Here is a 115144-nt window from a genome sequence, read left to right as displayed (position 1 = left end):
AGGAGGAGCCATCTGGCTTGGGGAAACACTGACTCGGCGAAAGCCGGCCGGAATGGGGGTCGGTATTTATATTCCAGCAGCATCTCCGAGGGCTGGCGGAGATGAGAGGCCCTTTGTCGCAGGGAGAGCCTGCCCGCACCGCACAATGCAGCGGAGCCGGCCCCAGCCGCCCGCGCCGGGCAAACCCCAGCCCCAAAACCCAGGGATTCAGCCCCAAAGAGAGAGAAAGCTTCGACCAGACCCCTCCAGCCCGAGGGCTGGATGCAATCAGAGCAAAACAGGGGGAAAATTAAAAAAAAAATTAAATAGAGGGTTTTGCTGCGGGCACTTGCGCGAGCACAAGGAGGAACTTGGTTGCGGAACAGGGGTTAAATCCTGATTTTGCAACACCCTGCTCGTTGCCTTCAACGTACACGCAAGGGGTCGGGAAGGCTCAAGCCTGGATGGAGGCATTTATCCACCAAATAAAAGGAATTTGACCGGCTCCGGCTGTACGAGGAGACCCCGCAACCTGCGGGGCTGGGACAGGCTGCCAGCTCCTCCTTACCCACACAGCAGCTGGAGCACGAACCCAAGAGGAACCAAACCCAAGCGGAAGGAGACCAAAAATTCTGCCCTGCCAGAGCCTGAGCATCCCTCCCAGCTGCCGAAAATATCGCGGGAGAAGGATGCTCCGCAGCCAGAGCCTGCGTTTTGCCGCACGGGGATGTTACAGTACCCGTTTCGCAGGTTAAATCGGCGTTTCTATGCTAAATGCCACGCAGGGGACGTGGCTGATGCCTTTTAAACCATTGGCTTCAGTGGATTTACTTCTGTTTCCACTCCTGTAGCTGAGCCTGGAGGTCAAGGACCTCAGTCAGACCCAAGTGTATGGCACCAGCTCCAAAATTCTTCAAAAATCAAGTATTTCCCCCCAGACTGAGCAAGCATCCAAACTGCCTTCCCACCCTGGCAGCTTCCCACTATTTCACCTTTCAGACCCCCAAGCTAACTGTCAGTAAATACCAAACAATATTACGCATTTAGATACGTGTTAGCTTGGGAGCATCTGTGAGCCGTTACGCAGCCTCCAGGAGCCAGATGGGAGGAGACGGGGCTTTAGAAAAAGCCTTTGCTCGTACCTAATGCATGTTTCTCCAAAACACGGTCACTGTCCCCATTTGAGGACGTTTCACACATTCTGAAAATCCTCAGGTTTTGGGATTCTGCCTGGGGTAAAGCCCTTCTTACTGGGTCGATGCAGCCGATGCTGAATTTGGGTTCAGGCAAGACACCAGGAGAAAACACAATTATTTCCAGAGCTCGGCCCCAGTTGCAGAGAGGATTAATCAGGATTAAGATCAGAGCCATTTTCATCACTGACCCAAACGCAGCCCAGCTCAGGAGCGATTTGAAATCCCTCGTCCTGGTCAAACAGCTGCTCCTCTGGCTTTGAGAGCAGATCTACTTTCACCCCCTCTCGCTGCTGATTTAGGTGGATTTTTGCCTTTTTTCTTCCCATCCGACCACACTGGTTTTGGACTAGTTGCAGCAGGCTACTCCACAGTTAAGAAAGGTACTTGGGGTCTTAGAACCAGTAGCAGCTCAGCTACCTTGAAGGCTGACAGCCGTCTAAAGGTGCTGAGCGTCCTCAGCCGGGCATCTCCAGGTCCTAATTCACTGCTTTCAGCTACCGCGCACCACTGGCGCTCCAGGCGAACGCTGGGAATTCCGCTTTACAGCTCTGGATAAAAGCAATGAAATGCCTGGGGATGAGGCGAGGTGCTAGCCCGCTTCCTTTTAAGTGATGGGGCTGAGGTAAGGCGAGATGCTCAGCGGATTTATCCATCCTCGAGGAGCGCCGGGCCGTGCCCAAACACACCATGCCCTGCCGTCGCTTCGGGCACGCAGCAGCCCTGACAAGGGAGACCTCGCTTCGGCTAACAGGTTGCCAAATGTAGGGCAAGAATTTCGACAAATTAGGATTTTATCCTAAATCAGAGGTTGTTTCTCTGCTGGTAACTCTCGCTGCTCATATTCTTAACTGAACAGAGTAACCCCAGGTCTCTGCTCAGTCTACTAAGAGAACCTGAAGGCTGGTTTTTCATTTTAATTAGGGAATCAGTCACTGAAGTTTTGCAGCGTGGACACCGCTCAGGAACACACCAGTGCAACTGTTTTTTACAGGGAGTTTCCCTACGCCTTGGCCGCCCAAGGGGCTGGGAGCTGCCTCGTCCAAAGCAGGGACAGACAGCAAACGGGAGGTAGGGACGGTAAGCAGTACCTCTTCCAAATAAATCCAGGAAATTTATTGCGTCTTCGCGGACCGAGCTGCGTGCTGAGAGCTGGGAGGGTCAGGAAGGCGGCCGGGGTTGGATTTTTGGGTGGCACTTGATTCAACAAGATGCTTGGTCTTCACATCACCTGGCTTCCCAAACCATCGCTTCTTCTTCTGAGGGGATGTTTAAAAGGAAAGCGCAACACCACGCTGCCAAGTTGCATCTATGCCCGTGTTTATTTATACTGAACAGCTTTAAAAATACAGAATAAAATAGCTTTATCTACTATTATTCACAACATCTGGTCCAAATATTACATTTTTAAATATTTAATTGTTTAATGAAGCAATGTTAGAAAAAAAAATACGAAATTAAAAAAAACTCCGTAAAAGAATTACACATCTCAGAACAACAACAGGAAAAAAACAAACCCAACCCCAAAACAAAAAACCTCTTGCTGTTTAACAAAAAAAAAGTTTTACAGCCAAAGTCAGTCACAAAAAGTCATGGGAAAAAAAAAATATATTTATCCCCACTGCCTAAGAACAGTCAATAGTTTGTTACGCCAAAGGTTGTGATGAACAGACAACGTACGAGAATTTGGACTGGCAGCAAGATGATTTACCTGGAAAGGTGCAGTGAACGCCAGCTAGCACACAAGGCAATTCTAAATAGATCTCTCATGTCAATATGTACGGATGACAACGCACGGTCACAGTCAAACCAGAACTCGACAGGAATATTTCGGATGGCTCTGAACACAGATCCCCAATACTTCAAAGCAGCCCAGCACTAAGCTGTCCACTCACGGGCAGAAGCGAAACGCTGGCGAACGCGCGGCCTCCTCCAACACTGCAACGAGCGATCGCAGAACGTGAGAGCGCGGGGCACCCGGCAGCCCCCGGCCGCAAAGGCCCTCGGCCTTGAAGAAATACTAAGAAACGTGAACCAAGTGGGACATTTTCTGCAAAAAGGAGTGACCCGCCACTCCCCCACCCCCCTTAAAAAGACAAAAAAAGTCGCTTTTGGTTTAAGGCGGCCACGTAAAAGAAACACCGTAGGTTGTGCTGTCTGTCACGCACGCGTTTTCGACATTGATGTACAAACCATGTTAAGCACAGGTTGTTTCAGATGGCGTGTAAGCATCCAACGGCTGACTCAAACCGTCAGAAGCCGGCTATGTTAAACCACGTGTGCCTGGAGTGCTGTTTATACCACAAACGATGCCATCTTTAACACTTCTTGTTAAGGACGCGATGCCGTAAATGACCGGTCGCTCTCACTGATGCTCCTTGTGGTATAAACAGTACCGAGGATGTCAGTTTGCAAGCGCCAATTCTGCATGGGGAGTACCAAGATCTCAGTAGGGAGACGAACAACAAAGAAACCCTTTAGTTTTTGGTAGGAACATAAACATGGGTAAATAAAGTATACACAACTACTATAGATTCGTCAATGAAGAAATTCTACCATCACATGACATTGTCATGACAATCATACCACTCCCTCCCAGGAAAACGGCGCTCGTTCTCCTGAGCGGAAATGTTATTTTCAATATATGGAAATAAAATACTGCAATATTCATGTACAAACCAAGTTGCCATATTTAAAGTCAGTATTAAAAGGCATAAAGCAAATTCTGGGTTTAAAGTCTGAACATTCTGAGCGAGGTACCTGATTAAGTTCCTCTGCCAACGCACTCTAATATGACAACATCAATCAGTCATAGCCGTTCGCTATGAAACCTACATTTCTATAGGTATAATTTGCAAGTATTTGCTTTAGAAAACGTGTTTCAGCGTATCAGCAAGAATTCTTAATTTAACCTAAAAAAAAAATACAATAGAATATCAATTACAAAAATCCCAAGTTCTTTTGTTTGGCATACACTGATACCATCTTTGATATGACAAAATGATGTTTCTACCATGAATATTTGCCCTTCCGTCTTAAAGTCTGGCTGAAACGTCTCATCGCCTCGTAACTCCTCTCTCCGGTGTCGTCTTCCCTGTGTGGCTTTGCTTAGTTTAGCTGTCTGAAAGGCAGGCAATAACACGTACAGGACAAATACAGTATTGCGTTTACAGTCAGATTTCTGCATCCAGCCGCCCTTACGCATCGAAGCCTGGACGCAACCAGCAAACACGAAGTATTTAAAGGTTTTTCAAAAACTCCAAGTTCAACCTCTGCAACCCATCTGGCAGCCGCTGCTGCCCAGTGTGGTCCCCCCAGCCAGGGCACTTCACAACAGCCACCAAAGCGCCGCTGTAGGCAAGCAGACGGGGGAGAAGGGTTAAGGCCCGCCATCGCCTCCCGCAACAGCACAAAGAGTTATTTCCCTCACAAAGAAAGGCTACAACATCTTCTTGGACTGGCACCTCTAGGATGGCTTCAGGTGCATTCGAAAGAGAAAGGGGAGCTTCTCTTCCCAAGGCACCCATGCAGCAGCTCCATCCCTTGCTCACCTCACGGAGCAGGGGAGAGGCAGCTTCGATCCCAGCGCCCCGGGTGCTGCGGCCGCGTGCCCTGCAGTCACCGCACTGCCAGTGACTCCACCGTAACCCCTCGCTATACGTTACGGGTGCTTCAGCGCATCTCCTCTGCGAAACTGAGGCTCATCTTTAACCATTCATGTTCGTAGGAATATGGCGAGAGTTGTTACATATACAAATTTGGTTAAAAAATCGACTGCTAACTACTTATTTTAGTGTTACTAAGGTAAGTGGCTAGGAAAGCAAACACGCTGGCTAAATGCTACCGCACTTCTCTCAGCCAGTCAACAGAAGGGGCACGGTAGGACCCAAAGTCACGAAAAGAATTAAACCCAACAGTTAAACAGAGTAATTAGACTTCCCCTATTTGGATAGTCTCTCCTACGCTGCAAGAAAGGAGTGGTGTTCTGCTCTGCGGAGATGAAAAAAATATCCCTGGATTCATTGCCCTGTAATTTGACTGAAGCACCTCGGCAATTCTCAAGTGAAGGCCATGCAGAACACGGACGGCTTGGCTCCAGCCAAAGGCGAGAGAAGACGAACGCTGTTTCTCATCGCCTCGTCTCTTGACTGCGTATGCACTGAAGCAATCAAGAGAGTATTCGGGGGGAGAAGTCAGCAAAGCCTCGGGACACAGGCGTCACTGCCACGCTCCGTGCCCAGCGGCATCGCTGGACGGGACATTTCTAGGTTTCCGAGGTGGCACTGCTTTAAATAAAAAACTTGTGCCTGCCTTTCTCCACGTTTACAAAATGCCTTTGGCATTTTACATCATTACAACCACCGTACACGAGTGGCTTTTTTTTTCCTTATATATATAGATATATATATTTAAGCCCCCCACGTCTCTACATATCTTTGGTTGCACATAAAGTTGGGAAATTTGGAAGCTTCGTGCCACCGATCAGAGGTCTCCGCACTCAAACTATCTGCAAGCGGATGTGGAAATCTAACACCTCACTACCTGAAAAGGAAAAATTTAAAAATGGTAACAGATGACTTTGTTTCACAGGCAAACTAACCTTGTCTACTACACAATAACTCTTCCGACCAGCTTTCGAGATAGTCCAATTGACACCAAGACTGCAAACTACTGAAAGTTCCCTGAAGCAGGAACAAACACATGCTTTGTTATGGAAAAAAGCGGTATAAAATAGTTTCTGGAAACAGCCATGGCATGCTGAGAACTATATCAATGGAATCATTCCGACTCTACACTATTCAGTACTGATCTGTTAAGGTCTTTCCTTGCCCTCCCCACCCCAACCCTTCCATGCTTCAATAACCAACAACAAATTTACCTGGAATTAGAGAAAACAGAGTTCCTGCGCTCCTGTCCAGTAGTCAAACTTTGATAAATACATCAGTGAATTACAGGATCTACTGTTAGGTTTTTTCCAGGAATACAAAACGCAAGCACCGTAGAGCATACTGGCCTTGAAATTACATTAAACTACATTTCCCTGATGATCTCCACAGCTTAAAAATGCTTTTGGGGCCACACTGAAGTCTAAAACTAACCTGCAATAGTAAGAACATTAAACATGAATAAAACTTTTAATTATGAATGCATGATGAGCATGAACACCCACGTAACATCAGAGCTGAGACTGTTCTAGGAAAAAAAAAAAAAAATAATCTGAATGGTGCCCTGACTGGACCCAGTACCCGTTAAACCAACCCGTGGATGAGGACATCAAACGTAGTGTCTCTGCTCTTCAAGACCACCTCCGCAACGGTAACGAGCTTCTGCAGAAGCCCCACAAAGAGAGAAGAAGAAGAGGCGATGCAACGTAAGCCACTCGCCGGCAGCATCAGCTCTCGATATCCGCTCAAGAAAAATCTGCACAGATCCCAACCAGCGAACGCTGGCAGCGTTCTGACCTGCAGGGAGAGCTGCATGGACACAGATGTTCATTTCTTCGAACTGCTCAACAAATCAGAGTCTTTGTTCAGGATGTCTTTTGCCAGATACAGGCCCTGCACTGTAAAAACTGTTACCGGGTCCTGGCTGGAAGTTAAAGGTTTCCCATCTCTGTAAAACTCAAGCTACACGTGTCCCTTGAAAGAAAACCTGCACCTGGACACCATATTTAGGTGGTTAAACGCCAGGCAGAAAAAGCAAATGTTTCAAAATGTGAACTGGCATGCAACGAGTGGATCCTTCTACAGCACGAGGCTGCCAGAGGTCGGTCACAGCTTTCATCGGCCAAGTTCTGATAGAAACCTTCTGTCCTAGCACTGGACACCCGACTGAACTACGGGTCATTAAATAAAAATACTCTCATGATCTGCCAGGATCAACTAAACCTGCTTTCCAGGGGGCTGAAAATATGGAATGTGCAAATCAGTGAGTAGAAAACAATACAAGTGGGATTTGACATGACTAGAAGCAAAGTTTTTTTCCTCGCCCCCACCCCCAATTGAACTTTTCTGGCGTAACTTAACATTGCCAGCAATGAATGCGCCAAAAATGCCAGCATCTTAACAACAACTTCAATAAAATCACCCTAAGCAGTACTACATACCTCCAGAACCTAAGCCCCATGTAAAATAAACAGGCGTCGGTGCGCAGGCTTTTGAAAAATCAGAGCGAGCAGCATTTACGGACTCGACCCAGCGACACTACATCTGGCTACCACCACCCACAACAGGAAAGCTTTTTTTTTTTTTTTTTTTTAAAATCCGTCTCAGCTCTGGTTCCAGAATTTAAATGCAGATATACAAAACATATATTTTAATGCTTCTTAATCAGCAAGAAACTGCAAATACATCTTTTACTACAACTAGATAATATAATTTCAGCTAAGGCTATACTGTAGCTTCTGAGTCTTCATCTGAACTCCGGCAGTTACTGCTTTTCCTGAAGCCTTTCCACGTGTAACCCAGGAAGGTAGGGCTGATGGGCAGGAAGCTGAAACACCTGTATTTTTTAATAAAGTTCATGCCAAAAGGCAAATCGTATGTTTCCATGCCATCCAGTGACTTGCTTCCTTTACCAACCCCTTTCTTCCATTTCCGTATTCCCCTTTCTTCAGGGCTTCCTAGAATTCAAAATGAAAGAAAGGGAAAAAAAAAATATGCATTAATATCTTTATGTAAACACAGCAGAGGTTCAGAGAAGAAAGAAAAATCACAAGTCTCAGAAACCTTGTTCAGCAAAGCCCTGGAAAGATCTTCCAGACTCCTCAAAGAGGCAGGAACAGGGAAAAAAGACTTTTATTGGAAATGGCTATTTTCTGTTTTATTTTGTAACTGGAAGCTGAGGCAAATTTTTGCTCTTAAATGAATGGAAGCAGTTTGGATCTTTAAATATTTTTCCTCTGTCTCCCGAGGACGACTATTCTGGTTTGACTTTTATCAGTTATTTTATGCATTTAATAGGATGGAGACCTCAACCTGAAAAAGATTCAAAGCGTTCTCAAGGAAAGTGAGGCACGCAGGTGTTACGCAGTCTACTCTAGGTGTTAAAGAAGTCAACAACAAAAGCAGTAACCTCTTCCTCATCTCCTGCTTCCATGAAATGCTGTGCTATCTTTGTTCCGAAAGGCAGTTAGTATTTCAGATAAAATAACAAGTTTACATGCTGACCTGGAATGGTATTATCCAAAATAAACGCAACGCAGCCACCGACAAACATGGCCGTAGTGAGAAGAACGTTTAATACTTGATCAATGCCTGCTATTCCTAGAAGAACAGAACAAAAAAACCCTTGGAATTTGAATTTTAATTGTTCATCTACACAGCCTACTGACCAACATGCAGGTCAATCTTGCTACTGAGTTCATGGAGGAATTTTCTCAAGCAGGACTCAAAGCCATGTGGGAATAGATGCAGAAGAATTTTGAACTAATGTAGTACACCAGGGGGACCCCTTCCTTCCCAAAATGTAACTCCATGAACTTTCAGTTGCTTATAAACATGTAATGAAATGCCATTTTAGTTTCTACTGCAGACACAACTGCTTAATTTACACTAAACAGAAAACTACAAAGCGGAAAAGGAGAAATGGTCGTAATGTAAAATCACGTGGACTGAAATACTTCCTTTTATATGCCCTTACTTTTTAAAAGGGCAAGACTTCATAGCACCAACTCGGGGAAGAACATTGTATTAATATATCATCACCTAGCTCTGCTTGAATGATCCACTTTCTGAACAACTGGAAGTAGGTTAGATACACTCTTCAATCTCGTTCTGAAGCAATAGCTATAAAAGGTTAATCTTTCCTTCTAAAATTGAAACAAAAGCAAAACTGAACCAAACAAGCTCAGTATTCCTGTAGAGAGTCTTCCTTTGATGACATACACTGCCATGATCACTGTTGAGATGGCAATATCAAAACAGAAAGCCTCCTTAATTCACCAAAGTTATAATCCAACAGTCTGAAACTGAGTTCATCAAAATTCAGTTTCAGAACACATATCCGCAGTACCAAAAAATTTTAAAACCCAAACCAAATTCCTAGCTTCCAAGCTCTACCTTGGGATTATTTCCCCTTATTCTTTTAACATCATTTACAGCTCATCTTCACCCTTTTAGCCCTTCTTCCAGTACAACTGGCAACCGCCTCCTTTCATTGCTTTACACGGGTACCCAGAGAAGGCAGGCCAACTTCAGCCGTATGCCACTGAAACAGTCGATTCAGGCCTCAACACCTCCAGTAAGTCTCCTCTGAACACACCTGCCTTCTTAGCTACGGCTTTTACTGTCTCCATAATACTTGGTTTTTTCTTCTATTTACCCTTTACATTACTTTGCACTTGTATATACTTTGCATACGAGTACAAGGTAAAAGTATACTTTATGTAAATGAGCAGAAACACATACCTGTGACCAGTGGATTTTGTCTGAGATAGCTGGGAAGGACCAGCCCAAAGAAAATGGAAAACCCAAGTACAAACAGGTTACGAGAAGAATTCAGATCTATGAACTGGAGGTTAGACAGACCCACAGCTGTAATCATCCCTAAAGAAAAATAAAACAAGTCTCAGCTTTTATATAGTCTTTTTCTTTGGAAAAAAAACGATAGCAACCTACATCTAAACACAGCACTAGAGTAAAAGGAGGTAGCCGCACAGAACACAGAGAGGAGCAAAAAAACCATACGTTACCAAAGAGAGTGCAGAAGAGGGCACCAAGCACGGGGTCAGGCAGCGATGCAAAGAGAGCACTGAACTTGCCGACCATCCCAAGCAAGAGCATGAAGGCTGCCCCGTACTGAATAACCCTGCGACTTCCAACCTGCAGAACAAAATGAAAAGCACACTGGAAAAAGTCCACACCTAGTCCAACCTCGTGCCTTGCATTTTATTTTATTCTTCTCTTTCGCATTTAAAACGTCTTCTTCTAGCTTCCATGCTTATTTTTTGTGGGGTTAACACCCAGGCTGTACAGCCTTTACAAATGTCTTGGAGGGCTCAGCTGTAACATGGCTGCATGCCAGTTCTAACATAACTTCATTTGATTTTGTTTTCATTAAGTCATCTTTCAAACCATCTGTAACTGCTATAGCCACAATAACTATGAAATGCAGCACACCCCCACCTACAATACAGAAAATAGACAGACCCATAACCAGAAGAGACGGCAAATGGGATCAACTGTCATGCAAACAGAAAAAAATAAACATCCATGCATTGCTGCCCTTTTCCACAAGAATATAGGTGGTACATTACCTACCATGAGTTCACCTGAAGGAGATGCAGGCTTTCTAGACCGAGATTATCAACTGATTTTACAACATCCCTCTCTCAGATCAGAACTGAGTCACTTCATATGCAAATCACGGCTGTGCTAACACTGTGAAACCAAGTGCCTGCACTTCCTTGCCCGTTTTGTTTTACGCATTCCAACTTCGGGGCAGTTTTTCCCTGGCACTATGTTGTGGTGGTAGCTGATAAACGTGAACGGTCGATATTTTAATAGCGTTATACTTGCAGAAGAAGTGCACCAGGGACAAAAAAACCCTGTTACGCTGCTCTTTGCAGGTCTCCTGTTACAGAGTATTAAGCTTCAAAGAGAAGTAGATATTCATTTGTTAACCATGTGTGACTGAGCTAAATGAGTGAAATCAGAAAAAAAGATACAGTAGGCGTGTTTAGGGCCAAGGCACTTCTTTCCCCCGCAGCCTTCACTGCCTAACTGCTAGGTGAGATGTGTTCACCTACAAACAGTAGCTAGACCAGTATGTTAGGATGTTCACTAGAATAACAACAGAAATTAGCTTGCACCTTTTTCTATTTTTTATATTCATTTCCTTACGACCACCAATATCTCACTCTAAAATTATCTTGCTGCATGAAACAGGCAGGTTCTTTAAAAACTCTACATAACAGCGACATTTATTTATGGAAATGCTCAATCACTACAAGGCAAACAAATTAAGCTCCTTCTGAAGTCTACTGAAAGCATCCTGGTCAGCATTTAGCTCAAATGACATATTTATTCCCAGGCACTCATATACACATTTTCTGTGATTATTTACACATACAAATGGGATACATATACATGTAATGTGACTACTTACATGATATGGTGCCTTGTACCTTCATCACTATTATGGCATAAGCTGCCTATACTTTTGCTTCAACTAATCAGAATTAATTCATGATCCGCTCATCAAATGAAACTTGCTCACAGACTAGCTCAAAGACTTTCCACTATTTACATCCAGTTGAAGCCTCAAATTTAACTTCTGAGTGTTATCATATATTGATTTCAAAGGAGGTAAATGCCTTTTCAAATGTTGCACTGGTATAACAGGATCACCAGGACTCTGCGGTCTTTGCTCATAAGCACTAAACATTTCCTCTTCCAAATAAAAAGCAGTGTATCTACATGCCAGAAATCTATTTTGATATAAATGAGTGGGTATGCAGACAAGAAAACAAGTCAAGACACTGGAGCACAGCCATCCAGCTGTGCCATTGTGGGTAAGGCATATTCACTCTTCCATCAGTGCTCTGAACAGACCTAACTGTAGTTAACACTGTTCTCTGTAACAGCTGCCAGTTTAACATCCATTTTTCCCTGTTTCGAAGCAAAATGTACACTCATTTCTGTGGACTATTAATAAAAAAGTGCTGTTAATTCATATCAACCCCTATGATGTAACAACAGAAAAGGAGCAGAACAGAATAAGCCTTTGTTTAAGGATTTTTCTAACCCAAATTTCTTCTGGGAAATTTCCATCAGCAACTGAATGGAAGACTTCTACAGACAGCAGATGGTGCTATTAGTATTTCTGTTCCACCCTAAAACCGAACAGAATCATCCTTTGTGCAGAAAAAAAATGGCTGAAGATAAATCCATCACCTATATTAGATTAAGTCGGAGGGATGAGTTATTGTAAGTGGAGAGCACACATTTTCTATCTTGTACGCACGAAGTAGATTTATAGCTTCCAAACGAAACATGCAACGAGATGTACGTATTTACAACATAAATTACTCTTACCAATTCTGCTGATACTTCTTAACAAGGTTAAACTAACAAAATCAAGCAAATCTATCTGCAGTCCAAGGTCTCCCAGTTCTGCAAGGCTTCCAAGCACACATCCAGTTCCGCATGTGAACAAAGGAATTCCTCAAGTGCTTGTCTATTTTGCTGAGGAACACCCCAAAAAATATGTAATCCTCTAAGCATGCCCAGTGCCTTAAAAATCTATCATGATGGCAACAAATATTTAGGACACATTTAACTTTGACGTTACCTTGACTGCAGCTCCTGTTCTAGCTGTGTCAGTGCAATGTCCTAGTACACATGTAGATAAGACCCAAGGACCTCAAGTTGCATCTCCTTGTGTGTTCAAGCAAGACACTAAAAATAGTCAGCTCTCTAGCGATGCTTTCAGAGCCAAGACTTCCAACAGAGTACCAATTTCTATACAGTTTACAGTGTTTATGTCTCAACTCAAAACACCCTAGAGCCCTGCAATGCCTTTTTGGTTTTCAAAGGGATCGCTTATTTAGCATCATCTGCTTCCTGTAGGTTTTTTAACTGCCCTTTACTCTGAATAAAAATAAGACTTTCGGGGTCCTTATTTAGAATGTGTTTCCATTAGACAATGGCTGGTACAGACAAGTCGTGTAAATTCAGAATGCTCTGTAAAGTCTGCCTGCACGAAGTACTAAATAGCATGGCTTCTTGGAAGAGGATCATGCTGTGAAACATGAAAATGGTGTAAGGCATCCACCAGAGGAGATAAAATACTCGAGTCACTGAGTAATCAGGGTAAAGCACATACCTTCGTGATGCCCAAGACACCGATGTTAGGGCTAGAAGAAGTGGATCCATTCCCTGTCCCAAATACTCCATCCAGAACACAGGAGAGACCCTCAATAAAAATCCCTCTGTAAATCACAAACAGAAAAAGAGTCAAACTTGCATTAGCATCGACTCACTTCAGGCAGTGTTTTATGACTGCACGCTAGGCAGGGGCCTGTCAAAGCCCCTGTCCCACATGAATTATCATAATTCCTGCTTCAAGCTCCAACACACCTGGAAAACCAACTGGAGTTCTGTTTTCTACGTCTTCAATACTCACATTCTTAAACTGAGGAAATTACAAAATAATTCAAAGTCAAACTTCGAGCTGCTCTTTATTTCTAAAATTGCATTTCCGGTGAATCTGACAAGCTACGCCAATTCCAGAACCAATTTAGAGTTCTGTCCCTATGGAAACTGTACTATTAATTTCCACAGATTCCAGCAGAAATAGGACTAGGTTTCCAATGCTACACTTGCAACAAAATAATCCAATATGACAGTTGCATCTTGTATTTCATATCCTTGGCCCTTGTGTTTGACCAAATTGTAACATTTAATCTCAGAACGCATTCCTGTCTTATCCTAAGAAAAAAACCTACGAAAGAACTAAAGAATGAAAAGAAAGAAAGAAAAAATAGTAGCTTAAGACACTGAAAAATATTTCATTTTTTGACATACCTGTTTATTGCATGAATAGGGGGAGGAGGAGCGCAAGACAGCCTGGCGCAGGCATAGTAATCTCCTATGGATTCAATAATGCTCGCAACAACCGCGCTAAGCATTCCTATTACTCCAGCGGCTGAAATTGTTGGCAGTCCCCACTGAACTGTGAAGAAAAGAAAACTGAAATCTCTCGTGCCACAGAAAACAATTTAGATATCAAAACACACAGCAATTTATTCATCGCTAATGGAATCAACAAACTCCCTTCACAGTAACACAGTCTGGCAAGTTCAAGTAGATGAAAGGAGCAAAGGAAAAACCGCCCAACCAACTGCTTTGATCACGCTTGGAAAAAACCCAAAAAAACCCTAAACCCCACCAAAAAAATTCCTCCTGTTCAGAAGGAAGGAATTTGAACTACTGCTCATGAAAAAACAATTCTGATCAGTGAGGCGAATGCCACTTAATTATTATTGCTCTAAAAACTGAGTCTTTGGTTATAAGTTTAGTTTACCGAAGAGAATGGCCAACAACCAGTTATGATCACTGCACAAACACCTGCCAATTCCCAATTTTCGCAGGAGAGAAAATAAGATTAATTTAAGCCCGTAGAAAAGCTTGGCAGGTTTTCCACAGCAATTGCCTTGATGCTTTTATCTCTTTGAAATAGATGAGCCTCTCGCAACAAAAGGAACTTCAAGTCCCACAAATGTGAATGAACAAGGCTTCACAAATAAAGGTCTAATCAGGGTGAAGTTCCTCCTCTTCTTTCCCAAAAGCTTCCATTATACGTCTTGCAAGGACTGCTTTAGAAGTGCTTTCTTTTCAGAACTAATCAGAACCAAAGCCTACGGAAAACCACAACGAAGCTGCCTCATTACAATGCAGTGGTATTCCTAACAATTTCTATTCTTCTATTCTAGTAGAATATTATTACCCCATTAATTTCTGAGCAGCACAAGGGCGAACCGGTTGTGCAACTCTATCTCATGCCTTAAGAAACAGCCTTCAACGGCTTTAAACCTTGAGGTGGCCAGCAAAAGAATACAAACATCCAAGACGTCGTGTCAAGCGTTTCGTGTTCTCTTGTAAATACTTTTTTATCCTTTAATAAGCCTTGACTGGCATTCTCTGACTTGCCCACTGGCCCCATTCCCATGCAGCTTCTGCAAATGACGACGTTTTTGTGTAGCTGTTAACAGTTGTGCTAATTCAAGAACAAGTGTGTTTGAGGCAGGGAAGTGGATGAAGCTGGAAAAAACTCCACGCAATACTGATTTTCCAGACAGTGACAATCGATGACTTCAGCAGCTCTACTGGAGTCGAAATCACCCACCCTTATGATTGTGTAACATTACCAGCAGCTGACCACAGTATTGACAAGTACAGATAAATCAATCATTCCCTGAAAATCCATGCTTTATATATAGTCACACCATGTTACTGGAAGTCAAGAGTTACCTAGAGAAACCCTGCAAGTGCCTTCCACAGACTGAAGTTTCAGAGACTTAGCCTTTCTCGGGTGAGACCGAAAGGTAACAAATTGAAGAGCAAAACAAGAAAAACAACCCATCATCCACACCTACGATGTCTTTAGGTCCGTGCGTGTTGAAGTGCGTCAGAATACAGTACCGACAGAAAAACAGCAATGCTTCTGAAAGCAACAGAAATAATACTCACAAGCCTATTATTAGAAAAACAGCCCTTAAAAAGCAGGCATACTTACAAGGATAAGGAACCTTGAACCACGGAGCTACCAACAGCACTCCTCGTCGGGCGTCTGTGCGAGCGTAGAAGCCGTACTTCGAACTGTCAGGGGGAAAGACGTCTGTCACAGTGAAGATGAAGCAAAGCAACCATGACACCAAAATAGCTAAAATAATCTGTGAAAGACAGGAAAAAAGCTGTTTATTTAAAATAAACTATCACTGGCAATATTCATCAAGAGCAAACAGTTCCTGCACAGAGTATCTATTATACCCATACCTGAGTGCGATCTTAATTGACATTTTAAGTCTGAACAAGCAGTAAATCCTGTAATAGATCCATTAGGTGTTTCCCCCTGGCCCCTACCGAAGGTGCAGTTAAAAAAGCTTTAAAATTAGAGCAAGCCTCTCCTCTCCCCTAACAAATGGGAAAGTCTCCAAATGGGCACTTAAGCAAACACTGAATTAGTCTCACCTTTACCAGAGAAATAAAAAGAAGTCTTTCACATGGGGGAATGGAGTATTGCTTTCATAAAACTAGAAGATAATGATCTTGGCATCTCTTTTTGGAGGGCTCAGTTTAGCCTTTCACTGCATGCATAAACATACCTTCTTCTCTACCCCCTTCCCTCCCCTCCCCGATCTTCATCACTCCAATGACTCTTCACCAGAGATGGATACCAGAATGGGATCTGGCAAGACTACAGCATGAGACTATTTCCTGTGGCAAAAAAGCCATTCCGTTAAGTTTCCCACAAGCCCACTGAAGCTTTTATCTCACCTCTGTGATCTATTGTATTACTAAGAAAAATCAAAACCAAGAGAAAAACCCACCCCAAAACACAAATAAAGGGGTTTTTTGCCAACTGAACAACAAGTTCAGCTACTCACAGGAAACATCTTGAAGAGCTGCAGCCTGTATGCTGTCCATCCTTTCTTAGATTTGTAAATGGGTAAGGGAAATTTGACGTTCCTGGCATACTGAGAAAACAACAATACTAGGAAAATAGTCCTGAGAAAAAAGGAGGAGGAAGGTGGGACAAGAGACGTATCATTAGCATCAGTATGTTAAAAATCTCTCTCAGCACAAACCTGTTCAGGCTCTTCAGACACAAAATATATATGTACATTTTAAATTTACCACAAGACAAGGCATCATAAGAGGATATATTTTAAATAAATTATCATTCCATGAAAGTCAAAACAACATAATTTGTATTCTAAAGTGCTGCAACAATAGCCAGCAGCAAACAGGTAACTGAAACCAGGAAAATGAATCAGATTAGGGAAAGCTCTTCAGAGCTAAGCAGCCATTAGCAAAGGGCTGAGCTGCCTGCTGCTTCTCGACTCACACTCCAACTCTCTCTGTGTCCAGGTCTGCTCTGAGTATGAACCAAAAAGGTCGCTGCTAGCAAATGGGAAGAAACAGGAGAACTGGAGGCAGGGATACGATAATTTTCGTATTTCAAAATTTGCACAAAACTCCAAAGCACCTGAAAAATTTCTGTCAAGGGAAATGCTTTCTTCAATTCTCAAGAATCCCAATTTTATTTTGTATATGCATCTTTCACTGAACAGATGTAAATCAAGCAGCACAAAGCCCCAAAACCTCATATTCCATTCAATGGCAGCTCACCAGTAACCCAGTTTATCACATTTTTAGACGCCTGCAGTATTCTGCATTTCCCTCCTCATCGAAACTGCTAAGCTCCTCTATACGTTCAAAATTAAATCAACTCTACAGCTAAAACGAGTATCCACTGCAATGAAAAATAAAAAGCCAGGGCAGGTTGCTCAATTCTGAGATAGACAGAACCAGCCTTGCTATAAAAAGGCTACACAAAGAGTGAAGCTGTCTGAAGAGACAAAGCTTTTCTGAAATCTGAGATTATGTTTTTATCAGCTGACTTTAAAAAAACCAAACTGACGGATTTTAAGTCTCCCTCCCTTTTCTGTCCAAGATCACTTTCAGTCTAAAAGAAACACAACCGAGCTTTATTCTCCCTCCATCTCCAGGAACAAAGAGCTCTGCACAAGCAGGGTGTCGTTCATAGCCTTCGCCCCCGACCGCAGTCGAATGAGAGAGGCACCTTTCCCTCGTGTGCAGGGAACACTTTGGCACCTCTCCCAAAGCCCATTACGGAAAGATGGGCTCCGCTCCCTAACAGCAGCTACCCTGCCACGCTAGCTCTGAGGACAGGTGGCTTTGTATTTTGATTTATTTAGTACAGAGTTGTAAATAATGTAATAACATTATATTAGTGCAAACGATATTATATTGGCTACATGGCAGGGGGGCTTACTGCCATTCTGTAAAACATTACCAAATCGTTAAATGCCTGAAGAAACAGCTTTGTTCACCAGATTGTCAGGCAAAGACCAATTCCGGAATAATTTCCCTTTTTACAGTTCATGAGGTGATGTGTTCTAAGGATTAAATTATTTCAGCCTGGCACCTGCAGAACAAGCCAGGTCAGAGAACTGTTTGGGAAGCTGAAAGTCTTGTCAAATAGCATCTGCAGCTAACGGAGGAAAACTGCTCTTCCACAGGTGTTCTTCTCCTATGCTAGGGAGCAATACGGTATTTTTATCTCATCAGAACAGTCAAGAAAATTGCAAGTGCCCCAGCTTGTACAGATCAAGTTACTTTTGAGTGGCTCTAGATGGCTACGGAGTTATTTTCAACAATCCAGTGCACATTTTTGAGTGGCAGAAGGCAGAAATACTTATTGACTGGGTAATATTTAAATCCTGTTCCTAAACTGATTTTTTTTTTTCCATCTGGAAAATGTCAACTTTAATTACACGTTTCCATGTCCAATTCACCAAAGGTCCGCTTGATTGATTTAACATCAGTCCCAACTTGCACAGAATTTGTTTTACAGGCAAAGAAAATGTTCCTTTGGGCCAGCTGCTTAACGTAACAGAATTACAAAAACATTCATGATGCTAACATCCAAGATAAAAGAGAATTAAACAGCCCTTTTGATTATAAGCTGCACTTACAGAATACTTTACATGCTCAAAGTACTGCACAAACAGATTAGTCCGATCAGAATCTGATCTCGGCAAGTCACTGCTTCCGCTTCCAGAGCCAGCACAAAGTTGGTCGCTATGCACTGAATATAGCAACTGCTTCGGCTAACTTGCATCTCCCCAAAATGTGGTTTCCATCCTTATTTGGTTGGATATCCACAGCATTTCACAGGAAGCTTTTGTCTTCTCTTCCATCTCGTTTTTGTCAGTTATTCCCTTTCGTACCACTCAATTCTTTAATTTCCCTGGCATCTACACCTACAGAAGTACACATATCACACCCTGAAATTCACTCCAAAAGCCTTTTTGTCTACTCAACAGAAATTTAGTTACTTATGCCTCAGCGACTGGTGGCATCCATGGAAATACATAGGCTCTCCATCGTCATCCAGACTTCTCTTGGCTACAGATAACCAAACCAGTAGTAATGACAAATGGACCACTACCACCAATGGTATTTGCTCGCTTTTGCAGAACAAGAAACACACACAATAGCATCACTAAAGTAAAAATACAAATTGTTCACTAATCTCTCTGGTGTTTTGCTAAATCGTCTTCTCTACAGCACTGAATTAGACCTAGCCAATGGCTCCTGCACCAACTATTGTTTTATAAAATTTTCTGTTCTCCACACCTCACTTTCAGCCATTGTGCTTTCCGGCCTCCTCTTCTTGAGCTGCTGCTCATTTATTCCCAAATTGCCAGCTGCCCCTACCCAGACCCACTCAACATTCCTGCACGCAGCATTTCTCCATGCAGGGAGCACTGCAATGCTACCCGTGGCAGCCGAGCAGACTCTGGCTCTTCCCTGGCACTCCACAATTCCTGCACGATGACTTAGCAACGGGGACCCCCTGAGCAAAGCCAAGAACTCCCAGGAGTACTTACAACATAGCGATACCCCAGTGTTTGCCTGCTCTTTCTCCAGCAGCTTGGAAACCGGAGAGGCCGATGAGAGCAACAGTTGGCGTGATGGTCAGAGGTCCAATGTATCGCAACAGGGCGCCGGGAAGGCCAAGCAAACCGATCACCACTTCTATCAAGGAGGACATGATAATAGCACCTTGGATCTGAACACACAACAACAGGAAAAACAGTTCAGTCACATCTTACAAGCAGACCCAAAACATTTCTTTTTCTGCTCTGGATTACAAACTGCAGTTCAAAGAATTCAGTGACACAGAGGAACTCAGCAAATTTTTTTGTCATAAAACAGCTCATTATGTTTAAGTGACTTATTGCTTAAGCATAACACTTATGGTTTTCTCCACAAAACTATTACACAACAGACCAGTGGGCCAGTCTGGTAGTTGTGTGGATAGCACATCACACTGTCAGACAGGAGACCTGGGTTCCAGGCTAACCTTTAAGCTCTCAGATCGAACCGGCAAGGGTTGCTGGCGCCACGGAGGTGATGCTCCTAGCTCCTAGGGGCAGAGTGTATGCTGCATTGTTCACAAGTGCTCCTTAGAAGCTGGTATAGAGCAGCGTTGTGGTCTCAGGAGACTGTCAGCCCTCTTGGCTGCAGGGCTCTTGGCAGGATGTAGCTATGGTTTGAACATGGGGAAGAGAGAGGGGTTGTTTTTAATTAAGAAAAAGTGTGCAGCCCAAAGCAACGGGATGGGAGATAAATTCCATGACACACGCCTTAATTTGGACCACGCTATCTACCGCTCTAGTGTGATGCCTGGGCACAACCCTCATCCTGGGCTCTGCAGAGCACGACGAGGTTCAGACTGCAGTGCTGCGGGCAGAGAAGGAGTTTGATATGTTTCAGCAAGTCTCTTGGGAGAACCAACTTCTTATCAGAATAGTCTCCAACTTCAGACACCTATGGGTGAACAGGTTTGCTGACTGCCTATTTACCTTCCAGGGGCCGGCCTACTGAACAGAGTGACAGCAGGCGAGTGGTCTGGCAGCAGCTGAACTGCTACCAGCGAGCACAAATCACAGACCGTTACGAGAAGAGTATTCGTCTCGCTTGTGCGTTTTACTGCGCGTCTTTTGGAACGTGGTGACTAACTCATTGTACTCGCTGTCCAGCAATGAACAAATTGAAAAGACAAAGACTTCCGTGAAATGAGCAAAGGGATATATTCAAATGAAATCACAGCGAAAGAAGCTACCAACTTAAAGATAAGAACACAGAGATGGTTAGGTGAGAAACTTAACTGGAATCACACAAATCAACAGCTAAAGGCTACTCCTACATTACCTCTCGTATTCTGGGATACCAGATGTGCTCGGTGTGAAGCAGTTCTGTCGTTCCATTTGTAACTGTTATGTCTTACAAAAAGAAGAAAAGAAAAAACACAAGTATTTATTCCTTGGCCACTCTGCCATCATTTAATACAAAATAGACCTCTTCTAAAGCTGCATCTGACAAATGAGCCTTGATTTACACAGCTACACATACTACAAATCAAGTAATAACATGCTTACGTTCCCTAAGAGCTAACCACTAATTTTACCCATGTACCAAAGTGGAAAAAAATAATAACTTTCAGAAAGAAAGGTCAATTAGGGATTCTTTTCCCACTCCAATAAACGGATGAATGGAGAATTACTCAACTGCACGCTAGGAATCAAGTACTCCAACATTTGCTGTTCAACAATTTAGGTCACTCACTGAATGATGAATTGACCCGTGGTAACAACCCCATCTCACGCCTTTTGAAGGTTAAAAGGTTCAAGCCAAGATGCAGCAACGGCTCTTTTTGAAAAGCTGGAGTAGCGGAAAAATTGCTTTGCCACCAAAGGTTATCAGGCAGTATTTCCTTTCAACAAGGTGAGTATTAGGATACTGGCACGTTGTGGCGCACAGAAATATCCAACACAGCAAGCACTACTGAGGCACACCACAGTTTGCCGTTACGTCTTGGGCACTGAAACCCGCATGCTGTTTCCCAGTAGCTAAATCTAACTCCCTCAGTGAGAAAATGTGAATGCTCCAAGCTGTTTTCTACAGAAAAGACATCAGGAAAACTAAATAGTTGTAAGTGAATCAAGAGAGATGTATAAACACATAAATAACATAAATATGAATGATCAGAGAATCAAAAGGACCCCCAGGAAGAAGGTTAGCTAGGAGCAAGCAGCCTGCTTCTCTACACTGCTGTCATGCAGTAAGGCCCACAGCCTTATTACTGAATACCCACACCCCATTAAAAAGAAAAATGCCAGAGCTGTTCCCACTTCAGTTTTCTAATCTAAGTTAAAGCTAAAGTCCCCTACCCAACCAGTTTTACCGCACATTTTCACCCTAAATCAATACAAAACTTTTCAGGATGATGACATTAGCAAACCGAAAGTTAAAATGAACATCCCGATGTTGTCAAAGCTTGCTCTGCAAAACCTGTCAGGCACAAGTTAAACAGGTAACAAATACTGGTCCTGAGGTGATGCTGAGCATTGCTCAGAATTCTTACTACTCAACTTCAAAGGACTCGACTGGACTTACTATTTCCAAATACCGAAACGGAATACTTACAGAATGCTTCTGCCGTTCTCTACATTGTTAACAAAAGAATTGTTTTATGCTACTGCTAGATTTCTATTGTCAACATTTTTTATATTTAAAAAGAAAAAACACACACACACACACCCCCCCCAAAAAAACAAAACAAAACAAAAAAACCATCCAGAAACAAATTTCCACAAGGGCATTTTTAGGAATCTTTTTCCAAGGCACAAAGTTTTAACATCGTAAAAGGAGAGCATTTTTTATATTCCCTGCTCATTACTTGCATTCTCCGTATCAAAAGGCTTGGCAGTTGCACTATATGTGATCTGGGTCATCTGTCACTTGAATCTGAAGAAGCATAAATGACAATTACCTGTATTATTACATCTCCACTTCTCCAGGGAGAGTATTGCTCTAGCAGGTGCTAAGAATGCGAAAGCACTCGCTTGAAACAAAGGTAACCTGGTGGGAAGAGAAAGAAGAGATGCTGACATTTCTCAGCGTTACGGTACTGTGTCAGGCTAGCAATTGAAGTTAGGTGGTTACTCATCCTCAAAACCATCCTTTATTGGGGATTATTAAAAGTGTGAAATATGAGAATGTCTTTCTAAACTGAACAGCCATAGAAATACTAAGACTTCACAAACCAAAGACCTAACAGAAGACAGTACATGTATGAAGTTATTAATACAATGCCCATAACAGATAATTACCGGATACCAGCATGCAGGTACCAGACCTTGGTTTAAGGCTTTGACTCACAGCACAACAAGGATACAGATGCACTTTCCAGCCGGACTGCTGAACACCCAGCTTTTACTGTCCCACCACATTAAAGAAGCTCTTTGATAGAACCGTATGCCGTCTGCATACTCAATACCTTCCCTTTGCAAGACTTGAAGCACAGTCATTTACACATTCATCTTTAAGTGTACGTGTAAATAACTATTACGTTGATGAGAGCTGATTAGATGTTCCAGGTGGCTACCAACAATAAATACAAAAGCTGCAAGAATTTCAAGATGACATTCCTAGCATTGGTGTTTACACTTCCCAAACGGTTTACTATCTAAAGAACATCTACCAGCACCAACGACGTATTTATTGAATCAATCGTAGCTTGCGTAACATGAAAAATATTCAGATGTTACTTAACTACAGAGAAGCTTCACTTTGAACTACTCTATAAATACCGTCATCAATGGATTGTAATAAGATTCTCTTTAACAGCAGATCTCCAAGCGTAACACGTGGAGCACTCCATTGCTCATGTGCCTCTAGTCACTGCATCGTGCTTACGGCTGTTCCACAGCCACAAGCAGTGCCTCAGACGCCAGCGCAAGCACCAGTACGGGAAAAGCAACGGACTGCAGCACATTCAGATAAAGATCAGAAAAGGTACAAATAAGGAAGCAAAAAAAAATCGTGGGGGAAGAAGTCCTACACCCGCTTAACAAAAAAGATTGAACCGAAGCGCGTCACTACAGTGGTTGCAGAGTTCACAGGCAGGACAGTAGAACAGTTGAGCTACCTTTGGGAAGGAGTCTGGGCCCTGAGCAATCAAAAAAGCTGACCCACGTACCACAAATGCTGAAAACTGCATCAGAAAGTCAAACTTCACAAAACACACCAGCCATTTGAGCACACCTGACTGGCACGCAATCCCTTTCCAAGTTTCTCCAAGCAAAAAACAAAGCTTTATCTTTGGTGAAGAAACGCTTGGTAGCTACGAGTGAATGATTCATCTTATTTTTCAACGTCCATTAAGCAAACGGAGCAAGCTAGTGCCCGTGGCAAAACATGCAATACCTGTAACAAGCTGTTACTCCTCTATCCCACCTACACAGTACTCTCTTCCTCCCCAATCCCGTAATGATTTTGTAAATATACGTTGCAAAAACATTCTCCAGTGATGAAGTCAGTTGTACCGAGACTTAGGTCCAGATTGGGAGTTTTGTATCACATAAAATACCCCGCATACATATTGCATAATCAGGTCTTGGTATGTCTTGCTTAGCTATCCACTCAACCTTTATCTGAGATGGAATATTTACCAAAAGGGCCGGTAGGCTCAAAATGCTGCTTTTTGGGCTTATTTAGCCTGGAGAAGAGAAGGCTGAGAGGGCACCTTAGAAATGCCTCTAAATATCTGCAGGGTGGGGGTCAGGAGGACGGGGCCAGACTCCTTCCAGTGGTGCCCAGTGACAGGACAAGAGGCAATGGGCACAAACTGGAGCAGAGGAAGCTCCAGCTGAACCCGAGGAAGAACTTCTTCCCTCTGAGGGTGACGGAGCCCTGGCCCAGGCTGCCCAGGGAGGCTGTGGAGTCTCCTTCTCTGGAGATATTCCAGCCCCGCCTGGCCGCGGTGCTGTGCAGCTGCTCTGGGTGACCCTGCTTGGGCAGGGGGTTGGGCTGGGTGACCCACAGAGGGCCCTTCCAACCCTGACCATCCTGTGATTCTGTGTGATTCTGTGATTTTTATTCCTAAGCATAAAAAATAAAAAATAAAAAATTTTTCTTCTTTTTTTTAAAAACCCTTATTACTCACAATCAGCCAGCCACGATCAGTCTCTTTCTCAAGAGACAGCTGCAGTTTGGCACACGACTTACGAAATACCTTTCCCAGGGCTAAGCCAGAGGCAATCGCTACCAGCCAGGTAAAGTAGCACCAGCTTACAATTGGAATATTCATGTGTAAACTGTGAAGCTGCTCAATTCCGGCACTCTTGTGAAGACAGAGATTTCTTACGCAGTTAAAGTCATCTGGAAATGTCTTCATTATCTTCACATGTCACACAGCTGCAAGAATGCTTAGGCAATGTAGCAATGGGCACAGCCACAGACCTGAAACGTTTCGGTATATTAAAGCTGTATTTGATTATCTCAGTCCTACAAATTACTCTGAATCCTTGCCAAATCTTTTGGCTTATTACATAATCTGATAAATAGCTTGAATTCCTAAAATCAGTATGGGTACCACACAGACCACAACTCCTCCCCATAATTGAGCTAAATCCATCTTTAAGCACCTTCAAACCATGGAATTTGACCTTTTGAAACCATCGTGGCTTTATTTGCTCAAACACTTTGCAGCTGACAGACTTGCAAATAAATACTTTAAAATCTCATTTAGAGAACGTCGCTGCTATATCCCATTCCTACCCTTCCACAAAACCAGAATCACATGTTAAATAGTTATAAAATATTCAACCGCGGAAATGTTCTCCTTAAATGCAAGTTCATGTATTTTAAGAGCCAAACACAACGCCTCTTTGGTACATAAAACCTGTGAAAAGGGAAAAAAACCCACCACAGAGGGCAGAGGTGGGATTACACAGAAGGAACAGAGCATTTCAAACTGATGGGACCGCACCAGTTTCTGCAAGAGCTCAAAATTACTCTATAGTAAGTAATAAAGAGCCCAAGAGTAGTTAGGGAAAAAAACAAAATATGACAAATTTGAGTTCTGTGAAGAGATACAAGTCTCCTGAAGCCTAAAACCTAAGCTTTTTTCTGATAAATTTGAGGCAGAAGAAGAAAGGTGGCAGAAGCACAGGAAAACCAAGCTCGCCTTCGGGTTCATCTCCATCTGCAACTCCGCACTTCTTACAAAACTGGAAGATTTTAAACTTCAGTAAATATAGGGAGGAGACACTCGAAACTGAACAGTGAAAGACTTTATCTTCCAGTTCCCGCCTAGGTCAACAACCCCTCGATTCCCTACATAGAGCATAAATAGAAGGTGGGGGAAAAAAATACATCACTCCCATTAACAGAGGGGTCAAAACACCACGGGGCACAACTTTGCTCCTCTGCCTCCCTTCAGATGCGGTACTTGAAAAGTTATGATTACAGCTACGGCAAGCTACCCTACGCGCACAAAGAGCCAATGAGGCAGAAAACATGATTATTAACTGCAGGTAGTCTTGACTAAAAGCAAATACACTGGGGAAAGAAAATACTCTCATTCAACAATTATCATCATGCCGTTTTGTCATCGCAATGAACTTTTCATACAAAGCAGCAGAGTGATTTCATAATTTAGTAAGGCATAATAAAAAAATAAAGGGAAGGTTGTTTCCACAGGAATAAAGACAAAAAAGCTAACTATAGCTAACTAGCACAGCAACTAAAGATTACATTGGAAAACCTGAAATATGTGGAAAATTTCTAGATGAAAAGCTGATCTGCAACAGCAAGTGATTCACCGTAGGCTTGCCTTCTGCACCCTACTGAGATAACTTTTCCACCCAAAGATTCTGTTTCTTAGATCGATCTTAAAAATGCGGGGGGTGTTTGTCCATTTTCTATCAGAATGCCAGATTTCAGCTCACATTGTTCTTAAATTGAACTAAACGATCCATGAATCGTTCAAGTAACATAGGAGGGCATACTCTTCAAATAAGCACTTTTCTTCTGGTTTTACTTATCACTTTTGGTTTATTCAAAAAGATGAAGAAATAACTCTGCAGGTTTCAGCTACTCCCACTTCTCACAGGCAAGAGTCAACAAAAATTTAAGTCAACATGTCAAACATCTCTGCAGTGTTTACTGCAGAAAATATATTTTTAGAAAGATTTATCTTCACTTTAATAAAACTGACAACATCCTGTTCTTACCAACACCACTTTTTTACAAGCATTTGCTAACACTTGAACTGGTCTCTTGCATCCTCCTAAGGCGAGCAGACAGACCGAAGGAGAGGTACAGGCATCCCTGTGAGGCTACATTAACGCACGTGTTTCCTCCCAGCTCAAGGAAGGATTGTTATCTGCAACTCAGAGCAACTAACAAATAAAAACAAATTATTTGCTTGTAGTGGAAAGTAACAACGGCACTCAGTTCAGGGATTGAAAAGTTACCTCCATCATTCTTCCCTACCTTTTTCATTTGAGAAGCCCTTTATGGGAACAAGCACACAATTTACTACAGGGCTAATCACAACCACCTAAATATTGGCAAGAATACAGAATCATTCAAGAAACTAATAAAAATATGAAAATTAGTTCCTCTTTACCAAGGTGTATGAATTCTTCCTCTTGCTTAGAACACTTCTCCCTTCTCCGCCCTCATGGATTTCCCTCCTCCTTCTTCCCTCTCCTGGCCCCTGCTGTATTTTCTTACCCTTGGAAAGCCTTCTCTGATTTCAGATCCACCTTTTTTTGGGAGCAGCTTTCCAAAAGCTTTCTCTAACTGTCCTGTATTTGACCTGCTATCTGGTGTTGCATGTCCATCCTTTGAAAATAGACTACCTACCTCTTGGATCTCAGACTGCAGCCTGGAAATCCCAACAGATGTCCAGCCTTATCACCACCTCAACAACTAGGAACAAGTCCCGAGTCTCACCTGCACCCAAAAGTTGTTTGTAATAATGTAGTGATGCCCACGCAGAAGAAAATGGTCCCAATCAACTGGCTGGTAGCCCACTGGTCAAATCCAACACACATGGCATCAGCTAGCAAAAAGGGCACTGCTATAGTTCCACTGAAACATGTTAAGTAATGCTGTGAAGAGAAAAAGGACTTGTTAATACTGCAGCCAATGTTAATAAGTAAATAAATTTATGACCATCTTTTCTTTTGCACTAGGTATTTTTGCTTTTTATTTATCCACCGAAACTCTCACTTTCTGGTCCTAAGCATTTCTTCAAGTATTTTCCTTCCGCGTCAAGCTACCACTAGCCTGCTCCTAATGATCACTATTTGTGTAGGAAAAACTGGGTTATTTACATAGCTACTGTTCTTGATGAGGAGGCATCTAGGTAACTGTGCTGTGAACAGCTTTTAACTCAGAAAAGCAGATAAACAAAACTCCATTCACTTTCAACCATGTGAAAAAACATCAGCTTACAACTGAACTTAGAGCACACACAAACTAGGATGCAAATCAGCTCCCAAGTACCAGAAACCAGGTAGTCATTAATTCTTTTTCAATCCAAATATGCTAAGCAAACAAAAAAAACAAGTCACCATATTCAACAACGCAAGTAAAAATATAATGCTTAGGGAACTGCCTGTCCTTGAGGAAAGGCAGAAATAAAAAGGATGCTTTGGAATGTATTTGTTTGGAGATCTCAACATACTTTACAGATATTAACAAATTCTCAGCATTCCTGTGGGACGGATATTATTACCATTCAAGAAAGAAAGGAGATGAAGCGAGCTGTTCCGCTTCGCACAAGTGAGTGGCTGAGCTGTCAACAGGGTCCAGCTCATCACCACAGTCCTACTCATTGCAGCAAGCACGCGCTCTCACTCCACGGAGTGCAGAATTTGCCTGCCTTGCTTACTAGCAAGCCTACAGGTCCAGGAAGATGCTGTCAAGCTTGCAGGATTGCAATGACTACAGCAGCAGCTTTAATATTCAAGATTTCAGGACTTAACCATTATCTCTCTCCATCTTTAATTCCAGAGGTGCCCAATGTCACTCTCTGAAGCTTACCACTTCGCATTCGCTCACTTATTTACTAACAGCTGCTTAGAAGACTAAATATTGACATGAATCTCACAAATACGTAAGGCAGAAAACAATAATATAGATCATTATCAACACAGTAATCTTTGTGATCAACTTCAGAAGGAACTAGCTTAACACTTTCTTCAAACATGGGAGAGCGTGGGAAAAATGAAATTATCACATACACAAATGCAATGAACTACACAGAAAATGCTAAACAAGCTTTAAACATTACAGAGAAAGTATTCTAGCTGTTCTGAAACATACCTGTAACCCCAAAAATATGCAGAGATACCAAGGAGGAACGTCTTCGATAGTGTAAATCATGTCAGTTCTCTGCGCATCTAAACTGCCGCTGCTGTCCAGCGTCTCTGCCAAAGAGCTCTGTTTTGACCGGGAGGGTAAGAAAGTGGGGAAGGACACAAAAGACAACAGTGGGTTACTGTTACATCTGAACAAACTTAATTTAAACTATCAGGCAATTCCCAGATATATACCAAGGCTGGTATAATACTCCCAAGCAACGCTGATATGTTATATATATATAAAAAATATATTATATTCCTCAAGCCATTTACCTCTGACGACGAGCTGATCTCCAGCTGCGGCTACTGAACTTGTACCGAGCACATTCACTTCTACAAGCCATTCCCTGCTTATCTATACTAACGGAATTGTTTGTTTATGATATAACCGGTCTGGCAGCCAAAAGGTGCCCCAAAAATGGGATTATCATGACAGAACTGTTAATTGAAAAAAAATAGAGAAAGAAAGAATGGGAACTAAGTAGAAGAGTCAACACAATGGCTATTTTCACAGCAGAATGGCTATCCTTGCATAAGAGACCAAAATCACAGGCAAGAAAGTGCCTCACTACGGTAATTTCTTCCCTGCTTAATTCTTACTCAATTTCAGTCTTGGTTAACCTTTTCTAGCCACAAGATTTATTAGTTTTGCTTCCACTCCACATTCAAGCAGTCAAGAAAAATGCTAAACATTGTAACTAAATACATCCACCGCCAATTTCTATTAGTCAACCGGACTTCCTCCAAACCTACAGGAATTTAAGCGAGACCACATTCTGGCCTACCATCTGCCCTAATTTGCAGAGAGCTAACAGACAACTGACCACACATCTACACACATCAAAATCCTTGCAGATTTTCCATTAAAACAACATTCAGCTCAATCATTTCTTCTTTACTGCTAAGTGGAATGGTTTAGTTCAAACGCTCTGGTTTTGAAATTCCTGAGAACAAAAACACAATGCTCCAAAGCCCAAATACCAATAATGAAAGCAGGAGGAAGTATCAGATTTTATCATCCCAGCTCAACTATCCAAAAAATCCCTTATATAACTACTGTTCCGATCTAATCCACACGAGAACATAACAAACTCATGTGAAGTAGCCTTACACAAAAAACGGGAACTTTGCCAGACTCGTGACTTTGCCTCAAATGGTCTTTACTTCTTCAAAAATCACAACACATCCACGGATTATGCCTAGCTAAGCCCCATTTGGTTTATCATCTACAAGGTCAGGGAAGCCAGATTGACAAATGGCACTTCCCTCTTACCTCCTATTTCTGTCGGGAAAACAAATGTCACTGGGCTCATTCAAATTCAGGGAGCGCAAATGACCACATCGCTATGGAAAGGTCAAGGGTATTAAAATGGAAAAGGAAAATAAAGAAACACAAATTTCAGAAGACTCTTTGAAACAACCCTCGGCACCAAGCAATCTGCTCACCAGGATTAGTTTAAATAAGGTACACTTCCTAAACCAAGGAATAAGGGAAATTGTTCACTGCACAACTCATCTTGTCAATTTGCAGCACCAATGTCATTTTTCCACTGACTGAAAAATGAAAGACCCCTCTCCTGACGTGGTTCTCTAAAAAGCAACAAATAAAAAAATCAGGAACTTGGGTTTTAGAGCTTCACCTCATACTGGAGGAAGAGCACTGGGCAGCAGTAAACCTATACATGTCTTGGCTCTAACTGGAACTTGGGAAAAAACACGTACATCTTCACACCAAAGCAATCCTGCACCCGGGAAGGAACAACCCCAGGCACCAGTACAGGCTGGGGCAGACCTGCTGGAGAGCAGCTCTGCGGAGAGGGACTGGGAGTGCTGGGGGACGACAGGGTGACCATGAGCCAGCAGCGTGCCCTGGGTGACAAGAAGGCCAATGGGATCCTGGGGTGCATCAAGAGGAGTGTGGGCAGCAGGGCGAGGGAGGTTCTCCGTCCCCTCTGCTCTGCCGTGGGGAGGCCCCATCTGCAGTGCTGGGTCCAGTGCTGGGCTCCCCAGTTCAAGAAAGATGAGGAGCTACTGGAGGGAGTCCAGCGGAGGGCTATGAGGATGAGGAGGGGACTGGAGCATCTCTGCTACAAGGAGAGGCTGAGGGAGCTGGGCTTGTTCAGCCTGGAGAAGAGAAGGCTGAGAGGGGACCTTAGAAAAGCCTCTAAATATCTGCAGGGTGGGGGTCAGGAGGACGGGGCCAGACTCTTTCCAGTGGTGCCCAGCGACAGGACAAGGGGCAACGGGCACAAACTGGAGCAGAGGAAGCTCCAGCTGAACCCGAGGAAGAACTTCTTCCCTCTGAGGGTGACGGAGCCCTGGCCCAGGCTGCCCAGGGAGGCTGTGGAGTCTCCTTCTCTGGAGATATTCCAGCCCCGCCTGGACGCGGTGCTGTGCAGCCTGCTCTGGGTGACCCTGCTTGGGCAGGGGGTTGGGCTGGGTGACCCACAGAGGGCCCTTCCAACCCCGACCATCCTGTGATTCTGTGGATCCAAGGCAGAGCACAAAGTGGCTGACCCACAAAGACAGGCAGAAGGAGGAAGACTCAGCAGCCAACGTAGTTCTGGACAAACAGCATGACGTTTGTCATCACTAAAGGCTTCTTGTAAGAACTTGCTCAGGAAAACAAAGACTCATCCAGAGAAGCTCCTGTGACACTTTCTGTTGTTATAAAGCGGTTACACACATACACATATATATATAAAAGCACGTGTATGATTGCCTCACCTCTCCTCTATTTCACTGCATCACGTGCTCCAACTGAAAACTTTGTTCGCCAGTGATACTGCCTGTTTACTCAGCATTTTGACTAAGAGGTCATCATACACTTTCAGAGGGGCAGCGGTCATGAAGAAAGAGTAAGAATGGTTACAACATCTGCTCATGAGGTAGGAACAGAGAGATATCAGCAGAAATTGAACTGATTGCTTCATGAATCATGCCAGCTTGCGGAACCCACCCAAATAGCAGCACAGATTTAGGAGAACAAACTGTGCACAGTTCCCCACCTGACTGCAGTGTGAAAAGATAAAACACCTACCACTGTACACCGAGCAACCTGCATTCCTCCTTCCAAGGAAGCATAGAAATGGGATTTTTAAAGTTCGCCATGTTCCCATGCAGGATACCAGGTTCTCTATAAATCTGGTAAGTGATTTGTGCAGACGGGTGGCTCTGTTTCGGTCCCTGCCTTTTGAAAACCCATCTTGTGGCCTTTTTCTAGCTCTTCTAACTTTGCCACACCAACATCCAGTAGCTATCTAACTGTACCGCTTAGTGCCAAACACTAATTTTTCTTGATAGGACTGATGAGGTTGCATCAAATACATTCCTTAACTTTTCCACCTGCCCATCTATTATATTACATTATATATATTCCTCATCTTCTCTGGGCAGCAAAAATTGGGAATGATGACCTGTTTCCACCAGGAAAACCTTGGCACATGCAGCAAGTTCCTTAGTCCTTTCAGCGCTTTTCATTTGTGATTAAATTTTCGCCTACATTTGTCTGCAACGAACAACAAGATCAGCAGGCACCAGGCCTAGGAACAAGTCAGCTTGTCCACAGCATGTACAAAGCTGTCTTTGGGCACAGACCAACAACTGCTAACCAAGCTAAGCTCTCCTTTAGAAAGTAAAGTTTATAGGTCTCCTAACTAAAGAATTACAAACTTTCAGGCATAATTGTCATAGCAGTGTCGTTCTGACACAGCAAAGTGGTTAGATATAAAAAACCCAGGATACTCCTCACCGCTTCCAAAAGTCAGACGACTTCTGCTTTGGAAGAGGAAGCTTTCACTTTCATCAAACCTTTAGCAAACAATGGCTAAAGTGAACCGAAGTAAAACAGACCAAGACTGAACACTGAGGAATTTGAGAAGTAGGGTGAGGTCTGGCTACCCTGCTGATAAGTCACAGGGTAGTCACTGGCCCTTTTGCATCTCAAGCGTGTGCCTGCTGGTTTCATGTACTGACTACGTGCTGGTGCTTGCCAACGATGCCATCGCACACTGCAGGGAACTGCTGGGAATGAGCTGCACCTTTTTGGATGAGATATCAATCAGAGACTAATTTTTTTTTTCTCTTTTTATTTTTAATTGGCCAAAGACGGGACAATACACAAATGGAAAAAAGCACAGAGTATAAACATGGGGGAAAAAATTAAACAGAGACAAAGGTGGAGCAAAAATATTGGGGAGGGGGGGACCCAAACAAAAAACCCACTCCAAAATCCAAAGAAGCAAATACCAACAACAGTGCAAGACGAAGGCTCTGGTATCCATTACTAATGGGAAGGACCAAAAGAAAACTGATTAACTGTAAGGAACAGGGCCTTTAGAGAAATACTTTACATAAAGAGCTGACAACATGCTCAAATTAATAGTATTGAAGAATAAGCAACATAGCATTTTTATTTTATAAGGATGCAGCAACAGTTATTTGTCATCGGGACTAACAGTTTATTGTTTCAGCCAACAAATACTGCAAGACAATGCAAGCACTGGGCATCCTCCAGCAATTAAGTGCATTTCAGTCCTCTTTGTTAAAGGGTTTTTATTCAAGGTCTTTCATTTGCTTTTTTGGTGAATGATCTCTAAAAGATCAAAGCCAAGAACAAACATGCTTCACGCACACACTTGTTTTAAGTGAAAAGCAGGAGGTTTGCTCAAATTACCAGAAATACTAGCCTCAAGTACTAACTGTTAATTGCTTCAGCCCCTCGTTTCATTGTTCGTTCATTGTAAGCCACAGCAAAGCTTTAACTCAAGTGGATTTGGTCGATTAAAAGCTCATGGTCTCTTTAAGGTGAATTATCATCCATCATTTACAGTTCTGATCAGATGGATCAAGTGGAAGGGAGAGAAGTGTTTGGTAAAAACAGGCCATGAAGACATGCTTTAACATCTCGAGATCGCTAATCTTAGTTGCACAATTTCATCCCAACATCTTTTGCTCAAGGCTTTTATCAGATTGTCTCTCTCCACACCAGCCTCAGCATGCTCCAAAAATCAGCCATCACAGACATACGCATGTCAACAATTGCCAAAATTTGTCCATTAAAATATCAGCGTGATCAAGTAGTATAGATGTACGTGAGACAGAGGCAGACTATCCGTAAGAGACAGAGCATACGAAGGCACATCGTGGCATTCACAACATTCTCCTAAACCACAACACTGCAAGACTTGTGTCAGAATCGCCCGTTTAGAGCATGCGTTAAATCTGAAATTCAGAAGTGAACAGAAAACCTTAACTACACCCTTTGATATTACCCTTGCCCCAACAGAAGCCTCAAAGAAATGAGGATCATGATGCTCTTGCTTGTAACCAAGAGAGTTTTGTTCCTGTTTCAATTAGGACATTTGGAAAAATCGGTCACGTTGAGGCTTTTCGGAGATAAGGCTTAACCACAAAGCCAATGAGATACGAACATTTCATAAAAAGGTGTTGTTCAGATTTACTGTAATGCTCTTCCTTATTTTAAACAAAAGCTCAGATTCACACTGTCTCTTCTTGCAAGATTACTATTGAACAGGTTTGAGGAATGATGGACTTGAGAAAAAAGCTAGAAAAATCATAACCAAATCTGTCTCCTTTGAGTCCTCAGCTGGGTCTTTCTGCATAGCTAAGATACAGCTATCATTATCCAAAGGAAAAATGTTCAAGGGTTTTTATGAAAGACCTGAACTTCGTTCACAAAGCTGTAGCTAAATAATAATAAGGAGCCTCTTACTTGAAAGAAGGATTAGAAAAATTAAATTTATGAGGTTGGAGCTTGGAAGAAATTGGGAAAGAGAACAGGAAAGACCCCATTTTTTAAGGTGCTGAACACCACCAGTTTACTTGACTAAATGCAGAAAGAGTTAAGAATGGAAGAACAGAACAGAATGACCTGATCAGGGAAACCATGCAAAAGGCCAATGGAAATGAAGAAATCAGAAAATTGCCTATTATGAATTTTGGTGCCAGGTCAAAGTGCATTAACTGCTTCTAACATTTGCTGAGTCATTCCCCATGTTCTGCAACCAAAATGTGTGACCAGAAGAGTCAAGAGGACAGAGCTCCCCCAAGCCTGATGTGAATCTGCACGTCAGCGTGTTTGATTAGAGAAAGAAAATCTCTCAGCCAAGTAAAACTAGTGTGGACAAACAGCAGAACTGAAAAAGCAAGAATGAGTTCTTGCCTAGAAGGAAACCTCTACGTACCTTTTCTGCTATGCCATTTTCTGTAGTATAGATGGCCATCAACTCTGTGTCTTCTGTATCCTGATCACCGCTGGATGTTGCTCCACCATTTATCACGACCTTAAAAATAAAACAGAAATAGAAACACAGGTCTTAAAATACACTATTTCTCTGCAATCATGTACCTCATGTCACTCAGCTTTCTCCCTTGGTACTTGACATCTGCCTTTGACATTTAGTCAGAAAACGTTACAAACATGGCAAGCCATCATTTCTGTAACAGCACGTCTAGGAAAACACAGACACTTGAAAGCCATCACGTACAGCTCCTCAAAGCCTGGACGGTGTCAGCCGAGTGTGGGGGGAAGCCAGCAGCAGCCTGACTGGAAGAGTTCCTAAGAGGCAGACACGTACAACAGAATGATATAATTGAAGTAAGTAAAAGACGACAAGCAAATGTTTCCTTGCTGTTGCCTGCTACTCTTGGTCCAGCAGCTCAGGGCGTACCAGGGGCTGGTGCGTTCTGGAGTAGGACGGTTAATTGTTCTAATCACCAGCTGCCTGGGCTATTGAGTGTCCTGTGAACAGCACTCCTTTGGAACCCACAGGTGAAATTACTGCAGACAACGTAATTGGCCATGTTTATATTGGCAAAAGTGGCAAAAGAGGTTTTACTAACTACTTGCAGAAATGAAGGTTTTGTACGTGACTAGAACAAAGCACTATTGACTGATTCATACCGAGCTTCACTACATAGTACCTGACTGTGGTACTTACAGGTAGGGTGAAAAAGGTGGGATGCTTAGATTCTTCCTCGTATTTGCCTTCTGTTGAGCCTCCCGCCTCCACTGATTTCGAAGTGGTGTTCTTACCAATCCCCATCGTTTCCAGAATGTCAAGGACTTGCATACAGCACCCGAGAGGATGCTCCAGGGATTGCAGGCCAGGTACTAAGGACAATTTCCAGTTTAAACAGCAGCACCTCCAGGAATCACAAAAATGCTCAGTAATCCAGCTGGAACATCAGGGTTGCTTTTTAAGTATCATTAGCATCAATGGCACCTAGAACCGAAGAGACAAATTCATTTTTTCTTGATTACCTAAGATATATGTACAAACACACGTGCTCCGCAGCCTTGGTTCCCTTTCTCGCTCATGACTCACCAACTCTTCTTACCCAGCAGATTATCACTTAAACATAAAGCTGATGGTACTTTGAAGTCTTTCAGGATGGGAATACTGTGATTATTCTCTCATTCTTCTCCTGCAGTCTTCAATTATTAGTAGTACATTTAAAAACTCTGTTTTGTTTCAATTCTCATAGAACTTATTTGGAACAAAGCATGCTTATACTCCAGCTATGCAGTGATGTAAAACCAGGTGCTATCAGACATCCATTGCAAGCAATACTTGTGCTTCTTCAAGGACTGTAAATTTGTAGACCTACTCACGAGTTCACCTCTGCATAACTAAATCCTTCCTTTCAAATAGAAAGCATCCAAGAAGCTGAGACTCGATGGACTGTGGAGCACACCTGACTTTCACGTCAGCCTGTTTCAGCCAGACAGAAACAGTCCTTTCTGCTGAACGTCCTTACCTAAAATCACTCCCGTGGTTCGAGGGACGTTCCCAGTAATCTGCCCAATGATGCCGAAGCAACCACTTCAGGATCAAACTGTGCATTTTAACTAGCATCACTACGATCTTGCCACAGGAACAGGGAAGATCATACACCTTACTGGTTCTCTTATTTTCCCGGACAGGTCACTACAGTGTAGTTTTCCCACATCTCCTTACATTACACCTACCGGTCCACAGTCACACTTTTGCCAATTCTAGACTAAAGAACATGATTTAACAGATTTGAGCCTAAATTTCCCACAGGACAGGACAGCAAATTCTGCAACAAACCAAGTTTTGCAACCTGCAGCTACTGAGCTTTGAAACAAGAAAGTGCAGCTGCAGACGGCTGCGGATAAAACAAGCTAAGCTGCAGACGAAAGTACATGATAGAACCTGAAAAATGGCCTTTTCAAAATCATAACGTGAACTTTTCTGCAAGACCAGGAACATATTCAAGCAGCAAAACCCACTACACACTGGCGTTACTTCAAAAGCAAGTTAATGACATTTTAAACTTAATTGCTAGAGGTGGAAACGCGGCAAACAGACATCCAAAAAGCACAGTTATGTATGTATTAGAAAGCAAAACAGTAGGGCTGGTTTTTTAACTTCAGCCTCCCTTCTAAAATGCTGCTTAGGAAAATGCCAACTTCAATGTCTACTGTAATTGCAATAATAATGAAACCAGACAAAGACCCTTCTGCTAGGGGCAATTCAGGACTTCGAAAAATTACAGAGTGCTCATAGTTCAGAACCTCTTAAGAGCTGTTAATTGCCCATTTGCTAAAAAATTCTGGTTACTTCAGGTGAAAAAGATATTAATCTTTCAAAGCGATGCAACTTTTCAAGAGAGAGAATATACGTACGTAAGAAACACTACCTGGGCACTAAGATACCCTTGAAGCACTAATTAAATTAAAATAGAATGGAAAGCCTTCAAATAAGGGTTTAATCAAGTCTTGTTTCTTAAAGTAAATATTAAGATAGCATAATTAATTCTCACTTGAACGTAAGACCATAGACTACTTGGAGCACTCACCGTCATGCCATTCTGAAAAAAAGGCATTCCCATTTTTATGATAACCACATAACCTTCAAAAGTGCAAACCTCCAGCCACAAACAGCAACTTCCAATGAGTTTGTCTGCTGCTGGGTTTGTGTGCAGACGGCTGGCAAGGCCTCCCCAGATCTTTACAGGAACGTCCGTCTCAAAGCTGCCTACGCAGGTCTGCGAGGTGGCGTGAACAGGTCAGAGAGAAGGAAGAGACAGACACTAGGTAAAGGTTTGGGGGGCAGTGGGGGTGTCTGGGATGGGGTTTTTTTGAGGGGTTTCGTTTGTTTTTATTGTAGAGGCATAAAGGATTTTTTTTTCCAAGCACACAAAAAGAGAAAAAAAAAAAGAAAACAAAAGAATTTGCCTTTTTCTGTCAATGTAGACATCTTCTGTTCTCCAAGAAAATCAGTGACGGAGACAGGCGTAGTTTACTCTGGCAGCTTCGTCATCTCAGATTGGAAAGGAAAAGGGAAAGGGCAGAATTACACCTCCCTAACGAACGCAGCCATGCCAATAGAGCACCAGTGTAAGAGCTACACCAGCAGGAAACCTGCCATTCAGGAGATCGGGTTTAAAGGTATTCGGGCACGCTAAGCTTCTTAGTTAGCATTAACTAGCATCTCCACTCATGCAAAAGAAAAGACCACATAATCCTACTCTACTTTGCACTGCAAAACAGTAAGACTGCTATCTTCTCAAAGAAGACGTGCTCATTCCTCTGGAATTCTTCTCGAGAATTACATCAGGCGAGCACGTAAACAAGCTGTGCCTCGTATTAATTCCGGAGAACTGAAACAATCGCTAGAACGATGGTGTTTGGATGAGCGTTCCCAGATGATGACGCACAAGCAACTCCAAATTAACAGACAAAACCAGTCTCCTCTGCTGCTTCTCCTAGAGAGAGGGAGCGTGTGTTTGTGTACACACATACATACGCACACAAACACTACACATACATGTGCCCGGGGGCAGCCCAAGGAAAATGAGAAGAAGAAATTTCTTTTCTTTTTGCTGCTGCTCAGTAATTAAACTTGGACTTCACGGCACAGGTGATTATCAGAGATTTTCAGAATACTTTTATTCTGCAATCAGCAGCATCAAACTTCAACAGAAATTTTTCAGCAGCAGCAGATCAGGTTACCCGAAAGATATCATTCTTCTTTATCAGCCCTCTTATCCCACCAACTGAGTGTAGCTAAACAAGGTGACTCAGACATTTTACAGCCCTCCGTAACAAATCTAACTGTTCAGAAGCTGCAAAGTCATGTAGAAAGAGATAAAACTCATTCAACATCAGCTAGGTACACACAGTACAATGAATTCTCTGCCATCTCACAACAAATGGAAAGGCCACAAGTGAAATTTCCACCAGGATACTGATTAACATTCACCTCTTTCCATACCAAATTATCTTTAGTGCTCAGACATGATTAACCCAGGAAGGCCAAAAGCTGACATGGGTTTACAATGCTGTTCAGATTAGGATCTAGACAAATAGCCTACTGCAGGAGATAGTCCAGGTGCAAGTTCACAGGAGATAAACCCTCCGAGGCAGGGAAAGGCCACTCTGCACTCCTGCCTTTTCTCTAACACACAAATTTGCTTCCAGGTTTGGTACCATCGGGACAGGACACAAAGCAATGGGAGTGTCTGGTCTGCCACAAGATGGTAGTTCTTACACTTGGCTTTTTCACGACTACTAATACCACATTTCCTATCTTACCAAGGGAGTTCCTATTTTGTTTAAACAAGTTACAACGCGTTTCAAAGTCCACTGAGAGAAAGATAACAACCCTCAGAGATGGAGATGCACAATGCAAGACTGTAATTAAACATACTTCTCTTGTTCTTCCTGCACTTTCTGCCTGCAAAGTCATTGCTCTGGAATCTGTCACAAATAAAAACATTCACTGAACTATACAGCAAGGGTCCTCCTGCAGAGAAATCTGCCTATATACCACAACAGGCTGCCTGAAAAGCTTCTGTTTCCCAGTGTACCAAACTGCATACAAGTCTGTCTAAAAATAATAATTTGAAAACTCATCTCTTACTAGATTCAAGAGAGAACCTGGGCAGAACAGAAGATACAGATATAAACAAAGAGTTTATTAACATGGAAATGAAAAACCGACCATGAGCTCCACTGAAGGAGTACACAATTGTAACACGTCTTCTCCCTTGCATGCACTGCTTTCTTTAAAAGTAGCATCCTTCCACTTAGCTCTTGGTTGAACCACACTAAAAACATTCCCTACTTTTGCGTATTAGGTTGAGAATACCCAGTAACAACTACAATAGACAAATAAAAAAAGAAATTCAGATTGCTGCGATGGCATTCATCTCTACTGTGCTATGTTTTAGGGGCTTTAACATCTGAATCCAGAGCTTGGCAAAGCAAAGACTGGAGAAAACACCACCAATGTGACCTCCAGACTGCAGCACGCTTGAGGCAATGGGATGTTGGGGCTTCTCTGGTTGCTTGTTTGGTTTTGTTTAGGTTTGGTGTTTTTTTTTTAACCTCCATCAGAAGAGTCAACAATTTGTCAGGTGCTGTCAGACTGGCAGCACCAGAACGGAGAAGCAATGCTGTGTTCAGGATATACTGCCAATGCTATGAAGTTCACTGCCCCGCATTTGCAATGAGCAGACCTAGAGGTTAACCTTTTGCAAGACGCTTGGTCTGGACTTCAGGTTCCCCCATCACTGCCACAATGACTTTCAACTCTGAAAATTACTGCTTTTCCAAAGTGTAAGAATGATGCAGAGTTTTTCCCCCAGAAGCTTTTAGAGGGAAGCAGCTCTATGTATTTCCTTATTTGCCAAATTTCTAAAACCATGAGGGTCGTGCCAAACGGATCTCAGATTTCTATGAACTGAGGCAAGCCGACCATACAAAGAACGTCAGCCAAAATACTTTAGACTTTCCATATTGATCTGTGCAGCTGCTCTGAGAGGACAGGAGACAGCTGACCCAGCGCAACGCTGACCAGATAAACATGAGCAGCGGGCACAAAGTTTGAACACAACTTAAGCAGCCTGATTTAGTGATCTGCATGATGGGGCCGCGGCACTATAGAACTGGTACCAAGTCTCCTAAAACCACAGCCGCAGCCAGCAGCCGCTGGACAATCACAAATGTTTTCCCACTCTATCAAGTGGCAGAACTGTCTGCAAAGACAAGGGGAAACTGGCTACCTTACAGTTGTGGTTTGCTGTATTCTTTCCCCCATACACCAAGTTCTGCTGGAAGAGGTCTAGGACACAAGTAAACCAGCTGGAGAAAGAGTTAAAAAGGGAATCCTTGCTAGTCTGAAAGGTTAAGTGCACTCCCTCCTACCTCTTTGCACAGCAGAAGTGTCAAACAGGTTAACTAGTTAATCAGTACCTGTGGTCCTCTTTTCTCCATCTCCACCGTGGAAAACCAGGAACTGACCTACATTTGGTGGCCTTACACTGCTGTGCAAGGGAAATATTCATCAAGGAAGCACAACACGCGTGGTTATAAAACAAGCTGGCGATGAAACAGCACATTCTTTCGAGCATACTGACGGAAAAGCTCCCAGGAGCACTAACATAGGTATGTCACCTGGTAAGCACATGGCGCACCGCCCCGAGGAAGGAGCGGCCTCAGATCCAACCCAGGACCTTTTTGGTTTCTACAGATGGCTGAAGAGCCAAGAGAGGGCACTCCGTTGCATACACTAAGGAGATTAGAATCAAATTAAGGTGACAGCTTAATTAAAATCTTCAATTTATTATTTGCAATTAGCTGTCAGACTCGTGAATAGCAACAATTTTTCTCCTGCAAGCAGAGATGACGCTCAGCCAGAAGTTGTTCAACCTTACATTAACCAAGATTAACTTCATCTAAACTTTAAATAAATTCGAAGCACTTGAGGTGAATAACCTGAACTGCTGCAGTACATCTGGACTTCCACCACCTCCAGTGGCAGTTTCAAGTGTTTGGCATCTCTGAAACCCAAGCACATGATGTGTTTCAATACAAGTCAAGGCATCCTCTACATCCGAGACTGTATTTTTGACAATAGACACACCACAGAGACGTGGAAAGGGACTTGGGACTCCCTGCATGTCAGGGTATTTTATTGTTCAAATGAACCAAGTCTGAACGTTAGATAAAACCAGTTTTAAAATCCACTTCACACGCTCAGTACCCAATGCCGTGAGCAATGCAGAGCTCTTCTGGAAAGGGCATGAAGATAAATTCTCAGTTCCTGTTGTGTTGGACAGCTACGAAGAATTTAAGCGAACAATAAATACACCACACTTACTTTGTTTAGTTTTAAAAAAAGCGCATTTAGGGCAAGCAGCTAATACTACTCTACAGCACTAGGGACGTACTAAAGAGAAACCGCATGCTGGGCGACACAGCTGCTTACAGTTTGGTTGCCAGCCGACGTTCACAGAGAGACATGGAGAAGGGGGACAGGCAGACACGCAGCTCGGATCGGCACGAGAGTATGCAGGGAGATGCAGAGGGCTGCAGAAGGTGGCAGGATGGATGCCAAGGGATCAGGTAAGATTTGAAACTCCTTCACTGAAACACTGTACCAAACCGATGAGGGAAACAGGAGTCCTTCTGCGCTTTCAAGACCAGTGAGGCAGACAGTTAAAGAATTTTGTAGAAGCTCCAATTAGACAAGTTTACTTACAGGGTACAGCTACCTCTGGCCAGACACACAACTCCACACAAAAGCAAGGCGATTCCCAGTTAATTATGGAACAGCAGCTTTCTCCAGATTGCTACTGGCTCTAGCTAAGCCTGCTGCACAAAATTTCTGTACTGATTTTATGCCATTAAGGTATTAAAGACTCCTCTTCTTGCTATTAGGTACACTTTGTCTTCTGTGTATCAGATGGGAGCCACAGGCACTGTGGTTTGTATTTCTTTGTGTCCTCACTTCCACAAGTCCTGAGTTATGCTATCTTTAAAGAACCTTAGAACAAAATCCGCCCTTTGACTCTCCAGCCTGCCTGCCATGGCCATTCACATCTGCTATTTAACAGCATAAACACAGTAAGCCAGAGAAACTGTTTCCGAGAAACTGTTAAAAATGGAAAAACATGTCATCAAGGGCATTTAAAAATATTCATGACCAGATCAGAAGCAATCAAAAGAGTAGCAACTTTGCTACTCAAAGTTGTCCAAAAAGTTGTTTGATGTTTTCCTACAAAGCAGAAAGGTTCTCGCCATTTCAAAGGATTCATCAACAAGTGTCTCATCAGAGAGGCTAAGAGAGCCCCACAAGTACTTAACATGATGCAATCAAAGTACCATTGGCAGACCCGCAACCACAAGTGCAGTTGCTTCATGGTGCTGGCCACCAGTATTACATCTCCAGATCGGCACTTGGATACGGCGCCCGCGAGCTCCTCTACCCCACAAACTGTTCCAGATATGTAGGTGTGCCCAAAGGGCATTTTTTCCATCTTCCAGGGGATTTTGACCGTCTTACAGACACGGAAGAAGTTGCACAGCACCCGCGCCTAATCTTCTGTTGCTACACATGAAAACCATCTTCCTGCTTTAGTCTTCAGTAGAGTTCTTCCTCAGGCTATTCTGAAACTCGGCCTCTTCAGTTCGCAAAATACTTGTGATTTGTCTTTACCAGGTGCCTCCTGCACCCAGTTCCTTCCCATGAAATGAAATTGCACTGAAATGCTACAGAGAAGAGTTTCCACCTCCACTCAAGACCACACTTAAAGAAAAGTGTACTTCCAATTCCTAACACAACACTTCACAAAAAGATCTATTTTCCCTTTACCTGCAGCAGCAGCACACAAAGTACGGCTGAGTACGCCCACACTTCCTAACATTTAGGTTTTAAAAAACAGGAGTTGATGGGCACTTTCAGACGTTTCAGTCCTGAGTTAGTTTCTCACTTCACTTCAAAGTAGGTCTTCAAAGCGCAAACGTACTCTTTCTTTGTAGGCACTAATGAATTTTTAAGTAGTTGGTATTTTGACTGCCATCCAAAACAGTATGTCTTAACAACTGACCAACGCTATTAAGGCATGTCTACACAAAGACACACAGGAAAGTTATGCCGAGCTCAAACCTTCCGTTGATTTAAAGCACATTAGCTAAATCTCATTAACTTCCTGTGTGAATGAGACTGTTGAGAAGAGGACTTAAATCCAGCTGAATGAGACCTTTAACCAAGGATCTCACAGCTTTCAAAAAACTACATTTGACTACTCAAATTATTAAAGAAGAGCTTATTTAGGCTGTGATTCTAAACAAAAATATCTGAAATACGAGTATTTCCAGTAAGTATATGTCAAGCTGAAGGTGCATTCGGTCAAAACCATTAATGGCGAAGCTGTTCCCCAGTCATCTTTCACCCCATTACTCTCTCATTTTGTTGTTTCAACAGGCAACAGTTTTGCCAAATGCCTCTGCAGCACGCGAGCCGCCTCCATAGGGGATCCCATCAAGGCGTATGCAATGGCCTGCATTATCCGAGTCCTAACGAAGACCAAGAAAGAAGTACACAGAAGAAGCCATAAGATTACATTTCAAAGAAGTGTAAGCCAAACCTAGGAGATAACAATTTTACAGCGTGACATCAAGTGACTGATAGCAAATCACACCTGCAGAGTTCTCTAGATAGCAATGACGCTCACGGTAAATAAACACGCAGTAGTGTCTCACTGTTCTTTATAAAACACATCACTACATTATAGTCTTACTTGCAGCACAGCACACCTCCCTCACTGTTTATGGTACACATTAACTTGATTTACAGTAGTACACAATCCTTCAAGTCTCCCTGTGGAGCATTAATAATCTAAGAATTCAGATACCTCCACATTATTATGGATGTTAATACACAGTTCATTAAGCTCCTTCACGGCCCTCAGAAAGCAACCTGAGCACACACTGGTTCTTTTCTCAGCTTTCTTTGTACTTCTGCTTGGCACTTCGATGAAAGCTACTTTTTTTCCAAGACCTTAATCACATTAAAACAAAGGTGAAGTTAGAGACTCATCTAAGAAAAATTTCATTTATTAAGCAAACCAGGGTAACGTGCCAGCTTTTTCAACTCTGAATGCGAAGCTCCTTTCCAAAGGCTTAGGCATTCCTACATCTACTCTTGAAAGAGATACTCCTTGCTGAAAGAGAACAATTTTAGACCAGTAAGCAACATTAAACCAGTAACTGATTACACGCTTGAAAAAGTTTATATTAAGTTGATCTGTTAGGCTTGTCTTGACATAACTATTTCCCTTCCACTTAATGTAATTTAAGAAAAGATTTGGAATCCAAGAAACTTTCAAAAACAAACCAAGATGCTGTAATTTTGGGGTCAAGCACTCTTAAAACCTCTTCTTTACCACATCAATCTCACATAATTTTCTCCCATTTTAAAAATTAAAAGAAAGATGAATTTTACAGGTAAACAGGAAAGAGGTTAAATACTTTTGAAGCTCTCTTTACAGTGGTAACAATCTGTAAATGAAAAATTGAGTCCTCAAATCTTTTAAGATATTGAAACTTAGTTATTAAAAACCTGAGTTTGCCAGGTTTAACTTTCCTTACCTAACAATGCCCACGCTACAGCAGCTGAATTTTTGTAATCCTCCCCATTAACATCTGAATTCAAACAAGCTCTTACCTCCAGCAACCTGTGCCAACTTCTGGAGGCTGTCTCAGCCAATTCCTCCACCGCCTTTCTTCCAGCCTATGCTCAGAGCAACAGTTCGCGTTGCAAGCCGCAGCCTGAAAGGATGCAGACATACCAAAGGAGGATTTTTATAATCTGGTTGGGCTCACTTCATTGTATAACTGTACTGTGTCCAATCACAACCCCGGCGCGTTACACAACGGCCGAAATGCAGGAAGACACCACACGATCACAAACTGTTACTACACGTCTCTGCCATAGTTACGAAAAGTAAGCGAACAGACCGTCTGTGAGTAACAGCAGAGCGCGTCCAGATCAATCCGAACAAGGAGGTTCAAGTGTTTTGCATAACCTGCGATGCTACATGGAGAAAACCCAGATGGGGCTCCCAAAATTCGAGTTGCGTAAATATTTACATGCCTGAATCCAACAGCTGTAAGCAGGATTGGGATTTTCTCCACCAAGTTCGCATTTCCAGAAGCCTCTGTTGTGCAACTTCCACAGAAATATTTTTATTAGCAATCAGCCAGTTTTCAAGAGGTCCCAGATCTCAAAGCTCTGTTCCATAAGACAAGATTTAGCAATCTATAACCTCACCAAGAACTGAAAACACAGAATGTAACTTGCGCTGGGCTCATTCGCTTTCCTAATGGAAAATGCTGCATAAAAGTGATGTTCAGGGCTGCAGAGCAAGGTGAGATGGAAAGGGAGGCAGCAATCACAGCGAGAGACTTGAAACAACCACCAAAACACATTAATTAACACGCAGTCCTTCTGCACGGATCTGTTCTTCGCTCCCTGACCTACCTCTCTTTCTGCAGGTGGACAGCACTGTCTTAAGGCTGCCCTTACACTTTATAATTTGTCACATCACAGCCCCGGCATCAAGTTATCGCTTGGTACAACCATCCTTTTACCCCACGTGGGAGGCAAATATGCAGCAACCTCTCCACCCACGCCGCATGCTTGCAGTATTAACGAGGCACCACCGCTTCTTCTACAACCGATACCGTAAGTGACAACTAAAATCGGTCACTGGGAAGCAGAACCCAGCTACCAGACGCTGCCCACGTCTGTACGCGGCGGCTCTGCCACTTGGGCGCAACTGAGAGGCGGCCAAGAGCGCAGCACCCGAGGGCAGAATCAGGCGTTTTGCCTGAAACGCACCTTTTGAACCCCAATTTGGGGAGGCGGGAGACGGGCCGCTGGCGCCATCTAGCTCCCCTCGCCCGGGGAGCAAAGCCAGCCTTGCGCCAGTCGGAGAATCTGTCCTGTGCCGCGAAGGTTGCTGAATTGTCAAGACCTGAAAGCTGGGGCTCGTCAGAGCAGAAATCGGCATGTGCTTGTTCTCGCATCAAAGGACCGACGACTGAACAGGGCGCGTTTAATTGAGAGCTGACACTTCTTACGGGTAGTGTGCTTTGTTCATCAGTTACTGAAAATGCACGGCAGAAAGCCAATTATCTCCACTGATTTTTTTATGCAATGTGTGCGTATATAAAACCACATTATGTTCCAGCATTTAATCTCCACTGCAAAGAGATGTTGAAAAGTTTCCTCCTCCGCCTGCTCCTTTTCCAGTTATTAGATTCGTTCCTTTGCTCTTTACTTTTGAATTCCAAATGTTTGCACAAACAGAAACATCTTCTAATTTCAGTAGGAGAAAGCTTCCAGCCCTTAACGCAAGCATCGCCATATCTGAAGTTTTCACACCGTAATACCTGAACTGCTGTACCACAGACTGTCTGCAAGATTACTTACCTACAATACTTCTGAAGAATATTAGAATTTTTATTAGAAATAAAAATACTAGAATATTAGAATTTTTATTAGAATATTAGAATTTTGGAAATTATTTCAGATTCAAGGCATTTGATGTACTTACAGGGAGCTACAGGACTCAGTGATCAATGGCAAGAAAAAACTACAAGGTTTTGAAAGGAATAAGCCATTTGCTTTTTCACTCCAATAGCCAAAATTTATGGGTTTTTAAATAGTTGCATTAAGCAATGCCAGGGACTCAAATGGTGCTTGCCCTGAATATCAAAGTTCAAAGTATAATTGAGTTCAATGCAAGTAACATTACTTAAGTATCCAATTCAACAAGACTTGTCTATTTATCTTACAATTACAACTAATTGCTCCAAAGTTCATCACTGGCGAGTGGAGAATTTCATCATTCAGAAGATTTATTTCTGATTACTTAGTCTTTACACTCAATAATTTAGTTCAAATAAACTACCTACTAATCTGGATGCCTCCACTTAAAGCCCAGCTTCCATGACCGACAGTCCGGACAGATCTAATCGCAGCCTGTTTGGTTAAAATTCCTTGCAGTCAACAGGTACTTCCTCACTGCCACGCTTGAGATGAATTCAAGACATAATTCAAGATAAACCTCTTGCGACTGCTGTTTCAAGACAGTGGAATATTTTACAGGGCATCTTCAAACTCCCAAATACCGCAAAAGACAGGCGGGAATAAACGGATGAGCAGCTCTACGCACTGCTGCATTTTACTGGTGGAAGTGAAATCACAGTAGACAATTTATCTTGCTCTACTTCAGCAGAGGAAGCACTGTCGTGATGATCTTACACAGCTAGTCATCATTTTTATTACCTGCTTAATATCTGAAATTTAAACTGATGGTAACATTTTTCTTGCTTGAGACTGTCACTCCTCGGAGGAGTTCACTTCTGATTATTATGACAAAATCCAATTTTTTGCCTTCTCCAACGTAAGTGTTCAGTTTAAGGATGAAATAAATACTTCAGAGTGCCCTAGTCAAATTACAAATGTTTGCTGTTAGACACACATTGGTAAACTAACTGACAATTTACAGGCAATGTTCTGAGTCTGAATATTTATCCTGAGGCCATTCTCCCTAGTCTTCCAGCACTCGGGCAGGACAAAAATCTTCTTTGAAGTCACTTGTTTCCACTGTACTGAACACTGTGTCTTGTGTCCAGGGATGGCACCCAATGGTTATCTCGTATGATCAAAACTGATCATAATATGGCCCAGCGACCGCTAACACCTGGCAACTAAATCCCTCCTCTGAACCTTCATATACTGCCAGGTAATAACAAGAAAAACACACAACGTAAAAAAGCAAGGCTGATGCAGTGATGGAAACACTGTTAAGAAGAGGTCCTCTGTCCCACAACTTACCTTAAAAAAAAAAAAAAAAAAGAAAATGCCTGTTCCAGCACAGAAGATGTGGTACAGCACCCTTCTCAGAGCAACGCTCTCAGAAAAACGCCCATCTTCGTTGCAAGCTCATCCTGTTTCATCAGGAAGGTGAGGCGCAAGATGCCTCATTTATGATGGCCAAATGAGTCGCCCAACTAAATTTTTGTAGCGATCTCCCAATTTAAGAATTCTTCCTACCTAAGTCATAACTAATATGTAACCCTCTACATTAGTGAAGAGATTCAATTTATACAGCAGACTCCCGTGAACATCTCCCAGAACACACTTAACATAATACAGCAAGCACGAGAAAACAGCATCACGGATCAGCAGAATAAATAGATCCACTTCCACCCACAACTTGGAACAGCAGAAAGACTAAGCCATTAAGTTTGATCTTACAGACATTTATAAATCCATCTAATTATAAATTTCTTGAAAAAGCACTTACCAGAAGATATGCTTTAATATGAAAACATCTACTGTTCTCTTCCCTAATGCTGTATCAAATATACACAGGGAATTACCGAAATTGCTTTGAAAGCTTACCACTTAATTCAATGAGCAATGCACGGTCCTGGGTACTACTTCCACGCACCCCTTGTACGTGACTCAACCCACTAAAATGTGCATCCCTCTCATGGAACAGAAAGGATACCTACAGGCAGTCTATGTTGAGTGAATTCCACTTTTCTAGCTAGAGAATGATATGTTTTGTGCCCAGCTTCTTTTCTCCTTAAACCCTGAATTTAGTTACAGCCTGTATTGCAGTGTTGCTTAGAAGTTTTCCTGCAACTGTGTATTTTTAAACACTTGTAAGAAAAATCACGGGTCTGAGATGTACATCAAAGCTGACTGATGGTTCTTCTACGTAAAGAATTAATTACAAGATGGAAAAGCCTTTAAAAATACCTATGGCTGATTTCTGGGCAAGATATAAGTAATAATTTTCAAGGCAAAACCACAACAAAAGAGTAGTGTGGCCAAAGCCGTATACTCCAAAGGCACAGACCAAAGCGCTTCAAAAATTAATGGCGAAGGAACGCGCTTTCTGTGACCCGCTATTGTATTCACCACGTCCATGCACTCAGTCAGACGCCTGCGTCTTTCTGGACCTCCAGGTCTGCTCGTAATGAAAGGCAAAAGCTCAAATCATTTTTCTTCTAAGAACTGACAAAAGTAAAACCTGTTTATTGGTCGTCGTAGCACCATGCGAGGTCGCTACCCTTAAAGCATCATTACCTTCACGTATTCCCAGCTGCCTGGGGAAACACTGTCAACTTCAGCATACGCTCAGAAGATGACAGTATACGGCGTGAACTCAAGTATGCAAGAACTCAGCCAAGGGAGCCACCCACAACTGACCCGAGAAGCCTGAGTATCTAATAATCCTACACCTAGTAAGCTACAAACGAGAACTCTACAGCCAGATTTCATACCGACGACTTCAATCTCTTCACTTCTCAAACACCACACCACCCAAGCACATCCTAGGTGCACTCACGGGTTCCAGCCACGAGCAAACACCCGTGATCAGCCCAACAGCTCTGACCTAAGCGATGCCGCAGATCAAAAAACACGGTGGATATGCAAATTTATATGCTAAGTCTAGACCTGAAACATCTGCTGGTGTTATCTGCTGAGGCTGCAATTATACAATTTTTTGGTCTTACTTTGGCATTATTTTGCTGTTATCATTTAGTTCGTACACTCATGTTTTTGCTTTCTCTCTCTCTACATATATATAACTCCATATCTTGTTTTTTGTGACTGCAAATAGTTTCAAAAGTGTGGGCTAAATCTCTGTACAGAAAAAAAACAGCAGACTGCTACTGCTATAGGCTGTGCAAAGAATGTGAAAAGTTCTATCCTTTAGCTGAAGTTGCTGTTATTTTCATTTTCTAAAGGCAAAACATAAAAAATGTTCATACAGTCTTGAACTCAATAGACCATTTGCTCAGATGCCTAAAAATCTACCTTCACTAAATAGTGAGCAGCCAGCTTGAAACCTCAAGCTGCGGACTAAATGTTTTAAAATCGGGGGAAAAACAGCAGATAGCCATACTTCTGTGCAGCGATCCCAGGATCTCCATCACGGTTCAGTAAGCAAATGGCAAACGCAGCTTCACAGCACTGCCCAACTGCTCCAGCAGCCACGCCGCCTCCTCCCACCAATCCCAACCTCCTCCAGCTGGATTGAAAAAGTCTTTTTAATCTTCAAAGCATGGCCACAAGTCAATCTCAAACTTAGCACACTTTTTAATTTTGTTTTTAATTATCCAGTGGGGAGAGCTATGCCCTCCTTGCTCAGTGACCTTTCATTCCTTCAAGATTATTTCAATAAACGTTTCTTGGGAATAATCAGCAAAATCATACCACTTGCAGAGGAAATGTTTCAAGGCTTCCAAGCGCTGAGGGGGAGAGACAGCATGATTGCTTGGGTGCTTTTGTGCGGCTGGCCTTTGCTGTGTGACACATTACCCTCCGTTCTGCAGGCCAGATAGCCTACGGCTTCAGACTGCTGACCGCTGTGAGCGCCATCCCGACACATCTGCTCAGACACCTTCCCAGGAGCTGTCACCGTGCTGGGTTTTAGAGTCCTTACGTGGGGCCAACCCCCAAAACTGCAAGAGAATTTCTGTCTGCTGGAACTGCCAAGAAGCAGGGCACAAGCAGATCATCTATTATTGCCTCAGAGTGGTAATGGATGCTATTATTAATTACACTGGCAATAATAGATGCTATTATTATTACCGGTAACTGTTGGCCAACTCTTTGTCCCATGAGTTTTGGTCACCAAGCATAGCTTGGTTTACCACAGCTACAGGGAAAAATTAAGTCATCACTGCCGTTAATGATTTTTAAGTTAAACCAGCACTACGCACTCTCTGCCCACATACTAAACAACTGTATGCAATCCTGTATTTGATTCCCACACCTCAAGCTAACCAATTACTAATTTATTAATTTCACAACAAGCCAAGAAGTGTTTATAGAGACAGGCTTGTGCTTAATCAGACTTGCTGGTTAACTTCCCGTACTCATGTTTCAGGGAGGCTTAGGTGAAAGTGTTTACGCGCACAGCGATGATCCACTTCCTCATAAATGTGCATTTGTACCTCTCGCCCGCGGCTCCAGCAGCTAACGTGATGCCACCAGTTCAGCCCGCTGACTCCACCGGGACAATTAGTAAGAGGTAACTAGGACCTGCTGAAACCCCGCTGACATCTAACCTGCACGTCATGTAACATGTTACCCTGCAGAGATCTAAGATGTAATTTAGTCGAACAGCTTTGAAGATTTTCCTCCATACGTAAGCAGTTAATTAAGAATGCATTAAACATATATTAATGCATTAAATATCCCTACAAGCAACAAAGCTGTTAACGAAAGCTAAGTGAATTCTTGTCCAACTGAAGGAACAGAAATGGAACAGCCCACTTGATACCAACCGATTGCTCAAGAAAAGTACAACAAATTGTAATACTTTGACAGAGTTCACATTACTTGCAATAATATTCATGCAAACCACAGTTCACTGAAGGAAAGCTTTTTTTTTAGCAAGACATGCCTCTTCTGAAAAAGTATCTTGGCAACATTTAGTAGAAGACTTTTTTGTGATTTTTGCCAGTAAACCAACCCTTTTTTAGCCAATATACTGCAGCTTAAATATTGTACCTTACTGGTTTATTCATCTTCAAAGCTCTTTTGCGGATGTCTGTATAGCACTACTTTAAAAAAAAAAAAAAAAAAAAAATCACAATTATCCTTACTTAATTGGTGTCACTTAAAATGTGAGAATTCTTTGCTGCTACTATTTGGAGTAATATCATTTAGGTATACATTCTGCCCTCAAACAAAACTTCCCTTTTGAATAATTAAGAGAAAAGACCACTACAGACAGAGTCTCCTTTGAAGGTACCCACATGCTGTGTGTCTCCATAATAAATCTATTACCTGCCATTCACCAAAACATTATCTGTCACAACAGCCTCCAGAACAAAAACAGTAATTAGACTCGGCTCTTAATACGCTGTTCTGCAGTCTCCGATTCAACGGGTTTAGAAAGCAAGGAATGGCGCACCTAAGCAAGATTAAAAATTGGTTAATATTGATCATAAAATCTTTACCAAAACCAAACAGCCAAGAAGAGCTCAGATAATACTTTGGGTTTAGGCTCATTTTTACTAAGCAATTTCATAGAAGGCTTAACTGACAGCTTTGCTTGATTTGATTGTGCCTTATTAAGCACCTTCATGAAAAGCATTAAATGTGTTTCATCCCTTCCAAAGAAGAGGAAGACTCATTAGCCATGGATGTTTACAAGTACCCAGGGCTCAAGATTACAGGAGTTTCTCCCCGTCTGCAGAAGGGGCTTTTCAGATCTATGTTTTTACGAGAAGGATCATGTATTGTCTTTGAAAGTGCCCAAGCTTCCACCCTTTGCTTTTTCTGATATTTGCAAACAAGGCAGATGGACAACGAAAACGTCAGCTCATTTGAATGTCTGACTTGCGAGAGCCGACTCGGTTCACATGCCTCAGTCAAGGACTAGCAGTCCAGGAAAACTCAACTCATAGGGCCAGTCAACACCAAACATTCTTATTTATACCAAGCCAGATTTGCTGTTTTCTATGTCTGAAATGAATACATTGCAAATAATTCCCATTCATTTTTCAGTTTCCAGCTAGAAAAAACAACAAACAGATACACTGTCTTACTACAACCAAACCAGAACACTTGGGTATTGTTCTTTGCATTTTGGGTATGTCCTTGGACCAGCTGACCTTTAAAGGTCCCTTCCAACCCAAACCATTTTATGATTAAAAAACCAAAAGCTACCTCTCCATCCATATACCTCTTTTGTTTGTATTTTAAAAGCATCTACGGGCAAGTTGAAATACATTGCAGGTAACCAACAAGTGTCTAAGTCAAAATAAAGCAAAACCTAGTAGAATTATATTGATAACAACAATTACAATAAGAAAATATAGTAATAACTATTATGCTCAGCATAATCTCCCAAAATTCCGCATACGAAATTGAATGGTACCCATGCAAATATATGCTTCCAGTATCAGCCAGTGACGGATAACTTACTGTTCCCATATAGGAAAGGACACAGAAAAGCATGAGAATATTGCAATTATGTCTGACAGTCTGATCCTACAGAACAGGGCCCTGCAGCTCCCACTGCTTTCTTGCCAGTCTGAATCCCAGTTATTCCTTTGGTTTGGCCTTCATACAACGAAACGCTCATCAGGAAACAGTACTCTTCAAGCTGTTCTCAAGAACTCTCATCTGTTCAAACACAACCAAGCAAATGCTTCTTGCATCAGCAAGATCTAGCTCAACTTTCAGAAACAATTCATTTCTTCTACTAAAAGGGAAAAAAAAAAGGTTGCTCTAACTTGTGAAGCAGCTGGTGCTTTAGAGTACAACCACCACAAAAACAAGGATGTATTTTCTTTGCTCAGGTATGGTAAGCGACTGAATACAGGATTCTCCACACAAAAGGCAAGTAGTAAACAGTGCAAAAATTGTAGAAATTATTACTTTTTTTTCCTGTCATAGGGATTCACAGACTCCATGGAAATTCAACCCTTTTCACAGCACAGTCCATTAAGCGCTGTTAACTCTGGGACACTTTCCTTTTATTCACAGGTTGCTAACTTTGCAGTGCATGATTTTATTTCCATTCCAAGCTTCTGAATAAAAAGTGAAAGTCATGACACTGAGTCACATGCCTGTTTTTATGAGATACTCCATCTGACCTTGAATACTGGTAAGAACATATACACACCTTTTTCTTTAAAAGCACAGCAAAACAGCAACACTTAGCTATGTGCTTAAATACAAGACAGCACGGGTTAAGGGACAAAAGGAACAAGGCCAGAATAAAAAAGAAACCCTTCAGATCGCTACTTGTGTGCTAGAAAATAAAGAGCACTCAGTAAAGATGTGCTTCATGGCAGACTGCAGCGGTCAAAGCTTCCCAGCATTTCCTTTCCCATTGCTAACACCGGGTCAACAACGGCACCCAGAGCACTGGAAGACTGGGATAAACTCACTAACGGCACGTTAACCGCCTCGTCATATAAACACAGCTAAGAGCACACTTGGTAGACCGAGGGTTTAAGGCACCTTCCTGTTCAAGCTTCTGACCTGCACCTGATTCTCTGAACTTTTACAATCTTCCAGGCGTACTAATAGCCAACATACTGCTAAAACAGGCCTTACTGCCCTAGGCTGCCACTTCACAGCCACGCAAAATAAGAGTAAATCCAATTAAAAATGTGTTGCTACATTTAGAGCCCAAACTACCCAAAGCATCCACACACGAGGGTAATGCCCAGGAACGGAAGTGCATAAAACCCCCCTGAAGTTGCTATTTACTTACTTTCCTGCTACGCCAGCACCGCTGGCTACCAAGCATTCTCAAAACGCTTCACCCAACTGCTCGAATGACACAAGCACTGCAACAGATTGATTTAAAAATAAATTCAGACAACAAGTTTGGGGGATATGCAGTCATTCGAAATCCGTTTGGTGAGTCACTACATTTCAAAACAGTCAAAACCAAAATAATAGTGAGTCAATCTCTCCTTCACCATCTATACTAATTTGAGCCCATACTTCAAGTAGTTTTAATCTACAGCAAGCGTAAAGGAAATGGGTGCTGAATTATAACAGTCCTTTTTATCACAAAGGAGGTAACAAGCAAATGCTGGTTAAATCCAAACATGCATAAACAAGTTCAGTTCTTGCTTTCATACCACACAGAGTTCAAAAATACTCACAGGTACCGTGCTGCTCCTCACAGCTCCTCCAACACAATTACAACTGGACTAATCTGCTCCCATCTGCCCCTGAAAATACAACTATCAGACAGAGCTTGTTTTCTCAGGCATTCTGCTGACGCAAGTACAAGATCAAAGCATCACTCATTCAGAGGAGAAAGATATATCGGTCTCCGTAATGCACAAGCTTAAAATCCAGCCGCACCATCATTCTACGGTGCACGTGACCCGCTCTCACCAACACACGTCAGTCTTATTGCCTGCTTACTAACGTAGGTTTTGCGGGAAGAATAAAATACGCTGGCTGCCCGAATGCGGCACGAAGAAATTCGGAAATTCCCTTTCACCAGAACAGGCCAAAGTTTATTCTCTCCTGAAGCAGTTTCATTAAAATAAAAGAGTAAGACCAGACACTTGGATGCTAAGTGCATTCCCCCTCTGCCCTCCACAACCAGCACTTTCATCTCCTGGCCTGAGAACTGAGACACAAGGAGATTTAGATCATTGAATTTCTAATTATAAACCCATTACAGACTAGTTTTACAGTTACCTCAAGCCCAGCCATTCCTCCTGCAAATAATGAAACGGAGCTGTTGGATAGGAACAAACGGGTATTTCCACACGTTCCCGCTGCGTGGGATGGGGACAACCGAATCGTGTGGTTTGGGATTCCCTCGCAAGAGCCCGGCTGGGACCTCAGCGGCCAGTTCGTCCTTCCCGAAACCAGAGCAGAGTTTTCAAATCCCATTACGCCCAACTCTACTCTGGGGCTATGGAAGGAGCCAAGGAAAGAGTCACAGCTCTCTGCAGACTCAAGGCGAACGATGATTCACTATTTACTAGACTGACGGCAACATTCAGTACCAAAAAACAAGCTCATCAAACCTCTGAGAGCGCACCGGATTAGAAAACCACGAGAGACGCATAGCACAACGCTAGGCACACTGTATTTCTGATGCCACAGACATTTTTATTGCCATCTGGCAAGAGAAATGGCCAAAATTATTGTTGAGTGCAAGGAATAAAACTGGAGCAGGCGACGTCTTAGCTAGAAGACTAGTTCTCCCTGCTATTTCCTCTCCCTACCAAGTGCCAGTGATGTTTCGACACCCCAACTCCCTTTCCCAAATAGGCAATTCTACTGCTTTCATGGTCAAATTACCATGGCAAGAAATCCACATTCAGATTCATCTCTAACAGACGAACATTCAAACAGCAGACATTTTCTTCCCATAACCTGAAAATGGCCAAATATCATCAGATTTCTTTCCTGCTTCCAAATAAACCTTGTCATAAGACAGCTCATAACAACTAAAAATATTTAGCCATCAAGTAACTATGCTCCCAGCACTGACAGAAGTACTACGTGCAGTGCCATGAAGTTAGCACAATGTCTTCATGCGCTTCACCCCTGGGAACGGCTAGAGAACATGGCAAACAGCTTTCATCTTAAATGATTTATTTTATTCCTGTCTTACTCTACATAATGATGCATCTCTCTTTACTCATCCTGACTGTCAATGTTTTCTTCCTGCAGCTTTTAAGTAAAATAAAACACACTCTAACTGCTGTCAGACTGTTTCGTGACCACTAAGGCTTCATAAATAAGAACATTTGATCCAAATAAATTTTTCCAGCAATACACGAACCATCATCTTCAATGGAAGAAAAACCGTTCTGCGCAGCCACCTGCATTTTCTCTTGTACGGATAAATGCATAAAGAGATGTTTGAAAGAAAAATAAACACACTGAAGAAATGGCCCCACAGAATCTTTTAGGGCTTGAGTTTTTGCGCTATTTTTCTTACGTGGTTCAGACAAAGAGGCTGACAGGAACAGCCACAGCAGAAGATGATCTTCCAAAAACCACCTTGCCTGGGACACTGGTTTGTCGCCTGCTATGGACTGGAATAGCTCCTGAGGGCGTGCGAGTTGACTTTGCCCTGTACACACAAGGATCAGAAGAGGTTAACTTCTGCAGTTGAGCTTGGGTCATTAGAGCAGCTTAACAGCCACTTCAGGAGGAATTCATACTGAAGATGGGTAAAGTTTCGCCCATTTAGTTTTCAACTGCCTCCAGCCAACTCCCACAGCACAACAAAGCCACTCCACAGCACAGTAAGAAAGTCCATTACACTGAGGAAGTTAACAGATTTGGCTATACCAGGAATTAAAAAAAACATACTGACCGAAGGAAAGAAAGAAAGCTCAACACTGTCTCATTTAAAAACCTTTGCAAAAGTAACTGCGTACAAATGCAGCATCTTTTACAGAGTCTTCTAAACAAATGTGGGGAAAATCCACACTCCTTAAGTTTTCTGTTAGGAAAAAAATAAAAAATTCTCAAACACCGACATTTTCTTAAGCCCCTCCTGAAGAAAGTAGTCTCCAACCAAATAATGCCAACAAAGACGCGACTTTTCTTTCTCTGCTGGAATTCAGCTTCATCTCCAGAAGACAGAAATTCTCCTATTAGCAGTCTTTCAAAGGCCCCATACACATACAGCACTCAGTACAGCTCTAGGGATGCACACGCAGGTCTACCCGCGGCTCAGGGAGGGGAAGGAGCAGGTAGAAATTCTCCAGACGGATCTGGCTTCAATATAAAAGCAAGGCTTTTGCGGGCTAACCCAGAAGAGCTCCCTGACCTCACAGCCACCCATACAGGGGTTCCAGCACCACCGAGGGGTCACCGCAAGGCTGGGAGCTCGCAGACGGTGTCGGACGGGGGCTGCTTAAACTGGTGCTGTCACCAAAGGAAACCGTCATCAACCTCCGGTCCAAATGATCTGAAAAGCTGTTTCTTCAGATTCGTTTCGGTACTGAAGATGCAGAATGAGCAAGAGGCCGGTACTTGAAGAACCTTACTTCCACCCAGCTCCTTACATCTGTTCAACATGAGAGCCGGGTGCCTTGAGAACGCAGTTCACCAAATCTAAGCCTAGCTAAGAGCAGGGCTTACAGAGAAGTGACAGACCGGGATGGATTTTAAACCACACGAATGCAGCCTGTTAAGGAACAGGGAGCACAACCCACCCACGAGAATGGCAGTTCTTAACTCCTTCCCTTATCCCCAGGGCTCTGACAAGACATTTTCAACTCCTAGCTGCATCTTTTTTAAAGCCAAAGGCTTGTTTAAACCCATGATAAAAATATCAGGGCTTGTTTAACCTCATCGCTAGCCCAAGGTTGAATTTTTTCCAGTGCATCTCCATGTTAATACTGCTCTAATTTCAAGCTATCTGGATCATGACTCGAAGCTAGGAGAGGGTTGTTAAGAGCTCATCAACCACTAATCCAATTGTTCTACATATCTCAAGGATTATTTTCCAGTTTACTAAACTGAGCTACTTGTTGCAATAATCCTTTATCTATAGTGAAATCACTAGGCAGATCAAGGTGCTCGGCGTTAAGTCTAGCTCCGGCAGCGTGCAGCACTAACTGCTCTAGTATTTGTTCTGCTTCTCCGCTAGATTTTACAGCCTGCATCGAACTCCAGCTGCCAGAAAAACCACTACCCAAACCAGCTCCTTTTTTTTTTTAAGCTTAAATTGGGTAATTTAAAGCTTGCTCAAGGACAGCACCACCGTGCTGCAGTGATGATACACAGACATATTAAGCTCCCTGTGAAAACAGAGCATTTGGTATTCTTATTTCAGCTGATCAAGTTCAATAGCAAGAGGGAGTCTAGCATTTACCTGGCACCGAACTCATGCTAAGAGAGGCAGCTGCATGTGGCAAATGTTAACATGGAAAAAAATTATCAGGCGAGGTCTTTACCTTGTCTTAAACACATCTGGGGACTTCCCCTTCCTGCCAGAATCTTCTGCTGGCTCTGCCTGCAGCTCCCTTTCGGGTCAGGCCCTGCCTGCGCTTACCTGGCGAGGTTAGGGGGGACGCTGCACGGGACCCCAAATGCACTGTCTCTCTTCCCAGGCTACAAAATGACAACGACGGCTCCAAAATGAAAGGGCAGGAACGAAACCGTCCGAGCCTCTGCCTGCACTCCCATTTTTTAGAAAAAAAGGCGAAAGGCACTGACAACAGAAATACACGACACAGACAGGCAGTTATCGTTCGGTAGGTAAAGAAACCTAATCACAGGTTTCCAACAAGCTTTGTCCAGGCAGTTTGCTGCGCTACCCACATCACTTCTTTCTACCCAAAACGTACCTTAACACAAAAGAAAAACCACTGAACGGGGCTCGCCAGTCAAAAGCAGAAAACAGAAATATTTACTGCCACCGGGGGGGGGGGAAAAAAAGCCAACCACAAAAGCAAACAAATAAATAAAAAAGAGAAAAAAATAAAAGCACCCTTCAAAGCATATCACGAGAACGGGATCAGCCGAGAGAGCCAGGCCACCCCTCCAGGGCCAGCGAGGAATTAACCTGCGTTTCTCCATCCCGCCCGCAAGCCGACAGCTCTGCCACCCATTTTGTTTCAGATCACAAGGAAAAAAAAAAAATAATTAAACAACCCGATGATCTGCATGGAGCAGAGGAAATAACACACCCACTCCCACACCCCCCCCCCGAGAAACCCCCCGGGGCCCCCGCCCGGCCGCGCAGGTGCCCCCACCGCAGGTGCCCACCTCAGGCATCCCCTCTCCCGCCCGCCCAGGCCGTGCCCCGGCTCGGCGCCCCTTCCCCTCCGCCCAGCAGCGGCTGGAGGCGATGCCGAGCCGCAAACCGCGGCACGCAGAACGCAGAAGGGTTTAAAAGCTAAATATGAAATAAAAGGAGGAGAGGGAGAGGCAGGGATGGCGCAGGAACCGCGCGGCCAAGGTGAACGGCGGCCGGGCAACATGGTGGAGGGTGCGGGGGAGCCCCGAGCCGCCTCCCCGGCAGGAGGAAGGGGAGAGCCCCGGGTGCCTGGGGATGGAGCGCGGCTCGCAGGCGGCGGCGGGGGGCCGGGGTGGAGGTGACAGCGGGCGTGAGGCGAGAGCGGCGAGCGGCGGCGGGCTGAGGGGAGAGCGCGGCGGGGGAGGCGCCGGCCAGGCTGCTCCCTCAGGGCTGGCGAGCGGCGGCGCCTCGCCCGCGGGTGGATGAGGAGGAGGAGGACGGGCTCACCTGCCATAGCGGGGCTGAGGGCGGCAATGGCGCTGGGGGCTGCGGCTCCGCTCCGCTCCGCTCGGTCGGCGGCGGCGAGTGCGGCGGGGCCGGGGCCGCCCCGGCAGGCAGAGCACGGGGCGGGCCGGGCCCCGCTCCGCCCCCGGCAAGATGGCGCCCGCCGGCCTCCCGCCCGCGCTGATCCCCTCAGGGCCCGGCCGCCATGGCGGGCCCGGGGAGGTGCGTGACCCCAGCGCCGGACCGGGGGACGAGGAGGGTTCCCGAGCCCCGGGGGGCTTCGTCTGAGGGGGGGGGGGGGGTCCCTCCACAGTCCCCAGGAAAAAGGCGCTCGCCTGCTGTCAGCACAGGCTGCCCTCAGCCCTGGCCCTTTCTGGGGTTTGGGTTGGGTTTTTTAAGGAGAAATCCAGCCTTCAGAATAGGAGAGTGAGTTTAAGGGGGGAAAAAGAGGAAGGCTAAGAAAGTTGAGCCCCCCCAAGAGGTGACACCTCCACCACATGCACATCGCTTTTCCTAAAACCTCACTTTTCTGAGATTTGGACAGTTCTCTGGGCAAATGGGACGCGATCCCGCTCCAGCACAGCAAGTTGGGCATTTTCAGACACACCGCAGACATCCGCCGCTTCAATACCCTGTCCCAAAGACTGAAGCCGCTCCTCTCGGCAAAACCTGAAATTCCTAATGGGTTTTGGTAACTCACTTTAATTTGTTTTCTGCCCTTTCCAGGAGACGCCGTTCTCAGACATGCCCGGAGCCAGCCCGCTCATGGGAACGTTTTGCTGCTCGGTGCTTTTCTGGGAAGCCAGGGCCAGTAATTTCCACCTTTTCTCCCTCAATGAAACCGTGCTACGAACGTGGGGCTGCTAATTTACAGTAGGTGTCCTTGAGATAATATTGACCCGTGCTCAGCTTTCTCCCCCCGCAAGCCCCCTTCATTATTTGATTAAGGTGCCCTGTCGCTGGCAGTCGATAGGGAAGCCTGTGCTCCCCAGCCCAGGGACACTAATTGTAATCCATTGCATCATTTTACCCAGACCTGCAATTCTTTGTTGATCTTTCAGGTCTTTGCCTTCGCAGCGGGTCTTTGCGCAGAGTCTGGCTACCAGGAATGCTTACGGAGTATTTGTTCACCAGCTGTCTAACCCCTTCCACCCGCTGCCCCTATAAAGAGGGTTTCATCAGATCCCGTTAAAACCCAGGAGCTTATTTTAAGACCGTAGACCCTACAAGGCCTCTGAAGCATTCGTGCTTCTTATCCTCATGCATCATTTTTTCCACATTCACTGCAATACTCTCCTTGTTAAGCTTCTAAAAGGCTTTCCAATGAACCATATGGAGAACTATATAGGACACGGGTAAGTCACAAGGCAACTCTTCTGCTGTTCTAGATTATGAATATCGATCCCTTAGCATTATTCAATACCTGGCTTTATCCCAAACATATACACAGAGTTTGTGCAGCTTTTAAATGTTAATAGCCTGTGTTTGTTAGAGGAACACGGAGCTGTGATATAAGGGACATTTTAGTAATGCAAGATTGATTGAGACTGCAGCAGTTTTGCTGTTGACAGGGGTTTACACAGGAAGATGGATCGTATGTATTCAGTGATGCAGTCTCCCTACGAGGACTTCCTGAGTTCAGAAATCATTGGCAGAGACACAGCTCTATATTTCTTTTTTTTCAAGTGTTACAATTTTCTAACCTGCCCTGCCCCAGTGGAAGATGGCAGAGTGAAATACAGGTACTACGGCAAAAGATCAGCAAGTGGGAAGTTCAGACATGTGCATCAGACTGAAATTTAACAGGTAAAGAGGCCTTGGGGTCATGATAATCCCAAGGACAAGCAGGGGAAGGATGATCAAGGTGAATTTAGCACTCCAAGAATTGAATTTCACATAGCTAGACCCCCTGGAACCACAGGCTCAAACCCAGCAAAGCATTTTTCAGCCCTTTATTCCTCCTAAGTAGATAAATTACCTTCCAGGTGGCCTTCTGTACTGTCAAGTTTCAGAAAATGCCCCAGCATCTTACTCGTTCAGGGAGCCAGAGCCCGTTTTATGCTGTCGCACTGTCCTGCTGTAGAAGTAAAAATAATTTTACTGGGATCATTGGCATATATCACTTATGTTATTAAAATGTAGTGAAGAATCACGAGGTATTTATAAAAACATCCCATCACTTTCTGCCTGAATGATTCACAGGACCATAAAAAAGTTGGAAGAATCAGAGACACGGGATGTGCATGTGCGTGTCCTTCATAACAGTGCTATCAAGAGAAATTAGCAGTCATAAATCATTTAATGTGCAGACCTTTGAGATCCTAAAGGAGACACCTTCGCTTGGTTGTGTTCTTTTCTATGCTACATCTAATCTAGGAGTTTATCTGAGCTCCTCAAAGCTCACCCAGGGATTTACCTCAACAGGTGAGGTGCTGCTGCATCTGGACAGTCACAATAGAAGGCTATGCCAGTCTTCCCAATTCAACCAGTGTAAAATACCTATGCATCAAAAAATGATAGCCTGGATTCCTGCTGTAATTGCCCTAACTGGCCTGAATTCCTGTAACGCTGTTTTTCTTCAGCTAAGACTACAGTCCTGGAGTCCCAATTCCTCCCTCTGTTCTTTGTACTAATTAGTCATTATGCTTGCTTTCACAACACAGGATAAATATTATAGTATTAATGTAATCACAGTAGTAACGATTAAAGAGTGCATGAGCAAATAGTGCTTTATGATACTTGCCCGCCTGAATCACTGCAACGTCTCCACAACAGCGTGCAAGTAGCAACTTGGTTTTGCAGTGAGGTTGTGCCCATGCGGAGCTCGAAGTCTCCATAAGGAGATCCTGCTGTGGGACAGTCGATCCTTTAGCCCAGGCCATGTGTCCTTCTCCACAGCCAGAGAACGCAATATTATTGCGATAATCGGAGGTAACCTTTAACGAGTATGTTCCCCAAGCACGCCAGCTTTATTTTGTTTGTTTCTTCATGGCTTTGTGCAAATAAAATGGTTAAGGATGGGACTACAAGAGGTCAGGGTTTTCTTGAGATGAAGCATGTACATTAGTGACATAAATTTAAACACTGAAATGTTTTTGGCTGGCATCTCTTCTGTTCACTCAAAATTTCCATTTTAAACCAAAGTGTTGCCTCAATCAGGACATGAATCATTGATCTGAGTACAGGATCTCCAAAAGACCAAATCAAAACTTCACATCCAGTTATATCCAAGGATGATTCCCAATTCCCCATCTTGTTGTTTTGTTGTTTTTTTTTTAAATCATAAAACAAAGAACTTAAAAACCAGTTTGCCTCACATCAGCATAACAATATTTTATATGAATCCTACAGATGGAGTCCAGGACTTAAGAACAACCCAGCACACATGCAGGTGGCTAACAGGAGTATCTTTTAATGGCTTACACAAAATAAAAATGAAACCCCTGGTATTTCAACAGCTGCCTAGGAGGTAAAAGGGAACTCCCCAAGAAAAGGCGAAAAAAGTTAACAGCTCGCCAACAGTGATATTTTTGCTTCTTCCTCTGGAGTATGGAGCAGTAACTGTAAGAAGAAGAGAATACTGAACTGGGCAGACCCCGAGTTTCTGTTCTACAAGGTGAAGAAAGCAAGAGGGAATAACACTTCTTAAAAAATGCTGTCTACCACCACCTAGTGGGAGAGACCACTTCAGGTTCCTTGACCTACATAAATTTGTAGTTTATATCGGGGACAGCCATGACTCGATTGCTGTCCTCCCCCGTCCCCTCCCGCCCCCCCCAGTGTTATATGGAAATAGAGCTAGCAAAAAAATTATTTCTTTCTAAGAACTGTTGCTAAAACGGAACGGCATACGTCCTGGTCTGTCACCTGAGCTAAATCCTCAGTTTTGTCATCTGCAAAACAGCGGTAGTAAGACCCAGGAAGAATTTTATGAGGTTTAATTAGTGCAAAGTGCTCTTAATAGCAAAGAGAGCTTTTAGTCCAAGGATCTCAGCCTACTTTGGTCCAAGTACTCAAATTATTGAGGCTTCAGTCAGTGATCCAAGAGGCAGATGTACTGCTGTGCTTGCTGTATAGAAAGATAAATAGCAGGGGTTGCAAAGTTACAGTTGCCTGAATTCACATAATAAATCAATAGATGAGCAGGAGAAAAAAAATCTGCATGGTTGCAGAATTGTTGGATCCCTGCTGTTTCTGTCAAGACAGTTTTACCTCTGGTAGCTCTTGGAGAGAGGAGACCTTCCTTCACATTTGCATATGCAAAATATTTTAATAGAGATCAGATTCTGGCAGCCAGTACAGTACAAAACCCAGAACAGGTTCCTGTGCTGCTCAGACCACAGTGGCCACACGGTATTCATTCAAACCTTAGGGAACATAGGGAAGGGAGAATAATAAAGAACACTTACAGTAACACTAACTCAGCTGGACAGCTCGTGCTTTGGATGAGAAGCTAATTTTCTTGATGCTGATGATGTCTGGTACCTCAGGGGCCATACCAAAGAGATAAGATTTAACTTGCTGAGTCAGGAGGAGGGCCTGTGTTTGGCAGAGGAAGGACGAGATGGGCTTAGTCACCTCTCGGAGCTCATTCCCAGTCCTCTTTTCAAAAGCACAGCCCCTGAAACCAGGCAAGGGAGAGTCCTTGCATCTTGGGAGAAGCGGGAGCAGGAGGGGGCCAGGAAAACAGAATCCTTTTATCCTCGTTGTTCTCTTTCTGCCAGGTTCTAGTTGCCAGTACCGCTGAATCACTGAAGCCCCATCTCCTGACTCGGAGATGTCATGGCAGCAGAAAAGAGTGGCCTGACAGCTCCTGACGTTTTTCCTTTGCTGGTGCACATTTGCACTGGCGGTTTTGCTTGCAGCTACCCGTCGGATAAAGCCTATGTCATTTGGAGAGATGGTCTCCAAGCAGGAGACAAGCTGGGTTTTGCCACCTTGCATGGAGTTCATGCGTGGCTGTTGTTCAAAGCTGTGGCAATAAGTGGCAGCTTCTGGTGACAGACGCATACCAGGAGGACCAGAGCAACTTATTTCCACTTAATCTACTTCCAAAAGGGTGTGGGCATGGTGCACAAAATCATTTTTAAGTCCACTAGAGGAATTTCATAGCGCAGAATGAAACAGGTTTCCTTAAGCCACCTGTACTGGGAGTTCAAATGAAGGTCCTTTACTTTGCAAAGAACAGGCAGCAGCACCCTCGTGGTTGCTTACTCATAGCTCAGCAGAGAAGTGATAGCAGAGAAAATCCCTGTTTTAACCTTTCATCGCTTGAGCCCACTTACAAGCAATTCTGAAAGAACATCCACAATCTGTTCAAAGAGGAAGGATGCTCTTGGATGTTGTCATTACTTTTGTCCTCCATTTCTCCATGACTCATTTAATTCCTCATGTGAGCATCTAATAACAAAAACACCCAGTGATGTCAGAACGAGAGAAAAATGGTTGCTGCAGAACCAACCTCCTCTAGCAAGTGGCAAAAGACAAGATAAATGAGTGAGGAGCTGAGGCACCAGTTAAAGATTGAAACAGGCAGCACCACAACGAGCCCTCTACAAAGCTGCTGCTGGAATTGGGCTGTCTGTGTCACGCTGCGCAGGCACTGGGAATCAGCATTTGCACACAGCTAGAAAAAGAAGAACTCCCTGATGCAGGAGGGAGAACTGGGCCCAAACCCCAGCTCAATAGGCAAATCGAGAGCTGGAAACTGTGGCAATACTTTTCAGTTCCTTCTTCCCCTGGCAGCTGAACTAATGCTTGTCACAGGAGCGCAAACCAGGCAATTATAGCAAGCGTGGATGCCACAGGGCTGGACAGGCTCGCTATTTATAGTTCCCTACCAGCAGAGCTTTCCCACTGTGCCGCTGCACACAGGTTAAGGTACAGTCCATGCCTCGAAGGGCTCACAGTCTAAATAAAAACAGAAAGAGGAAAGACTAGCGACCCCTTTTATGATGAGAGCGAAGACTCAGAGATGAAAGGCTCAAAAGGAAACCCACAGCAGACCTGGAACAATGAACTCCAACTTCTCCCCTGCAAATTGCCCTTTATCCTGTTAACTCCTTCCCCACCTGAACTACCACCTCTCCACTGCTCATAATTAGTCCCAAACAGTCCAATACAGTGTCACTGAAGCATTCTTGCAAGCTCTGGCCCGTCTTGCCACTGTTAAATTATTTTCCCTACAGCAGATGTGGGAGAAGGGATGGGCGCCTGCTCCTAACTCCCTCCCGAGACCTGGGCCCACGCCCCGTTGCGTCGGACCAGGGCAGCATCCCGCCGCGCTGACCCTTCGAAAGGGATGATCGGCTCCCAGGAGGGGAGCAGGCTGCCAGCTCCAAGCGTTCAGTGTCTCAGCCGACGGCAGATGCAAGTCACAGATACTCTCCTTTGCTTCGTGCAGAGGACTAAAACACAAGCTGTTTGTTACACTGAACTTTGAAGTGTGTTCTTAGCAATTTGAAATGCAGTCACCCAAAGATAAACCTTTACAAATACATTTTTTTTTTGTATTTGAAGTTGGAGACCATCCACTGACCTATTTTTAGGCAGAGATTTGAACTGGCCATGTTACAATCATGCCTCTGTTCTCGTGCAATAAAATGCAGAGAGGACTCACTTGACCTGCAGCATCAAACACTGAGAAAGACAGACATTTGTCTGGAAAGAACCACCCAAAATAGCAGTGGGGAAGTCATGCTGTGACATGAACTGTTAGTGTCGAGAGACAAAAAAATTAATATTCTAGGAGCTGGTAGACTTTTTCCAATGATGTATTAATGAGAACAACTGCAAGAAAACTATATGGTGATACTAACTAGTATTTGTAGGTTTAAGGACCTGAGATCTTTCCCTTTTACACTAAAAACACTACATGCGTAAAAGTAAGAAATCATCCTTGCTGAGGTGAGTTCTCAGCTTTCTTCAGGGATTTTCTGAACCCACCTGAATTTTCCTGTGCTAAACATGGCTTTTACTCAGAAACTGATGCTCTTGCATGAGCAAACCCTCTCCGGCAGCTGGGTTTTGATCTATTGGTTTGACCGCTTGCGTTAAACATGTAACATGGTTTGACAAATGCAAGCCTGCATCAGGATGGAGCACGATGGAAATGCTGCATCCTGTCCCACAGGCCAGGGGCAGGAGAGGAATTATCTGCCCTGGTAACAGCAGATGGAAAAGCACAGAGGCAGGGGGCAGGATGCATTTGCAAACATTTCATGTTCCCTAAACTTTTTACAGCCCCTCATCAGGCTTTGCAGTATCTGAAAGTAGACAGTCATTACTATATTCATCTTCTGTCTTTCCCCTCCTTCAAGCTGAGGAAAGAACCCAGAAGACCTGACTGTGGACACATTAACTTCCCACCATCACGTCAGTGAGGCCGTGTGTACCACGCATCTCCCACTGACAAGGAAAGAAAGGTTAATACCTTGCATGACAGGTTAACAGCATGATTTGCAGCAACAGCTTAAATAAATGGTTGCAGGCACGAAAGACTAGCAGGCAGCTAATCCTTTAAAGACTTATGAGCAGCTACTACTTCAGTCCAAGTAAATATTTCAAAATAAAATTAATTCGTGGTGACTAGTGGATGTTTTTTCCTTCGTTTTAACAGCCCAGGCTGAAATGGCAATTCCTCCACAGAACTTGTGCTTTCAGTGGCAAAACTGCTGTTTCGCAGAAGCAGAAAGAATCCTCTCCAAGAAGATTCACGGCAATTTTGTTCCTTACTGTAATTGCAGCAGGACTGGAAAAGCTCTGTATAAATCTCCCAGGTCTGAGTTCCTGTCAGAAGCAAGCTCCAAGAGCAGCCTTTATTCTGCTCCAGCGATGGAGGACAGCAGCAGGGCTCAGCATCCAACAGCAGCACGGCGTAGAGGAAGGAAATGTTCCCTTCCTGATTCTTATCATAAGTAAGCTCTGTCCACATCAGTCACAAAAAAGCCCTCCCAATAATTGCCTTACTGCAATTAAAGGAAGTTTCTTAACACCTTCCTATACGCGGGTGAAAGCATGGAAGCAAAGGCCTCAAAAGTAACAAGTACCTAACCAGCACAAACCAAAGTCTGCCTGAGCCCAGAGAAGCAAAACAGTCAACGATATCATTTGGAAGCAATAATTTCTAATTGACAATTTAGCTTTTTTTCCCCACAAGATTTTCTTCCCTTGGCTCCATCTCAGAACAAAGCCACTTCTCTTGGGAGGGAGGAATCTGTCACGGCCCACTGAACCGTCTGGACTATTTTTAGTTAAATCCAGCATTCCTGAAAACCTCAGGCTGCTTGCGTATAAAGGAAGGAGAAGGGAAACCCTGGGAATGCGCTGTGCACATCCCTGTTTCACACGAGGAGCGCAGAACAGGGCATACCATCTGCCTGGCAGCATGAAAGCATGGCTGGGCTGAACGCAGAGCTCTGGGGAAAAGGCAAAGCACATCGCTTCTCACCAGGTAGAGAAGGCAGAAGACGCAGGCGGGATTGCCGACTGGAGGAGGCAAACCAAAGGTCTCTGCTAGCGGTCAGGAGGCCAGAGAGATCCCATGGCCAGGCAATGATTCTGTGATTATAATTCGCACTTACCCACTAAACTGCTGAGCTGCAGCCCCGGAGCAGAGCACTGAGGAAAGCGCCAAGTGGAGAGGCAGGATCAGCCAAGGAGTCCCGAGGTGCTCTGCAGGTAGAGGTGTCCCTGGGAAGGGCCAGAAGAAAGCCTGCGGAGTGGTTTAGGGAGGGGCAGAAGCTGTGAGGGATGGCTGTATGAATGAGCTGGAGCTTGGGACTTTTAAGGACTAGGCATGAGGGGGAGGAGTATGGAGAAACTCGTTCAAACCAGAGCGTAAGGGGAGCATAGCACAAATCTGATTAGAAGGGACAGAACTGTTGTGCCGAGTCATTTCTTCCTGCCCTGCAGGCTTTTTACGTCGTCTTTTATGCTAAGCAAAATCCGTATCACTGTAAGAGTAGCAGTGTAGCACCGAGCCTCCCAGTGGCAAATCTTGCTGAATTTGGCTAATTGCAGTTGACAGAGAGCAAGCAAATCCCGACCGCAGGGGCTGGTCTCTGTGTTCCTGCACGATGGGTACCAGAAAAGCACTAGAGATGCTGTCACAGATTGTGCTGTTTTTTTCAAGCAAAGCATTTGTTTTATGGCTATATTTATAGCCTAGGGGTCGTATCCAACGTGCTCCAAATGAGTCATCACATTCTCTCTCCCTCTTCTCCGCAGATGTTTCGCACAACTTCTACCGAAATATTTTCAGGACTAAGATCAGCAAGCTGCTGCCCAGCCCAGCCTCCTTCAGACCACCCAGCTCTGTGGACAGTCAAACTGCACAGCACCCAGCCAGGCCCCGAGGGTGACGTTATCAAAAGCATAAGAGGAAATAACAAATCACTGCTGAGAAGAGATGAACAAGGAGTTCAAAACTCAACTTTCTTCTTGCTACATCACCACAGGACCAGCAATGGGCCTTGCTCTCCCCTCCCTCCCATGAACCTCCATCAGCACAAGCACATGGAGAATCTCAGAGAAGGATCAACAGTGATGCCAAAAACCATACATAACACAAGGGGAGTTGCTGCCTGGAGTACCCCACCTGCCTTCCCCGGATCCAACTGCAGGGCCTGCAGCTGCTTCCCGGCAGAGGGAATGATGTCTCTTTACAAGGCTTTTTGTACAGACAGATGCAAAATCAGGAGCCTGTCAGGAGCACAGCACTGCTGGCTCCACAGGCCTTTAAACAAAGAGGTGAGAGACCAGCACAGGGCGACAGGCCCTTGGAGGCTGTGGCTTCACTTCGACTCAAAGCTCACATAATCTCCACGCTGGCGAAACACCTCACCGCTCCCTGCGTCACTCCAAGCAACCTACAGAAGCACAATTTCTGCCTCTTCTTTCAAGGATTTATCAGAACCATTTGTATGATGCTTTGGATAATTCTGGCTTTTCCTATCGCTCCTTTCCACTGCTGAGTTTATCTCCATCCCTCCATTTTCGCCAGGACCCCCTTTCAGGCAGGCATCCTCCTACAAGATCTCCAGAAAGTGGCATTAGCCATGAGCTTGGAGATGCAGCACTAGACACGATGCTTGCCATAAACCCTCGCTGTCCCCAGCCTTATGCAGTGCCTGGGTTGGCAGAGACTGCTGTGTTGCTTTTAGCACCATCTCTGGGTGTGAAGCCTCTCCTGGAAGCCCACTGAGGTCCCTCAGCCAGCGCGTGTGCACCAGCTTGACTCCTTAGCTCTATGCTTGAATGTCAGCACTCGGTACAAGTCTGCTGCCTGACTTCCCTTCTCAAGGAAAACTGGCTGTGGGAAGCCTTGGAAAATCAGTTCCACATGGCATCTTGGAGCCAGGAGCCCCTGGTGGCCACCTCCCTCAGCCGGTGGCATGTACACCACCACCAGTGGTAAGCAGCCTCCTGGAGAGGAGAGGAACAGGCCGCATTCTGCCTTGGGGAGCACAATGTGCTGTTAACAAGGAGCCATTGCACATGAGGAGCAGAGAAAGAACCATTGTGGATTTAGCATCAGTTCCCAGGGCTCGTAGTTAACATCTGCAGCTACCCAAGACTGTCTCCACTGCTACCTTGCTCATCCCCGCCAGTTTGCTCACCTAGATTGTTCCAACAGCTTGTCTAAAGGGAAGTTTCCTCTGATGTGATGATACTTGGGAACTTTCAACTAGCTTTGTTCACTCCAGATGGTTAAAAAGAAATAAAAAATTAAAAAAATCAAGAGATTTACTTAAAATGAGTCTTCTCTTTTATAATGCATTGGGGGAAATTTCTCTGGGACAGAGCACTCTAGAATTACATTTCCAAATGTCTTTCCAGCAACTTTATGGTATTAAATTAAGTATGTAATCATATACATACACCATACACCAGCAATAGAAGAACATCACTGAGGATATGTGAACTCAAACACTCAAACTAGAGAAAAGCCTAAAATCCAAGTGCCTGTTCTTTCTCCAGAGTTTCTGTGCATAATAATATCCTGTCAAGCTATATAAATGCCGACTATTTTTTCCCCTTGGAGACAGCTGCCTTACCGAGTGCCCAGAATGGATGATGCTCAATAAAGAAAATAGCTATTCAGTATTATCCTCATTCATCAGCGTTCGGCCAGTGCCTTATTTGTCATTCAAGCCCTGCTCTAGAACCAGAAACTTCTTCACAGGCATTTTCCTATTACCCTCCTCACTGCAGCGAGTCAGTCAGTTCTCCCCAAACCCCCAACACCCACGATTTCACAGAAAGGGAGCTGAGGAGGAGCAGAGCCGTCAGCTGTGGGGTCTGGCAGCAGCATCTGGCCCCTGGGCTCAAGGGCAGGGTACAACTAGGCATTCAGAGAGTTCGGGCAAGGCAGCCAAGGAGCCAAGCCAGCCGCGAAATCATGCATGCAGGTCCACAGCACAGCAGGAGGGGAAGATTAAAAAGATCCTGTTGTAATGTATCAGCACCAAGGCACTGAAACAGCCCCATTTGGGAGGAAAGCTTCATCCTTATGTAATGTTCTAACAAATAGAAGAGCTGACAGCACCGATTACACTCAAACCTACACCAGAGGAGCTATGGTAAGGACCAGGCTCAGAGAAACAAAATGTTTGCAGTAAGATTTTCCAATAAAATGAGAAATAAATGCTAACTTGTGCTATTTTGCAAGAGAAATTTGAACCCTGGCTGTTAGCTACACTGCAGCTAGACAATTAATAGAGATTTGAACACCTAGAGACTTGTACTCTGGAGGAAAATCATCCTTAGAACACAACAGGTTAATCAAAGAAGGAAGTCATCTGGATCTACATTTTTCCAGTGGCAAACATACCTTTTTGTCTTTCCCGGAAGCGTCTCCTTTTTTCCAAAATTAGATATAAAACAATCCCTGCAGAGAGGACAATTTCCCTGTGGCCATGCCTTGTACAGACAGCCCTCTGAGCATTAGGGCAGGGCCTGTTCTTATTTATACACTGTGCTGCCTGAGGACTTTGCTTCTGTCAAATAAAAAAATAATTAATTGCCTTTCCTCCAGAAACATCAGCACCTTCTCCTATCCCCTATATTTTCTTATCCCTCTTAGCCACCGAGCCTTCCCATCTTTCTGCATCCTACCAGCCCCACTTGAAAGCATCTTCTCCCTTCCTCTTTTCTTTTTCCATTTAAACTTCCCTTCCACTTCCTCTCCCCTTTCCCAAAACCCAAACAAACCCACATTCTTATCCCCTAATAGAGGCTGAGTCATGGTTCTGCGTCAGCAGCCACTCTCCTGGCCAGACCCAGCCTTAATTGACACATTTCAGCTGCTGCCAAGCAGTACGTGACAACATCTGGGAAGCAGGGCTGCCATCGGCCCAGGGGCCGGCAGCGTCAGGAACGCGAGACGGGCGAGAGCCAGCGTGACGCAGCAGAGCGGGAGAGAACGTGCATGGAAAGAGAGATCCTGAATTCAATCAGCTACTCCTCGGAGTGCAACACCGGGGCACACGCAAGCCAATGAAGTCAAACAAGGGAAGAGATGCAGGTTAAAAAAAGATCTTGGCTCAGGCTTCTGGTTTTATCTAGAACGCTGGCGGAGGAAAAAAAGCAATTTTAAGAGTCCTTTCAGAGCAAGGCGTTCATCCAGCACTGTTCTCGTCTCAACATCTCTGTGGACCTGCTCTGCACTACCAGTGGTAATTGCCCCTCTTCCTTTCAAAGGTTTTCAGTCCATGCGAGGCACACCTGACAGTTCTGGAGTATCAGTGCCAGCCTGGAAGCCATATTCAGACAATGTTACACTGCACAGCAAAAGGAACTGGCTATTTGGACCCTGGAACAAAGCAATTACAAGTCTGGGGTCTTGGCACGTTTAATAAGGAGTGCGTGTGAGGCTCAGAAAGCAAATCCTGACCTTCTGGAGAAGCACCTTTTCCCGCCGCACCCCGGGCACTCTGGAGGGTGATCCCAGGCCCCCAGCTCTGCCTCCAAGCCAGCCAAGGGTCCTGGAGAGCAGATGGAGCCGTTCTAAAGCCGCCGGCTCAGCAAAGCCTAATGCTGATTGCAGTGACTGCATTAGCAACTGGAAGCAGTAGGCAACAGCAGATTCAGCTAAAGCCTTAATCTGGTTGCCCAGAACAGTTTCCCGAGCACAGCGAGATCTGTGGATGTGAAAAAGACAAGCTTCTATTTGTACACAGAATATAGTGAAGTTTATTCATATTAAATACATCTAATGTGTCACTACTTGTCACATACTCGTTCTCCAGGACACCGAGTTCATCCCCACTCCAGGAGACAGACGGTTTTTACTTGACATAAAATAGAGCTACCAATCTGTTTTCCCTGAATAACGTATCACTGAAGCTAGCAAAACAATACAAACGGGGTTTATTCAATATAAACTATGGTCTAGGGAGTTATGCACAGCATGTTGTCTAGACAAGGACAAAATGATCCCAAGGATACAGACAGACAGATGGAATTCGAGTGTCTCCAATATCCATGCTCAGTCAAATCCAAGATTTTGGGTATTTAGACACTCGAGTCCTGGTCCAGATTCCAATTCTTCTCCCTGTATCCATCCGGTTTAAAATAACAAGGAAAACCCAGCAACAGTCCTTTTAAAGGATAAGTGGATTTTGCCAAAAGTAACAGTGGCGTGGGAAACAGCTCGCTTCTGAAGAATGTGTTTGCTGAGTGAAGAAGCTTGGTCAGTCTGACAAGAGGAGTCGTGGAGCAAATGCACTACGTGTAAATTATTTCATGCAAGTGCAGTTTCCCCGCTCTTGCACACATCTGACTTCCATTACTCCAGACAAGCACAGGACAAGTGGACTGGAAGCATTTCTGATGGACAGAGAGCAAAAGGAGACCTCAACTGTGGTGTTTGTCACCAAAGGTAAACCCAATGATAACCACAACCTCTCTGAAAACTAAAATAAACTCTACAAAACAGTTTGAAAACACAAATATCTTTGCTGCTCTAACCAGCTCATCTGTTTTTGGAAAATTGTTGGAATTGCCTTGCCCAAGAAGAACTTCTTACCAGCAACCAGCATTATGTAACCAAAAGAGGAAAAATACAACAAACCACATGTTCTTCCCCCCTAATGTTGCAACCTTTTTGGTCAAACCCGCAGCCCCCGGCTGAAAAACCTGCAACACCTCAAAACCAGGAACTGGCATCTGGTGACTGATACACTTCATCCACAATCTTACGCCTCCCTCTGATGTCCAGGGTAACTAGCAGCTCTTACCGCCCACCTAATTATAAACGAAATTAAATACATTGTTCAGTCATCGAAGTCCGGGATATCGTCGTAGGAATAGCCCCGGTAGCCCTTGGAAGCGTAGTACGCAATGCGCAGGTGGTAGAAGCCCGGGAGAAACACCAGGATCCCGATGATGAGCACGGGGATAGCACGGTCCGTTCCCTGCGGCAGAGAGGAGAGACACGCAAGCGCAGTAAGAAGAAATCTTTACCAGGGGAGCCCTTCCTTTTTCTGAAGTCCTGTCTCACCAAGCAAACTACCACAATTATTCATCCTCAAGGCAAAAACTAAAAAATTACAGAATCACAGAATGGTCGGGGTTGGCAGGGACCTCTGTGGGTCATCTAGTCCAACCCTCCTGCCGAAGCAGGGTCACCTACAGTAGGCTGCAGAGGACCTTGTCCAGGTGGGTCTTGAATAATTCATCTTAAATTGGAAATATCTCGGCTTTCTTCAGGCTGGGCTCTAATTCCTCTCCCTGGTCTGACATCTCCTCCTTGCTACAGGAAACCCTCAACCGAACTTCTCCTTCGGCTCGGAGGGGTGGCTCCTCCTGACGCTAATCACGTTGCAGAACTGCCAGCCACAGGCCGGCTGCTGCACGCTCAGCTGAGTGCGAGTTCTCCTGCCTGTGCCTGGACTGCTTCCGATAAAACCAGAACGCTGCTGTTTCCACACTGATAAGCAGCAGCTGCCAACTGTAAAGCAGTTCCATACGGCACAAGGTGAAAGGAGGAGCGTGCCATAGAGGAGCACCGAGCCAGCCACGAACAACAGATCCCCTTTCAGAGGATCACAGATACAGGGAGATGAGAACAGCGGTGCTGCGTCCCGTACAGCGGTCTGGTGTCTCCTACAGAAGGTACCAGAGATCTTCACCAGAAGAGTGATGGTCCCCGCATGAAGTTTTTCCAGGACAGCAAGCTGACATCTTCAGGGATGTACCACGACAATGAAACTGTCCCCCAGGCAGGACAGAGGAGCTCAGCCCTCCCCGGCAGATCTCCGATCCAGCTACGAACCTGCCCCAGACTTGCTAACTGAAGACATCAGAAGGCTCCGCTGCCAGAGGAACCGGGCTGTGAGCCAACACCAGGGAGGCAGCAGAGGGGTGACGTTACCATCTTGCTTACAGGCCTTTTGCTCTCTGAATTTCTACGCTGAACGTGACGGTTCATGGCAGGCTTTGAGGAATGGGCAAGCAAGGCAGAACTCGTACAACAAGTGTAAACTACTTACGCCTTTGCTAATGTATCCGGCCAAGAGGAGGGCTCCTATGATGATGAGGAAGGTCCCGATCATGAAGAGCACGATAGCCAGCGCAATTGCCTTGTAGGGGATTTTTGGTGGACTCTTCTTGAACTGGATGGAAAAAAAACAAACATGAAACAGCTTCACTCAGCACAGTTCCCCTCCCGCCACGGCAGAGATGCAGATCCCACGGCTAGCGGAGACAACACGGGACAGACTGCCACAGCAGCTCTGCTGGGGGCCTCTGCAGTGGGCCCTTCTGCGAGGAATCGAGGAATCCTGCCCATGGAGACCCCGCTGCCTGAGCCAGCGTTTACACCCTTTGCTTCCAGGTCCTCTGATTTTCACCTCCCTCCAAAGAAACACGTCTGACTCTGTCAAACAAACAATCTTGTTTCCAAGTTAAGCTCTATGGGCTTTCTGGAGGAGAAGGGCTGAAGCAGTGGTTGCAGCCAGCTTTGTACCTTTCGCAGACGAGGCTGCTCTGCTTGAGACCAACTAAAGAGCAGGCTCCCACGCACACGCAAAGCTACAGCAGCCCTTCCTAGGAGTTTACAGTCAGAGCAGCAGCAGAAAGAGGTTTTCTTCCCCTCTTTTTACCTGCAGGTCAATATATCCATCATCAGTGCTGGAGAGCTTGGAATATTTGACTTTGCTACTGGGGATCCCAGCAGACAGATTTGTACGTGACGGCATCATTACAAGGAAGCCTGGGCATCAGCTAGAACCTGGAAAAGAAAATAGCAACAGAAAAAAAAAAATTTAGATAAAACTGGATGATAGAGTCTGAGCGACATGGATCAAGTTTCTTAAGAGAACCAAAAGTGTCAAGCCTGTACTAATCAAAAATCGTCTTTGTTCTTTTTCAGAAATTCAATCTTTTCTAACAAATCTTGGTATTTAAGCCTAAAATACAAAAGCATGGATATAGCTGCAACAGGGTTTGCCAATATCTGAAAGCAAAGTCAGGCTATGGTAGAGTTTGTATTTAAAACAAGATAGAAATTCCAGAATAACATACAATATACTAAGTCAGCTCTCATTTCTCAAGGAGGTGACACTTCCAGCAGGGAGATGTCTGAGGTCCAGCTGCTTCTAAACAGGGACACCAGCAAATAAACCCAAACCAGAACTAAACAAAGCAGTTTTTCAACCGGCCGGATATTTTGCAACAGAACCATTTTGCACAAACCCCCCCACTGGAACCCAGAATGAAATGGAGCCATCGTTCCCGAGCCAGCTCAAGTCATGATTCAGAGGGGACGGAGCAGTTGGGGGATGAGGTCACCAAAGAGCCAGCAAGGAGCTAAAAAGCACAGGTCACTTCTCTGTCCATCTGCGAGGGAGGTAGCCTTCCGGGGAGAGCTTTCTTTAGCTACGCCAGAGCCGTACCCTGCAATTTCACCACGACGGGAAGCCAAGCCCCATGGTTTTGCTGCCAGCAGTGACAGTCCCGGGGAGAGGGGCAGAGCCAGCTTGCTCCCACGCCTTGGAGCTCAGCTTCTCAGGAGCTGAAGCCTGGATCCAACACACCCCTAACTCACTGCAGAGCCCTTTAACAGGGCCTGGCAACTCTTCCCAGCAGGAGCCACGCGTTGGGTGTCTGCTCACCCACACCCTGCAGCTCCAAGCTCCGATTCCCAGAAGCAAGGCAGCAAACAGGCTTCCCACACTTCCCAACGTCGACAGCTTTATTTATTAGCTGAGAAAGAGCAAAATAAAGAAAACCAGAGTGCGTATCCCAACTGTTCCAACAGAAAGAGACAAAGACGCTTTTGCCATAACGGTATTTGGCATCTACGGTAATAGCATCTCCTCAAAATATTTGGCCTCCACTTGAACTGAAATCCTTTGTCTCCCTCTTGCTAATTGCTGGCACATTCCCTTGCCATCAGAGGTTTGTTTCTCCTGCAGGAAATTTGACTTTTATAACAAACCCCAAACCCTCTGATCTTGAAACCCCACAGCTGTACCTTTAACTTTTTGGGGGTTTTTTGTAGCAAAACCCAAGCACAGACAAAACATTTCTAGCCCCATCGGAAACAGAGATATCGCCCACCTACAGGGTGGTGACACTCTCCTCCTCAGCTTTCAGGTCACAGCTCTCCACCAGCCCCACAGCCTCGCTCATGCCCCCAAGATCTATGTGCACCAGGAGAAGCAGCCAAAAGAAATCAGCACAGCTGAAACATGTCAGAATTCCTGACTCTGCCTCATTTTACTCTCAAGTACCACAGGACTTCTGACTACTGTCCCATTAGTTACCAGGCTGTTCCTAGTGGCTTCCTAAGAATTATTTCCAATTCACACCCGCCCTTCCAACACCTTGCTTACCAACAAGGAAGAGGCTGTTCAGGACAAACACACACAAAAAACCACGCTCAGACCTCACAGTCAAGTCCACTAAGCTTCACTCTCCTTGTGCTCTACATTGGTTCAACGTCAGACACAAGCTCTGTACTGTACTCTTTAAGAGGCACATAAATGGTGAATCACGCTTGTAATTCGAGTTTTCTAATCTGTCACGCTACAGGCGTGTTTTAAACACAGTCGGGACCTGCGCTGCCTGAGGAAAGCTTCCAGGGCAGAGCGCAGGCTCCCAAGGAGAGCTTGCCAGTAAGCACAAACATTGCACTTCAAGTTAAATCCTGTTTATCCCCTAAATAAGAGCAATACATTTTTCTGCTCTGCGCAGGAGCGAAGGAAGGAAGGAAGGGGTATGTTGTTTCTCTCCCTTTCGGGAGCTCAAACCCCCCATCCAACACAACACACACAGCCGATCCCCCTCCTCCAGCCCCAAAATGGTTTCTCTGCTGCTAAACAGGAAGTTCCCAACGCCTCTGTGAGCTCCCGCAGAAGCGCAGGCTGCACACCCCGCCTCACACAGCCTCGAAACGCAAAGAAAACCACGCAAAGACTGGTACCTTCTACTCGCGCTGCTGGCCAAACCCATCTCTCCCACTGCCGCTTCTCTTCCGCGCTGCCCCGGCCGCAGAACAACCCAGGAAGTTTATGGCCGATGGCCGTCATTTCCTTCCAGGTTATGGCAGAGGCCTCTTGCTGGCTCAGCTCCGCCGGGTTTATTTCCAGCCTCACGCTCCGCACTGGCAGCTGGAATCCCTGCGTCCTCGGCAGGCTGACGCCGACCACGTCCTGGTCACCCAGACCCACCGGAGGGGACCTGTCCTTTCAGGGATGGTTTATGAAACAGCACCTTCACCCACATCCCCCCAGCACATGATTTAAAATAAAGCTGATTTTCTAAAGGAAGATCGGGGCATAATTAAACTGTCACACACACACAAAGTATGAGACACACAAGCTACAGCCAGAAAATTATTTCTAGCACCCGGAACAAGATTAACAGATCAGATGAAGCGCAGCTGGGGATCCGCTTCCTCCGGCTGCTGCAACGGAGGAAACTGCAGGAATTGCTGTGGTTCCAGTTCCCAGTCCTTAACAAAATACACACTGGGTTTAGAGCCTGAAAAGCCTAATCTCTAAGTTTCAAAGAGTTCTTACCCCCCCCCCCCCCCTTCTGATTTCTTTTCTCCTTTGTAAGGAAGTCTAAGTACACAAACTTCAAAAGCTGACTCTCAAACTTGGAGTAACACACACAGCACTTACTAAGCCTTCCCAGCCTTTTTCTTTGTTGGATTTGCGGTTTTTTTTTGGTTGTGGTTTTCTTTTTTACAGGAACATCTTAGTTTGAGCATTTGGGTAGGGCAATGACAAAGCAAACATTCAGCTTCTTTACGGATTTACCCAGAAAGTGGACACCACACAAGTCAAAACACAAGTGCATAGATGCATATGTTAAAGGATGTTTCTTACAACATGAGGCTACTCAGTTTGGTTATTAAGCTGTAAAAATAAGCACTGCAAGCATTTGGCTTATTTCTAACAATGCTTTTATGAGTAGAACAGCACAAATAGGAGTTCAGCAATCCCCCCCAACAGCAAGGGGCTGCACCAAAAGGAACTTGCTTCAATCGCTAGCCCAGCTTCACACACATCATTGAAAACCAGAATCCTTCCCTGTTTCCACTCCAGGAACCTTTGACTCTGCTGCAGCATCTGTCTTCCAGCTGTACTCGTGGGCAGCACAACAGCAATCCAACCTGAGAAGCACCACATTTGGAGGGAAAGAAGCCTCCTGGTTACCCGAGGTGTCCACTACTACTGCTCTGGGCAATTCTGCCAAGGGCAACAGCTCCACAATTGCTGCAAAACTTCAGGGCAGCTGGGTCAGATATTGCTTTCGAGATACTTTCTTAAAGGTCCTGAATTCATCAGCAAGCTAAGTTCAAGAGAGTACTCTTGAGACAAGAGAGACAGCTCAGTATTGGAGCTGAAGAAAACCAGAGTCTAAACCATCTCTACTACTAAAGCAATGCTACGACCAGTGACATAGCAAAGGCAGGGGCGGTAACAAATCCCATCCCCCAGTTTTGAGCAGGGGACAGGTTCTCATCACACTGGTAGCCACATCATTCTGACACAGCAGAATTTGTTTCTTCATCAGTACTGCCACCTTGTGACATTGTTAAACCAGTTGGGTTTTCCAAGTGTGAAGTCTGCGGGCAGTTTACACTCAAGATACTTAGTATTGCCGACTTGTGGCAAGTACAGAGCCTCCCAAGAAACAGGTATACCCACGGCACCTCAGAGCCTGCAAGTACTACTCACCATGCAGCACTGATCGAGCCAACCGAGTTGTTTTTGGGCGTTTCTTCATTCGTGACCAAGTGGAGTCACTTGGATTCCAGACAGAGGGCAAGGATTTATGCCAAGCTGGGTACCAATACCATAAGCAAAATAAAAAACTCCACTAGATGCCTGAAACAATTTTTAAGTCCTGTTTTTCATGATCAAACCTTCAGGGTGAAACATGCTGTAAACCTTTTATCTTCATCAACAACAAATATGACCACAAATACCCTCGATTAAGAGGAATTGCTGGTGGCACAGATGAGTGCACTACTCTGGTCAGAGGTGTGTAAGGCCTGGGACAAAGGCACCGCACAAACACAACACGCAGACAGGCCTGTGAGGAGTAGCTTAGCATCAGTAACCCAGAAACAGAACCAAAGCCAGGAAGGGTTCACACAGCTCGCTGTCAGAGCAAGGAACTCCCATCACAGCTACACCGCAGCACGTGCCTACACTCAGACCCTGAGCAACAGCCACAGAACAGCCCCTGCTGCAGGCACCGCTGGCACCAGCCAAAGCTAATGCATGTTAAGGAAAGCCCGTTTCACAAACCTCCTCTGCTTCAAGGACACAGCACCACAGGCCATTTAGTTATTCATACTGTAACCACACCCCTCCATTGCAACACATCTCAATAATCACAGCAGAAGCCGGTATCTCTAATGCAAAGGCACAAGCTTGCCTGTTGCAGTTCCTTTGAGAAAGGATCTAGGGTATATTAGCATAGTTTGACAAAGCATCGACTCATCCATCCACATTTAAACAGGATAAAACCCATGAAATTATATTCTTTATTTCCATTTTCCATGTTTCAGTTAGAATACCAGCTTCAAAAATAAATGGAAGTACAGTCAGATCAACTCATGGCACAACTGAACAGCAACCCTAGTCAGCTACAGGTCCACAGGTGAAACTCTAAGAAACAGCATCTTTACTCAAGCCAAACATTGTGCCCCTTCTCCAACACAATCTGAAAGGAGTAAGACATTTCACCTTAAGACAGCATCTAAGAGCTTACTGGAAGTACAGGAATAGACTAGAAAAAACAAAACTTCCTATTTTCAATGACAGCAGTATAACAAAATAGTAAGTTGAAAAATATTTACAAAGATATCTACACCACATGCCTAACAGTGCTCATACGATGCTCCAACGCACTGAAATCGCTAACACCGCCATTTCCTTCTCCAAGTCTGTTGCCTTCTCCCAAGCGCTGACCAGATCTCCTCCTCAGTCCTACTCCAATTAAGAGCCTTCTTGCTGGTCTTCGATCTTCGGAGCCAGGTAGTATTTTAAGTGTCCCATATCAGCAATCTTGTACTCCACAACTGGGGAAAAAAAAAAGCAGCATTCAAAAGGTTCTTCAGAAAAAACTTAGGGCTACGAAGATGACGGGACTGGAGCATCTCTCCTACAAGGAAAGGCTGAGGGAGCTGGGCTTGTTCAGCCTGGAGAAGAGAAGGCTGAGAGGGGACCTTAGAAATGCCTCTAAATATCTGCAGGGTGGGGGTCAGGAGGACGGGGCCAGACTCTTTCCAGTGGTGCCCAGCGACAGGACAAGGGGCAACGGGCACAAACTGAAGCAGAGGAAGCTCCAGCTGAACCAGAGGAAGAACCTGACTTTGAGGGTGACAGAGCTCTGGAACAGGCTGCCCAGGGAAGCTGTGGAGTCTCCTTCTCTGGAGATATTCAAGACCTGCCTGGACATAGCCCTGAGCAGCCTGCTCTGGGTGAGCCTGCTTTGGCAGGGGGTTGGACTGGGTGAGCTCCAGAGGGCCCTGCCAACCCCCCACCATGCTGGGGTTCTGCGATTCAGAAAAGCCATTCAGTCAAGAGTTCATAACACAGCAGCATTCTACAAGAATTTTCAGGGAGAGCTGCTTCTACTCACCAAGAGGAACATCCGCAGACATGCTGAGCGTCACTGTAGGTGACAGGGGAGTGGCTTTGGTAAAAAAGTTCAGGTACCTCAGAGCAAAGGTCAATTGGACTGGCTCATTCATCTCTATTGTAACCTAGAAAACCATCAGCCAGATCAGACCTCAATAAATGCAAGGAGTCCCCCCTCAAGCCTCTCAAATAATTCATCATTACAGCCCATGACACCTCATGCCAAGGCAGCCACATCTGCTCCCCACCCTGTTCTGCTGAGCACTGCTTGTAGGCCCCAGCAGTAAGAGCCTAAAGCTGGCAATGATCTGCTGACTCTTATCTATAAACCAGAGAAACAGATGCCCCCATCACCCAGCTTTAGCCCCCAGCAGGCCAGAGGATTAGTCATAGTAGTAGGAACCTCAACACTGAAGGCACCACAGTAACCACGAAGGCTTAACTTACAGCTTCTTCTTCTTTATCCACGTTACTGGTCTGCGACAGCTTGATGTTTCCATTTCCCAGCTCTCCGTTAGCTGAGAATTTCACACCATCTTTCGCACAGGAGATGACAACTGCATCGCCGATGTGGCTGAGGTCCCTGCAGATGCGTGCGAACTCAGCAGAAGGCATTTTCACTACACAGCTATACTCTTGCTCCTGTGAAGGAAGTGTCACAATTAAACTTCTATCAAGAAGCCTGGTGTAGTCACTACACTTGAGTTTGTCTTTCCAAGGAAGTTACATCCCAAGCTCAGCCTCTAAATCTGATGTGAGCATGGGAAAATGTCTGTATCAAAGAGACAGCGCAGCTGTCACTCAAGCCATTACTCACTGGAATTCCAAGCTGCTCCACATCCAGGTCCATTAGCTTCATCTCATAATCAGAAACTTTTTCCTGATCTAAAGAAACAAAGCATAGTTTGACCGAGTGTTTCCAAGAAGTTATCATCCTGAATTTAACTTTTGTCCCTTTCCCTCCTCCACTTTAATTATGATCTGCCGCGTTTAGTTAGAGCTACAAATCTGAAAGCGACCCAAACAGACTTTTATAGGTTGTAAGAGGACAGCAACCTGCTAAGGGCTTCTGTTTGTGGCCTGAGGAGTTCTTTCTTTTGCCAATAAAGTATTTATGGAGGTTGCTAAGCTTACATCTCCAGGCTGTTTTTAGAGTTTAAGCCCCAGCTGCCCCACCCCATTTCTGATTTCCTCACACTTGTCTCCCCCCGTCACCCGCACGGTTATCCAGACCCTCAAACCCCTCCCAACAGCAAACCAGCCCCCAGCCCCAGCACTCACTGGGCGCCTCAAACACCAGAGCCAGCGTGTCCGCGTTGTCTTCCGCGCGCAGGGTGATGATGTCTTCGTTCCCGGCGCACTTCAGGATTTTGGACATGCTGGGGATGGGGGGGGGAACGAGAGGCGGGGTCACCCACCGGGCCGCGGCCCCCGGAGCCCGGCGCCATGGCTGCTGCTCCCCCCCCCCCCCCCCCGCTCCCACCTCAGCCTTTCCCGCCACGGCGCGCCGGCAGTGACGTCAGCGCCGCCGGCGGGCCCCGCGCGCGCCGCGAAAAACGGCGCGAGAGCTCTGAAGAGAATGGGGGAAGGGTTCATAACGGTCCCCAACAGCCCCCCCCCCCCCGGGCCCGCTCCCCGGGGACCCCCAGGGGACAGGCAGCTGCCCCCCCCCCCGCGGCCCCTCTTCCCGCCTCCCCGGGGCCCGCGGTCCCCACAGCGCCTCAGGCCCGGGCCCGCCGCCCCACCCCAGCGCCCGGAGAGGCCCCGCCGCCGGCACCTGGCGAGGTTGACGCCCATGGCGATGTTGCGGTCGCAGCGGTAGGTGTCGAAGCCCTCGGAGCGCAGCGTGAGCTGCACCAGGGAGACGTGCGAGGAGTCCATGCTCTGCAGGCTGATGCCACCCGAGCCCAGGTCCCAGCAGGCCTCGGTGATGAGGTCCTTCAGGGCCTCCAGCACACGCTTGAGCACCGAGCCCTGCACCAGCCGCGCCTCGAACATCCTGGCGGCAGCACCGAGCGACACCAGCGACAGAACCAGGCAGCGCCACTACCCGCGACCCGCCAAGAGCCCCTTTTATACCCTCCTCCGCCCCGCCCACCGCCGCGTCGCAGCCAATCGCCAGCGGCCCTCCCCTCCCTCGGCGAAACCCTATCTACGCTCAAATGAGCGCGCATCCCACTCTCCGACCAATCCCGACGCCGCTCGTCCCCTTAATCCTGCCCCCTCGTCCGGCGGGAGCCAATCACCACGCGAGTTGCACACTCCTCCCCCCACCGGGGCGGGAGCCCGCGTCCCGCCTCGCTGTGCGGCGATGGCCGCCGGGGCCTAGAGGGTGGCGGCCCCGGCTGGGCCGCGCTCGCCCCGCGCGCCAGCTGAGCTGGGGGGAGGGGGGTCTCTGATCCCTGCAGCCACGGGAAGTGCCTGCCCGTACGGACAGCTCGGCGCGCCTCTCCGGTTCCTGACAGGAACCCCGGGCCTGCGTGAAAACCGGCGCCAGTCCCCTCTTTAAGACAAATCCCTGACGATAACGCGGGCTCCCCTGTCGCGACGCGGCTTCCCGCCCTCCGCCCCTCCGCCGGTAGCTACGCACTTGCGCCCACCCATCATGGCGCCGGCGGGCTCACATCCGGGTACACCTGGGAGGAGCCAGGCTTGGGCGAAACCCCGCCCCCGCGGCCATCCCGCTCCGCCGATTGGGCGGCTGGGGGGGGCGCCCTGCCCCTCTCCCACCCCCTGGTGGCGGCAGAGCCGCGGCGGCGGCGGAGCGGCGGCGGCGGGCGCGGGGCCGGGATGAGCGAGCTGCGGCAGCGGCTCGGCCGGGAGCCCGGCGGGGCGAGGGACCCCGAGGAGAAGGTGCGGGGCGGTGCGGACCGGGGAGCAGGCCGGGGATCGGCGCGGGAGGGGGGGGCAGTGGGGCGCGGGGCCTGCGGCGGGCCGGCTGCGCGGCCTGCAGACCGCGGGGGGACCCTCCGCCTGCACCGGAGCCGCTGCCGCGACCCTCCGTGCACCCCTCCGGGGCCCGTCGCTCCGTTTAGTTGCCCTCACCCCTCTTTGACAGCCCCCAAACCCCCAAAAACCCCCCAAACCGGGCCGTGAACGGGCAAAGCCCGGCCCCGGAGGAGTCTCTGGCCGTGGAGGCACAGCCGGTCCCGGATCCCGCCTTGTCGGAGCGTGGAGAGCTGGGCGTAAACTGGTTTTCTGGGGCAGGAGTGCGGAGATCTGGGCGTAAACTGGTTTTCTGGGGTGGCTCAAGTCGGGGTTACAAATCCCCACGGGTTCCCTTAGTATCCCTTTAGTATCTCCTAAGCCACCGCTGAGTAAGCGCCCGTCCCGGCAGCGGGTGCGTGGGCTCTGTCAGTAGCTCCACGAGGTTGAACGGTTGCGTTTCTCCGAAGAAGAGCCGTGGAAAGAAAACCCGACTCTTGTTTTCCTGCGACGTCTCTCCCGCTCCGAACCCGAGCCCGGTTGGATGCTCCGCGCTTGGCGGTCGCGCCCTGAGGCGTGTTGTCACTCATGTCGCCTTCGCTCCCGCGCCTCCCCGAAGAGGGAAGGACCGAGAGGAATAAGCCGTCGAGAAAAACTTTGTGAATAATGTGTGCGGGGTGACAGAGGGCGAGAAGCGGAGGGGAGAGCGGTTCCCCACTGCGCGGGTGTTCAACGCGCGTGTCTGGAGAGCGGCCCCGTCCTCGCCCGTTCGCCCTGCGCAACGTCCTGTGGATGCTTCCCCTGCTGATGCGTGAAGTGCGCAGTTCCGAGGAGCGTGAAATCATCAGGCCAAATGTCTTTTGCAATTGAAATGTCGCATTTCGTCCTGTTTTGAGTGGCGGTTTAACACCTGCCAGGAGCTGTGCAGTCGGGTTTGGGGGAGCGTTATTGTTCTGATGGGATTGGAGACCGGGCCAGAAAGCGCTGACCGCGTCGAGAATGCGTTGCCTTGATCTGGAGCTGAAGCTTCTGCCTTTTTCGTAGCTTGCGTGGAGCCGCCTGACGTCCAGACGTACTGACCTCTATTCAGAGAGCAGTAAGATGGCTCCTGTTCCATTGTCGTCGGGCACAGGGCAAAGCTGTTATCCTTTAGATAAAGACGTTTGTCTCAGCTGGAGTTTACTTTGCAGCGGAAAATCTTCAGGGACTTTTATATCCCAGAACTTTTGTGGGAGCTGGAAGGCGTCCCTCAGCAGCCTGGGAGGAGTGGCACTAACCGGTATGCAAACAAACTCCCTCGGCCACGCTGCGGCCTTGCTGTAGCCGCCTGTGATGCCTTCCTAAGGAAGGTCAGAGGGCCGCTATTTGGAGAGCAATCTTATCATCTCCAGACAAGTATGCTTTTTGCACAGAATGAGCCTTCTGAAGGGTTCCTCTAATATTACCTTGGAGTCAATGACTTGAAGGGTCCTTACGAGAGAGAGGGAACATTTGTGTCGTACTGCTCATCCCAAAGCAGCTCAAATGAATTGCAAGAGAAAAAAAGGAAAAGAAAAGATGTTTCCAGGCAGTGAAGAACAGCTCCTCTGAGCTGCCGAACGTCTCTTAACGATAGAAAGCAGTTACGGCAGGCAGAGAATTTCCCCAAACTGTGAAAATCAAGGCTGGTAGGAGGTTACCTGGTAACAGGAACCCTGCCATTAGTAAAACCCTGCAGCGTTGTGCTTTCCGTGGTGGCAGACCTCAGCGGCAGATTTTTCTTTCCTCCCCTGAGACCAAGCCGTTGTGTTTTTAGTGCTGGGGAAATACCCGGCGGAGCTTGGGACTAAGATCAGTGTAAAGGCCAACGCAGGCTTGCTGCTGCGCGTCCCGTTTATCGGTGGCCGTATCCTGCCCGGTGCGTTGCCTGCAGGGACTGCTGCCGAGAGGGGAGATTCCCGTTTCTGCTTTGTCATTCAGTTGGCCTTGCCAAGAAAAATAGTTTAGCAGTGCCTATTGTATTCGACAGAAGCCCTCGTGTCTGCTGAAAAGAGCTCTCAGCATATTAAAAGAACCGAGTTAAAATGAGACGGAAACGTCGAGGCTGGTTTTAAGATTAGACCCAGAAAGTTGTGTTTTGTGCTTGTTCCCACTTTGCTGTTTTGATAAGGGAAAGCGAGAGGCTGGTTTCACTTTCTGGTCCTCTAACCCTTGCACAGTGTCGCAGCTTTGATGTTTTCCTCCCCACGGGCGCAGGGCAGTGCTCAGAGCTGAAACTCTGCTGCCTCCGTTGAGACCCTTGTGGCAGAACGTTTGAAAATTGATTTTTGTTAAAACTGTTGTGCGACACACAGTCTTCGTCTCGAAGGGAACAAGGCAACATCTGTTTACTCTGATCAGCGAACTCGCCGTGATCTCTCCAGTAAACAAACAGGGAAGCTTGCCCTGATCTTGTTTGTGCTTGGTACCCGTTTTCTTAGCCCAAAGGACTTAGATGCTGTTAACTGGTGCTGTTAGTGTGTAGCTACCTGAGATGAGATGATTGAAACAAGCTCTGGTTTCTTGTTACCTTACAGATCCCATTCTCCCTTGGTCTTCCTAGACTCGTTCCTTTACTTTCTAGAGTTGTTCATTATCTAAAACCAGAGATTAGTGCTTTCTCTCCTGTGTTATGTGCATCCCGGTAAGTCACATTTTCTCTTCCAGCTTCCAAAGAGAACAGGACAAGTGCAAAGGAAAATTGTCTCGCGATGCGTGCGGAGCTCCTGAACGCTTCTGCTGGTTTAGTGGGATTTGAAGTTTGTTTCTCAGTAGCAGTTTGGACTCTGCGTGGCTCAACAGTGGGGACAGAGGGTTTTTTCCTTTTCCGTCCTCTTTTACCAGGACGTGGCACTAGTGGTTGACTGAAATCAGGGATGGGGCTCAGAGATCCCATGGCCTGGTCCCTAAATGGGTCTATTTAGAGGCAGGCTTACCTGGGCTGCAGATCCCACCGCTGCGGTTGCTTGTGGCTTTGTCGACCGATCCCTTTGTCGCTGGCAGCCAGTGTCTCGCTGGAAAATACCGTCCCTTTTAAGAGAGGTGGCAGCTGCAACAGCAAATGGAAGCAGTCCCTGCAGCGTTCGGCACCTCGTTGCACCCACAGCAGCTGGGCCTGCTCCTTCCATATGGGAACAGGGGTGACGGTGACTGCAGGAGCCTTGCTTCGCTGAGACGAGGCCTTGAAGAGCAGGCGTGAAGTGTGCAAGGCTGGAATGTTTCTGGGCTGACGAAGGGTTCGATGGTGAGGACTCTTGTTCTTTCCAGCCCCGTTTTGCAGCGGGCTGACAATGTGACTTTTTGTCTGGCTACATGTGTATCACATGGTACAAAAAGTGAAAGAATCTGGCTTCCAAGGCACGTGATTTCTTGTGCTTCCAGGCATTTTGCAAGACTTCCCTAGTGATCTAAAGCGCTTTGAAGATGCTGAGCTGAGTAAGTGCCGGGTATTTGAACACTGGTGCTGACAATCACAGAATCCCAGGATGGTCGGGGTTGGCAGGGCCCTCTGTCATCACCCAGTCCAACCCCCTGCCCAAGCAGGGTCACCCAGAGCAGGCTGCACAGCACCGCGTCCAGGCGGGGCTGGAATATCTCCAGAGAAGGAGACTCCACAGCCTCCCTGGGCAGCCTGGGCCAGGGCTCCGGCACCCTCAGAGGGAAGAAGTTCTTCCTCGGGTTCAGCTGCAGCTTCCTCTGCTTCAGTTTGTGCCCGTTGCCCCTTGTCCTGTTGCTGGGCACCACTGAACAGAGTCTGGCCCCGTCCTCCTGACACCCACCCTGCAGATATTTGTAGGCATTTCTAAGGTCCCCTCTCAGGCTTCTCTTCTCCAGGCTGAACAAGCCCAGCTCCCTCAGCCTCTCCTCGTAGGAGAGATGCTCCAGTCCCCTCCTCATCCTCGCAGCCCTTCACTGGACTCTCTCCAGCAGCTCCTCATCTTTCTTGAAGTGTGGAGCCCAGAACTGTACAGAGTACTCCAGATGGGGCCTCACTAGGGCAGTGTAGAGGGGAAGAAGAACCTCCCTCGACCCTTAGGTCTACTTGGGAGGGTGAAGGGTAGGTGTGAACGGCTGCCTGGTGTGTGCTGGAAGGGATGCAGCAGCTCTGATTTTGATGTTCAGCTTAGGAGAGGGTGCAGGACGTAGAGAAATAACAGTGCAGGCGCTCTGAAGGTTCAGGCAATTTCAAATCTTGTTACTTCCCAGGTCACAGGAGACCTCCTGGTCGTTGGGAGCTTGTGATGACAAGATGAGGTTCTTGTAGGACTAGACTCACTAAACCAGTGCAGTGATGCCTCTCTTCATCTTCATCCACAATTAAGAGAGGCAGAAGTACAAGTCTGCTTCCAGAACCCCCCCAAAGGCTTATTTTTTTAATAGCTCTTACTATTATTTTAGGCAGGATACCAAACATCAGTTTGCTGCCTGCTTCTGAAGCGTGAGATGCATTTATTCTTGATAGATGGTAGCAATCTCAGGTCTGAGGTGAGAATACATTTCAGCCTTCCTTGCTGTTTGGTGCCCAGCTTTACGTGTGCCTGCCGACGGGAGTGCAGTGTTGTCTGTTATTGCTAATTGCGGCAGTGAGAAATTGGAGTGATTGCATTTCTAACGGAGCTCATTCTAACCGGCTGTCAAATTTAATACCTTTGCCAGGTTCTGGCCTGCCCTGGAGCTGATGGAAGGGTGGCAGGCTGCTCGTCATTTCCTTTGGATGGTGTTGGACTTGACTGCTACTCCTTCTTGCAAAGTGCGCAGGCTCTCCGTTGAAGTGCCTCTTTCCTTGCTCATTTGTGGCGATGCCGGAGAATTTTGATCCCGGGAAGATTTTGTCATTTTAAGGGTTGGATGACTCCGCCATTCCTCCCCAGTCTGCACGGAGCCGTGCGCAGCACTCGTGCATGATGGAGTGAGCGCGGAGACTCTCAATGCTCAGGTTAAACCCCCCAGGCGCACACTGCTGTTGTGTTACTCAACCCTTTGGATAGTTCAGAGCTGGCTTCTGGTTCCTATCCTTATTTAATGACTAGATGATTTATTTCTGTCTGGTCTGGAGGGCTACAGAAGAGTGTCTCTCTTGGCAGTATCTGAAAGTGGCCGTTACCTCCAGGCAGATGGCTGACCTGTTTTCTGAAGTGTTCCTGCTGGGTCTTAGCGGCTCTGGGAGCTTCTTAGCGAGTTCCCTCTTGCCGCTCCAGCGGTCTGGCCTCGCTCCCCATCGCGTCTTGTTGTGCAGAATAAGGTCAGTGTAGCTCAGGGTGACGGTGGGAGCCCGTGGCACATCCGCGGCTCCTGATGGATATTCTGCTGTCTTTGAGCAGGTTGCAGGTTGAGGTCCGGGCTCTTGCTCAGCGCTCAGATGAGCTGTTGTGTACGCAATCGGTGTCTCCGCTCGCGCTTCCAAAGCCGTGCGCTCGCAGTGATACGCGGCGGGTGATTCTTGTGAATGGAGGGGTGCTCGGTGCTGAGAAGAGGGAAGCTGTGATGAGGCATTTGTGTTTCTCTTCCCAGCAGGGAGAAAAACAAAGGACTCCCTGTCAACCGCGTGCCACACGTTAGGTGGCAAGAAAACCATTTTCCCCTCCTGCCTGCTTTCGATGAGCAGTGATGTGTACCAGGGGTAGGCCACCCTTGGAGATAAAACCCTTAGGAAACCAGCGTATGTGAAGATGCAGTTTCCAAGTAAATCCGTATTTCCTTTCTGAAAGAAAAGAATGCTGCCACTTTTCTTTGTGTTGGCCAGGACGCATCTGCAGGACTTTGGGGCAGAAAATTCTTACTGTGCCTGTCAGTAGCTCAGTTGTTTTCCCCCAAGATGTGGTCTGTGTTAGCCTGTGTCCCTCCTGGTGATCTGCTTCACTGGAGTTTTCTCTGATCTGTGTTTTCCAGGATTATAAAAGGACCATGAAGATTCATAGATTTCTCTTTAGAACAAGTCATGTGATAATCTGTGGGTTTATGACGATAGCTGTGACCTCAGAAAACTACTGATTTGGGTTCGTCAGGGTTACATCTAAACATACCGGTCCAAGTCCTGCATGGCTGCTTTCCTGGATTAGTTCAAATAAAGCCAGTGGGACTGATCACAGAATCACAGAATCACACAATGTTTGGGGTTGGCAGGGCCCTCTGTGGGTCACCCAGTCCAACCCCCATGCTGAAGCAGGGTCACCTACAGCAGGAGGCAGAGGACCTTGTCCAGGCAGGTCTTGAATATCTCCAGAGACGGAGACTCCACAGCCTCCCTGGGCAGCCTGGGCCAGGGCTCCGTCACCCTCAGAGGGAAGAAGTTCTTCCTCGGGTTCAGCTGGAGCTTCCTCTGCTTCAGTTTGTGCCCATTGCCCCTTGTCCTGTCGCTGGGCACCACTGGAAAGAGTTTGGCCCCATCCTCCTGACACCCACCCTGTAGATATTTGTAAGCATAAATTAGGTCCCCTCTCAGCCTTCTCTTCTCCAGGCTGAACAAGCCCAGCTCCCTCAGCCTCTCCTCATAGGAGAGATGCTCCAATCCCCTCCTCATCCTCGCAGCCCTTCACTGGACTCTCTCCAGCAGCTCCTCATCTTTCTTGAACTGGGGAGCCCAGAACTGTACAGAGTACTCCAGATGGGGCCTCACTAGGGCAGTGTAGAGGGGAAGAAGAACCTCCCTCGACCCTTAGGTCTACTTGGGAGGGTGAAGGGTAGGTGTGAACGGCTGCCTGGTGTGTGCTGGAAGGGATGCAGCAGCTCTGATTTTGATGTTCGGCTTAGGAGAGGGTGCAGGACGTAGAGAAATAACAGTGCAGGCGCTCTGAAGGTTCAGGCAATTTCAAATCTTGTTACTTCCCAGGTCACAGGAGACCTCCTGGTCGTTGGGAGCTTGTGATGACAAGATGAGGTTCTTGTAGGACTAGACTCACTAAACCAGTGCAGTGATGCCTCTCTTCATCTTCATCCACAATTAAGAGAGGCAGAAGTACAAGTCTGCTTCCAGAACCCCCCCAAAGGCTTATTTTTTTAATAGCTCTTACTATTATTTTAGGAAGGATACCAAATATCAGTTTGCTGCCTGCTTCTGAAGCGTGAGATGCATTTATTCTTGATAGATGGTAGCAATCTCAGGTCTGAGGTGAGAATACATTTCAGCCTTCCTTGCTGTTTGGTGCCCAGCTTTACGTGTGCCTGCCGACGGGAGTGCAGTGTTGTCTGTTATTGCTAATCGCAGCAGTGAGAAATTGGAGTGATTGCATTTCTAGTGGAGCTCATTCTAACCAGCTGTCAAATTTAATACCTTTGCCAGGTTCTGGCCTGCCCTGGAGCTGATGGAAGGGTGGCAGGCTGCTCGTCATTTCCTTTGGATGGTGTTGGACTTGACTGCCACTCCTTCTTGCAAAGTGCGCAGGCTCTCCGTTGAAGTGCCTCTTTCCTTGCTCATTTGTGGCGATGCCGGAGAATTTTGATCCCGGGAAGATTTTGTCATTTTAAGGGTTGGATGACTCCGCCATTCCTCCCCAGTCTGCACGGAGCCGTGCGCAGCACTCGTGCATGATGGAGTGAGCGCGGAGACTCTCAATGCTCAGGTTAAACCCCCCAGGCGCACACTGCTGTTGTGTTACTCAACCCTTTGGATAGTTCAGAGCTGGCTTCTGGTTCCTATCCTTATTTAATGACTAGATGATTTATTTCTGACTGGTCTGGAGGGCTACAGAAGAGTGTCTCTCTTGGCAGTATCTGAAAGTGGCCGTTACCTCCAGGCAGATGGCTGACCTGTTTTCTGAAGTGTTCCTGCTGGGTCTTAGCGGCTCTGGGAGCTTCTTAGCGAGTTCCCTCTTGCCGCTCCAGCGGTCTGGCCTCGCTCCCCATCGCGTCTTGTTGTGCAGAATAAGGTCAGTGTAGCTCAGGGTGACGGCGGGAGCCCGTGGCACATCCGCGGCTCCTGACGGATATTCTGCTGTCTTTGAGCAGGTTGCAGGTTGAGGTCCGGGCTCTTGCTCAGCGCTCAGTCGAGCTGTTGTGTACGCAATTGGTGTCTCCGCTCGCGCTTCCAAAGCCGTGTGCTCGCAGTGATACGCGGCGGGTGATTCTTGTGAATGGAGGGGTGCTCGGTGCTGAGAAGAGGGAAGCTGTGATGAGGCATTTGTGTTTCTCTTCCCAGCAGGGAGAAAAACAAAGGACTCCCTGTCAACCGCGTGCCACACGTTAGGTGGCAAGAAAACCATTTTCCCCTCCTGCCTGCTTTCGATGAGCAGTGATGTGTACCAGGGGTAGGCTACCCTTGGAGATAAAACCCTTAGGAAACCAGCGTATGTGAAGATGCAGTTTCCAAGTAAATCCGTATTTCCTTTCTGAAAGAAAAGAATGCTGCCACTTTTCTTTGTGTTGGCCAGGACGCATCTGCAGGACTTTGGGGCAGAAAATTCTTACTGTGCCTGTCAGTAGCTCAGTTGTTTTCCCCCAAGATGTGGTCTGTGTTAGCCTGTGTCCCTCCTGGTGATCTGCTTCACTGGAGTTTTCTCTGATCTGTGTTTTCCAGGATTATAAAAGGACCATGAAGATTCATAGATTTCTCTTTAGAACAAGTCATGTGATAATCTGTGGGTTTATGACGATAGCTGTGACCTCAGAAAACTACTGATTTGGGTTCGTCAGGGTTACATCTAAACATACCGGTCCAAGTCCTGCATGGCTGCTTTCCTGGATTAGTTCAAATAAAGCCAGTGGGACTGATCACAGAATCACAGAATCACACAATGTTTGGGGTTGGCAGGGCCCTCTGTGGGTCACCCAGTCCAACCCCCATGCTGAAGCAGGGTCACCTACAGCAGGAGGCAGAGGACCTTGTCCAGGCAGGTCTTGAATATCTCCAGAGACGGAGACTCCACAGCCTCCCTGGGCAGCCTGGGCCAGGGCTCCGTCACCCTCAGAGGGAAGAAGTTCTTCCTCGGGTTCAGCTGGAGCTTCCTCTGCTTCAGTTTGTGCCCATTGCCCCTTGTCCTGTCGCTGGGCACCACTGGAAAGAGTTTGGCCCCATCCTCCTGACACCCACCCTGTAGATATTTGTAAGCATAAATTAGGTCCCCTCTCAGCCTTCTCTTCTCCAGGCTGAACAAGCCCAGCTCCCTCAGCCTCTCCTCGTAGGAGAGATGCTCCAGTCCCCTCACCATCCTCGTAGCCCTCTGCTGGACACTCTCCAGCGGAGAGATCGGTGGAGAAATGTGAACAAGGTTGTGGTACCACCTTATAGTCAGCAAATTAAATAGACTGCTAAGATTTATTTGTGATTAGGTTTTGGAAAAATACGTATAACACCAGAGGAACTGAGGGTCAGAAGCCATCGGCCTTGGCGTGATGCAAGCTCTCATTTGGGATGACAAAAATAGACTTTTCCTGCACTAACCTTCCGATGCAAACAGCGTACCCGTTGCTGCAGAGCTGTTTGTTCTCTCTTTCATCCCTCACAGCTCTTCCAAATAACAACAGATTGAAATGTCTGTGCAGAGCCGTGCAGATGCAGCTCCACGCTGGGGCAGCTGCTTTCAGGCACCGATTCCGAGAGGCGCTTAGGAGCTTTGCTTTCTTGTTTCTGTACCTGTTTGTCCGTCTCTGCAGGGACAACAAAGTCTGCTAGTTCAGTAAATGCCACGATAGCAGAGGGATGCCAGTTAGATCCAGGAGAACCCAGCACTGAAGCCCATCTCCAAAACATCTCCATCACGTGTTGCAGAGGGGGAGGCAGGTTCCTTTCTTAGCAGTAGGAAATTCTGGGGGAATGCCAGAACCAGCAACCTATTTTTGTGCTCTTTTGTGTACAGTAGCTTCTCGAAAGGACTTGGAGCCTGATGCATCTACCTTCTTGATTTCCTGGAATAAACAGACACCAGAGTGGGTGCTGGGCTGGGGGCCAGGCAGAGGATTAGCTTGTGCCGGGTGAATCACAGGGATACGCGACTTTGCGTGAATCATGTTTGCTGACACCGAGGTCAGGCTGTGGTATCAGCCTGTCGTTCTGCTAAATGCAAACTGCGCGTACCTCCGATCGCATCTCGCCGGCGAGCTGAGCTTGCTCGGGTTCAAAACAGAGCGGGCGGCTTCGGGAACATGAGATCGCCATGGGAGTTCTCTTAGTTTTTTCGGCCACTATGCGAAACATTTATGCTTTCGGCGATGTTATCTGCTAACGGTCTCCATTTTTAGGCATGCCCGAATTTCTGTGCATGCTTTCAAGTGGAATATGTTTTTTTGGGATGGGGAAGGGAGTCCCATATAGACATAGATGAAAACTGACCTTTGTTTTTTGAGACAACAAATCAAGCAGACACCAGTAGATGCCAGCTTGGTGGGATATCTTGATGGAGGGACTCGAGAAATGTGACTTTAATTGCCCCGCAGATAACTTCACAGCCCAAGAAGTTCAAGCACTTAAGCCTAGACCAGCACCAGGACGTCAGCTACTTTGTGCCCACTTGCAAAAAAACAGTGCTTTTGGGGGACCTTAGTACAAATCAAGCCTGGACACTTGTTTGCTTCTTCCTTCTAGTGTTAATGGCCTCCAAACTTCTCTCTCTTGTTTCACCCTTCTGAGCTTGTAAACCTCTAAATGAGAATATCCTATAATTAAGGAGTAATGGGAGGGATTTTTGCCTTGATGCCATCTTGAGGACAGAGGTCTTGGTGGGTCTGTCGGGGTGGGTTTGGCTGGGGCACGGCAGCCGTCGGAGATGGGCAGGTGCTGTGTAGGTGAAGCCGTGAAGAAGGGGAGAGGGGAACGGAGCAGACAGCTTTCCCGGACGTAGGAAGTAAAACCACTTTTGAAAAACATTGAGTTTTTCATAACTGAGGCCGCTGGGTTTATTTCCATTAGACTAATTGTATTGGCCTTGATCCTGCAGATGTGCTCAGAGGTGAGAACAGCAGAGGCTTTAGTGCAGTTGGTCCCTGTTGTTTTAGCTGTCAATTTTATTGCCTGAAAAAGCAACTGTATTTTTCTCTTTAGCAGTGTATTAGCATTTTCCGTCACTGCTTTTTGTTAAAATCTGGCAAGAAGTCTAAGTAATCCAGTGCCTTGCTTCAAGAAGGGTGCACAAATAATGGGATTTTGTGAACTAATTTAATCTACCAGCACTGAATACTTAACTGTATCACTGTATTGGGCAGAAAATTTTTGGTAGCTGACTTGTTTCTATGACAACTGAGATCATGTCATGGATACTTGTGCGAAAAAACTGAGTGCTCATAGGTTCGCTGTGAGAAAGCCGTTTAAAATGTGAGCACAAATTTCTTACCACATGCTTGCAGGAGTTGAGTTGTTTAAAGGAAGCTAAGACCATTTCTCCGTGTATCTTTCTTTAGGGTGATAAAATACTTGTTCACAAACGTTGCTTAGATCTGCTGATTTCACAAATGTAACAAGCAAGGAGGCATCTGGCTTTTTTCCTCCCGTCTGCTCTGGTTCATCAGTGAAGAGAAACAGCCCTCGCAGAGATCACTGGGTTTTACTCTTTCTTCTCATCTTGACTCGTGTAGAAATGAATGACTTTTAGAATAAAATGTACGTTTGCTATCTTGACTTTATTCCTGCATTACTTACTCCCTTGATTCGTTAAGAAGCCTTCAACATTGAGATGATAAATTGAAGCAGGAGCGCTGGGCTTGCCTACGGTGCTGGACAGGCAGATTTGCACAAAAAAGAGCCCTTCAATTTAATAACTCCATGTTGGTAACAAAAGCCAATAAAAGCTACTGCATCTGATTGCTTTTTAATAGACTTAATGCTTACCCTGTAAAAGAAACAGAAAAGTAAAGCCAGCTTCCAAGGTAACTGGAGGGAAAGTTTGCTTTGCTCTTGCTAATGGGTTTTAATTGTTTCCCGGCTCTGCATCGTGCACGCAGATTTCTGACATCCTGGCACACGTTTGCACTGAGTGCTTTGCCCTGCTCCTGCCTGGGAGGAGAGAGGCAGAGGGAATACCAGCGACTGAACTAACAGGAAAAATTGGCGAGGGAGAGGTGGGGTAAGAGAATATGGAATAAAGAAAGAGAGACAGCTGTGTCCCAGTGCGGGAGCACCAGTGGCCAGTGGTGGGGTTGCTGGAAGGTGGCAGGGCTGTGGTTACGTGTGGCTGGGCAGCATCTGGTTCATGGAGACCCTGGTGCAAGGTGGAAGCTTTTAGGTACCAGTGTCGTGCTGTGTTAGCTGCGGCCTCAAAGGCACAGTCGGTTCAGGCCTGCTCAGATGTATGTGAGGATCAGCCTGCGGCTGAAGAGCTTTGATTTTAGGAAGAACCTAAACAATCACCGAAAAAAGGCAGAAAAAAGGTCCATGGAAGGGTAAAGGGTTGAGTACACAGTCCTGTGGCTGGGAAAGGAGACAAGTCACGATTTCTGATTAACTTACTGCAAATCCGAGTCTCTGCAGGCTTTTGTGTCGAGGGCAGAAATAGGAGAAAACGGCACAGAAGAGGGATCAGAAATGTGTTTCTTGAGGGAGCAGCAGAATTGATGACAGAATACCTTCTATTAGACCCAGCTTCCCTGAAACGCTGTTTCTGCTGGCACTGCGGGACACTGTGCTTGCAGCCTGTGGCTTAGCACAGCCCCAGCCCGCCCCTTGCAGTCACAAGCTCTTTGCAGAAGCCCTGACTCTGTAATGAGCTTAAATTTTCACTGGCGATGGCCGTCGGCGAGCGTCGCTGACTGTCGTCCGTGCTGGTTTGCACTCTCTGCTTGCTGCTGCAGGCTGCTTTGCGGAGAGCTTTGCTATCTGATGATTGTCCTTCGGGGTTGGGGATCTGTCTGGCTTGGCTGGAGGACGAGCGAGATGGCAGTGGAAACGTGCGGGAGGGTGTTACCAAGGCAATGCCACAGCTGGATTAAGTAGCCCAGACCAGGGTGCATCACGCTCAGGCTTAAACAAGTTATTTAGCACCCCGCTCAGCTGCTTAAACTGGTGATTTGTAGGCTGATGGTTGCAATTTGCATGAAAGGTTTAAAAATAGTGTTGATTACTGAGTCCTCTCCATAGCCTATATCTGGCACAGTGTCCTATATAGTCTCAACACTCCATTGCAGAGAGAGATCGAAGTAGAGAGAAGAGCTGATTCCCGACACTGTTCGGTTGTTTTCTAAATGAAGATGTTAAAATGTATGTTAGTCCTCACTTTGACTGGTGATTTCTTCCATCAGAGAAAATGTTTCTTTCCACCTCCCATCAGGCTTAAATTGAGCAAGCGAGGCACGTGGCAGGAAGGAGTCCTACATTTAACGTTGAACCCTAACAACATCCCTTTATCTTGGCGAACGTCTCGATCGCCTGCTTTGTGCTCTCTGGAAGTAACGTGGCAGCGTTTGTTGGAGCTGTGGGTGTTGCGTGTCCGTTGCACAACCTCTCCTATTCCCGCTGCTGAGGATGAAGTGGGGAACAGCGGGACGCGCGTGCCGTCGGACTGAGCCCGTGAGGCTTTGCTCCTGCTCCTGGAGACCAAACCGCTGTGCATCAGGAGGGTTGGTTCGGTTTGGCATTGCACTGGAATCGGTGGGTGAGGTAACTGGTGATGTGGTTTGCATCAATTAGCTGCGCTGTCCATGTCAGTGCAAGAAATCATCGCCTGGGCTATGGCAGAGAGCGGGGTTGCCCATTCCAGCAGCTGTTAGATTAGCTCGGTTGCAACATCAGATTCCTCTGCCTCTCGAGATACGAGGTTGCTTTCATCGTTCATGTTCTTGGCCAGGAGCGGAAGGGAGGAACACGTCAGTGCTCTTTGACTTTCTTTTGGTCTCTGAGCACTTTGCGAAACTTCTGCTCCTTTGGGCTACAGGCAAGGAATGATTTGCCTGCTTTGCACTTAGCCCTGCAATGTTAGTGCTTTGGGGAATAAAAGGCCGGGATGCTGGCTTGGATCTGCGTCCTCGCTGCAGTGCTTGGTCCTTTTATCGCACGGCTGGCGAGCCTGGGACTTGCATGAGATGATGGGTATTCGGACGGCGGTAGAAATCTGCTTGAGGTTTTTGGTTTTAGCCTGTACAGATGATGGTGGGTGCCCTAAGTACCTAAGCACTTCCTTGCCCATTTGGTTTGAATCAATCACATTAGCTTTTCTTTTCTAGAAATGTGCAACAAGAGAAGAAAAGCCCCCATTTCCTAAATGTAATCTAGAAGACCAGAGGAAGAAACTGAGTTTGGTCAGGCTGGAGGTGATGGTTTTCTCTGTTATTTAGATTGCTCACAGGGGAGTTGTGCAAGGAATCCTTTCCTTGGAGAAAGCACGGAGAAAGCACTGAAGTAGGTAGCATAGACTGGAGCTGAACACGTGCACTGATTGCCCAAAACCTGCTCGAGAGCAGGGCCCCTGCCCTGTGCTGTGCTATAGGATGCCATGCTCATTGTCTTTAGGAGTTTTATCATTTTATTTTTATCAGTCTTTTTGCCTGCTGCCATTTGCAGCTGCCTTATGGATTGGATCCTTTGTGTGTTCCCAGCTAAATGGCACTAAATCTCTCTGAAGTCTGAGGGACGAGTGGATGTTACAGGTCAGTTAAAAACCAGCCGAAGACAAAGCCAAGTTGCATTTCTTTGCCAGCTCTCCAAACCCACGTGAGTGCTGGCAGAGGTGTTTAGTTTTGCTTTCCTCTTCCTTCCCAGTTGGTGGGAATGGAAAGGAGCGAGCAGGGAGCAAGGTGAGGAAGAGGCGACGCAGGGTGCGACCGGTGCGATGGCCGGCGGTGCTTCGCTCGGCCCCGGAAGTCATCTCTGACAACACCGTCGTATTTTTAGCCGCCTCCACCTGCCGTTGCCTAGCTGTCCTTTTCTGTTTTAAGAACCTGGCCTGCAGCCATTGATACATTAGGGCTTGGGGAGTAATTATCTTTTCCTAAATAAGGGAGCTACTCAAGTTTTACTGCTCCCGTGAACTACAAATACCCCTCGATTTGGTTACACCAAGCCAGTCCCAGCAGATGGCTGTTTTGGTGGGGGTTCCCCCTCTCCGAGCGCGGGGCAGCACTGCCTGGGAGCCCAAAGGGATGAAGTAGCTTTGTTTGCAGAGCTCCCAGCATTTGTCAGCTTGGCTGCCTCCTTGTTTTTCCTGCAAACACGCTCGGTTTTCTGGGAGTTTTAAAATAGCCCGTGGTCTGAGGCCAAATGCGTGGGCTCTGCCCTGCCTGATGCGATGCACGAGCGCTCCCCAGGGACTGGTATTTTCCTTCCTTGCTTCAAGGACTGAGGAGCAGAATGAAGCTCTGCCGCTGAAATGAGGGGCAAAACGTGGAAGTTTGGGTTCATCCTCTATTCAGGAGCAGGACTGGAGGAAAAACTGCCACTGGGGAGAGGGCACAGGACTGCCTGGGAGCCAGGAGGTCGTTTGTAATCCTTTTTCCACCGCTGGCCTATTGCAGAGCCCTCAGCAACCTCCTGATTCCCCCGTATTTATTCACGCCCTAAATACAGGACTTTGCTCTGAGCTAAGTGCTGCAGCAGTACAAGGGGCAGCGAAAGCACGTGTGTTTCTTTCCAGTACCTCGGGTTTCTGCTGTGGCCAGAGAGGATGGCTGGGCCCCAGCGATAAGCCGTGCTCTTCTTCTTCAGCTGTTTGAGGATGGGCTGGGTGGTATTTTTAGTGCCCGCATGTAAAGTCAGCACTTGAAAAGTCTGTCTGGAAGCCTTGAGCCTGGCTGTTCGGAGGCCTTTCTTGCTGTCTAACTTGGGCAATGCTGCATACTTGGAGACCTGCCTGGGGATTGGGAGACCTTGTAAAAATTCCTGCTAACAAGCCTGTGTCCCTTGAGCACTTCCTGCACTTGGAGACACTTATTAATCCACTGCGAGGCATCTTTTACTGTTCAGAGGGAACAGAACCTTTTCTATAGCTGCTGCTGAGACCGATGAAGAGTAAAGTCCATCGTGCAAGTCACCTGAAACACTTGATGTCATTTCTCTTGGGTATAACCCCATGTAATACCCAGAATACTTTCTTCTTCTCTTTCTCTCATTTATGCAGAAGCAGAGTGGTGGTAGGTGTTGCGTCCAGTTGGCTGGGCTGAGCTTCTTCAAAGAGCGCCAGCACCGTGCCTAGTAAAGCTCTTTAACTTGCAGGAGTCAGAGTCTGAGAACAAGCTGGATGGAGAGACAGCATCAGACAGCGAAAGCAAATCTGAATTTGGAGGATCGCCCGCGGTGCCGACGTCGGATGACACTCCCGAGGTCCTGAACAGAGCTCTCTCCAACCTCTCCTCAAGGTAGCACTCACTGAGCGTTGTTCCCCTCTGCTGCCAGGGCCCCTGCTCCTTCACTGCAGCTTTCCCAGCCCCGGCAGCGTGGCGGTGGCTGCTGGAAGCTGAACAAGAAGCGCTGCGCTCTCCCTCCCTGGTGCGCGAGCAGGAAGGTGCCCGCGAGGCCACAGGAAACAGAAGATGATGGTGATGGTAGCGGGGAGAGCAGCGTGCGGCTCTCGGGGCTGCTGTGCGTGGGAGAGGAGCGCTAGCAGAGGAGGGCTGCGGGAGGGGTGCCTCGCTGCTGGCTCGGTCTTGGCAGGTGAAAAGAGGCCTGGGTGGGGCAGAAGACGTTGCGTTTAGCTTTGACAGCACTCTCAGGAAAGACTTCAACTGCGGTGGTTTTTAACCACTAGTGTGACCTATTTCTGCAGGAACGCATGAGAAAAGCACGCAGATAAGGACAAGATTAAGAACAAACTAGGAACGTTCTCTACAGACTGCTTTGGGGGGAAAGCATCTTATTCCTGTCACGAGAGAAAGTGTCTCTCCTGGCTGTGCTCTGAGGATGGGAGAGGCTCAAGGCAGGGTCTGTTAGAGAGCAGCAAGGGTACAACGTGCCAGGGCCCACGTCTCCTCTCGAAAAGAAGTGCAGAGAGGGTCAATGGTCCCCATTTTATTTGAATTTATCATGCATCTTGTCCAAGGTGTGGGAAACCTGTAGCGGAACAGGAACACATGCTCTCCTGTCCCGTTCCAGTGCCCTTGGAGATGCTCTGCACCCGGCTAATGCTCTCTGCCTTCACTGAGGCTCATAGCGGGGAGGACTGAGCTGAGCTGTAGCCTTGCAGCTGCTGCAACCAGGCCTTCATCAGTGGATCAAGGTCTCTTCACAGTGCAGAAAGGAAGCTTGGGGTTTCCAGGGCTCAGTTTCCTTCCTGTGCTACGCAAAGAGCAAAAGTGCTGTCCTGCTTCCTTGCTTTGTTTTGACTTTCTCTAACGCCTGTCCTTCTTTATGGCCTAGATGGAAGAATTGGTGGGTAAGAGGCATCCTCACGCTGGCAATGATCACCTTCTTCTTCATCATCATCTACCTGGGACCCATGGTCTTAATGACGATAGTAAGTGCTCCAGAGGGATGCCCTGACGTTCACAGTGACAGGGGGAAGGTTGCTGGGACCATTGCTGGGGTGGGCAGCTCAGAGCCTCATATTTTAGAGGTCCTTACTCAGCTTGCCGGATTTTCCTCTCTGTGGAGGAAACTGGGAAAGAATCTGTGACCGCATGCCCTGGCAGTCAGCATTTGACTACAGTTGAAACTAATACAAGGGGTCGTTAGAAACCTGGAGAGGAAAGGGGAGGGAAGAACAACATGGTGAGCTTCCCATGCTGGATTAGGAGACTCCTGCCAGATTGATAGTAACTGCTGAAGTACCTTTTGCTCTGCCCCTGCATGTTTTTTTTCTTCTTGAGGAAAGAGATGTTTAACCAACATGCCTTACAGCTTCCGCATGTCTTTTTGTGCAGGTGATGTGTGTCCAGATCAAATGTTTCCACGAGATTATCACTATTGGCTATAACGTGTACCACTCGTACGACCTGCCCTGGTTCAGGACGCTCAGCTGGTGAGTAAGGGGGCTGCTCCCCTCCCCAGTCTTGTGTGCAGCGGTAACGCTTCGTCTCATCGCAGACAGGCAGCAAGGGGATCGTCTGGCCGCCTCCAAACCAGAGACCCCGGGAATGCTGCGCGTTGACCATCACAAAGTGGAGCCGAGTAATGCAGCCACTAGTTTAAATGAAAATGACATTTCTAAACTGGGGGAAATAAAGTTCTGGGAGTTGAAGATAGCCTGTTGGCAGCGTACCAGAACAAGGTGGAGACCTTAGGGATCAGTCACTTTCTGTGTTTCTCCAGAAGCCTTTTGGGGTTCCTGCTAACGAGTGTCTGCATCCTTCACAGGTACTTCCTGCTCTGTGTAAACTACTTTTTCTATGGTGAGACTGTGACAGATTATTTCTTCACCCTGGTTCAGAGAGAGGAGCCGCTGCGAATTCTCAGCAAATACCACCGCTTCATTTCTTTTGCCCTATACTTAACAGGTAGAGACCACGTTTTCTGTTGGTTAATCTTGTCTGGGCTGGAGGAAAGAAATCTCCTTGAACTACCTGTGTCCTGAGTATTGTGTCCAATGCAGTATCCATAGCGAGTTATCTCTGCTCTTCAGTGATGCTGTAACTTAGCTGCACGGTTAGAGTAGTGGTGGCAAATCTCTTACATGAGGCTCTGTCGAAGAAAACTCCTTAATCTGTATGGGACAGCCAGGCTTGATTGTTCATCTGTCCAAGGGATACTTGTAGGCAAAGGTATTTTGTGACTTCCAAAGTAGTGTTTTCCCACTCCACATTGCTGCTTTACTCAAATTAAGAACCTAAGGAGCTGTGCAATGTCATGGAAAAAAAACATTTCTTACTGTTGAAGATACATTCCCACCATTTACTTTCCTTCTGTCTCTCATCAGGTTTCTGCATGTTTGTCTTGAGTCTTGTGAAGAAACACTATCGCCTCCAGTTCTACATGGTAAGGTTACACGCAGGGCCTGGCTCCCCCCAGCTGGAGGCAGAAGAATGAGTAGTGTAGGCTGCTGGAAAACATTGTGTAGAGGATTACGAGTCAGTAGATGCTTCTGTGCTGGTTGTGCATTGTAACGCTGCCTGGAAGAAAAGTTGCTGTGAGCAGATTGTCTTTTTAGGAAGGTGACTGACCGAGTTTCCCTGCAAACACGTATTCTCTCTTCTCTGCACTTGTGGATGCTATTAAGAAACTTTCTGCAGGCTGAGAGGACTGCACAAGGCTATTTGACTCCTCTACTAAGGGCAGATGGCCACCAGGGTTAATTGGTCATGTCCCCCTTTTCCCAAACATCAGTAAGGCGTTGCTTGTGTTTGACCGTTGCCACAGCTAGTTTTGCTTTCCAGTAGACTCAGCACACAGGGATATGGCTTGGATATCTATCAGTCTTCTCCTCTTATATAGTCAGAAGGCTGAGTGAGATGTATGGGGTAGAGGTGGGCTAAAGAGCGTTTGGTCCAGCAGAAGTCTTCCCAATAAAGATCACCTCGGGGCTTGAGCCGAAGCACATGCCCATAAATTACTGCTGGTGACTGTCCCCTGCTCTTTGTGACTCTTGGTGTTTGTCGTGGTGAAGGTGCATGCTAGAAACGCACATGTGCATGAGCCGTTCTCTGTTGGAGAAGTAGCTAACAGCATCTGATTTCTGTCAGCGATGTGTGTGGGCAGTGTCTCTAGGCAGGCTGGACTGCATGCTGTCTTCTCTTCCAGTTTGGATGGACCCATGTGACGTTGCTAATTGTTGTTACCCAGTCGCACCTCATCATTCACAACCTGTTTGAAGGAATGATATGGTGAGTTGCCGTGTGTTCTGAGTTGCTTTGGTTTCTGCAGCCTGAAACGAATGACTGTGTTTTGAGTTAAAACTGCTCTTTTAAAAAAAACTAATGGCCAAGGAGAAGGTGCCTCCTGTGAGGGATCAACCTGTTCAGAATAGAAGAGCAAAAGATTGAGTGATACCTCAGCAACTTAGGACTTGTTTTGTGCTACCTGAGCAGTATAGAGAGTTGTAGTAAAGAAGCATCTGGAAATTGCGGTGGGGTGCAGGGACCTTTCAGGCAGTGTCAGGCCTCTGCGGGTGCTTTCTTTTTATATCCCCATGTCACAAATTGATAGGAAAGTGCTGCTCGGCACACGATTTGGGGCAATGCTGTCAGCGTAATGGTAAAAGCAGCACTGTGAAAGGAAGGAGATTGCAACCTGCCACCTTACTCCAGCTGCTGTGCAGGGGGGAAGCCCCTCTGGTGGTCTTCGCAAAACCAGCAGTGCCAAGAACTCATTTTGGCCGCTTTAAGATTGCATGTTCCTCTGCGCGCCACAGCCAGCCCAGGGTGCTTTGGGAGCCGCCTGCTTACAGCTAAAACGCAGCCTCTCCAGGGGGGCAAGAGGATGACTCTCTAACAGCATGTCACGCGTGGCAAGAGGAAATGTGCTTAAAACAGGCCGTTCTGGGTACGCGACCTGCTTTTTAGACCAGAGCACTGGAGTAACCCCCCAGATTTCCCTAGGAGCTTCAAGTGGTTGCTCCTTGCATTGCGTTGGAGGGGGAGACGTTGATGTGATGGCACTGCTAAGCATCTTATGAAGCAGCTGTTTGGTTATTTAAGTCTTGGAGTTGTCTGATCTTGGCACTTTCCAATGGTTTGATTCTTCTCCCATCTAGGTTCATCGTCCCAATCTCCTGTGTGATCTGCAATGACATCATGGCATACATGTTTGGGTTCTTCTTCGGCCGCACCCCCCTCATCAAGGTTCGTTACGCTTTGGTGGACAAAACACACATTTTGGCTTCTTTGGGTCTTACTCCTGTGTTTCCTCATCTCCAGTTTTGTGCCTTTTTGTGGGTCTGAAGCAAGCCTCCAAATTAAACATGGTGCACATCCCAGTGTTTGAGGCTGTGAAGTGAAATGAATCATTTCAGTCCGAGATGTTAGTGTCAGGTTCTGACCAAACATTTATGTGTTGATTACTGGCACCAGTTTGTGTTTGCCTCAGCAATTCATGAGCGAAGAAAGGCTGCATAGGTGTGCAGTGGTGTGCGGAGCTGTACAGTTTGTAATTCTCTCTCTCTCTCTGGCAGCTTTCCCCAAAGAAGACCTGGGAAGGTTTTATTGGAGGATTTTTTGCCACCGTTTTGTTTGGATTGCTGGTAAGTAGTAATCATGGTGCTTATTTCATTGGTGACAGAGTTTTGTCTGAAAAATGCATGGAAGCTTTAAGCTCTCCCAGCTCTTGTCGGAGACTTCACGTTTTGCTTACTGACCAGGATCTGAACTGGGCCATGGCTGTGTTTTGTGCTGTGCGTAGGTCCTGCATATGGAGCAGGGTCCTGGAGGAAGTTTTTAGTTCCTGTTAGACCCTGTGACAATTAATTATCCTTGAAGCTTTCTCCTGCTGCTGTTGGATGAATGCTGTGCATCATTTCAAGGGCTGTCTGGGGAATTCACTCTTGCAATATTCTCATCTGTTTGTATGATGATGCCTGTGTCTGGGTGTTTCTGTGCTCTCAGCCAAGTGGTGCACCCTGTCTCAGCCAGTTCGTACAAGGCTCTGATCGCTGCATGCTGAACAGATGCACCTACTAAACAAAATGCTTACTCTGCCTTTAGCCAATTACTGCTTCTCAGGAGAGTAATCTTCTTAATGAAGCTGGGAGTGTGCCTCCCTCCTCGCTGTGTCTCCTTGAGTGGCCTTTTCCCTTGAGAACGGCTCTGCCGCATTGCTCAGGAAAATACTAATCCTGCTTTCTCTTGGTACATCTCTCTTTCTCCTCGAAGCTGTCCTATGTGATGTCCGGGTACCGGTGCTTCACCTGTCCGGTGGAGTTCAACAACGACACCAACAGCTTCACAGTGGACTGTGAGCCGTCCGAGCTGTTCCAGCTACAGGAGTACAACATCCCCTTGGTGCTGCAGTCCGTGGTGGGCTGGGTAGGACTCTCTCTGTTGATTGGATCTTACTTATTGCAATGGGAGCACCAAGAAAAAAGATCAGGGTGTTATTTTTATGGTCTTCAAAGGAACATGACAAGGGATGACGGTACATCTGTAAAAAGGGGGATTTTAGCTCTGTGTTGGTTGAAAACTCAAAGGAACTGTCCCAGTTCTGGTGGGGCATTAACCCACTTGAACACCAACTGATCTAAAGCCTGGAGAGCACAGAAAGAGCAGCAAGTGGTGGAGAATGCTACTCTCATTGAAAATCATCCTCTGACATGTCTTTCTTTCTGCAGAAGACAGTCCGAATGTACCCCTTCCAAATCCACAGCATCGCACTATCTACTTTTGCCTCCCTCATTGGGCCGTTTGGAGGCTTCTTTGCCAGCGGATTTAAGAGGGCCTTCAAAATCAAGGTGAGGATGGTGAAGGTCATTTACATTTTAGAAAGGAAAGAGTAAATGGTTGCTGCTACTCTAAACAGTTCCTGTGCTCCGAGGAGTGGCAGGCTGGGAGCTTTGGGAGAGGAGGGGAGGTTTGTTCGGTCACAGATAAAATTCTGGTGCAGGGTCTTGTTTTTTTGACTGAATGGGGAGAGACCTTAAAATTTCAGCTGTGATACTCTAAACCCCGCTTTGGTGCAGAGCTTGAGGTAGAGGAAGAAAGACTCAGTCAGGAAATTTTGCAATCTGAGGCTTCCCTTGATGCCTTGCAGGCTGGTTTTACGTATAAACAGTCTGTGTTCAGTTAAGATGCCTTGAAAGGAAAGATGGGGTTGCAAGAGATAAACATTAGCCTTCCTTGACCTTTGAGTGACAGATCTGAGTTAAGCCTTGATGTCCCTCTGGCACTGGTAGTCTGCGTAAAGGAGAAACTTCTAAAACCAGGCAGAGATTAAACAAAATGTCTTCTTAGTCCGACTTTTGCCTTCTGGGAAGATTTAAAGGAAGGGTACAAGTGTCATGCATAGAGGTACAGAAGAAAGTAGAGGAAATGGGCCTTTGAGATGGCTAAATCCCATCCCTTCTGCTTTGCACAGGATTTTGCCAACACAATCCCGGGACACGGAGGTATCATGGACCGCTTTGACTGTCAGTACCTGATGGCTACCTTTGTTAACGTGTACATCGCAAGCTTTATCAGGTATTTATTGCTTTGCGGTGAAGTTTGGGGGCCCTGTCAAACTCAAGGGACATACAGGCTTTTAATAAGGAACAGTTTTTGTCCCCGTGAGATTAAAATCTAAAAATACAAGATAAAGAAAGAGAGGAAATGGAGGATTGAAGAAGTGAAGCCTCTTTCAGTGGGGTAATGCAGAGCTGCAAACACAATACCCATTTCCCAAAGTCTGTTAATCAGGTCCCTCTGAAACTTCTCCATGTCCTTTCTGCATCCCTGTGAACCTTGAGCAGGGCTTCCAGAGTTGAATGAGCAGAAAAAGACAATTTTTTAGCCTTAACAAGTATTCTGTGGCCAGGCATAGAAGAAAGCCTCTAGGAGCATAAAAGATGTACTGAAGGAGTTGAGGAATTGTCTTTATGTGGCCGCTTTGATTTTTGAGGGGGAGCATCTGCTGATAAGGGAAGATGCACAACTCTCTTGAAACAGATTGGGTTTGGGGTGGGTTTTTAGTTTACAGTTCAGCATTTCCACATTTAGTAGGCATGGTGGTGTTGGGTTGATGGTTGGACTTGATGATCTTAGAGGTCTTTTCCAACCCTGTGAAAGGGAGTTAAGCTCCCTGGGCAGAACCAGTGAAGGAATGGGCAACATGGCTATTACTTTAAGCCTGTTATTCTGGTGAAATTGCACTTGGATTCCCAGCTCATTGAGATTTAGCAATGTGACTCATTGATAATGATGCTTTTGTGTTTCAGAGGTCCTAACCCAAGCAAACTGATCCAGCAGTTCTTAACCTTGCGGCCAGACCAGCAGCTCCACATCTTCAACACGCTAAAAGCACACCTTGTTGACAAGGGTATGTTAGGTAGTCTGGAGGACGCATAGACAGGCGGGTGATTGGAACAGGACTGAAAACAGGCAAGCCTCCTCGAGGAAATTCCTGGCTTGCCTCATTTAAGACAATAACAAGGCCTCATTTCACTGAAACTTTTCTTCCTTTCTTGGTAAACATTTGCATTTGTGGGTTTTTTTAATAATATATTTATATAGCTTTGGTTCAAGTGAGCAAATCTTGGGTTTGTAGCTGAAAAGGAGTTAAGGCTTGGAAGGACTGTTGGGTGAAGGAGGAGGGTACAACGGTCCTCGTGGTCTGTTCTTAACCTTCGATGCATGTGGGCAGAGCTGAACTTTTCCTGTGAGTCTGTTTATGCAGGGAATACACGAAGCGTTGTCTGTACAACCACCTCCCCGCGTGGGAGCCGGCAGCGAAGGTGAAGCCGTGCAGCTCCCCTGGCCGTTGTGCGAGGCTGCGTTCACGACGGCAACTCTGGGGACCATCATTTTCTCCGATCGTATCTGTGAATGCAATGTGAGTTTTCCCAGAAAGCCATGTTTATGCCTGTGTGCAGTCTCCTTGCGGACTGCAAGGCGAGCGCAAGGCTCAATTAATTGGAAGATGATCTTCTACTAATCCAGCCACATTTCCTCTGCCCAGCCAGGCACATGCATCTGTTTTCACTTGCTGTTTTTTGCAGTGCCTCTCACATTCCCCCCTTACGGCCAATATTTTGCCAAATAAGATTTTTATAACCAATAGACTGGGGATAAGGAGTCAAGGAACTGGTAGGTGCTTGTGGGAATGTAGGAGGTTCAAATTGCTTCAAAACTGAATGCAGTAAATAGGTTTAAACAATACTGAAATTTCGTTGAGTAATTCCTGCCAAGTAAGAACAACTCTTTAAGTAACTTAGCTCTTTTTTCCCCCATCAAATAACCTTTAGGAAACTTTGAACCACACTTTTTCATTTCTCGATGGTTGGAAACCCTGCACTGGGATATTGTAACTAACTTGGAGAGCAGTTTCCAACTGTTTTTTTTTCCTGAAGTGTGCTGGCTGGGGCTCCAGCACCCTGCTGGTGCCTTCAGCTGGGTATTTTGTTTTTCGTTCAGGGATCATGTCTATCACCTGTTTGTTACTTGAGTTCTAGATGTCGTGCTGCTGAGTTTATCACGGTCTATGTCGCATTTCAGTCTGGGTTCATTTACCTGCAGGTTTCTGTCCTGCTTCGCTTACTAAATCTTGTCATAAATAGTTTGTACTTAGTAGTTCCAAGTTTTATCTAAGTACTTTATTTTGTCACATTTTTGATTATTTAAAAATGAGAGCCCTAAAGATGGTAAAAATTTTCTCTTTTTTTGTGATCAGATAGTGACAATATCCCTGGTTTATACCTTATGCAATGTTCCCAAACACAAGGTGACTGATTTTACTTCTTTCCATAGTTTGTGCATGGGAGAGAGAAACTTTACCTTATTTTAACCTGGGGAACGAGTGACAGGAAAAGATAATACAGAAGTACATTGCTGTTTTCAAACAGTTGCTGACATAAACCTTATACACAGACACCCCCCATACGGACCCATGTATACGCTGCAAGCTAGCTAAGCATTGACGGAAAATAAACCACCTGAAAATACGTAGTAGTTCATATTCTGATTCTGCTATTGCTTTCATTTACCCTGAGTGAGCGAGAGAGCACGTGTGCATGTGTAAATACATGACTAGATACCAACTTCTCTCTTGCATTTCTATAGGACTCTTTCTGTGTCGTAAGCTCTGCTTCATCTCCCTAAACAGGAACCATGGGCCAGAAGTTTGTGCCCATTGTACTGCAAATACAGGTATTTGATTGAAAGCACAGACTGCGGAGAAGAAGGGTCCGTTTCCACAAAGGATTTTCAGCGTGGTGCTGGCAAAGTTGCTGGCTTCTGGCAAGAGTCAGGACTGTGATGATCGAGTTCAGGATTGCATTTCATTAATGCCAGTGGTGTACATAGAGGCTTTCCTGGACTAGTCGGGGAGACTGTTCCCTTCTGGTTTGCATTAGGCAGGTATTTATTTTCTGTCCACTTAGAGGATATTGGTCCAAGTCCCTAATTTGAAAATTGGAGGGCAGAATTATGGTGCTTCCATCCTGCTTGGCCCAGGGAGAATATTTGGCCTGTGTTTCATGACAGTTTGCCGGAGTTTAGCTAGGCAAAGTGAGGGCACCTGCAAGGAATACCTGGGCCGGGAATAGGTGTGGAAGTGACAGGGTTTTGTGTAGTCCCTGAAAAGTAGTTTGCCCTGTGGGGTCAGACAAGCTGGTGCTTTTCTGGATTCTCCCTGCCCGTTGCCAACTTCTGCCAAAATCCCTCGTAGTTTACTGTTGGGTCAGAAGTCAGTCATCAGAAGAAGCTATAGTGTTGATAAATATTACAAAAGTGTACTGCTCTTTATATTAAGAAATTTTTCTTATGGGTCTTTAGTCTCCTGCTCGTCTTGCTTTAAACCTTTTGTACCTCTTTAGTTGTAATTAGTGGGGCAAAAATCAAATGCAAAGCTTTTCTGCATGCTTTTGGTTCGAAGTAGCCTTTGGGCCTTTTTGAAGGGTGTAGTGCTGGATGTGGACACTGGAGGGCAAAGCAGTTGCATTTAGTGGCTTCCTAAGGCTGGGAGAGAAGCAGCAGCAATAATGCGTGTGGGTGGCTTTCCTGATGAGCTCGCAGCTTTATTCTTGCTTCCTTCCCAGCAGTGCAGTTAAAGGGTGGACTTCCAAGCCTGTTTTGATCCTGAAGGGTGAAGCTATGTGGAAAGGGTTTAGCATCCTGCACTGAAGTTTAGTCAACTGAATGGGAACAGTGCATCCATTTGAGAAGTGGAGGAGGAAGGGAGGGAGATGGGGGTTGAGATTATTTGCAAGCTGATCTTGCTGAGAAATATTGGTGAGCACCATAGCGTGTCCTCCGTCGGGCTGAGAGCTGTGGCTGGCAAACCCACTTCTACACCACTGGTATGAATATATGTGATAGTACTAGTCAGCTCTTAGCAACAGCGTGCTGTCTGGGGGAGCGTTTGGTGGGTTTTCCCCATCAGCCCACCCTGTGAGTGGCTTTAGTTTGCTGTAGATTTTTCAAGTTAGACTTAGAAAGTTAGAGGAAACAAAAAGCTGACGTTGCTGGCTCTGGCTGTCCCTAAGGAGTTAACTGTGAGGCCAAGGGACGCGTAGCAAGACACGTTGTACCTCTTTTCATTGTATTAAGCCTTGCAGGACCTTGGTCATGCTGCAGCTCTCACAAGATTTGAGGTTTGGAGGGAGGCTGACATAGCTAGCGCTGCTGGAGAGGCCAAACTGACACCAGGGATGTCTAGGTAAGGCGATGCGGGGATGCTCACGTGAAGTTTCTCCTGCTGCAGGGCTCGAGCTCAGCATTGCACAACAGTTTTTGTTCACAGTGGGTTCCACAGCTGGAGAAGTTCCTCCTGCTTGTGCCCAGCAAGAGGGAAATGACTGTGAGAGCAGACCAGCAAAGGGGGAGGTACTGCATCAGTCGGCATGTATGCTTGGGTTGGAAGGAAGAGAAAAGTAAGATTTGGCCAGTGTGAAGCCTACGAGGGTATGACTGCTGCCTGGCAGGGGACAGGCTGGTGCAGAAACCCCTCTTCACGAGCGGTCACTGCTTTTCCAGTTGGAGCGGACAGAGAGGGACGTGAGTGTGTTTAATAAGCAAAGGGATGGCACGTGGCTAGAAAGCTGCTTTGCACAGCATGAGAAGCTGGCTGTCCCAGTGAGGTGACTCTAAACATGCGTGATGTTTGTTTGCTGGTGGGTGATTTAGCGATGTGGGTTAGATATTGGTCTGATCCACAGCCTGAGCAGGCACGGCTGGGCTCAGTCTGTGTAGACAAGCACTTGGCGTGCTCCGACAGGAATTTGCTTCTCCAAGTCTAGTTGTAGCCCAAATTAGTTTGCAAACCAGACGCATGGCCAGACCGTAGCCCACAGTGCTCAGTGAAACATCAGAACCTGGTTTCTGCGTATGATGCCATGTCCTGTGCTGATCAGCGTGTATTATTTATATACTCGTTGGGGTGATGGGCTCAGAAGTCTGCTGACACTGATCTGAAGGGGCAGCCATTGCCTGGGGTTTATGGTGCCCTGTGCGGCTCATGAATCTGGAAATCCCATAGCATCCGCTAATGCTTGGCACCAGGTTGTGAAATGCCGGTATCTGACATTCCAAGGTGTCTCCTGTTCCTGACGTGTACAGCGCGTTCCTCTGAGCATGGTTGTGGTAGGATCCTGGCATCTCTTCCTTCCCCCGCCTCCTCTAACCGGCTCTGTATGACAGGAGGGGGGCAAAGCTGTGTGGAAAGCATCCGTATGGCCCATCCAGACACTCCTGGGGACAGGCGTTTGTCACGAAAAGCATCGTGTGAAAGCTCCTGTGGTTCCTGCCCTCTGTAACCAGCCCCGGAGTTGCATTTTGTACTACTGTAATCTTTGTGTGCTCCTGTTCTCCAGACCTGATGTGTTTCTACCATCTGCTTCTTTCTCTGTGCGTTGTTCTTTTGATTAATGTTTTAGCTACACATGTAGAGTTGCCTTTCTTTGACCGAATGTCCGAATGTGATATATTGTATATTTTAAAGTATTTACCCTATTTATATACTATATGTTACTGTTAAATAAATATAAGTTCCATTATCTGTAGTGGAGTTTTATTCTGCACTGTCGGCAAGATGCTGAAAACCAGCTTTCCGTGCTCTGAAATGCAGATCAGTCTGTTCTAAACTCAGATTCACCCCATTCCTTGCCCCGTAGCTCTCCTTCCTCAGGGATCTTCCCAAGGGCAGACATGGCTGTGGCAAAGATGCATGTGAAGGTGCAGAGCACGCAGGAAGGATTGGACCGTCCATGTCCTGCACGAGGGACAAAACCAGCTGCGTTTCCAGGGTGGCTTGTGGTGGAAGCTGTGATCAGATCATACAGGCCCATCTTGACCAAATACGAAGGAAGTGTTCGCAGTGCTCTGCCCTGCAAAGCTGCTCATTTTGCCCTAAAGATTTCATTGGGAATGTGAAAAACTGTTGGAATTCCACTTAGCATAAATTATTGCTTCATTTCAGCTGTTTCTCCTGACTTGCGTGGGGTTAGGAGAGCAGAATCCTTCTGTTTACCCTGCAAAACATGCTATTTTTAGCTCTCGTGTTATTTTGACTGGTTTTGACTTATCAGCTAAGCCAAACCAACCCGTCAGCAGCCCTCTTTTTGCTTCCTGTCACACTGTGTGGGCATTTTCAGACAAATTAATCCTCCAACAACAAAATATGATGCCCTCTCTCTATAGCAACCTTGCAAAATTACTTTAAAGCCCCAAATCTCGCGTAGCAACACATCGCCCTCGGAGCAGTCGGCCAGTTCAGCAGAAAATTGCTGAGCAGCACCATACAATATTCAGCAGTCCTATGAAGCAATTAGATACCATTACCAACAGGTCTGGAAAGATCCTTCGGTGTTAAATCTTTCGGAAAACGGACCATGAAATCTCCCGGCAAGCTGCCGAGCTGGCCGACAGCAGGGCAGTGTGCATGCCCGTGCCTCGCAGTGAGTCAGACACATCAGCTGACAGCCTCTGTGGCTGGTGTATCTGCATCGCTGCTCGCATTTCAGCTGTTTGGCTGAAGATTCCTCCTTTTTTCTCCCCATCCTGTGCCAGTTTAATTAAATGAAACATCGAAAACTGCAAATTCCCAGTGGAAATCCTGGTGCTAGCTGTGCTCCGTACCCAGAAAGACACTAAGCCTCAAACCAAGGCGGCCTCTGTGTGAGCAGGTCTCATACAACCCTCTGTCTGGACACATATTCCATGAGATCCTGATACATAAGGGATGTAAAAACAAACAACTTTATGGGCTGAGATTTGCCCTTTTTTGTGTTCCCCTGGGCCATTCGGTTCAGGAACAGGCTGCCTAGCTTGACTGCTAAAAAAACCCCGACCCAGTCTTGTTAAGTGCTTTCCCAAATGTGGAGGCAGCCACCAGCTACCTGATGGGAGCAAGCAGGAGGCAGCTGAAACAGCTCTGTGGGTGCTTGTGAAGGGCTGTTTTGGGGTGCCAGAGAGGGCTGAGCTGCTGCAGTGTAGCCACACAGCGTTGGGTTGAATTGCATGATTTTGGG

At 46.1% G+C, this 115144-nt stretch overlaps 4 protein-coding genes across 6 annotated transcripts; 1 reads left to right on the top strand and 3 right to left on the bottom strand.

Annotated features, from left to right (window-relative positions):
- Positions 1-2468: 2468 nt before the first annotated feature.
- Positions 2469-35752, bottom strand: SLC23A2 (solute carrier family 23 member 2). Its single transcript, XM_009936563.2, has 15 exons — positions 35613-35752; positions 34857-34955; positions 28613-28729; positions 27236-27393; positions 22263-22351; positions 20642-20712; positions 19315-19496; positions 16282-16402; positions 15411-15567; positions 13700-13847; positions 12999-13104; positions 9865-9994; positions 9581-9718; positions 8342-8437; positions 2469-7794 (listed from the first exon to the last, which is right to left on the bottom strand). The coding sequence occupies exons 1-15, from the start codon at positions 35742-35744 to the stop codon at positions 7562-7564; spliced, it is 1977 nt and encodes a 658-aa protein (XP_009934865.2). The 5' UTR covers positions 35745-35752; the 3' UTR covers positions 2469-7561.
- A 60-nt stretch (positions 35753-35812) lies between these two features.
- TMEM230 (transmembrane protein 230) lies at positions 35813-78985 on the bottom strand. Of its 3 annotated transcripts, none has more exons than XM_075444754.1 (5): positions 78653-78985; positions 76329-76456; positions 75717-75839; positions 74494-74639; positions 35813-35897 (listed from the first exon to the last, which is right to left on the bottom strand). In XM_075444754.1, exons 2-4 carry the CDS (start codon positions 76425-76427, stop codon positions 74499-74501), a joined length of 363 nt encoding a protein of 120 aa, XP_075300869.1. In that variant the 5' UTR covers positions 76428-76456; positions 78653-78985; the 3' UTR covers positions 35813-35897; positions 74494-74498. The 3 variants fall into 3 exon arrangements, with proteins under 3 accessions (XP_075300869.1, XP_009934866.1, XP_075300868.1); XM_009936564.2 differs by lacking the exon at positions 35813-35897 and adding an exon at positions 73386-74052 and having other exon boundaries at positions 78653-78984; XM_075444753.1 differs by lacking the exon at positions 35813-35897 and having other exon boundaries at positions 73386-74639; positions 78653-78965.
- A 2213-nt stretch (positions 78986-81198) lies between these two features.
- On the bottom strand, positions 81199-84389 carry PCNA (proliferating cell nuclear antigen). Its single transcript, XM_075444785.1, has 6 exons — positions 84109-84389; positions 83613-83710; positions 83149-83216; positions 82779-82973; positions 82333-82456; positions 81199-81769 (listed from the first exon to the last, which is right to left on the bottom strand). The coding sequence occupies exons 1-6, from the start codon at positions 84327-84329 to the stop codon at positions 81687-81689; spliced, it is 789 nt and encodes a 262-aa protein (XP_075300900.1). The 5' UTR covers positions 84330-84389; the 3' UTR covers positions 81199-81686.
- A 700-nt stretch (positions 84390-85089) lies between these two features.
- Positions 85090-113671, top strand: CDS2 (CDP-diacylglycerol synthase 2). Its single transcript, XM_075444784.1, has 13 exons — positions 85090-85184; positions 101341-101483; positions 102481-102577; positions 102984-103081; positions 103417-103556; positions 103976-104034; positions 104797-104879; positions 105749-105836; positions 106166-106234; positions 106863-107015; positions 107318-107437; positions 108061-108164; positions 108899-113671. Exons 1-13 carry the CDS (start codon positions 85122-85124, stop codon positions 109026-109028), a joined length of 1347 nt encoding a protein of 448 aa, XP_075300899.1. The 5' UTR covers positions 85090-85121; the 3' UTR covers positions 109029-113671.
- The last annotated feature ends 1473 nt before the right edge of the window (positions 113672-115144 follow it).

This window comes from Opisthocomus hoazin, chromosome 28, assembly GCF_030867145.1.
Source record: "Opisthocomus hoazin isolate bOpiHoa1 chromosome 28, bOpiHoa1.hap1, whole genome shotgun sequence".
Lineage (NCBI taxonomy): Eukaryota > Metazoa > Chordata > Aves > Opisthocomiformes > Opisthocomidae > Opisthocomus > Opisthocomus hoazin.
This window is presented reverse-complemented; position numbering and strand designations above follow the sequence as displayed.

Bases quoted from the DNA above. Each gene is read 5' to 3' on its own strand.
- CDS2 (XM_075444784.1), top strand. From the start codon at position 85,122: ATGAGCGAGCTGCGGCAGCGGCTCGGCCGGGAGCCCGGCGGGGCGAGG. The intron at 101,484-102,480 runs GTAGCACTCACT...TTTATGGCCTAG, and splicing joins CTCTCCAACCTCTCCTCAAG to ATGGAAGAATTGGTGGGTAA. The intron at 103,082-103,416 runs GTGAGTAAGGGG...CATCCTTCACAG, and splicing joins TGGTTCAGGACGCTCAGCTG to GTACTTCCTGCTCTGTGTAA.
- SLC23A2 (XM_009936563.2), bottom strand. From the start codon at position 35,744: ATGCAAGTCCTTGACATTCTGGAAACGATGGGGATTGGTAAGAACACC. The intron at 27,394-28,612 runs GTATGTTTCAGA...TTCTCTTCACAG, and splicing joins GCATATTTTTGGGGTTACAG to CATTACTTAACATGTTTCAG. The intron at 9,995-12,998 runs GTATGTGCTTTA...TTTGTTCTGCAG, and splicing joins GTGTCTTGGGCATCACGAAG to GTTGGAAGTCGCAGGGTTAT.
- TMEM230 (XM_075444754.1), bottom strand. From the start codon at position 76,427: ATGATGCCGTCACGTACAAATCTGTCTGCTGGGATCCCCAGTAGCAAA. The intron at 75,840-76,328 runs GTAAAAAGAGGG...TTTTCCATCCAG, and splicing joins ATGGATATATTGACCTGCAG to TTCAAGAAGAGTCCACCAAA. The intron at 74,640-75,716 runs GTAAGTAGTTTA...TCTCTGCCGCAG, and splicing joins CCGGATACATTAGCAAAGGC to GGAACGGACCGTGCTATCCC.
- PCNA (XM_075444785.1), bottom strand. From the start codon at position 84,329: ATGTTCGAGGCGCGGCTGGTGCAGGGCTCGGTGCTCAAGCGTGTGCTG. The intron at 82,974-83,148 runs GTGAGTAATGGC...CTTCCTTCACAG, and splicing joins TGGAGCAGCTTGGAATTCCA to GAGCAAGAGTATAGCTGTGT. The intron at 82,457-82,778 runs GTAAGTTAAGCC...ATGGTTTTCTAG, and splicing joins TGGATAAAGAAGAAGAAGCT to GTTACAATAGAGATGAATGA.